General features: G+C 42.2%; 5 protein-coding genes across 15 annotated transcripts; 2 read left to right on the top strand and 3 right to left on the bottom strand.

Annotated features, from left to right (window-relative positions):
* The first annotated feature begins 3,476 nt into the window (after nucleotides 1-3,476).
* med1l (mediator complex subunit 1-like) lies at nucleotides 3,477-13,934 on the top strand. 9 transcript variants are annotated; one of them, XM_020494665.2, is made up of 17 exons: nucleotides 3,477-3,648; nucleotides 4,510-4,601; nucleotides 9,995-10,070; nucleotides 10,275-10,329; nucleotides 10,602-10,734; nucleotides 10,833-10,861; nucleotides 10,995-11,066; nucleotides 11,147-11,221; nucleotides 11,371-11,447; nucleotides 11,573-11,638; nucleotides 11,730-11,841; nucleotides 12,001-12,125; nucleotides 12,299-12,421; nucleotides 12,565-12,801; nucleotides 12,994-13,089; nucleotides 13,204-13,300; nucleotides 13,456-13,934. In XM_020494665.2, exons 1-17 carry the CDS (start codon nucleotides 3,642-3,644, stop codon nucleotides 13,841-13,843), a joined length of 1,860 nt encoding a protein of 619 aa, XP_020350254.1. In that variant the 5' UTR covers nucleotides 3,477-3,641; the 3' UTR covers nucleotides 13,844-13,934. The 9 variants fall into 9 exon arrangements, 8 of the variants coding, with proteins under 8 accessions (XP_020350254.1, XP_020350259.1, XP_020350256.1 ...); XM_020494667.2 differs by having other exon boundaries at nucleotides 3,479-3,648; nucleotides 12,299-12,417; nucleotides 12,603-12,801; XM_020494666.2 differs by lacking the exon at nucleotides 3,477-3,648 and adding an exon at nucleotides 4,053-4,169.
* A 6,416-nt stretch (nucleotides 13,935-20,350) lies between these two features.
* Nucleotides 20,351-54,452, top strand: LOC109899038 (F-box/LRR-repeat protein 7). Its single transcript, XM_020494089.2, has 4 exons — nucleotides 20,351-20,811; nucleotides 24,638-24,727; nucleotides 48,681-49,289; nucleotides 52,884-54,452. The coding sequence occupies exons 1-4, from the start codon at nucleotides 20,775-20,777 to the stop codon at nucleotides 53,618-53,620; spliced, it is 1,473 nt and encodes a 490-aa protein (XP_020349678.1). The 5' UTR covers nucleotides 20,351-20,774; the 3' UTR covers nucleotides 53,621-54,452.
* A 6,343-nt stretch (nucleotides 54,453-60,795) lies between these two features.
* Nucleotides 60,796-84,703, bottom strand: LOC109899433 (ADP-ribosyl cyclase/cyclic ADP-ribose hydrolase 1). The gene is made up of 8 exons (XM_020494673.2): nucleotides 84,292-84,703; nucleotides 83,691-83,820; nucleotides 83,439-83,574; nucleotides 78,748-78,830; nucleotides 78,039-78,112; nucleotides 72,342-72,428; nucleotides 71,992-72,075; nucleotides 60,796-65,334 (listed from the first exon to the last, which is right to left on the bottom strand). Exons 1-8 carry the CDS (start codon nucleotides 84,513-84,515, stop codon nucleotides 65,277-65,279), a joined length of 876 nt encoding a protein of 291 aa, XP_020350262.1. The 5' UTR covers nucleotides 84,516-84,703; the 3' UTR covers nucleotides 60,796-65,276.
* A 10,567-nt stretch (nucleotides 84,704-95,270) lies between these two features.
* Nucleotides 95,271-112,808, bottom strand: LOC109899432 (ADP-ribosyl cyclase/cyclic ADP-ribose hydrolase 1). The gene is made up of 9 exons (XM_020494671.2): nucleotides 110,016-112,808; nucleotides 109,783-109,906; nucleotides 98,212-98,338; nucleotides 97,845-97,983; nucleotides 97,232-97,314; nucleotides 96,980-97,053; nucleotides 96,796-96,888; nucleotides 96,399-96,485; nucleotides 95,271-95,545 (listed from the first exon to the last, which is right to left on the bottom strand). The coding sequence occupies exons 1-9, from the start codon at nucleotides 110,068-110,070 to the stop codon at nucleotides 95,449-95,451; spliced, it is 879 nt and encodes a 292-aa protein (XP_020350260.1). The 5' UTR covers nucleotides 110,071-112,808; the 3' UTR covers nucleotides 95,271-95,448.
* A 2,080-nt stretch (nucleotides 112,809-114,888) lies between these two features.
* Nucleotides 114,889-118,763, bottom strand: LOC109899434 (E3 ubiquitin-protein ligase TRIM47). 3 transcript variants are annotated; one of them, XM_020494674.2, is made up of 10 exons: nucleotides 118,129-118,763; nucleotides 117,923-118,018; nucleotides 117,230-117,463; nucleotides 116,985-117,144; nucleotides 116,686-116,732; nucleotides 116,357-116,596; nucleotides 116,090-116,230; nucleotides 115,534-115,767; nucleotides 115,273-115,377; nucleotides 114,889-115,090 (listed from the first exon to the last, which is right to left on the bottom strand). In XM_020494674.2, the coding sequence occupies exons 1-10, from the start codon at nucleotides 118,726-118,728 to the stop codon at nucleotides 115,079-115,081; spliced, it is 1,869 nt and encodes a 622-aa protein (XP_020350263.2). In that variant the 5' UTR covers nucleotides 118,729-118,763; the 3' UTR covers nucleotides 114,889-115,078. The 3 variants fall into 3 exon arrangements, with proteins under 3 accessions (XP_020350263.2, XP_031691945.1, XP_020350264.2); XM_031836085.1 differs by having other exon boundaries at nucleotides 117,383-117,463; nucleotides 118,129-118,757; XM_020494675.2 differs by having other exon boundaries at nucleotides 115,534-115,740; nucleotides 118,129-118,732.
* Nucleotides 118,764-120,222: the final 1,459 nt, after the last annotated feature.

The following is a 120,222-nucleotide window of genomic DNA, read 5'->3' as shown; positions in this document are numbered from 1 at the left end:
CTAACACAACTCAGTTTAGAGAGCCTTGGCACAACATGTCACTCCAGCCTAATCTCTCCTGAAAATGAGCGACCAGGGCCACGTTCAGTAGTCAAACGTTGTCGAACATTACAGATAGAAATTACATGAATAGAGCCAACATTGGGGTCGGCTCCAGGAATAAGTGACAAAGCAGTTACTTATGTCCCCAGGCCGCTAGGAACTCATTCCGGGTTTCAATTTACTGTTGCGAGTTAGAGTAGTAGAATACACAAGGTGCACCTTCGACATTTGGTTGTGCATCAGCAATTTTTATATTGGTATGTCGGTCACTGACAGTCACTCAATTAGCAATGTCAGCAAACAATTTCAAGATTGGTAAATTAGTCTAGCGGTACTGACCGGGCATAGAGGTCACGCCCACTCATATAGGTCATGCTCACTCATCAATCTTGAACATGGCATAAATCCTGGCAAAATGTGTAGAATTGCAGGAAATTAGATTTAAAATGGTTAAAATGATCTCTGCCCCATGGCAAAATGTCTAGAATTACAGGAAATTAACTTTAAAACCTAAATGTCTCTCCAGCATCAAGAGGGAGGCCACTAAAAGACCAATTAGCTAAAAAAATAAATCATATTTGGGCTGTCTGTGTCAACACAGCCTAAATGGTCTGTGAGGCATGTTTGTTCTAGCTTACATAACATATTTATATCTGGAAGTTACAAACCGTTGTTTCCTGCTGAACGCACCCCAAGTATCGACCAGAACAGGCTAGAGGGATACTTCGGGATTTTGGCATTGAGGCCCTTTCTCTACCTCCCCAGAGTCAGACGAACTAGTGGATGACATTTTTATGTCTCTGTGTCCAGCATGAGGGAAGCTAGAGGTAGATTTGCGAGCAAACGCTAACATACTGGACACAGAGACATAAAAATGGTATCCATGAGTTCGTCTGACTCTGGGGAAGTAGATAAAGGACATCTTTACCAAAATTCCAAAGTATTAAAGCCTAACACTGTGATAATCCAAAATGCACATAAACTGTAATTTCATCATTTAACATTAATATCTCACTAATTAATCAATACTTCTCAATAGTTATTGTATCAATGGTCAATGCAAAGGCTATTACATTTCACAATATCAGGACATAATATCACATAAACATTTAATGCTGCAATATGTAACTTTCTGGGCAACCGACTAAATTCACATAGAAATCTGTGTTGTAGATCTGTCATTCACATTGAAAGCAAGTTTAAGAAGTGGTAGAACTGTTAAATTAAATTAAATCTGCATGTTTTACTTTCAGTTTTGTACAACAGCTTCAAACAGCTGAAAATACAATATTTTTGGTTATGGAAAATATTTTTCACAGCGGTTTAGATGGTACAATGATTTTGTAAACTATACTTGCTTGTTTTGTCACATAAATTGAAATTAGGGAAACTATTACAATTTTAGCAACCAGGAAAAGGTGGAGCGATTTCTACCTAGCACATCTTTACGGGATATAGATATTAGGAAACACACCGCTCAACATAGAACAGGCCTAATGAAGATAACTTAATGTGGGTAGGCCGTGACTGACTTCACCTAAAAGTTGGATGCAATCCGCCAATCAAATTCCAAAGAAAAACATAGAACATTATGAAGTGCCTGCACCTGCTGGATAACTATGTGGGTGTGACCAGTATGTGAGCAATCTGCAGCAAATCAGTCCAATCTACAAACAATCCACAGTGAGTGAGCTACAGTTTGGCGATATGCAATGTATACTCTAATTTAGAGTATACTTAATAATGACTAATAATTTAATTTAGAGTCTCTAAATAGTGTTACAATTGGAATGTGCTTGAAATCGTTAGACAAATGAACAAACAGTCTGTTTGGCGCTAAAAGAAGGAATGGGGTGATGCAATAATGTATATAAACCCTGGATGTGAATAATATGTATTGGCCAATGAGAGTCTGAAGCCACTGGTAGGCCATATTGGCACTCCCCAGATGAGGAAGTTCTCCACAGGTTTGAATGAATTATTTAAATGTTTCAAGGACAAAATTACATATACCGGGTATTTCATTTTTGTTACTGGGGACAGTAACATTAAATATTTTTAAATGTACTTGTTTTAGATTTTTTTCCCCATTTTGGTTAAGCTCAAATTAAATATAATTGAAACATTAAGGTGTCTGTAAAATAATTACTGAACTTTTCTTCTTTTTTTACATGAATGCATTTCTATTTATCCAGTAGCATACCACCCTGCATACCACTGCTGGCTTGCTTCTGAAGCTAAGCAGGTTTGGTCCTGGTCAGTTCCTGGATGGGAGACCAGGGCAGTGACACTGCCCTGTGTAGGGTGCCGTCTTTCAGATGGGACGTTAAACGTGTGTCCTGACTCTCTGAGGTCATTAAAGATCAAATCAAATCAAATTTATTTATATAGCCCTTCGTACATCAGCTGATATCTCAAAGTGCTGTACAGAAACCCAGCCTAAAACCCCAAACAGCAAGCAATGCAGGTGTAGAGGCACGGTGGCTAGGAAAAACTCCCTAGAAAGGCCAAAACCTAGGAGGAAACCTAGAGAGGAACCAGGCTGTGGGGTGGCCAGTCCTCTTCTGGCTGTGCCGGGTGGAGATTATAACAGAACATGGCCAAGATGTTCAAAATGTTCATAAATGACCAGCATGGTCAAATAATAATAATCACAGGCAGAACAGTTGAAACTGGAGCAGCAGCACGGCCAGGTGGACTGGGGACAGCAAGGAGTCATCATGACAGGTAGTCCTGAGGCATGGTCCTAGGGCTCAGGTCCTCCGAGAGAGAGAAAGAAAGAGAGAATTAGAGAGAGCATACTTAAATTCACACAGGACACCGGATAGGACAGGAGAAGTACTCCAGATATAACAAACTGACCCTGGCCCCCCGACACATAAACTACTGCAGCATAAATACTGGAGGCTGAGACAGGAGGGGTCAGGAGACACTGTGGCCAAACAGGAAGGATATAACCCCACCCACTTTGCCAAAGCACAGCCCCCACACCACTAGAGGGATATCTTCAACCACCAACTTACCATCCTGAGACAAGGCCGAGTATAGCCCACAAAGATCTCCACCACGGCACAACCCAAGGGGGGGCGCCAACCCAGATCCCATGGCACTTATCGTAAGAGTAGGGGTGTTAACCCCAGTGTCCTGGCTAAATACCCAATCTGGCCCTCAAACCATCACGGTCACCAAATAATCCCCAGTTTACAATTGGCTCATTAATCCCCCTCCTCTCCCCTGTAACTATTCCCCAGGTCGGTTGCTGCAAATGAGAACGTGTTCTCAGTCAACTTACCTGATAAAATAACGGATAAATAAATAAAAATATAGTTTCCAAAATATATTTCACAACGTGGGGAAGTGCCAAGATGGAGGATCAGTGGCTTCAAAACAGCTCCCCCTGATCGTCACCTACTGTGGGTATTTAAATCATTAGTGTCATGTCCCACTTGGTGGAGCTCTTCCTGTGCGTATCATCACATACACTTTTTTTGTTTGTTGTTGACCTGTTTCAGAGTAGGCCTATTTTAGAGGAAACACAACAGTTTATTTCATTCTGAAACCGCATGGGCACCAACTTCTGGTTCAAGATATAATTGAAGATGGCAGGTGAGAGATGTGCTTGGATATTCTGATAAATTAATTGATACAGACTGAAACTAATGACTGCAACATCGTGTGAACGTTCATCACGAGCCAGTGTTTAATTAAATTAAATTTGAACTTTTTCTACTGGTTGTCCGTGGTGGTGGACCTTCAGATGATCGAAATATCCACGGTAAACAATTGTTTACCCAAGTTTTTAGAGCGCTGGTACTGAAGTAGAAATGTCTACGATCATCTGGCACATGCGTAAAAACCATGTAAACACCTGCAGACTTCAGTTAGTATGCGTGCATGTAGGCTACTTCCATCTTTTGCACCTGCCTTTGGTCATGAGCAAACACGTGTGTACGTGTTGCATGCATACTAACGGAAATCGGCAGTTAATTACATGGTTTTACGCATGTGCCAAGTGATAGAAATGTGAACTTCAGCACTGTGCACACAAATGTGTAATCCATACTTTCCTGCGGATATGTCTCAAATTGGGAGCGGCTGAAGGACAAATTGTACAGCCAACTGCTAGAGTAAGCTCAAATATAATTTTATTCAACATTCTGGCTTTTAAAGAACAGTTTTTCAGTCATTAGTTTTGGGTGTATACCAACTAATTGTACATTACAGCCTGATTTAGTCAGACTAGTGCTTGGCGAACTAATGTAATTCAGAGAGGGCAATACCGAGGTAAATATTCAAAATATTGTAATTGAGGGAAGCAATTGAACGCAGATATATAGCCAATAAGAGGCTCAGCCTTGTTTTTGACCCCATTCACACAATGGCAATTGTTATTTCCAGTCTGCTGTCTTGTTTGATGTCGCCATCCAATGTATTTGTATCTTAAGTACTTAATCTTCTGCCCATCAGTGGTTGGGAGTAAGTCCTTCATTTCTGACCTGCACTCAAAATATGCAGAAAAGACATGGAATGAGACCTTTAAACTGGTTCGTAGGTGTATGGTAAGTATTAGTGAAATATTTCTGAAACGTTCCTCCAATGTCAGATGTTTCCCCTAGCCCAGGTTCAAGACTGAGTTTCTCAGTCTAGCAGTATAACACTAACCCACCATGCAACTTATTTACCAATCTGTTTCTGTGCCTGTTTGGCAACACTTTTTCCCACGTCAGAGGAATTGGTAATGCATCATTTGCTGAGCAGTGCCCGTGTAGAAAATAATTGAATCCAATTGTTAGACGTCTTTGCCTGACACGGTCAAGTTAGGATGTGTCAGTTATCCTGTTAGAGCTTTTGTTCTGAAAATATTTGTTTTGTTTTAGGTGCCAAGCTTAAGTTATGTTGCAGCCATTGTGTAGGAGGGAGATCCCTAGATGTTTGCAGGAGGGCATGAAACAAAGGGATGCGTAGTATCGGTGGAGGAAGCTGTGGGGGTGCCCATGGGGCTGGAGATCTGAGGTGTCCGGTGAGAGAAAGGCAGGTTGCGGGCTCCAGGGTCAGAGTAGCACAGAAAGTGTTGTAATGCTGAAGCAGTGTAGTGCGTGTTAGAGGAAGATGGGTACAGAGTGAGGGATCCTGAGAGGGTTCCTCTTGAGTACGCAGAGAGGAATGGGAATAATGTGGGTTTCTTAGCATTCATTGCCGTTGTTGTCAACTGTACTGCAGAAATGGGACTGTAAGTCACAGAAAATGGAGGTTGTGGTGGCAGCTGCAAAGAAGTACTTGTTATTGTTAGGTTTTACTGCAAAATAGTTGCAAGGGGGGGTTGAGTGGTAAAGTTCTGTCCTCCCAGACCATTGGCCTGGAGTAGGATTAAATTGTGGAATGGGGTGTTTTTTGGGCTAGTAGTTGGCAGGGAAATTATCCTTTCCCCCAATTTTGTATTACCGGAATTGAATGTAGGTAGGCCATGGCTGACCTCACACTCCAGTACAGTAGGTGGCAGTGTGTGCACCTAAAAGTTGGATGTGAGCCACCAACCCAATCCTGAAGAAGGTGTGCTCCCAAGGCAATAACACAACATGGAATCCATGTTTGGTTTTGATTTGGCGGTGGGGTGTTAGCCTCTAACAATTGGATTGAATTATTTCCTGGGCACAGCTCGTCGACGCATTCCCTACCGTCCACTGACCACAGATATACCCTCCGGCATGGGAAAAGCGTCGCCAAACAGGCAGACGCAGGTAGATAAGTTCAACATTGGTTTAGTGTTTTGCTGCTAGACCGAGATACAAACTCGATCCAGAACATGGACTAATCTTGGTTCTCAGTTGAAGCTCTTCTAACGGCACTGCCAATGTGTGTAACAGTCCTCACGCTCTGTCTACACGTTAATCAGTGTGAACAGAAGCTTCGGCATTGCTTGCTGTTTGGGGTTTTAGTCTGGGTTTCTGTATAGCACTTTGTGATATCAGCTGATGTAAAAAAAATAAAATAAATGCTTTATAAATAAATGTGATTGTTTACCATATAGTCATTTAAATTTACACCACTCTCAAAAGTATGGTAAATAAATGAATATGCACTACCGTTCAAAAGTTCGGGGTCACTTAGAAATGTCCTTGTTTTTGAAAGAAAAGCAATGTTTGTCCATTTAAAATAACATTGATCAGAAATACAGTGTAGACCTTGTTAAAGTTGTAAATGACTATTGTAGCTGGAAATGTTCTTTTATTTAATTTTTTTATTTAATGGAATATCTACATAGGCATACAGCAACCATCACTCGTGTTCCAATGGCACATTGTGTGTGCTAATCCAAGTTCTATCATTTTAAAAGGCTAATTTATCATTATAAAAACCTTTTGCTATTATGTTAAACTGTTGTGCTGATTTTAAAGAAGCAATACAACTGGCCTTTAGACTAGTTCAGTATTTGGAGCATCAAAATTTGTGCATTTGATTACAGGCTGAACATGTCAAGGAACTTTCTTCTGAAACTCGTCATTCTTGTTCTGATAAATTAAGGCTATTCCATGCGAGAAATTTCCAAGAAACTGAAGATCTCATACAACGATATGTACTACTCCATTTCACAGAACAGCACAAACTGGCCTTAACCAGAATAGAAAGAGGAGTTGGAGGCCCTGGTGCACAACTCAGCAAGAGGACAAGTTCTTTAGTGTCTAGTTTAAGAAACGGACGCCTCACAAGTCCTCAACTGGCAGCTTCATTAAATAGTACCCGCAAAACACCAGTCTCAACATTTACAGTGAAGAGGTGACTCCGGGATGCTGACTATCTTGGCGGAGTTCCTCTCTGTGTTCTTTTGGCCATCTTAATCTTTTCTTTTTATTGGCCAGTCTGAGATATGGCTTTTTCTTTGCAACTGCTTAGAAGGCCAACATCCCAGAGTAGTCTCTTCATTGTTGACGTTGAGACTAGTGTTTTGCGGGTACTATTTAATGAAGCTGCCAGTTGAGGACTTGCTCCAGATACTCAACTAGTCTAAAGAATGACAGTTTTATTGCTTCTTTAATCAGAACAGTTTTTGTCTGTGCTAACATAATTGCAAAAGAGTTTTCTAATGATCAATTAGCATTTTTAAAATAGTAAACATGGATTAGCTAACACAACGTGCCTTTGGAACACAGGAGTGATGGTTGATGATAATGGGCCTATGTAGATATTCCATAAATCAGCCGTTTCAAGCTACAATAGTAATTTACAACATTAACAGTGTCTACACTGTATGCCTGCTCAATTGTTATTTTAATGGGGGGGAAAAAATGATTTTCTTTCAAAAACCAGGACATTTCTAAGTGACCCCAAACTTTTGAACGTTATATAAACTCAGCAAAACAAAAAATGTCCTCTCACTGTCAACTGCATTTATTTTCAGCAAACTTATCATGTGTATATATTTGTATGTACATAACAAGATTCAACAACTGAGACGAACTGAACACGTTTCACAGACATGTGATTAACATAAATGGAATAATGTGTCCCTGAACAAAAGGATACACCATGCAGCTGGTGTATCTGGCCACCAGCTGCATGAAGTACTGCTGTGCATCTCCTCCTCATGGACTGCACCAGCTTTGCCAGTTCTTGCTGTGAGATGTTACCCCACTCTTCCACCAAGGCACCTGCAAGTTCCTGGACATTTCTGGGGGGAATGGCCCTAGCCCTCACCCTCTGATCCAACAGGTCCCAGATGTGCTAAATGGGATTGATATCCGGGCTCTTCACTGGCCATGGCATAACACTGACATTCCTGTCTTGCAGGAAGTCACGCACAGAATGAGCAGTATGGCTGGAGGGTCATGTCAGGATGAGCCTGCAGAAAGGGTACCACATGAGGGAGGGTGTCTTCCCTGTAACGCACAGCATTGAGATTGCCTGCAATTACAACAAGCTCAGTCCGATGATGCTGTTACACACCGTCCCAGACCATGACGGACCCTCCTCCAAATTGATCCCCTTCCAGAGTACAGACCTCGGTGTAACGCTCATTACTTTGACGATAAACGCGAATCCGACCATTACCCCTGGTGAGACAAAACCGCAAATCGTCAGAGAAGAGCACTTTTTGCCAGTCCTGTATGGTCTAGCAACTGTGGGTTTGTGCCCATAGGCGACGTTGTTGCCGGTGGTGTCTGTTGAGGACCTGCCTTACAACAGCCCTACAAGCCCTCAGTCCAGCCTCTCTCAGCCGATTGCGGAAAGTCTGAGCACTGATGGCGGGATTTTGCGTTCCTGGTGTAACTTGGGAAGTTGTTGTTGCCATTCTGTACCTGTCCTGCAGGTGTGGCGTTCGGATGTACCGATCCTGTGCAGGTGTTACACGTGGTCTGCCACTGTGAGGACGATCCTGTAGCGCTGTCTTAGGCGTCTCACAGTATGGCCATTGCAATTTATTTGTCAGACAGGGTCCTGAAAAAGGGCAGTTTATTTTTTAGGCTGAGTTTTGTATATCTCTCTGCAGAGGCACTTATAAAGGGATAGTGCGAGACTTCAGCAATTATGCCTTTCTCTACTTACCCTGAGTCAGATTAACTCATGGATACCATTATTGTCTCTGCGCGCAGTTTGAAGGAAGTTACTACCTAGCGTTGGCGCAATGACTGGAAGTCTATGGGAACAGCTAGCATGCTAGCTCTTCCTGTAGAAATGCTTGTTAGAAATGGCTCGCAAAACTACCTTCAACTTCCTTCCAACTGCACGCATAGACAAATGGTATCTGGGCTTAATTGCCAAAAAACACATACTATCCATTTTAAGATCAATGACAAGTTACAATGTGTAGGCTATTTGTAGCAAACAGAATGAGCAGTGGTGCGAATGAGAGCCACGATCACACAGGCACCACCTGCTCCTCATCTCCCTGCAGTGGCTCTCATCAGTTATATCTTTGATATTGTCAACATAATAAAATTTTCATACATTTTGGAGTAGAATGTCTGACCTCAGACATTCTACCCAAAAAATATCCTGGGGGTTATGCCCCGGACGCATTTTGCTGCGGGGGTTAAAGCGACCATTTATTGGAGTTCTTTTTCATTTGAAAGTAGAGGGCCTTATGTTTTCAGAACCGTATTGCGATTAAGAATCGATTCACGTTTAGATGGCGTAGTTGGCTGCCAGAACCAGTTTACCTCTGAACATTACATATAAGGAAGGGTCTTGGATGTTAATGGAGTAGGCTAGCCTTCACTCCTTAACAGTACATCTTGGACTAATGTTTCACCAAACTTGTCTTGAGGACAAACATCCGTGACCGTTCAGCCACAAGACTTGAAATGCCTTCCAGATGTTGGCATTCCAAGATGATTTTTAGCCAGATTAGTATAACTCTACATCAACGACTGGTCCCTTATTTGACTGAGTAACTGGTATGATCTGTCACCAAAAGGAATAATTTCCAGTATTAAGTGCCACCCCCTTCCCAACACATTACCCAGATCTATCATTGTTTAGATTCAACGTCAGTGGGGGTACAATTTAAAAGCTCTTGTTTGTCGTTTTAGAATGGGCTGAAAGGTTTTTGGAATTGTGTCAGTTGGACACTGCTTTCTGGACTCTGACGAATCTATCTTGATCCATCCATGGCCATTGTCCAGTTGCACTCCATGACTGGGGATGGTTGTGTGGCCTCGGAAAGAAGTTCAGCTTGGCAGCAGTCAGTCTCCAGGGCCTGTTGGGGGTGGGGTTGTTGAGTGGTTGTTGGGCGGACAGGGATGTGTGGTCCGAGGGGATAAGGCAGCTGGAGTTGGGCCTGGGCCATCTAGATGTCTCCCCTCAACAATGCTGCTCAGTCTTAAGCCCTAAGTTCATTGAGTTCCTAAAGACTCTCAAGAGATGCGCTTTCTCAAACTCTGTCATAGTATGTAGTAAGTGTTTTCTATCAGGATACTTGAGCTGCTCAAAAAATGTCTTAATCTGTATTTTATAGGACAAATCGAGAGGTGACACCAAACCCTGTGAACCACTGATTAGGTGTCTGAAAATACTCCATGAAGCACTGAATGGTAAACAAAACATAAGCTATTTGTATTCACAACATCAGCTAAATTCAATCTTCTGCATAGACTAGTGTCAGATGTAATGCACTCCATTCCAGTTGAAGGTCATCATGCAGAATTATGATTATGGTGTCTGCCATTTGTTGTATTGTCACTTCACTCAAATTATAACTTTTTATGAAACATTTCCCAAACTGTTTTCTGTTCCAGTGTCGTCTTTGAGCGCCATGGTATCACGGTTGGAGATAATGGCCAAACAGAGAGGGTAATATGATAATTTTGTAATCTGTTTTCATTCGGTAATATAATGCCTAGACTTTGTGTCCCTCTACTGGATAATCCAGGGACCTCTACCCATTTTGAATGCTCCAAGTCAGTGCAGCATCTTTTGAGTTTCCTGATTTTTGGATCAAAAGATTCTTAGGCCTGTACAGTATGTAATTAATTTGATGCTATACACTAAATAACCTCCATCGCACTCTTGGTGTTTTGCAATGGCATTTCTCATTATTGAGCCTTGACCTCTGTTTTGTACAGGATGGGGTCCCACCTGAGCCCCACTGAGACAACCTGTTACCTCACAGCTGACATGTTCTACCTAGAGGTCCTACTACTGCCTGGCGGAGAGGTGGAGGATGTGAAATTGGCCCAACATGGAGAAGCCCCTGTGGTATTAGACTGATATTGTTTCATTCCTATATAGGAAAACATTTTGTAATGTTTCAAATTACTCATGTCACTCAAGCCAATGTTTTTTGTGTGTTACAGTCAAGCGAGTCACTTCTTCAACTGCTAAAGTAAGATGTAATACATATGGTCTGACTAATACAATTTGTCAACTGAGGTCACCTGACATTTATTTTACCAAGTTCTAACAAAGTATACATTGTTGGCACTTCAGATTACCCCCATCTGTTTATTACTGTACAGGTCAAAGAAGTTTGAAGAATTCTCAGTGAAACTGAAAGGCCTTTCCTCCCTGTACAACATCCCTGGAGACAAGTACTGCCTTTTTACCACTAGTTGATATTCAATGTCATTGGTTAAGCGGCATGATAACAGGACAGTCTAATATATTTTAGTGAGACCAAGATCAAGGTCTACACAGCCCTGCAGTTCTTGGGGAAAGATCTACAGAAGATATCCCATTTGCCAAGGTTAGTGAAATGTAATACGAATGGCCGAAGTTGAATAGAGGGAATTGTGACTCCTGCATTTTGCTGTGAGAATTAAATAACCTAACCTGTCTTGAATGAAATCCAATATCATTGTGTTGAAATATTCACATGTTTTTTTCTCCTTTCAGAGCATTAAGGGAGTGCAATCTTCAAGTGGACATGATTCTCAATGGCAGGATTGGCTATCTTACGGCAGGGAGCGAAGGTAGGTTACTAATAAAGGGAGCAAGACCATTAGCCAGAAAGCCCCTAGTCGTTTCTTTAGCTGCTCGATCACCCTCAATGACTAACAGAAATATGCTTTTTTTTGTGTGTGTCTGTCCTATTCAGGTATCCCAATGACTATCCAATACTACATCAGCCCTTCTGACATTCTGTTGGAGATGTCCGATTCAGGTATGTTTTGGAACATTCGCAACTGCATTTGAATGCTGTTTCTTCAAATATATATAATTAAGTACTGTTGTATTCTGCTATGGGGTTGCAGAAAGGGGCAGTATTGGCCAGTTGGCCTTGGTGACAGTGGGGCCAAGTGACTCTACACACAGGCTCCAGATGGCATCTGTCATCCCACAGCCACCTCAGCTTGATGCCCAGGGGTAACTATCTCAATGTCATTATATTACTATTTTCAAATGATGCATTGATATCTGAGGTTTTCTAAGTGCAGACATGGAATTCCCCATATTAGGATGAAATCCCACATTAAGACAGCTATGCTAATAAAGAGCTTGAGTTTGTGTTTTTTGTTGTTGCAGTCTACCATTGTTCAGTCCTCTCTGTGAGGTGCTCTCTGAAATGATGCCAGCCTGCTTCCAGCTCAAACTGCAGCCACCCCTACCAATGCTCTCTTCCTTTGTTGAGAAGCTCAGCCAAATTACAGGTTTGTATGCTTTGATACTCCTTTTTTAGCAAGATTCAATTGTGCTTATAGTCTTATCTGTGAATAAATGGGTCTTCTTACACTGTAATTCACATTGGGATGATACCAGACACATTTCAATTGAACGCATTGTTGTACAACTCCCTTGTGTTCAAACTGCTACTGTTTCCTAGATGTTGCCATAGCTGATGCTGACCTGCAGTGGGCACCTTTTCCCCAGTTGATGATGACCTTATTAGGGGAGAATGGTGGCAAGAAAACATGGGATGGCCAAGATGCCCACTTTCTAGTGGTTTGTGTGTATATATGCTTAAACCAAAACAGATTTTGAATGCTTACGGACTTATAATTTTGCTCTACAACGTATATACCGGTAGTGCCAGTATGATATCATTGACAGCTGTGCACAGTAATACCTACACCACTTTCTTCTCCTCAGCATTCCATCATTTTGACACACCGGTCTTCTCCATCCAGCCCCTCCCAGGTAAAGAGATACATAGCTATGTGCTGCCGGGGGCTGCATGGGAAGAAGCTGCTCTGAGGGGGACGCTGATGAGTACCATTCCCTTTACCCACCCCGCCCATGTCCCTGCCCTACTGGAGCTGCTCCGCCACCAGTGTGCAATTAACACTCTACTGGCCAGCTGCATTACCTCTCTCAGGCCTAGCCCAGGTAAGTGAGCAACTGAGCATACATCAGGGTTCTAATCCTGCAATCCCCAAATGTCACAGAATACTATTTAGTTATTACATGGATGGTATCGAATGTGTCATAAGGATGCAACCATTCATCAGATTACTTATGTCAAACTGTTCATACGAGTGAACATTGTTGACTTGGCTATAACCAAACCCCCTTTTCTAGGTCCAGTGTGTGACCTATACTGCGAAGTCCTCCCTGAGTCAGGTTCTAGCCTCTCTGTGACCTTTCACCTATCTGACAGTGACTCTCTATCTGTTTGTGAGTATTTGTTATCTCTACTCTGCAGGGGTCAGTTTAGCAGAATCACAATACAGTATGTTACACTCCATGTTCTCTACTCAGGGTTTAGTGTGGTGTATTGTTGTCTTGCAGTGCTGGTGAATGTGGCAGACTCCCGGAAGCTCACCTGCAGTCTGTTTGCAGTGGGGTCAGAATCCATGGATGAATATGTCTCCAGAGTCCTAAAGAGGTTTGAGTTTGTATTCTCCCACTAGGTCCATCATTTCTCAGTCATACTGCTTAATTTTGTCTCTAGGCAGAGACCACATTCTTACACTGAGTATTTACTTCATGAGTTGTTGGTTACATGTCTTCGATATTCATCGTCTTGCTCTTCTAATTCAGATGTATGTCTATTCCTGTGACCATGCGTGCCTTGAATCGGAGGCTGTCCAAGAGGACCTGTGGAGAACCTCTACCTGCATGCTCTGCCACCATATCCACTGCAGATGTCAGCCCTGCTTCTCCTCTCCCCATGTCCTGTGAGGCTGACGGCAGTCTCTCTTCTGGCTCTGGCCTGGAGTCCATTGGCATCCCTACTACCTCCTCTACCGCTGCCGTATTCTCCCAGGATGCAATGGGGACGGATACCACCGCAACGGCGGCGGAGTCTGCCTTCTGTCTGTCTGTTGCTGAAGTCAATACAAACCCTACTGCCAACCCTTACCCCTGTGCCTCGGTGTGTGTGTATTCACAATGGATGCACAACAACCATCTCCCAGAACTTATCTAGTCAGTTCAATGCGTGACCCTCAAAGGGGTTAAAATGTTTACGTGATATTTTTATTGAATGGTTCTAAAAAATAAAGTCTTTTGACCTATTAGTTGTTTTGAGGTAGCCTTCACATCAGCATAATAGGCTTTTAAACTATAATTACTTTATATTAAAGTAATTGTACTGCTTATAACTGTCCCTGGCAAAAACATATTTTAGAAAATAAGCAAGCCCTTAGCACTGTTTTACTTTGTTAGTGGGCTTCAGACGTCAGCGTGTTAAACTTCACATATTACTCTAATTTATGACATGTAAACCTTAGACCATAGCATGCACTGTGCATGCATTTGTAATTGCTTTAAACCACAATATGAATAGTGTGTATTTCTAAACTCCTCTCTCTATCATTGTGTGCGGCAGTATCAATTCTCAGACCAGAGGTCCGATTAGTTACAACTGTTTTTATGGTATTGGCTGCAGTTTCCTTTCATTTGTTTTATTTACCTCTCACGCTCGCCTGCACGTGTGTCAGTAAAACTCTTAAATGAAGGATGTAGAACACATTCTTGGTGTGCATTCCAGTGTGGCAGCAATGGTTTGCTGTAAAAGGTTTGGGGGCTTGGCTTTTGATCCCTTCAGAGACAGACAAAAATCAAATCGCCATTAGCAAATGGCAACAGCTAATCTTCCTGTGGTCCGACACAAAACATTAGACAAACAATTTAGTAACTTAGACATTACAGACTTGAATGCATACATTACTATACACACAAACATACTAGACAGTTCATTAGGTACACCACCCCGTTCATGAAAATAGATCACGCCTACAGACGTGAGTCATGTGGCGGTGGCTTTCTATATAAAATAGGCATCGAGGCATTCAGTTACTGCTCGATTGAATGTAAGAATGGGCTAAAATTAGTGACCTAAGCGACTGTGAGCTTGGCATGATCGTTGTTGCCAGGCGTGCCGGATCCAGTAAATCAGAAACGGCCGCCATCCTGGGCTTTTCATGCACAATAGTGTCTAGAGTTTACGGAGAATGGTGTGACAAATAGAAAACATCCCATCAGCGGCAGTCCTGTGGGTGAAAAGAGCAAGAATCGGGAAAGCTAACAGGCGGACCACAAACAGTGCAGTACAACACTAGTGTGCCGAAAGGAATCTTGGAACCTACAACTGGATGGACTATTGCAACAGATGAGCGCACTCCTCAGATGAGTTCCACTCCTCTCAGGCAAAAACAAGAAGCAGCTCCAGTGAGCGAGCACTATCGTGCATACATTTATTTTGTCCCAACATCTTACCGCTACACCTGGATATCAGCGGAGCCTTGTCTGGCAGCGAAACAGTTTACTGCATTTTTAAAAAACGCTGATATGGCTGACTTGCTTAATAATCAAATTTGGTTTCTACTTACGATTGAAATGTACAAACTATGGAATAATCGGATGATGAGTGGTTGAGGCAATCCGTAATTTTGATTATTTTTTAAATTTTTTTATTTAACCTTTATTTAACCAGGTAGGCTAGTTGAGAACAAGTTCTCATTTGCAACTGCGACCTGGCCAAGATAAAGCATAGCAGTGTGAGCAGACAACAAAGAGTTACACATGGAGTAAACAATTAACAAGTCAATAACACAGTAGAAAACAAAGGGGGAGTCTATATACAATGTGTGCAGAAGGCATGAGGAGGTAGGCAAATAATGACAATTTTGCAGATTAACACTGGGGTGATGAATGATCAGATGGTCATGTACAGGTAGAGATATTGGTGTGCAAAAGAGCAGAAAAGTAAATAAATAAAAACAGTATGGGGATGAGGTAGGTGAAAAGGGTGGGCTATTTACCAATAGACTATGTACAGCTGCAGCGATCGGTTAGCTGCTCAGATAGCTGATGTTTGAAGTTGGTGAGGGAGATAAAAGTCCAACTTCAGCGATTTTTGCAATTCGTTCCAGTCACAGGCAGCAGAGTACTGGAACGAAAGGCGGCCAAATGAGGTGTTGGCTTTAGGGATGATCAGTGAGATACACCTGCTGGAGCGCGTGCTACGGATGGGTGTTGCCATCGTGACCAGTGAGCTGAGATAAGGCGGAGCTTTACCTAGCATGGACTTGTAGATGACCTGGAGCCAGTGGGTCTGGCGACGAATATGTAGCGAGGGCCAGCCGACTAGAGCATACAAGTCGCAGTGGTGGGTGGTATAAGGTGCTTTAGTGACAAAACGGATGGCACTGTGATAAACTGCATCCAGTTTGCTGAGTAGAGTGTTGGAAGCCATTTTGTAGATGACATCGCCGAAGTCGAGGATCGGTAGGATAGTCAGTTTTACTAGGGTAAGCTTGGCGGCGTGAGTGAAGGAGGCTTTGTTGCGGAATAGAAAGCCGACTCTTGATTTGATTTTCGATTGGAGATGTTTGATATGAGTCTGGAAGGAGAGTTTGCAGTCTAGCCAGACACCTAGGTACTTATAGACGTCCACATATTCTAGGTCGGAACCATCCAGGGTGGTGATGCTAGTCGGGCATGCGGGTGCAGGCAGCGACCGGTTGAAAAGCATGCATTTGGTTTTACTAGCGTTTAAGAGCAGTTGGAGGCCACGGAAGGAGTGTTGTATGGCATTGAAGCTTGTTTGGAGGTTAGATAGCACAGTGTCCAAAGACGGGCCGAAAGTATATAGAATGGTGTCGTCTGCGTAGAGGTGGATCAGGGAATCGCCCGCAGCAAGAGCAACATCATTGATATACACAGAGAAAAGAGTCGGCCCGAGAATTGAACCCTGTGGCACCCCCATAGAGACTGCCAGAGGACCAGACAGCATGCCCTCCGATTTGACGCACTGAACTCTGTCTGCAAAGTAATTGGTGAACCAGGCAAGGCAGTCATCCGAAAAACCGAGGCTCCTGAGTCTGCCGATAAGAATATGGTGATTGACAGAGTCGAAAGCCTTGGCAAGGTCGATAAAGACGGCTGCACAGTACTGTCTGTCTAAGACAATGAGCGAGCTAGGACGAATGTAGTCAATATAACTATTTGTTCAGCACCTTTGAAATGTACAGCGACAGAATTCAGAACATGGGCCGTTCTTACAGTATTCTACCTGTACACCAAGTCAGATTCGTAGGATAAATAAGGGGGACATATAAGCAGACAATTAAAGCTCTTACAATATTTGATGATGACATTTCTCTAAAACAGGCTATATGCTACAGGTGCACCACCAAGTCAGAACAGTAGGCTAAGTTATAAGGGGAAAGGCACATAAAAAGCTATCGTTCTGCACCTGAACAAGGCAGTTAACCTACTGTTCCTAGGCCATCATTGAAAATAAGAATTTGTTCTTAACTAACATGCCTAGTTAAATAAAGGTAAAATATATACACTGCTCAAAAAAATAAAGGGAACACTTAAACAACACAATCTAACTCCAAGTCAATCACACTTCTGTGAAATCAAACTGTCCACTTAGGAAGCAACACTGATTGACAATACATTTCACATGCTGAAGTGCAAATGGAATAGACAACAGGTGGAAATTATAGGCATTTAGCAAGACACCCCCAATAAAGCAGTGGTTCTGCAGGTGGGACCACAGACCACTTCTCAGTTCCTATGCTTCCTGTTTTTTTTGGTCACTTTTGAATGCTGGCGGTGCTTTCACTCTAGTGGTAGCATGAGACGGAGTCTAAAACCCCCACAACTGGCTCAGGTAGTGCAGCTCATCCAGGATGGCACATCAATGCGAGATGTGGCAAGAAGGTTTGCTGTGTCTGTCAGTGTAGTGTCCAGAGCATGGAGGCTCTACCAGGAGACAGGCCAGTACATCAGGAGATGTGGAGGAGGCCGTAGGAGGGCAACAACCCAGCAGCAGGACCACTACCTCCGCCTTTGTGCAAGGAGGAGCAGGAGGAGCACTGCCAGAGCCCTGCAAAATGACCTCCAGCAGGCCACAAATGTGCATGTGTCTGCTCAAATGGTCAGAAACAGACTCCATGAGGGTGGTATGAGGTGGGGGTTGTGCTTACAGCCCAACACCGTGCAGGACGTTTAGCATTTGCGAGAGAACACCAAGATTGGCAAATTCGCCACTGGCGCCCTGTGCTCTTCACAGATGAAAGCAGGTTCACACTGAGCATATGTGACAGACGTGACAGTCTGGAGACGCCGTGGAGAACGTTCTGCTGCCTGCAACATCCTCCAGCATGACCGGTTTGGCGGTGGGTCAGTCATGGTGTGGGGTGGCATTTCTTAGGGGTTCTCATGTGCTCACCAGAGGTAGCCTGACTGCCATTATGTCCCGAGATGAGATCCTCAGACCCCTTGTGAGACCACAATGCTGGTGTGGTTGGCCCTGGGTTCCTCCTAATGCAAGACAATGCTAGACCTTATGTGGCTGGAGTGTGTCAGCAGTTCCGGCAAGAGGAAGGCATTGATGCTATGGACTGGCCCGCCCGTTCCCCAGACCTGAATCCAATTCAGCACATCTGGGACATCATGTCTTGCTCCATCCATCAACGCCACGTTGCACCACAGACTGTCCAGGAGTTGGCGGATGCTTTAGTCCAGGTCTGGGAGGACATCCCTCAGGAGATCATCTGCCACCTCATCAGGAGCATGCCCAGGCGTTGTAGGGAGGTCATACAGGCACGTGGAGGCCACACAGACTACTGAGCCTCATTTGGATTTGTTTTAAGGACATTACATCAAAGTTGGATCAGCCTGTAGTGTGGTTTTCCACTTTCATTTTGAGTGTGACTCCAAATCCAGACCTCCATGGGTTGATAAATTTGATTTCCATTGATCATTTTTGTGTGATTTTGTTGTCAGCACATTCAACCATGTAAAGAAAAAAGTTTTTAATAAGAATATTTCATTCATTCAGATCTAGGATGTGTTATTTTAGTGTTCCCTTTATTTTTTTGAGCAGTGTATATATGTTTATGTTCAATGGCCCATGAGCACCGATGCGTTTTATCCATTATTTCTCTTCACATGACAAGGAGTGAAAAAGATTTGCCAGTAGATTGTCGACTTGATTCATGATGATGACTACTAGCTTGCTAGCTAAGATTTTGAAAGTGTAGTGTTGACATGATCAGTCCAATCAAAGCTAAGGTAATGACCTTGAGCCTTCTTGGATGGGCACTTCTAATGTGACTATTGCAGATTCGCAAGGGGCTTGAATTTTCAAGCTCTACCTGTACATTTTGCGGCGATGTAGTGTCCCTATGAGTGACAGAACACTGAGCCAATCACAGCGCAACTAGAGAACTTTACCAACCCTTACGCTCCGTATTTTCCCGCTGGCTGCCTCACCACCACAGCAAGCACCGAGCTAGGCTGAAACCATGTTCAGGTTTTATTCTAATGCAGGTGTCATAACCAGCCATACAATTACGCAATATATGTCACAACAGCTGTAAAAATGTGGGTCATGACAGTGTTATGACCATATTATAACAGGTTATGTCAGCTGTTAAGACATATTATGGCATGGTTATGACCGTGTCATAACGTGTAATGACGCTGGGTATCAAGTAAAGTGTTACCAATTATTTTCCTTATTTCTTTTAAATTATGTCTTGGGAACAATAGAACAGACACACACTTCAGTATTTCCATGATAAGTGTATAAACATGGATTGTGCAATTCAGCAAACTTTTTCCCATGGTCAGTACAACACAAAGGCCACAGGGTGTGATACCTAAAGGAAGTTGAATGAACGTTTTGGATGATAGAAATATCATAGATATTTATATATCATTGATATTTCCTATTCCTGTTTAAACTTATTAACAATGGAACGTTTCCAATAATAGATTTTTATCACTTGTTATCTGCTCAGGAAAGTCAGTCCCATTAAATACTGACACTTGAATAGTGTCCATGTCCACGTATAGTAAAAGAGCCTGGTCATGGAAGTTTCATGCGGGAAATTGGTGGTAGTACTACTAGAGTAGTGAATTGTCACAAACGTAGACAGAGGTCGTGTCTGAATAGCCATACTAGCATACTACATACTTAAACTGCATACTAATTTCAGGGTTTGATCTACTAAAATTCACAAATCTTTTCCGACTCACGTGTTTGACAACAGCTGATAATAAGATAAATTGACCGGCTGTACAAAAATGAACGAATGGCAGGAATCAACGTAATTGCCCATTTAGATAACGCATTCAGAGTACTATTTTCGAAATGTCACATACTATAAATGTTTATTTTTTGCAAACTATTTAGAAGCTAGTATGAGTATTCAAACACAACCAGTTATAGATATGTACATATATAGCACGTCCTTCAAATCACATAGTGCATGTCCAAAAGCTCATATGTGCTCATCATAGCCTATCATGCTGTGCAATGCCAATGTTGTATCATTTGCTTAATGTAAAATTTTGCCTAGGTTATTGTATACTGAAGGGGTTCCCTCTGATTTATTTCATCATCTCCCTTGAAATAAGGTGCACTGTCTCTTTAAATCTAGACTAGCGGAGTGCGTTTTCCCTTCATTGCCAAAAGTTATTGGGTATGGTTCTGGACGCCTCCATGACTGCACGCAACCCGCAACAGCTGGTTGCATTTAGGGGGTTTCATTTAAAACGTATATTTGATATTATTCGGATGCTGGATTTATTCGAACAATGCAGACCCAAAGTTATAGAGTTAAACAAACTATTTTGATAGAGAAGTTACGCTTCCCGTACCGTCTTGGAAACTCTAGTCTGGATTGGTTTGCGTAAAAATCGAAATGTCTTCTATCCCCGTTATTCTGTCAACATCTGGATTAACCATTCGATGACAAATATTATTTTAGAATTTCCTTAGTTCTGTGTGATCATTTCCTTTTTCATATTTGATAGTGTGTGGACGCTTATCCTGGATTTGTGCTTTTTTTGGATACCAATGAGTTCTGCATGTAGATTATGCATTCTTTAGGATGGGTGCGAACAATGGGAAACAGTATGGAAGTGAGGGTGAGTATTTGGAATGCCCAAACTTTGAAGGAAACATTCGCCAGATTAACCAACTACTGAGAACGAATTTATCTTTTATGAATTCAACATTGATGGGTTTGTATTAGAATATAATGGAATCTTCTCTTCTGTGCTGTTCCACAACTGAATTAATTAGTCTAATTTCAGAAGGCCTTTATCCATCCTTGCTTATTTAATAGCAAATATTTTGTTGCATACAAAAATAGAGTTTTCCTGTACCAAAAAGGCATGTCATGGTGTTTACTCTTAAAGTGAAGTAGGCTATAACTAGTTATATGGCAGACATATTTTATGCACATGATCATTCCATCTAGTCTATAGCCCAATAGGCCTTCTGTACCCGGTGAGGGGACTTTACTGTATGGGAAGTAAACATCAGACCTCATTGCATAATAATGACAACCTATATCATGGGACATAAAAAAGATGAGATAGAAGGACTGTTAATTGTGATAATAGCCTATGTTGTCTTGCAAAGTTACAAGATACCAATTTCGTGGAAGGACCTATGGGCTCCTGAGTGGCACAGTGGTTTAAGGCACTGCATCTCAGTGCAAGCTAGAGGTGTCACTACAGACATCCTGGTTCAAATCCAGGCTGTATCCCATAGGGTGGCGCACAATTGGCCGAGCATCGTCTGGGTTTGGCCAATGAAGGCCGTCATTGTAAATAAGAATTTGTTTTTGGGGTATCTGTACTTCACTATTTATATTTTTGACAACTTTTACTTCATTACATTCCTCGAGAAAATAATGTACTTTTTATTCCATACATTTTCCCTAATACCCAAAAGTACTCATTACATTTGGAATGTTTAGTAGAACAAGGAAAATGGTCCAATTCACGCAGTCATCAAGAGAACATCCCTGGTCATTCATACTGCCTCTGATCTGGCGGACTCACTAAAGAAATGCTTTGTTTGTAAATTATGTCTGAGTGTTGCAGTGTGCCCCTGGCTATCTGTAAATTTAAAAAAAATAAAAGAACATTGTACCAACTGGTTTGCTAAATATAAGGAATTTGAATTTATTTAGACTTTTACTTTTGATACATAATTATATTTAAAACACAATAGTTTAGACTTTTACTCAAGTAGTATTTTACTGGGTGACCTCATTTTCTATTAAGGTATCATTACTTTCACTCAAGTATGACAATTGGGTACTTTTTCCATCACTGACCATACACATACCATAATTTCTCTACCAAGGTCAAAATATAGAAATCTACAAAGTATGACTATTTGGGAAATTCATCTACAGTACTTAATTATGTGTCCAATTGTTACTGTGTTCTAGATTGGCATATCTCATCAACTCTTGAGGAGTTCAGCACCTCAGACCTCAAGTCTTCTCCCTCAGATTTTAACAGACCAGTTTATTAGACCATTTGTGGTTCACTCCTTATGTAAATACATATTTTTGTGTTACAACAGAAATAATTTGGGAGAGAGAATCATCTTAAACACTACTTGGGTGGCTTAGGATTCATACCTGTTCATTTTGCTCCACAGGAGATGACTGAACTAGCCTATGTTTACCGAAGGGATGTAGCCTGTTACACAATAAATTGCATGCAGCTCCGCTGAAAACCTTCAAACAAGTTATGCAGTAAAGCATTAATATTAACATTAATATTAAGGCTGTCAAACAGAATTGTATTAATGTGTTTTATAGAGTGTATTTCGGTCCATTTACACATCTGTTTCCAAGTGTCCCCCACAATAAATCACACTTCAGTAACTAAAACTGAGCAATGCTCTCCCAACTCATTATATAAGCACAAGACAGGAAAGGACGTTTTTTTCCCCAGAAATGTCAACAAGCATTTCTCAGGTGCCTTTCACAGGTCCACTTCCTCTGAATGTGTCAACTACATACTGATATTTCCCTCCAAGGACAGGAATCACGAGGTCGGCACAATTTGTAAAGCTCTTATATGATTCTTGTCTTGTTAAACTAATGTTTTCTCCAGTAATATCTCAGTAAAGACGGGGGGGGGGGGGGGGGGGGGGGCTTTTATCAATTAGATTTGCTCACCTTCTGCGTCCTCTCTCCTCCGACCTCTCTTGCCTCCTTTTGAAAAAGGTCAAAGTTAATCGAGGAGAGTCGACGAAGAGAGTGAACATGGATGGAAATGTGCTTGCTTGAAATGAGACGTTCCTTCTCCACTCACGCGCCATTAGGCCAATTACGTTTACAGGGGTGGATCCCAAAACAAATGTGTAAAGTGATCAAAACTATTTAAGTTAGTTTTATAGATAAAACAATCCATAGAATATTGTTTTTAAACATCTGCATGTTTTTCTCCTTTGACAAAACAAAAGCTCATTCAAAGGGGGTGTGGCAGATTTCAAAACTCTTAAGCATTAGGATAAAATAAAAAAAACTCAAACTTGTATCTCAAACATGGTTGCTACATTACAGAACATGATGTTATGTTGGCTCATTGGTTGAGCTGACCAATCAGCTGTCTACTTAAATTAATATTTTTTTAATGATTGGTGTATGCCGTCACCAACACAGAAAATATGATTTTAACATACTTTATTCAATAAAAAATTGGAAGGAAAACTATTTCACTCGTATTGTAATTAATTCTAGGTCATAGTTCATATAAATCTGGAAACACTGGAGAGTTACTTTAACATCTATATGGTTCTCTATCATGATGATGTGACTCAATTTGGTGGAAACCATAGCAGATGTGCTGTCTCTATGATGTCACCACAATATGTTGCCTGCGTGTGCGTGTGCGTGTGCGTGTGTGCGTGTGTGCGTGCGTGCGTGTGTGTGTGCGTGCGTGGGTGCGTGCGTGTGTGTAGACTTTATGTGGGAGGGGGAAGTTGCACTTGAAAATTACTAGTCTGGTGAGGTAGGTTTTAGTATAGTCATTACAGATGAGGTGTTAAGACATCTTTGCCTTTTTCAACGGCTAAGCTGAACTGTGTCCTGGGGGCAGCTTTTTTTTTTGCACTTGCCATCTTCCAGCGCTCTTACTTTCCTCTCACAGCGTTCATGCATGTTAACCACATTTCTCTGGCGTTGTCTAGTCCATGTCCATGAGTGGCCTTGATGTGCGCATAAGTATGTGTACATAGGCCTGTGTTGTGTGGGTGTAACTGTTTGGGAAGACCTAGGAGGCTCTCACGCTGGGTGAAGGCACAAGGCTGCATTTATGATCTGACGGAGGAATGAGGTGCAGTAAAAAAAATAATGTCCACTAACAGCCTGTTGGCCCTCAGAGAGGAGTGAGAGGAGATCATGTCATCAGCAGCTTTTCATGGAGAAGAAAACAGCTAGAAACCAACCATCTAGACTAAACTCACAGCATATAGTTAAGCTGTGTACTACTGAGTACGGACCATACATCTAGTTATTCTACATACAGAATACTGCTTACAGCTGGGACCACTACGCTGCATGCCCCAAGAGGACCCATGAAGCTGCAATCGCAGATCGTATGTGATTACTCATTTCCCTCTCTGACAGGACAGCCTTTCCCTTCTGTCTTTTCCGTTTTCTTGGAAGCAGGGGTTAAAGGAGAAACGTGATTCCTATTCCAAATGGAAGAGGGGACACACTATCATAGGAAGCAACCAACAAAAATGTTGAACACATGCCAAGGTGAAATGTCCAACTGAAACTGAGGGAGGCAGAAGTCTTAAAGGACAGTAGAGATGGCTCTCCATGTTTCCATAGTATGCTATTCTTCTGTTGGTTAAACCCTTTCAGATATCTCACCCTATCAATATCAATCAATCTTTCATGAGTGTAACATCTATGTATGTTTTCTTTGTCCACAGGTAAAGGTAGCTCCAGCATCTCCTCTGACATTAGTTCGAGTACAGATCACACACCGACCAAAGCTCCAAAGAATGTGGCTACCACCGAAGGTAAGGCATCTGGTGCTCATTATTCACCCCCCCCTCCCCCATCCCCTTTCTGTAATACTGCCTATTTTTGGAGAAACTTGTGTGTTCCTGGGATAACCCTAAATTGAAAACAAACTCACGGCTCTCATCAGAGCTAAGGAGCCGGAGGCTTTTCTATTGCTTTGTTTCAAAACTCCTGCCCCCTCGAAGAGGAAGAATGCTTGTCCAAACTGGTAATATCAGGGTTGAGTTTTGTCAGTGAGCATGCTCTTTATCTCTCTCTGTGTGTGTGTGTGTGTATGTGTGTATGTGTGTGTGTGTCTGTCTGCCGGTGCGAGAGAGAAAAGGAGAGAGAGAGGAAGAGAGAAAGAAGACCAATGGGAAATGCTGAAGAGAACATATAATACTGTGATGTATTACATTGTCTAGCAATAGCAGGACTAGCTAAACGATGCCAATTTTCTGCTCTTTGTTTGGTCTGGAATGCATGGCCATCTAGCTGATCCATTAGGTTGTATCATTGGTGTAGTGGTTAGCTCTGTGCCTCTCACAAATAGACCCTCTCCTTCCAAGCAGACATTGTTCTATGGTGGCTCTCCTTCTCCTTCCTCCAACCCCAGTTCCCAGTGAGTATGCCCAGGCAATGTGCCAACCTGGCTACATCAGGGACCTGCTCTTCATTGTGCTAATGTGTTTGTAACTCCTGTCGATTTTGTGGTTGTCAAACATCAAATAAAATCTCCAAGATATTAAGACAGTTGCATATATCCAAGCAACGCTCTGGCTTTGGTAGAAAAGTACTCTCCAATATGTGTAACATATGTCTTTCTTGAGGGTATGTCAATCTGTTTGACAGTTCGTCAATCAAAGGAGCTGACTGACTGCTTGCATTTATGGAATGAAACCCTAAATGTCTCCTTTTCTATCAGCTGTTTAGAATGTGTTTCATATAACTCTACTTAGCGTCTGCTGAGCTTCAATCTCCTCAAACCCATCATAGGCAAAGTTCAGGCAATTTTCCTTTTAAGAGAAAAAATGGCATAGGCTTCTTAACCATCTTTAGACAAACACACACACGCACGCACGCACACACACACACACACACACACACACACACACACACACACACACACACACACACACACACACACACACACACACACACACACACACACACACACACACACACACACACACACACACACACACACACACACACACACACACACACACACACACACACACACACACACACACACACTCCATTGTATGGACACCAATCTTTTTATATTTGCTTTGAAAGAGAGGAATGAGGTATTCTTGTGGAGCCTCCCACAAGAAAACAAACACATAGGCTACCCAGTACTTCTAGCTGTCACTCAGTCATACATTTCAAGGTGTTGCTGAGAGAAGAGAATACAGTGCCTTGCGAAAGTATTCGGCCCTCTTGAACTTTGCGACCTTTTGCCACATTTCAGGCTTCAAACATAAAGATATAAAACTGTATTTGTTTGTGAAGAATCAACAACAAGTGGGACACAATCATGAAGTGGAACGACATTTATTGGATATTTCAAAATTATTCAGCCCCCTTAAGTTAATACATTGTAGCGCCACCTTTTGCTGCGATTACAGCTGTAAGTCGCTTGGGGTATGTCTCTATCAGTTTTGCACATCGAGAGACTGACATTTTTTCCCATTCCTCCTTGCAAAACAGCTCGAGCTCAGTGAGGTTGGATGGAGAGCATTTGTGAACAGCAGTTTTCAGTTCTTTCCACAGATTCTCGATTGGATTCAGGTCTGGACTTTGACTTGGCCATTCTAACACCTGGATATGTTTATTTTTGAACCATTCCATTGTAGATTTTGCTTTATGTTTTGGATCATTGTCTTGTTGGAAGACAAATCTCCGTCCCAGTCTCAGGTCTTTGGCAGACTCCATTCAGGTTTTCTTCCAGAATGGTTCTGTATTTGGCTCCATCCATCTTCCCATCAATTTTAACCATCTTCCCTGTCCCTGCTGAAGAAAAGCAGGCCCAAACCATGATGCTGCCACCACCATGTTTGACAGTGGGGATGGTGTGTTCAGGGTGATGAGCTGTGTTGCTTTTACGCCAAACATAACGTTTTGCATTGTTGCCAAAAAGTTCAATTTTGGTTTCATCTGACCAGAGCACCTTCTTCCACATGTTTGGTGTGTCTCCCAGGTGGCTTGTGGCAAACTTTAAACGACACTTTTTATGGATATCTTTAAGAAATGGCTTTCTTCTTGCCACTCTTCCATAAAGTCCAGATTTGTGCAATATACGACTGATTGTTGTCCTATGGACAGAGTCTCCCACCTCAGCTGTAGATTCATCCAGAGTGATCATGGGCCTCTTGGCTGCATCTCTGATCAGTCTTCTCCTTGTATGAGCTGAAAGTTTAGAGGGACGGCCAGGTCTTGGTAGATTTGCAGTGGTCTGATACTCCTTCCATTTCAATATTATCGCTTGCACAGTGCTCCTTGGGATGTTTAAAGCTTGGGAAATCTTTTTGTATCCAAATCCAGCTTTAAACTTCTTCACAACAGTATCTCGGACCTGCCTGGTGTGTTCCTTGTTCTTCATGATGCTCTCTGCGCTTTTAACGGACCTCTGAGACTATCACAGTGCAGGTGCATTTATACGGAGACTTGATTACACACAGGTGGATTGTATTTATCATCATTAGTCATTTAGGTCAACATTGGATCATTCAGAGATCCTCACTGAACTTCTGGAGAGAGTTTGCTGCACTGAAAGTAAAGGGGCTGAATAATTTTGCACGCCCAATTTTTCAGTTTTTGATTTGTTAAAAAAGTTTGAAATATCCAATAAATGTCGTTCCACTTCATGATTGTGTCCCACTTGTTGTTGATTCTTCACAAAAAAATACAGTTTTATATCTTTATGTTTGAAGCCTGAAATGTGGCAAAAGGTCGCAAAGTTCAAGGGGGCCGAATACTTTCGCAAGGCACTGTATAAATAAGACTCTTTTGCTGTGAAACTTCATATTATATCAGATGCAATTTTTGTTTCGTACAAAAATGTGCATGTATGTGCGTATTAGTGATGCATGGGTCAGCTGTTTGTCGCCCGCCTGCAATTGCTAATAACACATCCTGCATTTCCTTGACTATATGTGATAAAGTGGAAATCTGATGCCCGCACTAACCGCAAATACAGAGAAAATGCGCTGTACAGTCAGAGACTGCTAAATATTTTTTTAGATAGGCTTATGTTTCTGCTTATATTTTCCAACAATTTGGTAGGCTATTTGTCAACTTGTCTATAATTAGATACATTCAGCTTCCCTTCTGTCATTACTTGTTGCCCTAGAAGACTACAGTAAATAAACCCTTGCTCACCAGAATAATGTCATAAATCGATAGAATGAATGCTTCAATGCAGTTGACATTGGTAAAGTTTGTTTTTGCTTTCCTCTTCCATCTCCACTTCTCTCTTGCAGCAAAGACATTCAGGGACCGGGTAGAAAATAAAATAATTCTAAAAATACAGGAAAGATTTTCCATGCAAAATTTCCAAATGAGATCAGTTTGGCCGGTTTTAAGGAAATTAAAAGCTGTTAAAACGACCCAACAGGTTTTTATACGTTTTCAGACAGCTTGAATTAATATTTTATGTGGTTGAAATACTATCAGCTTTTATGATGTTGATAAAGATAGCACCTTTACAGACATTCCCTAACTGCATCAACTGTTCCAGCAAGATGAAAGGGGTTGGAATGAAGACATTGAAAAGACGGACAGTTGTCTTTACTCTACTGCAGGAACTGATTCACATATCATTTAAATATATGAAGAAATCCAGAGATTAAACTGTTAATGCATGGCCATGCATGGCCAAATTCTCTCAAGATGCTAAAATAAATAAATAATATTTCAAAAAGAGTCCAAATGTATATTTGGTATATCATTTTACTGCAATAACTGCTTAATTCTGCAGGAGTAAATATTATATTAGGCTATGTGAGAGGTTATGGGCCTACAGTCAGTGTCCATATTTCATTTAGGGTACTATTCCATTGAACCCATCTGAACAGCACAATTCTCTTGAAGTCCGAATTTGTATACCGCCTCACAATCATCACACATAACATAGCCATATAGCCGTCACTACTATCATCCTCTTTTAACACTTCACCAAATCTTTCCCAAACATTAGACTGCTGTTCTGGCCCTCCCTTCAATTTATTTTCAACTCTCCATTTCGCAGATTTTATGTTATTGAGTTATTCTTTTTGCCTCAGTGGATCGACGTTTCCAAAAGCATTTGGCATGTATTTGGCGCACTACAGTTAGACTCTAAAGCTAAGGCCTAGGTTGCGCATTAACGCCAGATACAAATAATGAAAGCAAAACCTCAATGTAGCCTATAGAAATGAATTGCACAAAAATTATACATTTCTGGACTTTTAATGGATAGTTTTCTCTTTTTTCATGACCCTAAACCTGCCAACCCCGTGGATATAATCGCGGGGACTGTGGGTCATGAGTCAACCCACGCATCACTAGTGCATATGTATTGGTCTTAAGGTCTTTCAATGACTGGTTCCATAATGGACCACTCAGTGGCTAATGTAATTAACATTAATGATCATTAATGTTAATGAATAATCCAATTAACCATTTGTGAACTGTAACAAGTCAATTCAGGAGGTTTGGTCTACTACTCCCAGCTTGGGTTGAAAACAAGGCAGAGTATTGTTCCTCTCCAGACTACATTAGGCTCAGAGGGAAACGTTGACTCACCAGTATCTCTCCATCGAGGAGCTGCTGGAACCTTCATTGGGGTATTATGGGAAATTACTAATTGTGCCCTGTGTGTCTGCTAGCTAGGAGAACAACCTGTACGGGAGAGTGGGCCGTGGTCGGTGGCTGCACAACCATAATTCCGCTCCTGTGTTATGACAGAAATTGTTGTTTTTTTCTTCCTGCTAAGTGGGAGTAATTACATGGTCTGGAACCACCACAACCACAGCCCGTTTGCTTTCGTGACTCCAAAGCCCCCCCCCCCACACACACACACGCACACACACACACACACACACACTCCACCCAGCCCCACGGCCCTCTAAACTAATCAGGATGCAGGCTGCTCCTGCACAAAATCACACATTGGCTCAGAGCTCAGATCTGGAGGCATGGTCCATCACATTTCCTGGCCTTGTGAGCTTGGGAGTCACGAAAGCAAACTGGCTTTGCCAAACTTGCTGATTGGGAGAGGATCCTCTCTCTAGGCTATTTGAACTAGCTAAGGTTTGCATTCAGTAGCAGCACGGGTAATTTCATGATGACGCATCACTTGGATTATGTGAAGTCATCTGGGTGGCCTTATTTAATTGTGTACCTTCATAAGAAGAACAATAATATTGCATCAGTCTTGGCTTGGAAAGTTGTCAACCCTCACTGCACATATGGATGTGAAATCATGATTAAAGTGTTTGATGAAACCAGACTTTACACAATACAACTGGGCCACATTGGGGCACAGAAGTTAAAGATAGGACCTTGTTTTTGCTTCATTGTAGGACATATATTGCCATCATGCAGTAGACTATTGCAGAGCTTATTTGAGGGTTTGGGAATTTGTTCATTCCATTGGCTTGCCGTGCACCTGCATCAAGTCACTCTTTGGGATTTAGCTCCCTCGTGTTTTCCCAGAACCTTCTTGTGGTTCAGCAATACTTCTTCATGCCTTTTTTCCACATGAAGAAGATGAAGAGTTATACCCCTCGTCTCCATCACAGCGGATCTAAGCAAGTGGAAAATACCTTTTGATGAAGTCATCCAATATCATTCTGTGATATGTGTTTTTTATGGCTATTTAGGAGAGCTTGTGGGCTCAAACAGCTGACCTGCTTATTAGCTTCAGACGGTACATTCCTCCCCTGGGATGGATGAGGTTGAAGACTCCCAGCATGGCCCTGCAGTCTGGGCCTGCCTGGAGGGTTTTCTTTGGCACGGTTCTACTCTGGGGTGGAATGTGGTTCAGCCATAGAAATAGGATGTGTAGAACTCCTATAGTGTTTAGTCATCTCAGCACCCAGAACCTATAGTATGTAGCAACAGTGGCTTTTTTAGATACCGCATATGTAGTTGAGAGTGAGAAATGATAATATGAAAAATCCCACTTGGCCTAGTAGTATCAGGCTTCTTCAGTCACAGATAAGAGAGTGATTCATTGGAAAGATCACCATGTCAAAGCCATGCACCTTCTGTGTTGTCATCCCCCCCCACCCCCCCCCCAAACCAACCAGCAATTTGTTCTGGCACCAGGAAGGCAACTTAGAAACAGTGAATGGTGGGGAAAATACACATGACCGCTTCCTTCCTGTCTGACCAGGAACAAAAGAAAAGTGAAACAGTGTGTAGGGAAAAGTAGCCATTAGTCTTCTACTCGTGAACATGATAAAATAATATGAGGTGGAATTTAGCCATTTTAATGTAAACGTGTGATAAGGAATCAGGCTCTGTGGCCATTGGAATCAAACTAATTATTCTTCCAGTTAATTTCATACCCAATATCAAATCCAATTTCCCCAGCCTAATACATTTCTTATTGGATTATCGCAAGATCGATAGTAGCCTCTCAATTAGCAATGGCATTGTCATTCATCAACCCACACAGGATATGGAGCCATATATTCAAATCCAATAATCCACATTTATTGTCCTCTGTACAATAATCAGCCTCTGGCCAGTCTGAAGTGTGTTTCCACTTGGCTACTCTGAAGTCAGTGAGGGTCAGCAGTGCAGTCTAAACAGTGCAAAGTAGAAAACTCTGCTGTCTCCAAAATGTTAACATTTTGATCCTCCAAAGGACGATAAATCCCTTGAATTCCAGCTGTTTGTAAACTACTCGCCCCATAGACCCATGATCCATTTATTTTGTATGCTCAAGTAAATACACTACATGGTCAAAAGTATGTGGACACCTGCTCATTGAACATCTCATTCCAAAATCATGGGCATTAACATGGAGTTTGCACTCTTCTGGGATGGCTTTCCACTAGCTGTTGGAACTTTGCTGCGGGGACTTGAACCACAAGAGCATTAGTGAGGTCGGGAGATTAGGCCTGGCTTGCAGTCGGTGTTCCAATTCATGCCAAAGGTGTTCGATGGGGTTGAGGTCAGGGCTCTGTGCAGGCCAGTCAAGTTCTTCCACATCGATCTCGACAAACCATTTCTGTATGGACCTCGCTTTGTGCACAGTTGCATCACTCCAAAGAACACGTTTTCACTGCTCCAGAGTCCAATGGCAGGGAACTTTACACCACTGCAGTCAACGCTTGGCATCATGCGGCCGCTCAGCCATGGAAACCCATTTCATGGAAGTTCTCGACAAACAGTTCTGGTGCCTACATTTACATTTTAGTAATTTAGCAGACACTCTTATCCAGAGTGACTTATAGTGGTGAGTGCTTACATTTTTATACTTTATTTCATACTGGTCCCCCATGGGACTCAAACCCACAGCACCATTCTCTACCAACTGAACTACACAGGACTGTGCAGATGTTGATTCTCGGCGGTCCCATTCTGTGAGCTTGTGTGGCCTATCACTTCGTTGCTGAGCCGTTGTTGCTTCTAGATGTTTCCACGTGACAATAACAGCACTTACAGTTGACTAGGGCAGCTCTAGCGGGGCAGAAATTTGATGAACTGAATTGTTGGAAAGATGGCATCCTGTAACGGTGCCACAGTGAAAGTCCCTGAACTCTTCAGTAAGGCTGTTCTACTGCCAATGTTTGTCTATGGAGATTACATGGCTGTGTGCTCGATTTTATACACCTGTCAGCAACGGGTGTGGCTAAAATAGCTGAATCCACTAATTTGAAGGGGTGCCCACATACTTTTGTATATACAGTATAGTGCATATATGATGTATGTTCATGTAGATTTTTCATTGTCAGATATGAAATGGTCTGAGGAGATGTTGGTCTGTTATGATGAACAGCACAACACAGGATATTCCATAGTGTTACTATAAGCTACAAAACCTTACCAGTGGGTACTAGTAAGATTCCTCAAGACAGTATTTTTTATTTTTTATAAACAGCTATCATCAAAACCTTCTGTGTTTTCAGTGCACTGATCATAAATAACACAGTTAATTTATTAGTGATTGAGCGGGTTGTTCCCTAACCAAACAATAACACAGGCCCCTGGCAAACGTCACACTTTTGCGGCAGCGCTGTGTTTTCCGAGCATTAGCAGAACGTTTTTGCTACACCGAGAGAGGCGGTCTACCCATCATTTGTCCTCCAGCCTGACAGCTGTGTTGAAAGGTGCTCAAACAGGCATGGCGGTTTGTTTAGAGGAGGAAGCTGTTTCTATATGGAAATGTCTTGCAGGTGCTAGACTGCCAGCGTTGTAGACCCTGACCCCATGTTTGACTTCTAGTGGCAGACCAAGCAGAGCTGTGTTTGAGGTCTGCTTGAAAGAAGTTACATGTAGGTCTACACTATGACAACTCCTCTACAAGGGATAATATACATAATACCCCACCTTGCAGTAAAGAAATAGCAAGGATCTGTCAATGTAGGCCACACAGTGTTCCAATGTTAAATCATTGCAATATGGAGGGTAGATGGATTATTAAACTATAGTTGCCCTATTTTAGTTTGATTTAGATACTTTACTCCCTCCAACATGCTATTTACCGCAAATCAAGCTCATGTTTCACAAAGAAAACATTTTTTAAAAATAGCTGTCTTGTGGTGGTTTGTATGTGAGTTTGAGATATATTTGTTGTAATTGCACCTCCTTTCTGTCTACTATCTCAGCTCCTCCCCCATTCTCTCCCTCACTTCCAGAGTGAGGAAATGTGAGCGTCAGGCACAGAAAATGACTGTTGAGATTGCAAGAGAAAAATAAAAACAACAAGTAAAAGTCATTTCCTCAAGGAGGAGGGGAAGGGAGCACAGTTTGCCTCAGTCTTTCATCTTATAATTCTTCTCTGATTTACTGCTTAGTCTTTTCATGATCTATCTCTGGAAGGCAGGACATAGACCCACTTGTTTGAATGCAGTTGCAGTGTTGGTTTCTTTCACTCTGAATCCCACTTTTCAGTATTATAACTGGAGCATGTTCGACAGGAGTTGGGAAAGACGCCATGTGGTCCCGCTAGTCAGGTTTTGGCTATACAACACCTGGATCTGTGTGAGTCTGTGTGCCAATATGACATCAGATGTGGATATAGGGCTTTACCTTGCTCTGGTTTATCTCTTCCTTTCGCTCTGAGGGTTGTGTCACTACTCAGTAGAGAAAGTGACAGCTGTGGTGGAAGCAACCATGCCATATGGATGAAAATTACAGCCCTATTTCCAGGGGTTTTAAAGCCAGAGCAGAAGACATGTAGCAAAGCATCTGGGATGTTCTCTACATTTCCTCCAATCATAACACAATGATTTGGGGAATTCTTTCCTCACTGGCTGCGATCTACTGTGCATCTGTTGCAAATGGCTAAGGAACAGATCAACATTTACTGGGGGGAGGGATGGCCCAAAATAGGGGAGGATGCCAAACATACATTTTTTGCTTTGGGGAGGGTGCTGTTTTTTTTATCCAGCACCGGGGAAAGTTGTGTGTTTTTTCCCTGGTTTACATTCTCTATTCTAATCATATTTTCCCTATAAACAATAGCTTGGCTTACTTTTGATATTACCTTAATACAGTTTAGAAATGTTTGTGAAGGTTTGGTGTGGCTATTATTAAGATTTAGCTACTGGAGGCCTATGATATGAAGGCAGTGTGCCCCGGCGCTCCAATTTACTCCGACAGTTTAACTTGAGTTGAGGAAGACTGTTTCAGGTACTCTTATAATCTAACAATATCATGCTTATCTTTATACAAAAAAATGTCTATATTTGTATGAAAATGTATGAATTACCCTCCTCCTGTACGTCTATATCTATCTGTACAGCAGACGCAGTAGCCATCTGACATAAAGAAATGTATATATCTATGGGGTTTGGCCTAAGCTTCTCTTCCATTATGCAGACGAATATATACAGTTGAAGTCGGAAGTTTACATACACCTTAGCCAAATACATTTAAACTCAATTTTTCACAATTCCTGACAACTAATCCTAGTAAAAATGACGTGTCTTAGGTCAGTTTGGATCACCACTTTATTTTAAGAATGTGAAATGTCAGAATAATAGTAGAGAGAATGATTTATTTCAGCTTTTATTTCTTTCATATTCCAAGTGGGTCAGAAGTTTACGTACACTCAATTAGTATTTGGTAGCATTGCCTTTAAAATTGTTTAACTTGGGCCAAACGTTTCGGGTAGCCTTCCAAAAGCTTCCCACAATAAATTGGGTGAATGTTGGCCCATTCCTTCTGACAAAGCTGGAGTAACTGAGTCAGGTTTGTAGGCCTCCTTGCTCGCATACGCTTTTTCAGTTCTGCCCACAAATTTTCTATGGGATTGAGGTCAGGGCTTTGTGATGGCCACTCCAATACCTTGACTTTGTTGTCCTCAAGCCATTTTGCCACAACTTTGGAAGTATGCTTGGGGTCATTGTCCATTTGGAAGACCCATTTGCGACCAAGCTTTAACTTCCTGACTGATGTCTTGAGATGTTGCTTCAATATATCCACATAATTTTCCTGCCTCATGATGCCATCAATTTTGTGAAGTGCATCAGTCCTTCCTGCAGCAAAGCACCCAACAACATGATGCTGCCACCCCTGTGTGTCACGCCTTGGTCATTGTATTTTGTGTTTTCGTTATATATTTGGTCAGGCCAGGGTGTGACAGGGGTTTATGTTATTGTATTTCGTATTGGGGTTTGTGTATTTGGGATCGCGGCTGATTAGGGGTGTTGTATAGGCTTGGCTGAGGCGGTTCTCAATCAGGAGTCAGGTGATTCTCGTTGCCTCTGATTGGGAACCGTATTTAGGTAGCCTGAGTTCGCTTTGTATTTCGTGGATGATTGTTCCTGTCTCTGTGTAGTGTTCACCAGATAGGCTGTATTAGGTTTCACGTTCCGTTTGTTGTTTTTGTATTTATTAGTTATTTCATGTATCGTCATTTTTTCCTTCATTAAAGACATGAGTAACCACCACGCTGCATTTCGGTCCGACTCTCTTTCGACAAACGAAGAACGCCGTTACACTGTGATTCATGGTTGGGAACTTGGGAGGGTGTTCTTCGGCTTGCAAGCCTCCCCCTTTTTCGATGGTCATTATATGGCCAGACAGTTATATTTCTGTTTCATCAGACCAGAAGACGTTTGTTCAAAAAGTATGATCTTTGTCCCCATGTGTGGTTGCAAACCGTAGTCTGGCTTTTTATGACGGTTTGGAGCAGTGGCTTCTTCCTTGCTGAGCGGCCTTTCAGGTTATGTCGATATAGGACTCGTTTTACTGTGGATATATAGATACTTTTGTACCTGTTTCCTCTAGCATCTTCACAAGGTCCTTTGCTGTTGTTCTGGGATTGATTTGCACTTTTCGCACCAAAGTACATTCATCTCTAGGAGACAGAAGGTGGCTCCTTCCTAAGTGGTATGACGGCTGCGTGGTCCCATGGTGTTTATACTTGCGTACTACTGTTTGTACAGATGAACGTGCTACCTTCAGGATGAACCAGACTTGTGGAGGTCTTTTTTCTGAGGTCTTGGCTGATTTCTTTAGATTTTCCCATGATGGCAAGCAAATAGGCCCTGAGATTGAAGGTAGGCCTTGAAATACATCCACAGGTACACCTCCAATTGACTCAAATTATGTAAATTAGCCTATCAGAGGCTTCTAAAGCCATGACATCATTTGCTGGAATTTTCGAAGTTGTTTAAAGGCACAGTCAACTTGGTGTCTGAATACTTAGATCTGAATTATATATCTGTTAAATTCAAATCTTTCCTGTCATGGCGCAAAACATTTTGTAAAGGAAAATGGCATATTGAAGATTTTTGAATATCCACATGAAATACTGTCAGCAATTGAATGGAAAATAGCTATAGACACCCTAAAGACTCTGGCAAGTGCACTAGTCCAGTGTCACTTTGATTATGCCTGCACATCATGGGTCACCAGCAACCCCAAACAATAAAGAATATGCTACCAGCAAAACAAGCTTGTAAGAAGTGTACTTAACTCCCCTCTCATACTCATCTGGAGGTTGAGCAATTCTTCTTCTCTATCTCTGTAATGTGTCTGTATCTATGTAATTGTATATGTATTTACATAAAATCTCGGGACCACAATGGAATAAGTTTATTGTGCAATCCCCGTCACTTTAAAAAAAAAATTGTGTATATGTGTATTTTTTTTTTTACTGACGAATAAAATCAATCAATCAATCCAAACTGGTGAATGGAAAAAGACATCTGTTACAATACACCAAAAAGTTTAATGTCAAGACAAGCGTTTGATACTGGGTAAGCCTACAAGGTAGGGAGAGTTGTATTTTCTGTTTTTTGGTTGATATTGACATAGTCTATTTATTGGTGTTGAAAACACAAACCATGATATTGAAGTGCCTGAAATCGGTATGCTTTGTTTATTGGTTGTGTGGTGCATATTCGTTGCATATAATTATATATATATAATTTCTCCCTAGCTGATCATTGCCTGCAGCCGGCTTTGATTGCAATGTACAGGCAGGGAGAGTGGTCAGTGCACTGTCAATCATCTGGCCAGGAGCCCTGCGTGGCATTAACTGTGCCACAAAAGCATGCTGAAGTGACAAAGACGATTTCCACGTTTATAAACACATGGTCGTTAACATTATTTTGAGTTAATTATATGAAGGGGGAGGGTGTTCCGTTTATTTTACAGTACAAGGGAAGGGTCATGTGAAAATATGTTTTACATTGGGAGGGCTGTCATTTTTTGAGTTGGACCAGCCCCTAGCTCTAGCTATGTATCATGGCCATCATTCCACACCTGCTGTCCACACTGTCACTAAACTAAACATTGCTAAATCTACATGTATAGTACACTACCTCAAGCACGCTCTATGTCCAGGAGCAGCAGTTGGTTAGAAGACATTAAGCACTTCCTGCTTTTCCCTCTTGATATCCTGCTTTAGCAACCTGTAAATGTTGCATCAGCTTCTAATGTTTCTACAGTCAGCGCTTTGCAAGAGGCTGGATCAGTTCTACCCTGACGCCAAATTGCTTTTGGAGCCTCAGAATGTCATCTCCGTTCAGGGAAATTAGTGCTGTGATACATAGACACACAATGGCCTCTCTCTGAGCTGAGAAATTTGGAGCAGATCAGGCCTGGGTTTGGCTGTCGTATATCTGAGGGTCTGCAGTCCTCCTCAGCGAAGATTTACGAAGTGAGGAGAGGCGAGGGGGAGGGATTGTGTGTCCTTGGAGCAGACACTGAGGCCTTTTTTTTTAGAGGCCCTGAGGATATTAGTGTTGTTTTGGGGGTATGTGTCAGAGGGGCCAGAGGACACGTGGTGCTGCTCATGCTCAGTGAGGAGCAGGCTGTTTGGGAGAGAAAAGTCATGCTGGTCGTTCTAAAACTCCCACAGTTTCCTGCCCTAGTATGCACATTGTAAGCGAAGCGCCAGGCTCCATTGTACTCGGGCTTGTCTGGTGATGTAGCTGCTTCCTGTAGTGAAGGCCTTGGTGACAGGCAAGCTGCTGCACTGCACTACAATCTCAGCATCCATTTATTCAACTCAAGGTGGGAGAGACTTAGTATTCTCCCACAAATCCCATTAAACTTTCTCTGCCCTTATTAGGACTCAGTCTTCAAAAATGAGATATAAAGGCCATATGGTTTTATAGAGCAATTGTAACCCAATACTGGCCTAGATGCTGACAGCAGGTTCTCTCTATTTTGGATCGTTTTGCTGTCCTTATCAATTACGTTAGAGCCCCTACAGGCAGTACACAAAAGCCTGGCCACTGGTTTCGACATCTGAAACCATGGAGCATTTCTTATTACAGTGCCTTCAGAAAGTATTCATATACCCTTGTCTTATTCCGCATTTTGTTTTGTTACAGCTTGAATTCACCCATTTATACGCAATACCCAGTAATGACAAAGTGAAAACATGTTTTTAGAAATGTTTGCAAATTTATTGAAAATGAAATACAGTAATATCAAATTGACGTTATTATTCACACCCCTGAGTCAATACATGTTAGAATCACCTTTGACAGCGATTACAGCTGTGAGTCTCTAAGTGCTTTGCACACTTGGATTGTACAATATTTGCACATTATTAATTTTTGAATTCTTCAAGCTCTGTCAAGCTGGTTCTTGATTCCATAGATTTTCAAGACGATTTAATTCAAAACTGTAACTAGTCCACTCAGGAACATTCAATGTCATCTTGGTAATAGTGCTGAGCGGTACAGCGAAAGTCTGGTTATTTTTTTTTTTTTTTAAACAACTAATTGACCGATCTCCGTTCAATTATTTTAATTCCATGTTATTACATTTATTTTCTGTGAGCTCAATGAGCAGTTTCTGTAGAGGTAAATCAGATCCAGCCTGAACTGTGCAATGTAGTAGGGACTTGTAGTTTCCAACAGGCCAATATTATACATAGTTTAGCACAGAAAACGTAGTACAGTAATTAACTTTAATTCCCATAATCCATTGCGCTGGCCTGCTTGTCCAGTATGTGTGGAGCACTGAGCTATAATAAGAATGTTGTGGAATGGAGACAGAGAAGAGAGAAAGAGGGCTCGAAAGAGGGATCGATAGCAGTTGCTACACGAGGTATCTCTACCTGAAAATACATGATCTAAGTGATTGATAGTTGGTATTCAGCAATAATAAAAGTTTGTCTTATTTACTTTGAAGAACTACTAAAATAATGACAGCATTTTAACACACCGAAAACAAACTTAAAGATTCCCAAAATAATTTAGCCAAATCAATGTTTGTAAATATCATGTGGCTTACCATGGTACTGATGTGTGTGTGTGTGTGTGTGTGTGTGTACGTGCATGCGTAAGAAAACTTCTTTTTTTTACTCACCCTACGTGTAGACTAGTTGAATGCCAATGCCATCCTCCTCTCTTTCATGTTGGCAAAACATTCTACAGTACACTTTTAGCTGTTGTCATAAGCTACCTAGCTAAAAATGCTTTCTAGCCAAACTTCCTCGCATGGGCAACAATGAACAACAGAACCAACTGTTAGCTAGCTAGTTAACGTGAGCCTACTTGGCTACATATTGGCCTCAGGCCAGTGGCACAACATATTCATTTATGGTTAGACCATAATCATTGGCCTGTACAGAGTCCAAATCCCCATCTCCATCCATTGGAAATGGCCGATTTACTGAAGGACATCAACACAGACCAGAAACAGACACATTTATCCTGAAAGTTACATTTTGCTTGATTTGATTGGTCTGAAGCCAAATCCAAACTGGCCTCCCTTGAGGGGTTTGTTTTGCTGCACCAGGACAACTCACAGTTGAGCTCAGCTCAACACTGATTGGCTAATGATTTTTTAAATTGTTTTATGAAGGGAGGCCAAATGCTTGCTGGCATCAATCAGTCAAATGCTACAGCGGAAACAGGTTATACAATAAAAAATATAATAATACTTGTAGGAAAGGTTTTCATCTTTACCTCACAACCTGTGGATACTATACGATCAGAAAGGTTTGAAATGTATGCAAAACGTCACAGCACAATTGAAAAATATATGGCACATGGAAACCAAACGAGGGTGGTCTATGGTGATAGGTGGGATGGGCTGAGAGTGGCTGAGGCGTGGGATTAAAGAGCTTATGTTTGGTAATGTATTATTGTTATGTGACTGCTATACCATATATGTCAAATGTATATACTAAATGTTTATGTAAAATGTATGTGTAAAAAGTATATGTAGCAGAAAAACTGTAAAAAACTAAAAATATATGTGTCCTCGGAAGAGGGGGGAGTGGTGGATGGGCTAATAAATTCTCTTTTGGTCCAGACAGCATCAGATACATGGGCTACACATACTGAGACAGAGGGGACACTGTTTCCCTCATTCTGATGATTTCTCTGGTGAGATTCAGTCACTTGCAAATTGATGGGATATTTTGAAAACACAAAGACAGATGAAAGATACATTCAAATATTTGGGGAAGCCTGGTTCCCTTGGCATCCATGGATACATGCCACTACTCAGCATTACTTGCTAAGCAACTCCCGTGTATATTTGGCCTTGTGTTTTAGGTTATTGTCCTTCTGGAAGGTGAATTTATCTTCCAGTGTCTGTTGGAAAGCACACAACCAGGTTTAAGATTGTGCCTGTGCTTAGCTCTATTCTTTTTCTTTTTATCCTAAAAAAAACACTCCCTTATACTTGCAGATGACAACCATACCCATAACATGATGCAGCCATGCTTGAAAATATGAAAGGTGGTACTCATTGGTGTATTGTGTTGGATTCGCCCCAAACATAACACATTATATTCAGGATATAAAGTCAATTTCTTTGCCACATTTTTTGCAGTTTTAATTTAGTGCCAAATTGCAAACAGGACGCATGTTTTGTAATATGTTTTATTCTGTACAGGTTTCCTTCTTTTCACTCTGTCATTTAGTTTAGTATTATGAAGTCACTGCAATGTTGTTGATCCATCCTCAGTTTTCGCTTATCAAAGCCTTTAAACTCTGTAACTGTTTTAAAGTCACCATTGGCCTCATGGTGAAATCCCTGAGCGGTTTCCTTACTCTCCGGCAACTGAGTTAGACAGGACACCTGCATCTTTGTAGTGACTACAGTAGGTGTATTGATATGCCATCCTAAGTGTAATTAATAACCTTACCATGCTCAAAGGGATATTCCATGTCTGCTTTTTAGTTTTTACCCATGTATCAATAGGGGAAAATTCCCTGGTCTTTGTGTTTGAATCTGTGTTTGAATTCACTGCACGACCGAGGGACTTTACAGATAGTTGTATGTACAGAGATGGGGTAGTCATTCAAAAATCATGTTAAACACTATTATTGCACACAGAGGGAGTCCAAGCAACTTATTATGTGACTTGTTAAGCACAATGTTACTCCTGAACTTATTTAGGCTTGCCATAACAAAGGGGTTGAATACTTTTTGGTTCAAGACATTTCCGTTTTTCATACAAACGTCTAAAAACGTCATTCCACTTTGTCATTATGGTGTATTGTATTTAGGCCAGTGACACAACATCTCAATTCAATAAATGTTTTACTCAGGCTGTAACACAACAAAATGTGGAAAAGGATAGGGTGTGAATTCTTTCTGAAGGCACTGTATGTGCTGGTTTCTTTGTGATGCGGTTTTTCCTAGGTTGATTTGGAAAAGGGACTTGACGATGTCCTATTCACTGTCAGTTGGGATTTAGAAATGAGTGTCACTGACTTTCTCACATACCCCACCCCCTTTTCTTGGCAAAACAACCACAGTGGAAAAGACCGATGGGAAAGAACTTGTCACAGGAGTAATGGCACTGAGGTAATGAATTGGACTGTCTTGCCAGACACTGTAGCATTAGCCCACTGGCAAGAGCTAGAGTCATGGAAGCCCTTTGTAGTGTTCTTGAAAGGAGCTCTTTGGTGTACTACTGGACTGCGTTGAGGTCTGGATTGAGCCAGCCTGAACACTTCTCTCAGGCTTCGGTTAAGTCTGTGACATCTTTTGCCGATTTATCTTTCCCCCTCTCTCTCTTTTTTCTTCCCGTATCTCTGCTCTGACGTTTATTAGGATGAATCTTGACCGAAAGACAGAGCTGAGGGATTTCCACTAGATGGGCCAGCTGCAAAGTCAAAATTGGCTATATATCATATAAATGCAAGAAAACAAATATGTGCTTTTCGGTCTTAATTTAAGATTAGAGTTAGGCATAAGAACAGCAGTGGGGTTAAGGTTAGGGTTAGGTTTAAAATCAGATTGTATTTCTTTGTGGCTGTCCCAGCTAGTGACTACCCCGCAGAGCTGCCTCCAGTACATGAGTCATTCCAATAAATTCCCACCTGCTTCTCCTTGTTGTTGTCCTCGTAGTTGTCTTCTCTCCTCTCCCTCTCATTCTTAACTATACCTTTTTTCAACATCTGTTGAGTTTATAATGCACAAAACGACTATGTGATCATCTTTATTATTATGGCTGAGGACTTGTGTATGGATTATTTTATATGGATCATCATTGGTTTGGGTATCAGTGGGGAATTATTTTAGCCCAAAATGCCTTGCTGTGGTTGCACACTTAAAATACATGAGTTTCTCTTTCATTCCCCCCCCCGTCTGAAATAGTTTGTGCATGTTAGATACCAGATGTTTGACTACTTTCTCTCTGATGTCTCAAACTAAAGGAGTCTTGCACCATCTGTACCCCTTGTAAATTCATGTCTAGCGTAATCAGCTGGGTGAGATATGTCCTTTTAATGACAGGTTTGCAAGTAATACAGAGACAACAAATGTGATTACACTGTCGTGTTGAACTACCATGATTGATGAAACATATGGTAGGAAGGAGTTCATTCAAAAGGGGACAAAGGATAGTTCTTTCGACCAATAGCACTTTCACACACATCACACAAAAGAGTAATCAATACTTTTCCAGTTTGTTTATTTCTTTTACATTTTTTTTACCCGATGAACTTGGGTGTTTTATATTTCAGGTCATTTGTTTTGGCTGGGTCTTTGTGTTATGCCTGTCTGTTGTTTGTCTGCATATTTGTGTATGTCTAAAATCTAACTTGTTTTATTAGCCCTAGCATGCTGGTTTCCATTAGAATGATACAGAACTTGGACTGGCAAAAGCAGTGTCTGCGTGTTTTTTAATGGCAGTACGTGTTTGTCTCACCATTGGGATGGAAGTGAAGGGCTTTGAAGACACTTCCAGGATCTATTCCTTCCGATGCATAGAACCGCCAATGAAAGTTCAACTTTTATGAGTCATGCTCTGGCTACCGAGGCTTGACTGATGCTGAGGTTGGACTCAACAGTTTCTCGTAAAACTCTTGTTTTCAATCGAAGTTACAAAATGATCAAGACGGCTAAGGTTTTTATTTCCTCAGCAAACAGTAAAAGTAGAGAGGGTTTCAAAATCTTTCAGTTTTGAAAAGAACAGATAGCAAAGATTTGAACTACCACTGTACTTGCAGTTGGCTCAATCAACTTTTAATTTTTTTATTTTTTTATTTCACCTTTATTTAACCAGGTAGGCTAGTTGAGAACAAGTTCTCATTTGTAACTGCGACCTGGCCAAGATAAAGCATAGCAGTGTGAACAGACAAGACAGTTGACATGAGCCTTAGTTGATACCTTTTGTCTCTTACAGAGAGCAAAGAGACTTAACTGTGTGTCCTCCAAAAGAAACCCAGGTGCTCAAACTCAAACTCAAAAAATAGAGTGAATCAAAAGAAAAGAAAAGCTGTCTTCATTTAACTTTTCCCACCAGCTGCATGAAAGTGTGGATAGGAGCTATGGGGGAAATGTAGCCTAATTAGGAGCACTGTGATTCTCTGGGTTTGGAATGCTCTTATGATCAGTGAGTGACATGTAATTACAGAATTTGGATGTTGCTCCTTGTCCAGTGGCAGCTGGCCATGTCTCCTGCGTGCAAAATCCATAGTATCAGTTAGGATTTGGATGATGAAAGTAAGGCATGTTCATTCATCAAAATGAATGGCATATGTACAGTTGAAGTCGAATGTTTACAGACACTTAGGTTGGAGAAATTAAAACTTGTTTTTCAACCACTCCACAAATGTCTTGTTCACAAACTATAGTTTTGGCAAGTCGGTTAGGACTTTCTGAATGACACAAGTCATTTTTCCAACAATTGTTTACATACAAATGATTTCACTTATAATTCACTGTATCACAATTCCAGTGGGTCAGAAGTTTATATACACTAAGTTGACTGTGCCTTTAAACAGCTTGGAAAACTCCAGAAAATTATGTCATGGCTTTAGAAGCCTCTTATAGGCTAATTGACATCATTTGAGTCATTTGCAGGTGTACCTGTGGATGTATTTGGAGGCCTACCTTCAAACTCAGTGCCTCTTTGCTTGACATCATGGGAAAATCAAAAGAAATCAGCCAAGACCTCAGAAAATTGTAGACCTCCACAAGTCTGGTTCATTCTTGGGAGCAATTTCCAAATGCCCGAAGATACCACATCCATCTGTACAAACAATAGTACGCAAATATAAACACCATGGGACCACGCAGCCATCATACCACTCAGGAAGGAGACGCCTTCTGTCTCCTAGAGATGAACATACTATGGTGCCAAAAGTGCAAGTCAATCCAAGAACAACTGCAAAGGACCTTGTGAAGATGCTGGAGGAAACAGGTACAAAAGTATCTATATCCACAGTAAAACAAGTCCTATATAGACATAACCTGAAAGGCCGCTCAGCAAGGAAGAAGCCACTGCTCCAAAACCACTATAAAAAAGCCAGACTACGGTTTGCAACTGCACATGGGGACAAAGATTGTACTTTTTGGAGAAATGTCCTCTGGTCCGATGAAACAAAAATAGAACTGTTTTGCCATAATGACCATTATGTTTGGAGGAAAAAGGGGGATGCTTGCAAGCCAAAGAACACCATTCCAACCGTGAAGCATGGTGGTGGCAGCAGCATGTTGTGGGGGTGCTTTGCTGCAGGAGGGACTGGTGAACTTCACAAAATTGATGGCAGCATGAGGCTGGAAAATTATGTGGATATATTGAAGCAACATCTCAAGAAATCAGTCAGGAAGTTAAAGCTTGGTTGCAAATGGGTCTTCCAAATGGACAATGGACCCCAAGCATACTTCCAAAGTTGTGGCAAAATGGCTTGAGGACAACAAAGTCAAGGTATTGGAGTGGCCATCACAAAGCCCTGAACTTAATCCCATAGAAAATTTGTGGGCAGAACTGAAAGAATGTGTGTGAGCAAGGAGGCCTACAAACTTGATTCAGTTAATCCAGCCCTGTCAGGAGGAATGGGCCAAAATTCACCCAACTTATTGTGGGAAGCTTGTGGAAGGCTACCCAAAACGTTTGACCCAAGTTAAACAATTTAAAGGCAATGCTATGATACTAATTGAGTGTAGGTAAACTTCTGACCCACTGTGAATGTGATGAAAGAAATAAAAGCTGAAATAAATCATTCTTTCTATTATTATTCTGACATTTCACATTCTTAAAATAAAGTGGTGATCCTAACTGACCAAAGACAGGGAAATTTTACTTGGATTGAATGTCAGGAATTGTGAAAAACTGAGTTTCAATGTATTTGGCTAAGGTGTATATAAACTTCCGACTTCAACTCTACTTATATGTACATATTCTCATTCGCCCCTTTATATTTGTGTGTATTCGGTAGTTGTTTGGGAATTGTTAGATTATTTGTTAGATATTACTGCACTGTTGGAATGAGTGGCCAATAAAGTTTGATTTGATTTGCTGTTTCAGCATGACAATGCCCCTTTGCACAAAGCGAGGTCTATACAAAAATGGTTTGTCGAGATCGGTGTGGAATAACTTGACTGGCCTGCACAGAGCCCTGACCTCAACCTCATCGAACAACTTTGGGATGAATTGGAACGCCGACTGCGAGCCAGACCTAATTGCCCAACATCAGTGCCCGACCTCACTAATGTTCTTGTTGTTGAATGGAAGCAAGTCCCTGCTGCAATGTTCCAATATCTCGTGGAAAGCCTTCCCAGAAGAGGGGAGGTTGTTATAGCAGCAAATGGGGGACCAACTCCATATTAATGCCCATGATATTAATGCCCACATACTTTTGGTCATGTAGTGTATCAAGTGGAACCCACTATGAATGGACCACCCAGTATGAGAATGGGCAAAGCATTTAAATGCAGACCAAGGCCAGCGCTAGTTCTTGAGAACCCCCAACCCGCAACCCGAAAGCTCCAACACTGAATGGGCCCGCATGCATGATGTATTCATACTAATATAAAATAAATAATGGAATAAGACTTAAGGATTTTTGTAAGTATTTCCACAACTAGTGTTCTCCCTAGTCCTCCAAGCCTTGTTATTTTCTATACACATTTTTACATTTTCTCTAAGCCATTCTATATGGCAGAGATGATGTTTTTTTAGTTGTTTTCTGAAGCCTCTGTGAGTGTTGAGTCAACATATTTTTTCACTTTGTGTTGTAGTCTTGTATCATGTTCCCCAGAGGGCCTGAGTCTGGGTATGTCATCACAACCTGGTCAGGAGGAGTCTGATCTCAGGTCAGGTCTGGAATACAAATCTACGGGACAAACTTTAGGAGGGTCGCTGTCTGTCTGTCTGTCTGTCCGCCTGTCTGTGCTCTGCTCGCACACAAATCTAACTAACAGGCATTAGCGGGGTCAATGTTCGTTTGTCACGCAGCAACAGACATACATTATGTAGAAACAGTGTGCTCTGTCTCTGAAAATCTATAAATCTACATAAATAAATCTACATAACTGACAGACGTTATCTGTCTACCTGTCTGTTCCCATTTTCTCTCTAAATCCCCTCCAATTCTGGACATACCCAATGCCTATAATCTATTTGTATACCTGCATGATATATTACACTGTAGAGACTTTTCTTGAATGCAGTAGGCTGTAAACTTGATTTTAGACATCCCATTACATTGTGTAACGAGCCGCAGCTTTTTATCAGGGTTGTTCCCCCTCATAAAGAGCCAAAGTCTAGCCATAACCCCTATATGCCCCATATAGGTGGATCATCCAAAACACATAATTTGTTGGACTTTCGGGAAACCATTTATAATCGTGGGGTATCAAATGGTGAAAATGTTTCCCACACTCTCCAGTTTTTTAAAATGATTTGTGTAGGAGATGAGATTTATACACTGTCGTATTTCCCCCTCCTCACTTGTATCACGCTATTGTGTCTGTGTCCCAGTCAGAGGATTCATATTAAGGGAATATCTCAATTGCATACTCCTCGCTTCATCTTTCCTCTCTCCTTGTCTCCCTCTCAAAACCCACTGGATGAGAAAGCCAGAGGTCCCTCCCCTCTGACCTTCTCCTCCATTGGATTTTTGAGAAGGATGTGAGGAGAGAGGATGCAAGAAGTGTGCAATTTAGATTCTTTCTGTTTTTAGCCGATAACGATTCCACTCTCCCACACCGGGACGGCGAGGTGACTTCTTTCAATGATTACAACCACTCTGTACAAAACCTTTGACAAGTGATGGGCCGCTTTGAGGGGTGATGAGGAGATGGTGATCGCATCGGAGGAGAGCACTCCGTGTCCCAGTGTGATGGGTCGCTCTCAGGAATCAGATCCAACTCCAGGGCCAAAAAAAAGAGATGGGGGAATCCTCCTTCTCACGCCACGGTGATGGGATCCAGCTTGCAGCTTCTCACGACTCCCTCCTTCCCTCGGCACGGCGGCACTCAGCGCACATCTGCAGTCTGGAGGGGCCTCAGTGTTTACATATGGCCAACCATACAACGCCGACCGCAGCACCAAACTCCCTAACCGCCGCCTTTGAACAGAGCAAGTTTATCTGATGAAGAGGCCCTGTGACCATTGTACAAGTGCATGCAAGATAAACTTGACACTTCATTTTCACACAAACATCCCAAAACAAGATAATGAGATCCATGGTAACCCTATAGTTTGTGTTAGTCATTGATGATAGAAGACTGCATGGCACCATCTGTGCCGAAAGCTTTAATAAAAGCCTGTTGATAGGTACCACATTTGATGCTGTTCTCGCATGGCTGGAACTTTGAACAATATCAAATGGACTGCACCATTTTCAAAGTGTAAATATGGTAATACAAAGTGTTCTACAACAATGAACATATGTTTCTTGACAATGAGATTATGGGGAAGAGAAGAAAAATGGCTAATGACTTGTGTGTGGGATTTTTGTTCATATTAAAAATATATATTTCTCAGGCTGCATTATGTCTCTGACATGACATATCTCTATGGTAGTATGAACTATGCTTCTGATTGTTTTCTCTCTATTTATATATATCTCTCTCTCTTTCTCTCAGACTCAGACCGCAGCACACGGACATTGAGCACCCCCAGCCCTGGCCTCATCCTGCCCACAAAGTCCCCTTCCCTCTCCTCCCCAGCCCTTTCCATCAATGGCCATGAGTCCACCTCCCCCTCTGGCTCTGCAGAGACCGTCGCCATGGTACACCCCCAGCCAGGCACCCAGACACGCTCCCGCCAATCTAAAGGTCAACACTACGCCCCCATCGACCTCCTCCCTGATCATGCCCTCCTGCAGATCTTCTCTCACCTTCCCACCAATCAGCTGTGCTGCTGTGCACGGGTGTGCCGGCGCTGGTACAACCTGGCGTGGGACCCGCGCCTGTGGAGCACCGTGCGTCTGACAGGCGAGCTGCTCCATGCCGACCGTGCCCTGAGGGTGCTGACCCACCGGCTGTGTCAGGACACCCCCAACGTGTGTCTGACCCTGGAGACAGTAGTGGCCAGCGGCTGCCGGAGGCTCACTGACCGGGGGCTGCATGCAGTGGCTCAGTGTTGCCCGGAGCTGCGCCGCCTAGAGGTGACCGGCTGCTACAACATCTCCAACGAGGCCGTGTTCGAGGTGGTTTCCTGTTGCCCCAACCTGGAGCACCTCAATGTCTCAGGTAACCATGGGAGGTTGGGGACCAGTTCAGTTCAGAAGTGGTTGGAGACTCTGAATGAGTGAAGAATCAGCTTTTATGCAAATGCTTCACAGATGTTCACATCGTATATCAGAGGAATGCCCAGTTTCCTGCGGTTATTATAGGGGTCGTTATTGATTTGCATTGGCATTGCCGTTGCAACCATGAAAAACACTTGAACATGACAAATAGTTACACATCATAAATGTTGTTGTTTTATTGAACTGTTTATGAATGATAAAACATAATGCAAGTCTTTTATACTGAAAAACTTTGTTTATGCATTGTTTAAAGTACTAAGGGTAAGCAAATTGCTCCAAAATGTCACTTGGTGTTACTCAATTTAAATGAAGGGAAATAACACTGTGAGCAAAATTATTAACCATATCACTTTTGTAATTAATTCTCAATGAATGACCTTAGTTTTGAGCACATGTGGCCTGGCCTGCGTTTCAGAAAATCCTGTTTTATCTAAAATGTCTCATTAGTGCTCCAAAATGTCACTTGGTGTTACTCAATTTAAATGAAGGGAAATAACATTGTGAGCAAAATTATTAACCATATCACTTTTGTAATTAATTCTCAATGAATGACCATAGTTTTGAGCACATGTGGCCTGCGTTTCAGAAAATCCTGTTTTATCTCAAATGTCTCACTTCTTACTTATTTTATTTAACTAGGCAAGTCAGTTAAGAACAAATTCTTATTTACAATGACGGCCTATTGGGGAATAGTGGCTTGTTCTGCCTTGTTCAGGGGTAGAACAACAGATTTCTACCTTGTCAGCTCGGGGAATCAATCCAGCAACCTTTAGGTTACTGGCCCAACGCTCTAACTACTAGGCTACCTGCTGCCCCAAATGTACTACTTCTACTGGGGTCACAATGTTATCATAATGCAATTTAAAAAAAATTTAAGTCATTGTCGGCCCGCAATGGAATTTTAGGAATGCCCATCCATAAAACAGGCAGTTGCATTTGCTTTATTAGTCCTGATTCCTGTGACTGTTCAATTTGGCTGATTAAGCTCTACATCAGCTACCAAACTTTATCAGGAGTCATCCTAAGCCTATTTGCAATGAGAATCCATGTGTTTACACAGCAGAAATGCAGAAGTATTTTGTTTTTCGCTATGACGCAGCTCGTCAAAAATGTACAAATACCGCTGATTATCAAGACAATTTAGCCCACGGTGTGAAACTCCCGGGCAGCAGTTCTGAGGAGCTTGATTTTCCATTGCATATTGTCCATTTTACTTTGACCTGTCCTGTTTTAGGACATCTTGTTTGTTAACACGTCATATACAAATCAAAGCACATTTTTCATTTGATTGGGCACCAGGTTAAGCTGTTTTAGTGGTCACCAACCGGTCGATTGCGATCACACTGGGTAGGCAGTGTTCCCATTTTGAACCTTTTAATTTGTCTGAAAATACAAACTCCCCCTACCGGACGGACCAGGAGATCTGTGGCTAAATTGAATGTGCTTACTGCTCTGGCAATTCGAATAGGTCACATCACCGTGCCTCGAGCTTCAATGACCCCGGGCCACAGCAAAGTTTGATACTAGCCTATGTAAGATTTAATAACTTTTTAAACAATGAACAGAGAGAGACTGTCAAAGAATACAGCAAAGAGCTGCTGTATTGAGTGAGGTCATGCACTTTTATTCAGCACTGTCAACACTGTTTTTATTCAACACTATTACAAAACGTAAAACGCGCTTCTCCAAACTTCCACTAGCGCTGCAGCTGCAGTGAATGAGTAGCTGTCGATAGCCCTGTGTTTTTATTGTTATTAGCATTTCGTTGTCTCTATTTTAATATCGAGGAATATTTCACCGTCTCTGGTCATAGGAACAACATTCATTTTTGCACGAGGCTGATGCGGTGCAACTCAAGTTTTGCCATCAGGCGGAAGACGGTGTGCCCTCTCTCTGGTCAGTCTCACCAGAGGGAAGGAAGGAGAGAGCAGAGACCATGAGAGGTTGGACCCTTTGCTGCTTTCTCCTTCCCTCCTCGGAGACTAATTCAGTGCATTCAAGACACCTGGGAACTCTGAAAAAAACTCGATCTGACTCTGAAAAATATTTTTAATGGTCATCCAACTCAGAATTCCAAGTTGGAAACTCTGGCATCTTTCGAGAGCTCTAACTTTTCGACCTGAAGATCACTGATGTCGTGATTTGACCTCAGATTTTTTCCCCCAGAGTTTCCAGTTGCCTTTAAAGCACCATGACCATCAGATGCAGGTAGCATTAGTCCAGTAAAATAAAATAAAAACAAATGATTTAAATTAATGCTCAGCTGTGCCTCGTAAGTGCTACACCAACTGATCTATTTTGTTATCAAAGCTTGAGTTTTGAAAGATAATATGGTCTGAGAAGAACAACATTGGCAGGCCAAGCATATAGCAAATATGCTGTGATAATGAATTAGGCCTAATGCACAAACCGTATTCCTACATAACTGTTTTCATTAGGTTAATGTTACGTTTTTTAAGTTATGTTTTTTTTTTAATGAAGAGGTAGATCTCGGCTTGCTTTTTGACTGCGAAAGGGATCTTGTCTCAGAAAAGGTTGGTGACCACTTGGCTATTTGATCTGAGAAATGTGCATGATGTAAAAAGTGTCTGTCTCATGAGATTTTCATAAATGTAATTGCCAGACTGTAGGCTACAGAAAATGCCACATACTCTTTGTACCGTAGGCTATAGGCTACATGCTTTGTTAGAACTTTTTTATTTTTTAAATATTGTTTTTTACAAAGCGGGCACTCACCTAAATAGCCCATATGCCACTGGGTGAGATAAATTATCACTGTTTTTTAGCAGAATTATAGGATGTATTATGTGTTGTTAGAGGTGCATCTTGGTCAGTTTAGCTTGTAAAATGCCTCCCCTGTCAATCTGCAGCCCTAGGCTGCTGCCTAATCTTGCCTAATGTGCGGGCCGGCCCTGCATCACACACATCTGTGAACTTTCCTTAAAGAGAAATTCATTTCAGTCCTGGTTTTCTCTCAGAGCTGGGAAAAACATTAAAGGAGCATGGAAGCTCTTCCAGCCATTGGGTCCCTAGTGGGAGAGGAAAGACCTACTTAGCTTTGAAAGCAGGACTCCTTTACCTAACAGGAGTAAGAGGGCTAGTCTGTTGCTTTCATTAAGGAAGTGGCACAAAAAAAAAACTTTTACTTTGGTGACAAAGCAAAGTCAGTGCCATGAGGAAGTAAAGTCCTTTGTTGTAAAAATAGACTTGAATGGTCGTGGTTGTAGAAATAATGAAATGAAGATGTATTTATTTTCCTGGAAAATGTTGGTCCCCTGATGTGTTATTTGTATTCTGAATGTGGTCATGTCTTTCAAGAAGTATGGTTAGGCAATATAGCAGGTTCTACTTTGGCACCCTCAAGTGGTCTTTTCTCACATAGCTGCAACATTAGTACAAATTATAAGGAAATTGCGTATGCTATACTAAGAGAGAATGGTCAGACAACAAAATATGTAAATTGCTTGAAGTTATAGACCAAGACCAGTTACGATTACATGGCTGTCTTTGTAATAAGCCCCTTCTGTTCCTCCAGGCTGTTCCAAGGTGACCTGCATCAGCCTCACCCAGGAGGCTTCAGTCCAGCTCTCTCCACTGCATGGCCAGCAGATCTCCATCCACTACCTGGACATGTCTGACTGTTTTTCCCTGGAGGACCAGGGCCTCCGCACCATTGCCTCCCACTGCCCCCGCCTCACACACCTCTACCTGCGGCGCTGTACGCGCCTCACCGACGAAGCCCTGCGCCACCTGGCTCTGCACTGCCCCTCCGTCAGGGAGCTCAGCCTCAGCGACTGCCGCCTGGTGGGGGATTTCGGGCTGCGCGAGGTGGCCCGCCTGGAGGGCTGCCTGCGCTACCTGAGTGTGGCCCACTGCGGCCGCATCACAGACGTGGGGGTGCGCTACGTGGCTCGCTACTGCCCGCGGCTCCGGTACCTGAATGCGCGGGGCTGCGAGGGCCTCACGGACCACGGCCTGGGACACTTGGCCAGGAGCTGCCCCAAACTCAAGTCCCTGGATGTAGGCAAGTGCCCGTTGGTGTCAGACAGCGGGCTGGAGCAGCTGGCACTGTATTGCCAGGGCCTGAGGAGGCTGAGCCTGAGGGCGTGCGAGAGCGTGACGGGTCGAGGGCTACGGGCCATAGCCGCGAACTGCTGCGACCTGCAGCTGCTCAACGTACAGGACTGCGAGGTGTCGCCGGAGGCACTGCGATTCGTTAGGCGCCACTGCAGACGCTGCGTCATAGAGCACACGAACCCCGGGTTCTTCTGAGAGAGGGATCACTGGATTCACCTTCGGACAAATGGATATGTTTAAATTCCTGCTCTGGGGTTGACCAAGAAGAGGGCTGAGTTGTCAGGACTAGTTGGAAAGGGTGTGCAATATCCACTTGTGTCTTTTTTTAAGGTTATTTGCATGGTTAATAATGCTGTTCTTTGCGTACACTCACATGGAATGTATTTAACATATTTATCTGTATAAAGGGAGGCAAATGTTTCAATGTATTAGACCTTGTTTGGTATTCCTCTCACATGACACATTTCGGATGTGACGTTTGCTATGCAATAACATTGAGCACTGGGTACAGATTCATTTCGAATGCCTTCTCTTTACCTTTGTCCATCTTTTGTGCTTCATTTCATCAACATTAAGGAGACAGATATTCACCATTACATTGTACACATTCCTTTTTGCGCAGGAAGTTATTCCACACCAAACCACTATGAATGTATCACTAGTAAGCTAACCCAATAACCAGCATATCTGGTGACTTCTTAACCCTGTGTTCAAATCCATTAGGAAGAAAGGTGTATCTTTGTCAGTCTTAAGTGCTTATAATGTTTCTTTTTTTGGTATTTTGTGTGCATATGTACTTTATCAAATCTAATAGACAATCACTTCAATTGAGCTCAATGGTGTCATGCGTCTTGACTATTTTATCTTGCAAAGTACAGTGTATAGAATTAATGTATGGACTCAATGTATCGACTCAGTGTACAACTACGTTTTTACCACCAAATAGAAAACACAATGATTGATGTTCTTTTGACCAGGAACACGTTGCTGCTACAATTATTCTAATAAAAAGCTTTGTAATAAACAATTCTTCGACCATCAGGACATATTTTTCACACAAAATGAAGTGAATATAGCCACGAGACGTGACGCCCATGTGGAAATGAGTATGCATGAAGTTCATTTGTAGTAGCACTCGGGTGCTTGAAAAAGCATAGTATCTAATAAATACTGGTGCTACCATAAGTGGCTTGCTACCATATACGGTATCGTACACTATATACGGTAACTTAACTGACAGAGAGCCGCAGAGAGAGTGCTAGCGATAATCCGTTGAGTTGTTAACCATCATTGTTCTGTGTGTGTCTGCGCATGTGTGACACAGCACGTCACAACACGCTTCCTGTTTATTCATTCCATTGCTGTACCATGTTACCTCATATGGTAAGGACTGTGTGTCACCGCAACTTTGGCCACCATCCTCTAGGGTTGTGTTCCTGTTATAACACACTGACAAAGAAGAGTAGAATAACATTTGAGTACCTGAGTGTTAAACAGTTGTTATTTTCACTGTCTTGTATTGTAGCTTACATGTCTTCTTCTCTGTTCTTCTGTTATGTTTACGTAGAAATTGGAATTTCAAATCACTGACTGTCAACCATTGACAGTTAACATTGATAGTCACTGGTTTGTGTGTATGTGAGTGTCTGCGTGTTTATGATTGATTTGAATGCCGATGTAATGTATGTGTTTTCATCAGTCTGAATTTCTCTTTCTCTCTGAAAGTAACAGCCATAATGAAACAGTTTCTGTTGAGTTTTTGCCTGGCTGTAGGCCTTTTCAGCACTTTGTTAGCTCAAACAGGTACATATTGCATTACAGATTTGTCCTTATTTAACCTACAACCTGATCCTACTCCCCTCCTTTTTACCTATTGGACAATATGACTTCAAGTCTTACTGACAGACACGTCTGTACTTGCACCAAACTACCCCTTACTCAGGTTATGATTTGGATCCATGGGGAGGCTTAGCTGTGGGTGGAACCTTCCAATATGATGGAATGGCCCTGGTGGCCTATCAGAATATGGTTGTGTTTGTCATTGAGTATCGCCTTAGCATCCTGGGTTTCTTAAGGTATGACCTTGACAACATTTCACCAGTGTTACTCTACATTTACTCCAATTCGCATTAAGTGCCTTAAACTCTAACTGAACTATAGTATGTTTTACAATGGTGCCTTGAATGTTAATTTGATGTGTCAGGTGTGCCAAAACAATTGCAACCTTAGACATTACAACACCAGGTGTATTGTTTATTTGCTTCAAGTACAGGAGACAAACATGCAGGTGGTAACTGGGGCTTCTTGGACCAGATTGCCAGCCTTCAGTGGGTTCGTGATAATATCATGGATTTTGGGGGAGACCCAGACTCATTCACCATCTTCGGACAATCTACCTAGGGCATTAGTGCATCCATTCTGGTAGGTATGAGAAAGACAATGTGACACAGCAGTGAGATGGTCAGGTACAAAAGAAGAGGTGTGGTTGAATTTATACCTCACAGTGTAAACCATCAAAACCAAAGAGAGTAGCACTGTTTGACCCAATGGCTCTGTCTATCACCTGACAGGTGTTGTGTCCATTAGCTGAGGGCCTGTTTCCCCAGAGCCATCCCTATGAGTGGAGTGGCACCACTAGAGGCCCATTATGACCAACAACCCACTGGCCAATGCCAAAATACTCATGAATACCTATGTAACACAGCATCCAGGTCCACACCCACCCTGCCCCCATTAATGCTGGTACAAAACAAACCATTGGTTACAATACGAATAACATGATGGCCCCGACTATGACCTAAAATAGTAACCAGTCTTCTCTGAGAGGGTTTGTTAATGGCAGGTGAATTCCTCTCCCATTCGAGATGATGTCCAATCTGTCAGAGTGTGATGACAGCACTACTGAGAAGATTGTGCAGTGCGTCAGAGGGACATACTCACACCATCAGAAAAGTATGAGGTCATTCAGTTCTGTTTGATGTGGCTTAGTTTGGCATGTTGGTCTATTATCATATGCACGGAAGCTAACAAAAATATCTGTATTTTAGGTTCAGGCATCCATGGGCGCTGCATTGATAGTGTGTTCCTGAAAGGGCCTCCTGAAGAGGTTTTGAAGAACAAGGAGTTCCTGAAGGTTCCTATGGTTGTAGAGGTGGTCAACCATGAATTTGGATGGATTATGTCTCAGGCAAGCTCACTGGCTTTTATATCTTGTTGTGAGATTTTCTTTAAGACAACATTATTGTGGTCATCAGATCAGATCAGATTACTGTACCTGTATCACATTTCAGATATCTTCACCTCTGTTGAAGTCTAACTGTTGTTTCTGATGCCATAGTTTTATTTTATGCACCTTTGGGTTCTGTTGATGGCATGGAGAAGCAGTCTGTGGAATCCGTGATGGACATTTTCTTCTTATGTAAGTTCTCCTTATTCATCCACTTATATACTTCTCTTGCTTAACCCTTTGAACTCACGAGAATTGGCCTACAGTGCATTTGGAAATTATTCAGACTCCTTGAATATTTCCACATTTTGTTATGTTACAGACGTATTCTAAAATGAATGAATTGTTTTTTCTCTCATCAATCCACACACAATACCCCATAAAAACAGGTTTTTAGAAATGTTTCTAAAGTTATATAAAAAAAAACTGAAATATTATATTTACATAAGTATTCAGACCCTTTACACAGTACTTTGTTGAAGCACCTTTGGCAGCGATTACAGTCTTGAGTCTTCTTGTGTATGACGCTACATGCTTGACACACTTGTACTTGGGGAGTTTCTCCCATTCTTCACTGGAGATCCTCTCAAGCTCTGTCAGGTTGGATGGGGAGCATCGCTGTACAGCTATTTTCAGGTCTTTCCAGAGATGTTTGATCAGGTTTATGTCCGGGCTCTGGCTGGGCTACTCAAGGACATTCAGAGACTTGTCCCGTAGCCACTCCTGCGTTGTTTTGGCTGTGTGTTTAGGGTGGTTGTCCTCTTGGAAGGTGAACCTTCGCCCCAGTCTGAGGTCCTGAGCGCTCTGGAGCAGGTTTTCATCAAGGATCTCTCTGTACTTTGTTACGTTCATCTTTCCCTCAATCCTGACTAGTCTCTCAGTCCTTGTCGCTCCAAAAACTCCCAACAGCATGATGCTGCCACCACCATGCTTCACCATAGGGATGGTGCCAGGTTTCCTCCAGATGTGACGCTTGGCATTCAGGCCAAAGAGTTTAATCTTGGTTTCATCAGACCAGAGAATCTTGTTTCTCATGGTCTGAGAGTCTTTAGGTGCCTTTTGGAAAACTCGAAGGGGGCTGTCATGTGCCTTTTACTGAGGAGTGGCATCCGTCTGGCCTGATTGGGGGAGTGCTGCAGAGATGGTTGTCCTGGAAGTTTCTCCCATCTCCACAGAGGAACTCTGGAGCTCTAACAGAGTGACCATCGGGTTCTTGGTCACCGCCCTGACCAAGGCCCTTCTCTCCCGATTCCTAAGTTTGGCCGGGCGTTCAGCACTAGGCAGAGTCTTGATGATTCCAAACTTCTACCATTTAAGAATGATGGAGGCTACTGTGGTCTTGAGGACCTTCAATGCTGCAGAAATGTTTATGTACCCTTCCCCAGATCTGTGCCTTGACAAAAGCCTGTCTCGGCGCTCTACTGACAATTCCTTCGACCTCCCGGTTTGGTTTTTGCTCTGACATGCACTGTCAACTGTGGGACCTTTTATAGACAGGTGTGTGCCTTTCTAAATCCTGTCCAATCAATTTAATTGACCACAGGTGTACTCTAATCAAGCTGTAGAAACATCTCAAGGATCAAGGATGCACCTGAGCTCAATTTTGAGTATCAGAGCAAAGGTTCTGAATAGTTATGTAAATAAGTATTCTGTTTTAGTTTTTTTATACATTTGCAAAACATTTTAAAAACCTGTTTTCGCTTTGTCATTATGGGGTATTGTGTATAGATTGATGAGGTAAAACATTTAATTTAATCCATTTTAGACTAAGACTGTAACATAACAAAATGTGGAAAAAGTCAAGAGGTCTGAATACTTTCAATGCACTGTATATTGATAGGACTAAATTTAAATGTTTCTTACAGAATAAATATTAAATGCATAAGCATGGTAGCAATTGAAAGGGACTAGTTTGGAGTATTAGACAAAGGTTGAGGATACAACAGTTCACCTTACACAAGACTGAATCCAAACATTACACTGATGATTTTACGTGCATTTTACATTTACTGTACTTTTCGCTGCATTTGTTGATAACGAAATCAGAAAATACTCTGGATGAATTCAGTAACATGATAAGAATTGTCCTGGAAAAGTGGGGTAGGTGCAACATAAGACAAGGGTTTGAGTGGTGTCGCCAAGTGACCAGACAAGTCATTTCAATGCACTTTTATGACTCAAAGAAGGGTTTTCAACTATAAAGTGCTTTTTTTTTTAGCTCTCCTAGCTGTGCAGTTGAGGAACTAGAGCAATCACACTTGACGTTGTTTTGTTTGGAACACAACCCTGCAATCACACAATTATTGTTGTTTCCGCAATCCAAAAACTGACCATTCATAAATCGCATCCTGGGTCAGGTGGGCATCATTTGAAAGCTTGTTCTATTGCCGACATGAGCTAGCTATGTTTTAAAATAAGATCCTATAGTGTTAGGCTTTCACAAGGCAATGCAGAGAAACATATCATCATTTTGGTGCACATAGAAAGTGGTTCCGCGGCAAATTGTGTTACAATAGGCAAACGTCTCATTCTGTTCAGAACAACCCACGGTATGACGCCATGTCATATTGTAACTGAACATCAAACATAGGGATCATAAACATTGACACCGTATATAACATGTGTTTTATGATATGGAAATGGGAAGTGCACATTTAGACTCAAGTGGGGTTTGGTTTGCTTGTTTGACATCAAAGTGAAATGTATTATAATCCTCATTGAATACATCGAGTCCTCTTAATTTACAGCATTTCCCTCATTTCCTTCACTCAGTCAACAAAAAAAATTGCAAAAGTACCCCAATTAGAGGGAGCGACGGGGGCAACTTCTTGTCACGTCACATGTCACTTGTCATCTGTGAGTGTAAAGGGATACACCAATAGTTCATTCCACTGGTTGCTAGATTGCAATAGGTGGACAAAAAGTCAACATTTTATAGCTAGAATCCTTCATTGCTACATACGTTTTTGGAATTATAAATTAATGATATACTGCATACCCATTGATTCTTGAAGAATGTGGCCTATAAATTCCTATTGGGTTTAGTTTAAATGTTCCACCCCATCAGAACCCAAAATATAAGCTTGTTTTACTACAATGTTTGTAAACAATGTAAATGTATAGCCTCAAAACATGGTTAAAACTATCATTTTTATATCATAGAGGGTCAGTCCTTGCATCCATAGCAGTCTATGAATTTGATAGTGGTTACCGATATCCAGGCCTATGCCTCAGCTTTTTACCAAAACAGAGGCGGTGTTACACTTTGTTATTATTTCAAAAAGGATTATAGCTTTAAAGGATGCAATCTTATCAGTTTGAAATCATGACATCTGGTCTTAATGGGCTTATTGTAGAGGAATACCTCCAGCATGTGAAAAACCCAGAGGACATACGGGATGCATTCAGTGCAGCCTCAGTCTCACCATGTAACTTACAACATCCCTGTGTCATCACTGTGTTAACTCTCCATCCAGAGATTATATACATACTATGTGTGTCTCCTGATGGACAGATCAGTGAAGAGGACGAAGAGTTAAGCAGTATAGCGATGGCATACATGGCTAACTTCGCACGCACTGGGTGTAATCTTTAATTTCCTTTCATGGCTTTTTTGCCCATTCCCTAAGAGTATCATGAGATATTTCTTAAATGTTGTCTCTTTCTCTCAGGTCTCCCAATGGGCTGGGGTTGGTGGAGTGGACTACCCTTTGACCACACCGAGAGTTAACTGAACCTGGGCTTGGAGCAGACAGTGGGCCTGGGACTGAAGCAGAACAGGTCCCACTTCCTGAATGTAGTCCTGCCCCAGAAACTCTCAATCCACCAGACAGCCAATGAGGAACTCTAAATCTCTGGGCTTTACCATATATGGACCCTTCAATTAACACATGATCAACAATTAATTTGGTAACACTTTGGCTACACTACATTCTGAAACCATTGTAATATTGAATACATTAGGTTGTATAAACATGCTTTTTAAATACTGTGTCTGGAAAAATACACATGTATGTTGTACAATGGATTAATAAAGATGTAAAAGATTACACTCCTGGTAAATTATGTTGAATAAATGTGTTATGACGGTTGCTATGATTGATACTGCAACACTCATATAGTGTTGCATTTTAAGGCCCCCTGGTGTTGACACTGAAGAGTTAACTTCCTTTAATAAAAGTATTCTCCAGCATTTGTTCATTTACAAACACACATATGTAGGTAAGACAGGATAACTCCACACAGGCAGAAAGCACCATTAAAACCAGCGGAGTGAGAAAGACATTCCAAACACCCACGTCTAGTGCATTTTAGGAAAGCAGATTACTACATAAAGCAAACAGTAGGCTACAAATCTCGTGAACACAAAAGTGCCTTTTGATAGTTCAAATTTCTGTCGCTACCAAATCAAGTGAATTCAGATTATGATAACTTCTTATGGGTTGAGAAATACATTTCAGATTGTATTATAACTAACCAATAAAACCCCAATAGAAATAAATCATCAACATTGCAGGTCCACTTTAGTATATGTTAGCTGTATTTGCTATAACATGGTAAAATATAACCCCCACATTCCATTTACAAAAGGTATAGCATTGACAAAGTTTCATATGACTGACAAATTTAATTCACAACGTTATTTATGTAAGTTAAATAGGCTGTCCATTTGTAGGGTAATACAAACCATAGTTAACTTTTCAACCTCATTTTCCTTATCTCCAGTACCATACCAGAGTCTACATATGTGAAAATGTTTCTATGACATTTAAAAATATATATTTAACAAGGCAAGTCAGTTAAGAACAAATTCTTATTTACAATGACGGCCTAGGAACAGTGGGTTTAACTGCCTTGTTCAGGGGCAGAATGACAGATTCTTACAATGTCAGCTCGGGGTCCTGAAAATGGCTTGTCTGTTACACCAGGGTAGGATTAAAAGTACACTGAAAGAAAGAAATGTTCTTAAATGGTTCTTCCTCAGCTCTTAAGGTTCCTTGGAGAACGCTTGCCCGATAAAGTACATTTGGGTTAAGTATGGGATACTTGACGTGGCCTCTACGGTTCTTCAGAATTAATCAATTCCAGTCTGTTACTTGGATTTGGTTGTTCCACTTTACAGTAAAACGTAGTCTCATATCTTAGTCTTTCCAAACCTGGCAGTCAATCTGAATGCAGGTTGAAGGTGAATGATTAAAAAAAGGTTGGATATCCCCACTGGAATACAATAGGAATTAAATATCACTTTGCAAGCCAGCATAATGTGAGGCCTAATGTGGCCTGTAAACTATGAGTTTCAGGCCACTGAATTAGGGTAAAACTAGGCCCTCAAAAGAAGGCACTATGAAATACGTATTGTCTAAAAAATAAAACATGTATTTAACATATTGACTTAGGACAGTGGTCACCTACCTTTTCTGAGTCAAGATCACTTTGAGTCAAAATGCAAGCTGAGATCCACCGCTCAGATTTTTTTTGAACATGACTTAAAAAAACATAAGCCTATGCAACATTAACCTATTAAAAATAGTACTGGAGCAACTGACCATAAACATTTTTTAAATCAGAAGAGTGAAAATAACTAATAATTCTCCCTTCAGTGTTGGGGTAGCTACACTAAAATAGTTTACCAAGTTACCAATTACTTTGCACTGGAAGAAAATAAGCTACACTTATAGCTTACTTAACTAAAGTTATTTTGAAAAATGTGTTCACTACATCCAGACTACTATGTGAAAAATTCTTATATCTAAATCTGAAATGGCCCAATACAATATCACTGCATATTGGCTTTGCTTGAAATTCCCTGCCAATTCATTGTTGTTCAAACCATATAATTTTTTTAATATTTCAACATCTTAGGTAGGATATTTGATCACACCGGTAATAGATCAGTTGTACATTTTTGAATGAGTATTTCCCCCCCCCCCCCCCCCTTTCTCCCCAATTTCGTCCTATCCAATTACGATCTTGTCTCATAGCTGCAACTACCAAAAAGGCTCGGGAGAGGCGACGGTCGAGTCATGCGTCCTCCAAAACATGACCAGCCTCATGCACAAATTCATGCTGTTACTCCTACGAACAGAGAACGTGAAATATTCCTCAATATTAAAAAAGACCCAAGCCGCTAATAATAACGATGCAAGCCTGTCGATACACTTTCCTACTCATTTATTACAGCTGCAGTGCTGGTTGTAGCACGAGTGGAAGTAAGAAGAACAAGCATTTTATAGCTTATATAGCCAAAGTGTTGAATAAAAAGTGTTGACAGTGCGGAGTAAGAACTTAAACATGAACTACAGCTGAAGTCAGAAGTTTACATACACCAAATACATTTAAACTCAGTTTTTCACAATTCCTGATTCCTAATTCCTAATCCTACTAAAAAAAAATCCCTCTCTTAGGTCAGTTAGGATCACAACTTTATTTTAAGAATGTGAAATGTCAGAATAATAGAGAGTGATTTATTTCAGCTTTTTATTTCTTTCCTCGCATTCACAGTGGGTCAGAAGTTTACATACACTCAATTATGATTTGGTAGCATTGCCTTTAAATTGTTTAACTTGGGTCAAACTTTTCAGGTAGCCTTCCACAAGCTTCCCACAATAAGTTGGGTGAATTTTGGCCCATTCCTCCCGACAGAGCTGCTGTAACTGAGTCAGGTTTGTAGGCCTCCTTGCTCGCACACACTTTTTCTGTTCTGCCCTGTTCTTCCATAGGATAGAGGTCAGGGCTTTTTGATGGCCACTCCAATACCTTGACTTTGTTGTCCTTAAGCCATTTGCCACAACTTTGGAAATGACCCCAATATGCTTGGGGTCATTGTCCATTTGGAAGACCCATTTGCGACCAAGCATTAACTTAAGCATTAACTGATGTCTTGAGATGTTGCATCAATATATCCACATCATTTTCTTTCCTCATGATGCCATCAATTTTGTGAAGTGCACCAGTCCCCCCTGCAGCAAAGCACCCCCACAACATGATGCTGCCACCCCTGTGCTACCCGGTTGGGATGGTGTTCTTTGGCTTGCAAGCCTCCCCCTTTCACCTCCAAACATAACGATGGTCATTATGGCCAACATTTCAATTTTAGTTCATCAGACCAGAGAACATTTCTCCAAAAAGTACGATCTTTGTCCCCATGTGCAGTTGCAAACCGTAGTCTGGCTTTTTATCGCGGTTTTGGAGCAGTGGCTTCTTCCTTGCTGAGCGGTCTTTCAGGTTATGTCGATATAGGACTCGTTTTACTGTTGATATAGATACTTTTGTACCTGTTTCCTCCAGCATCTTCACAAGGTCCTTTGCTGTTGTTCTGGGATGGATTTGCACTTTTCGCACCAAATTACGCTCATCAGAACCCATCTCCTACCTGAGCGGTATGATCGCTGCATGGTCCCATGGTGTTTATACTTGCGTACTATTGTTTGTACAGATGAGCATAGTCCCTTCAGGCATTTGGAAATTGCTCCCAAGGATGAAGCAGGTCTACAATAAAAAAAGGTCTTGGCTGATTTCTTTAGATTTTCCCATGATGTCAAGCAAAGAGGCACTGAGTATGAAGGTTGGCCTTGAAATACATCCACAGGTACACCTCCAATTCACTCAAATGATGTCAATTAGCCTATCAGAAGCTTCTAAAGCCATAACATAATGTTCTGGAATTTTCCAAGCTGTTTAAAGGCACATTCAACTTAGTGTATGTACACTTTTGACACACTGGAATTGTGATACAGTGAATTATAAGTTAAATAATATGTCTGTAAAGAATTGTTGGAAAAATCACGAGTGTCATGCACAAAGTAGATGTCCTAACCGACTGCCAAAACTATAGATTGTTAACAAGACATTTGTGGAGTGGTTGAAAAACGAGTTTTAATGACTCCAACCTAAGTGGATGTAAACTGCTGACTTCAACTGGATTTGCTGTATTCGATGACAGTCTCTCTCTAGTCATGGTTTTAAAAGTTTTGAAATCTCAGTATCAACTTCGCTGTAGCATTTTTTTAATGTTTTTTTTTTACACCTGCTATGAGATTAAATGGTGATAAATTGGAACACTCCGCCTACCCGGCACACCAGGGATTTTTTTTTTTTATGTGAAAGGCACCCTGGGAAATATGCAAATAAGGCTTAAAAACCTACAGCATGGCTTTTAAATTCTGGTCCTGGAGTGCCGAAACATTTTTGGATTTGAATTTTTGTATGGTTCTTCAAAGAACCATCCCATGAAAATGGTTCCCCTATGGTATCGCTCTCAAGAACCATATTTGGTTCCAACTTGCACCTTTCTTTTTTAATTAGTAAGAAAAACAGTGATTTTCAAAACCTGCAATGAGGGTGTTTTCTTTCTCTCCACGTCACCACAAATCTCATCAAAAATACACTTTTGATGTTCTATTGTGCTGGAGATAATGAAAATTAGGTTGCTAAAGGGTGCAATTGTCATTTAAGATAAAAGGAGGTACTATGGAAATGATTCAATTGTAAGAACTTCTGTAAAGAATCAGGGTAGGCCCGGGGCTGCTTGATGACAGCTCAAATATTAGTTCATGGTTCCATGATGGAATAATATCCATTTATACTCTTGACGACCACGCCTTGTTCACTGCTGATTGGACAATATTACCAGCAGGCGCCACAAGCTGTGTCTGGGTGGGAAATGCAGTCCTGGATCTTAGACCTGAGGAGAGTGAGAGGTGTCTTTAATGTTGCTTCAAATCAGCATACATAAACACACACGTATGCACATACACAGAAAATGCTCCAGTGTTAACAAAAACTAAATGAACACTGAGTCTGTGGACCCCTATAGACAACGGAACAGTGTTAAATGAACACACTGCTTAGTGTAAAGTCGTATTTTCAAGTAAATTGTAGAGTTACCACCCATGGCTGCTTCATTCATCCATTTTCTGTCCTACGGAGTTCACCAAGTGAGACCTAAAGAAATATGTTTTCATCTTTAAAAAAAAAATGTAATGATCACAATACCTACCATACGGCTTGATTTTGAGAGCCTAGTGTTCCTCTAATACAGGGGCCTGAAACTCATACACATCACTTTGTGGTAAAAAGGATGACCTTAAAGGGTACAACTATAGTGACAAGTGTTTGTACCCCTTTAGGAACAAATCAAAACCTTTTTTTCTTGAGTAATATAATGGTTTTCTGGCCTGGAAGTTTTGTTGTACTGTCTTGCAAGGTGATGTGTAACTCCTGTTGGAATCCAACTTTGGAAATATTTTATCACCCGCAACCTGTATTCAGAATGACTGCCAGGATTGGGAAAACGAAGCTATGAGTACCTAAAGCACCTAAACTACACAGAACAAAAATATAAACGCAACATGTAAAGTGTTTGTGCCATGTTTCATGAGCAGAAAACTAATTTTCCTAATGCACAAAAAGTGTATTTCTCTCAATTGTTTTGCACAAATTTGTTTACATCATGTTTACACCAAGGTAACCCATTGACCTGACAGGTGTGGAATATCAAGAAGCTGATCAAACAACATATTACACTGGGGACAATAAAAGGCCACTCTAAATGTGCAGTTTTGTCACAACACATGACTACAGATGTCAGAAGTTTTGAGGGAGCGTGCAATTGGCATGCTGACTGCAGGAATGTCCACCAGAGCTGTTGCTAAAGAAATACATGTTAATTTATCTACCATAAGCCGCCTTCAACGTCGTTTTAGAGAATTTGGCAGTACATCCAACCAGGCTCACAACCGCAGACCACATGTATGGATTCGTGTGGGCGAGCAGTTTGCTGATGTTTAGAAAACGTTAGTAATTTGGTTCAAGGTGATGTGTATGAGTTTCAGGCCCTTGAATTAGGGTAAAACTAGGACTTCAAAATAAGGCCTTATGAAATATGTACACTCATGTACGTACACCCATAAAAAAATAAACTACCGGGCCCCTAACATAGAAATCCGAATCTTTCAGATTAAAATAACGTACTAACAATATGTGTTATTAAATGTACTAACTATAAGCTTCTGCTGCTCTGTACTACAATTGTGCAGATTCTAGTTTCCACCTTCATCCTTTGCCTATATTAACAGTATTGTAAACAATTTTGGTTCCTAATGTTAACAAAACCTGTCTGTGTCATGTTTTGTTTAATGCTTTATTATACATAACTCCACATTTGGTGACTTATTTTTTAATATATGGTAATGTAGTCAGTTTTCATTTAGAAATTACCAATGATCCATGTTTCAGATTAAAGAATTTATTACCAATTATTATAAACAAGGCTAACCTTCTTTTGCCCTATGCATCATTTCTAAATATATGCCTAAATAACATACACACATTTAAAAAATGTTCCTGAACTATGTGGACTGCAGGCATAAATGTGGTACCTACAGAGAACAAGCATCTGTGAAACTACAACTGTAGCGACAAGACATTATGTGGGTATTCCTGAGTAAATTCAACAGGAGATTAACCATAGCAAAAAATACTCTGAAACAGTATTTTGACCAACTCAGAGGTTACACTGCACCAAGAGCCCCAGCGTCAAGCCTTCTTGTGGGCAAACTCATTTATAATGTCTTTAAAGTTTCATTTTCTAGCTAACCGGTTTTCAATTGAAAGGATGGCAAGGCTGTTCAACCTGTCTTGGCACATTGTAGCGCTTTATACGTTTCTGCTTACTGAAGGCACGTTCACCTCAAGCAACTGTTACAGGTCATTGTACAGAAGATTCACAGTACAATGCACACCTCTCCAAAAATGCTCTGTAGCTGCATCTTGTGGATGGCATTTAGGAGCTTTACAGGAGAAAGACCATCTGAAAAACTAGCACCATATCCTCTTTAGATGTCGCACTTGTTTCTCAATTTGTGGCAAGATACACAAATGTGGTTTTCAGTCATTTTCCTAAATGTAAGTATTATTGAAAACTCTTCGCATTTAGCTGCAATCGTGTCCAAATGACTGATTATACTATCCAGAGCCACATAAAACACTGTGTTGCGAAATCCAGTGTCTGACTTCTTTTCATTTGCTTTTTTTCTGGTGGCTCCTCTGTTCACTGTGAAACTGAGTAGTTCCACCCATTTCATTTGCCACCATGGAGGCTTCTGCCAGAAGAGTGTCCCATTGTTTACTTAGAGCCTGTATTTCTTCCTGTAGTGCCTTAATGTGAGCTGATTCAGTGTCCAGAGAAATATTTCCTGACTGAAGAATTAGGCTTCTATTCTCAATAAACCCAGAAAGTGAGCAAGAAGATTGCCTTGAAAGACATGAAGTAGCTTTTCAGACCTTTTGCCTCAGATTTGGCTTCGTTTGTCAGGCTGCAGGTAGCAAGAAGCATGTCTAGGGCCTTGATGATAGAAGGTACATGAGTTGCCATTGGTTGGACAGCAGCAATACGCGCACACCAATACGCGCACACTGCTGTTAAGACAGCAGCCAGTCTTTTCCTTGAGAATCGCCCATCGCTCTGGGCTGGAACTGAACAGATTGTAAAGACGATTCACACAGCCAAAAAAGGTTGATACTTCTGGGCACGACTGAGCTGCATGTACACCCACAAGATTAAGAGTATGGGAGGCACAAGGTGAGTAGGTGGCCAGTGGATTATTTTGCAGTATGTGTGCTTGACCTCCCTTCACTTCCCCTGACATATTTGCACCATTATAATAGCCTTGACCATGGCAATCTGCGGTGTCAATACCATGCTCTTCCAATGCACTCAAAATAATTTCAGAAATCTTACTGCCTGTCTTTCTAGAAGTCTTTAAATTCAATAAAAGGTTAAATTATTTCCCATTCAAATGATCCTTGGACTTCATCTTTGTGTACATATCTCACCAATAATACATTTTGCTCAGTATGGGAAATGTTTGGAGTTTCTTCACATATAACCGAGGAATAGATTGCATCTTCTCTTTCATAAAGTATTGTTTTCAAAACCCTTTGACCATATATTCCTATGAACTCGTTTTGGCTCTCAGCGCTGAGGTAAAGAGTCAGTCGTGCTCCTTTCTTTTTGTCCCTGACTTTCTGTAAGTGCTCATGTAATAGCGGGTCATAATTTGATAACAGTTCAAGTAAGCCGAGGTAATGTCCAGTATGCACATCATCAAGATTGCTTGTTCAATCTCTTCTGTCACAACAATAGCCCCGGAATGGCTGATTCCTAGATGCTAAGTACAGTGTCACATCCAAATTCCTTTCTAGAAGTGCTCTGTTTTTATACATTTCTGACTGAATTTGTTTCTGCAGCTGACTGTCTATACATGTAGGTGTTGTAATGGTATGCTGCAGATTTTTCCATTTCCAGGAACAGTTCTTGTGATACACACCATCCTTATGCTCTGGTAGTTTGTCATACATTCTCTGCCATTTCACTGATGATATCTTATAGCCATCCTTACTATTCAGAGAACTGGGTGATGGTTTACTTTGCTCATGAGAAAAAAATAACACATGAAATGCAATATGCCTTTACACTCTTACTGTAAATAAGCCAGTCTCTCCGCACCTTTTCTCTTCCGTTTGCTGACTTACTGTGCTGTAAATAACTGGGGAATGGCTTGCCTTCCGAGTCTGGGGGCATGATTTTATATAGTTCTGTCTCCTCACCACACCTGTTGGCTAGTCTGCGAACAATAGCTTCTCTTTCATGGTATTGTACCTTCTCTGGCCACAGTGCTGGATCATCTAAAACCTCATCTTCCTCACTTTGAATCTGTCCATACATACATTTCCCTTATTACTTTCTTGTTCAATCTCTTCTGTCACTCCTTCACTGGCACTGCTGCTACTCTGCAACTCCTCTTCCTCCTCCCTGCTCTCCTCTGCATCAGAGTCTGTCTGACAGCTTTCTGCTGAGATCCTGCCTACCTGGGGTTCTGTAGGCACTAGGAAGTGAGTAAACAAAGGGAATTTTAGGTTTAATGTTCACTCCTACAAAATGTTAGCATCCTAAAAATCCACTACGGAAAGAAAAAACATTTTAATAGTATGCATATCAAGTATTTAATTGTGTCCAAGTCATCATGTGCCTAACTTTACAATTTAAAAATGGTCTACTTATGCTGCTGCTACAAAACTGCCTCACCTCCAAGGTCCGCTGTTCAACGTCATGTAGTAGACACACGTTGGGAGCTTTGTCTACAGCGGTAGTAGTATCTACCGTATGGCTAGGTAGGCTACATGTTAATTTGAGCAAATATTGTGGAATACAATACTAATAATAGCTAAATAATAGCTCATTTGCTAGCCATAGCTGGTAGTGGTAGCTCATCATCCTCATGTTAATAATTACTGCTCTGACCGAGCCTAGTGAGTACATGGTAGGCAGCTACCTGTAGCTAGCAAGCTATCAAGCTAGCTACTGTACACTACTGTTCAAAAGTTTGGGGTCACTTAGAAATGTCCTTGTTTTTGAAAGAAATGCAAATAGTTTGTCCATTAAAATAACATCAAGGCCTCCCGGGTGGTGCAGTGGTTAAGGGCGATGTACTGCAGCGCCAGCTGTGCCATCAGAGTCCCTGGATTCGCGCCCAGGCTCTGTCGTAACCGGCCGCGACCGGGAGGTCCGTGGGGCAACGCAAAATTGGCCTAGCGTCGTCCGGGTTAGGGAGGGTTTGGTCGGTAGGGATGTCCTTGTCTCATCGCACACCAGCGACTCCTGTGGCGGGCCGGGCGCAGTGCACGCTAACCAAGGTTGCCAGGTGCACAGTGTTTCCGCCGACACATTGGTGCGGCTGGCTTCCGGGTTGGATGTGTTGTGTTAAGAAGCAGTGCGGCTTGGTTGGGTTGTGTATCGGAGGAAGCATGACTTTCAACCTTCGTCTCTCCCGAGCCCGTACGGGAGTTGTAGCGATAAGACAAGATAGTAGCTACTACAACAATTGGATCCCACGAAATTGGGCGAGAAAAAGGGGTAACATTTAAAAAAAATAAAAATAAAAATAATAATAACATCAAGATGCTATTTGGTAAAAGACCAAGTCCATATTAGGGCAAGAACAACTCCAATAAGCAAAGACAAATGACAATCCATCTTTACTTTAAGACATGAAGGTCAGTCAATATGGAAAATGTAAAGAACTTTGAAAGTTTCTTCAAGTGCAGTCACAAAAACCATCAAGCGCTATGATGAACTGGCTCTCATGAGGACCGGGAATGGAAGACCCAGAGTTACCTCTGCTGCAGAGGACACGTTCATTAGAGTTACCAGCCTCAGGAAAAGCACCCCAAATAAATGCTTTACAGAGTTAAAGTAACAGACACATCTCAACATCAACTGTTCAGAGGAGACTGTGTGAATCAGGCCTTCATGGTCGAATTGCTGCAAAGAAACCACTACTAAAGGACAACAATAATAATAAGATACTTGCATAGGCAAAGAACCATGAGCAATGGGCATTAGACCGGTGGAAAATTGTCCTTGGTCTGGAGTCCAAATGGGAGATTATTGGTTCCAACCGCTGTGTCTTTGTGAGATGCAGTGTGGGTGAACAGATGATCTTCGCATGTGTATTTCCCACCGTAAAGCATGGAGGAGAAGGGGTTATGGTGTGGGGGTGCTTTGCTGGTGACACTGTCAGTGATTTATTTAGAATTCAAGGCACACTTAACCAGCATGGCTACCACAGCATTCTGCAGTGATACGCCATCCCATCTGGCTTGGGCTTAGTGGGACTATGATTTGTTTTTCAACAGGACAATGACCTAACACACCTTAAGGCTGTGTAAGGGATATTTGACCAAGAAGGAGAGGGATGGAGTGCTGCATTAGATGACCTGGCCTTCACAATTCCAAGCCAAAGGGTGCCAAAGGGTGGCTATTTGAAGAATCTAAAATCTAAAATATATTTTGATTTGTTTAACACTTTTTTGGTTACTACATGATTCCATGTGTTATTTCATAGTTTTGATGTCTATACTATTATTCTATATTGTAAAATAAAGAAAAACCCTTGAATGAGTAGGTGTTTTAAAACTTACGACCGGTAGTGTATGGTATTTTGTTAAATAAAAAATTACAATAACATAGGATCGAAAATGGATGAACGCAACAACCATGTCTCTGTCACTAACAAATACAGCCATGGGTGTTAACTACAATTTATTCGAAAGGCACTCTATGGAATATCTGAATAAGGCGTTACACTAATCAGTGTGTTCATTTAACACTGTTACAGTGTATATATGGGTCCACAGACAACACTTTTAGTGTTGATTTAACACTCTCAGTGTTCATTTCACATTTTTTAACACTGGAGAAATTTCTGTGTACACACTCACACAATATCAGACGGATTTGTTGTAATCAATAGAGTTATATTGTAACCTCCTCACTTACTCAGGAACCGCCTTGCAATTATACTTGAGTTTTGGCTCTATCTCTTTCTGTAGGTCTTGTAAGGAGGGATCATCACAGGTTGTCCTTTAGCAGAGAAAAACATGAAACAATTATAATATGTCATAATATCCCATGAAACATAAAGCCTACATATATCCTATATATAAACAGACATTTGTTAAACTTTTTTACATAATCCCATACTAGGTACAAAAAAAGACATACAAATCAACTATGACAGACACGCACGCACGCATACACACACACACACACACACACACACGCGCGCGCACACGCACACACACACGCACACACGCACACACGTCAGTTTGTCTGGACAAAAAGCTTACCCCTTATTCTCCTTGGTCACCAGGACAACACTCAGGCTCTTCACTTTGGCAGCTTTGAACCGTTTCACCTCGATGGTGGCAAAAATACTTCACATAAAAGACAAACATAGAAATGTGTAAAGATCAGAATTGACATGAAATCAATCAACTACGCAGGTGCACTATTGCTTAAGCAAACAAAAATATAACAGTTTACTAATAACATGCCTAGTGTTGTGGCAATAGAGGGGTTCTACATTTTGGTGGAAATGGCAGCTGTGGTAAAATTATGTTTTGGCTTGGTTGTCTGTGAGTACGGCTGTTAGGGTGACGGTATTCCTGCTCCACCGGTGTTCACAAGCCATGAATGCAGTCAAATTCCACGTGACCGTTTAGTCGTGGTATTTAAGCTTCTCCAAGCTCTGATGCTGCTGATGGTCATTAGTAGCCTACCAAACGTGCTTTACAGTGGGTTACAGCTTAACTGGCATACATATGCAGCGCGTGAGTTTCAAGTTTGGGCAAGATCGTTTTCACCATAAAAATGCACCTTTATAATAAAAGTGTTTACATGCATAATTTGCAGTCACTTTTGAGAATGGTGTTTTCCTGCTAATGGAACATTCGCGCTTATAGCCTACTGCCGTGTGTGTGCATTGCTGTGCTTATAATGTGCTATAAATAGCATAATAGTTCATCAACATTTTTAGCTAAACATTATGATCTGTTGCGACAGCCTCATTACTTAAAACATGTTTTTTGATGCCAGTGGTTGTATTAATTTGGGATCTATCGAATCCCACAACTGTCCCAGACTATGTTTGGAATATTTATTTCTCACACAGAATAGAATAGGTTAACTTTTGTACTATGGGGGATAGTAGATTGACATAGGCTAGTGCTTTTGCTGTTCGTTAGGCCTACTCATTTTGTTGGCTGGCGAAAAGTAAATGTGAACAGTTCTTCCAAAATCTTCAATACGTGCCTCGGAATAGGATAAGGACTAGCGCGTCAATTGCGTCCCCGATGTGTCTGTCTTCACTTGTCGGCTGTGAGAATGACCTGATCAAGTGACGGAGAGCCATGTGAGTGCGAGATACTTTGGTGCGCCCAGCCGGGAGAAGGGAATTATAATTATTATATTCAGCCCAAGGGCACAACGGCCACCGTCCGCAAAAGGCATGATTTAACGGCCAAATTGTGAATGAGAGACTGATGAAGTACATTAAAAAACTAAGCAAAGCTCATGCCTTTCATGCAACTTTTTTCAAATCATCATTAGTCTCATCTGTAGATGTAGTTTCTGTAGATGGCGCCAGAGGGGATGGCTGCTGTTTCATGGGCTCTTAACCAACCACACTATTTATTTATTTATTTTTGTGTTTTTTTGTAACTTATCTTGTACATAATGTTCCTGCTACTGTCTCTTATGACCGAAAAGAGCTTCTGGAAATCATAACAACGATTACTCACCTTGAACTGGATGAAGAATTTCTCTTTAATGAGTTGGACGAGAGGGATTTACTCCAGACACTCGAACAGGCCCTCATCCCCGTCATTCACAGGAGTAAAAGACGGAAGAGGTATCACGGAAAGAGATCGAGGTGCCTTGTGAGGATCCGCAGACGATCTGCCTTTGCCATCCGTACTATTGGCCAACGTACATTCATTGGATAATAAATTGGACAAACTAAAAGCACGTATATCCTACCAACGGGACATTAAAAACTGTAATATTGTCACGACTTCCGCCAAAGTCAGTCCCTCTCCTTGTTTCGGGCGGCGTTCGGCGTCACCGGTCTTCTAGCCATTGCCGATCCACCTTTCATTTTCCATTTGTTTTGTCTTGTTTTCCTGCACACATGTTTTGCTTTCCCTCATTACTCGTCTTGCATATAAACCTGTTTCCCCACATGTCTGTGTGTGGAATTGTTATGTGTAAATGTATGTGTACTCCAGGCTGGTTTGCGCCGGGTTATTGTAACCTGTGTGTGTTTAGTTTTCTGAGTGCCGTGTATTGTTTGCCTCAATCAAGGGCTCCGTTTGCTACGCATTTCTGCTCTCCTAGCCTGACTTCCCTGCAGCCAGATACACACTCCTTTACAAATATCTTATGTTTCACCGAGTCGTGGCTAAACGAAGACATGAATAACATACAGCTGGCGGGTTATACACTGTATCGACAGGATAGAACAGCAACATCTGGTAAGACAAGGGGTGGCGGGCCTATGTATATTTGTAAACAACATTTGGTGCATGATATCTAAGGAAGTCTTGAGGTTTTGCTCGCCTGAGGTAGAGTATCTCATGATAAGCTGGAGACCACAGTATCTACCTAGAGAGGTTTCATCTGTATTTTTTGTAGCTGTCTACATACCACCACAGACCAAGGCTGGCACTAAAACCGCACTCAATGAGCTGTATACCGCCATGAGCAAACAGGAAAATGCGCATCCAGAGGCGGCGCTCCTAGTGGCCGGGGACTTTAATGCAGGGAAACTTAAATCTGTTTTACCTACTTTCTACCAGCATGTTAAATGTGCAAACTCTAGACCACTTTTACTCCACACAGGGAGACGCGTACAAAGCGCTCCCTCGCCCTCCATTTGGCAAATCTGACCACAATTCTATCCTCCTGATTCCTGCTTACAAGCAAAAATTAAAGCAGAAAGCACAGTGACTCAGTAAATAAAGAAGTGGTCAGATGAAGCAGATCCTAAGCTATAGAACTATTTTGCTAGCACAGACTGGAACATGTTCCGGGATTCCTCTGATGGCATTGAAGAGTACACCACATCAGTCACTGGCTTCATCAATAAGTGCATCGATGACGTCGTCGCCACAGTGATTGTACGTACATACCCCAACCAGAAGCCATGGATTACAGGCAACATCTGCACTGAGCTAAAGACTAGAGCTGCCGCTTTCAAGGTGCGGGACTCTAACCCGGAAGCTTATAAGAAATCCAGCTATGCCCTCCGACGAACCATCAAACAGGCAAAGCATCAATACAGGACTAAGATCGAATCGTACTACACCGGCTCCGACGTTCGTTGGATGTGGCAGTGCTTGCAAACTATTACAGACTACAAAGGGAAGCACAGCCGAGAGCTGCCCAGTGACACAAGCCTACCAGACGAGCTAAATTACTTCCATGCTCGCTTCGAGGCAAGCAACACTGAAGCATGCATGAGAGCATCAGCTGTTCTGGATGACTGTGTGATCACGCTCTCCGTAGCCGATGTGAGTAGGTCAACATTCACAAGGCCGCAGGGCCAGATGGATTACCAGGACGTGTACTGCGAGCACGTGCTGATCAACTGGCAAGTGTCTTCACTGACATTTTCAACCTCTCCCTGTCTGAGTCTGTAATACCAACATGTGCCAAGCAGACCACCATAGTTCCTGTGCCCAAGAACACTAAGGTAACCTGCCTAAATGACTACCGACCATGAAGTGGTTTGAAAGGCTGGTCATGCCTCACATCAACACCATTATCCCAGAAACTCTAAACCCACTCCAATTTGCATACCGCCCCAACAGATCCACAGATGATGCAATCTCTGCACTCCACACTGCCATTTCAAACCTGGACAAAAGGAACACCTAGGTGAGAATGCTATTCATGGACTAGAGCTCAGCATTCAACACCATAGTGCCATCAGAGCTCATCACTAAGCTAAGGACCCAGGAACTAAACACCTCCCTCTGCAACTGAATCCTGGACTTCCTTACAGGCTGCCCCCAGGTGGTAAGGATAGGTAACAACACATCCGCCACGCTGATCCTACACACGGGGGCCCCCTCAGGGGTGCGTGCTCAGTCCCCTCCTGTACACCCTGTTCACTCATGACTGCACGGCCAGGCACGACTACAACACCATCATTAAGTTTTCCGATGACACAACAGTGGTAGGTCTGATCACTGACAACAATGAGACAGCATATAGGGAGGAGGTAAGAGACCTGGCAGTGTGGTGCCAGGACAACAACATGATCAAGTCTAAGGAGATGATTGTGGACTACAGGAAAAGGAGGACCGAGCATGCCCCCATTCTCATCAATGGGGCTGTAGTGGAGCAGGTTGAGAGCTTCAAGTTTTTTGGTGTCCATATCACCAACAAAAGTACATGGTTCAAGCACACCAAGACAGTCATGAAGTGGGCATGACGAAACCTATTCCCCCTCAGGAGACTGAAAAGATTTGGCATGGGTCCTCAGACCCTCAAAATGTTCTTCAGCTGCACCATCGAGAGCACTGGTTGCAATCACTGCCTGGTATGGCAACTGCTCGGCCTCCGACCGCAAGGGTAGTGTGTTCAGCCCAGTACGTCACTGGGGCCAAGCTTCCTGCCATCCAGGACCTCTATACCAGGCGGTGTCAGAGGAAGGCCCTAAAAATTGTTAAAGACTCCAGCCACCCTAGTCATAGACTGTTCTCTCTGCTACCTGCACGGCAAGCAGTACCGGAGCGCCAAGTTTAGGTCCAAGAGGCTTCTAAAGAGCTTCTACCCCCAAGCCATAAGACAACTAACATCTATTCAAATGGCTACCCAGACTATTTTCATTACCCCCCCCCCCTCTTACGCTGCTGCTACTCTCTGTTATTATCAATGCATAAGTCACTTTAATAACTCTATATATTACCTCAATTACCCTGACTAACCGGTGCCCCCGCACATTGACTCTGTACCGGTTCCCCTTGTATATAGCCTCGCTATTGTTATTTTACTGCTGCAGTGAAATTATTTGTTGCTTTTATATTTTTTTAATTGTATTTTTCTTAAAACTGCATTGTTGGTTAAGGGCTGTAAGTAAGCATTTCACTGTAAGGTACACCTGTTGTATTCGGTGCATGTGACAAATACAATTTGAATTGATTTGATCATGCAGCCTTAAAATGTATTAAAAATGTAAACATATAGCCCAAAGTTTGTATCACAGCTAAAGTTACATAAATACCTCTAAATTAAGCATATATGAGTACCTGTTTTTTTGTTAACCGCTCAAAAAACATTAACCGGATGTGCGCACTCCCTCAAATACTTTGGAGAAAATATCCTTTCTATTTTATTCAGCTATGTTCAATTGTATTCTGCATTCTATAAAATAATGCCACGAAATTCTAAGCAAATCTTGCCTGCTAAATGAACTAGTGTAGCTCACAGCCATACGGCATAACCAGATCAGGGCCTAACTCAGAGTGTGCTATTCTGTTCTTCTGAAACAGACTACATTTCTTCTTCTTCTTCTAAAATAAATCATGGATTCATTGTGATGGTTTTTTATTAGACTTTTTAAAATGTAGATGTTCCAAAGATCTGCATCAGTGGCTTTGAAGGCTATGCATGGAAGCCAGGAGATGCTAAATGTGTTCATGTTCATTAAAGGTAAATGACCGTGACACCGGCAGTTATTTGCTTGACTATCACCGGCTGCCAAAATGTCATGAAAGCCATATCTGTGAGTATTTGTATTTTTCCAGAGCAGAGAATATCACTACACGAATCAGTTGAAATAACACATACCATTGCACAGTGAAACTTGTGTTATTATTGGAGACGGGCCAAGCCAAACACATAAATGTGTCTCAAATGACACCCTATTCCCTATATAGTACACTACTTTTGAACAGAGCCCATACAGTAGGTCTTCAGTCAAAAGTTGTTCACTTTATAGAGAATAGGTTGCCATTTAGGACCCAGTCATTGCACCTTACCTGGTGGGGCTGAAAGGAGTGGCAATAGATCCATTCAGCATGGCTGTGACATCACCACATGCGGCATCTGCAAACTAACAGGGAAAGACTAATACAATGTCCATACAACGAAGTAACACCCACAGTGAAGGAAAATAACACTTGAATTGCAAAATCAGTTTGAAACAACACGCTTAGATTTCCAGCAAATTTACAGCGAAATTCCAGTGAATCCTACTCATTTTTAACAGGTCACTCACTCCCTCTGCTGACCCATATTCTGCAACCCTCATAACTCACAGATTTAGAAAAACAACGAATTCTCCCCCACACCTACACTAATCTATTCAGACATTATATTGTCAACTTCACTGTCTAGTGAAAATTCAACACAAACATGTGTTGTGCTGTCCTGAATTCCAAAGTGTAACTGCATGAAAGTGTGTAGCCTATATCCCATCGCCATGTAGGACATTGTCCAATCAGGGGAGAGCTAAGAAATGTGTTTCCATGGAGACAGACACAAAGGCCAATTGATGAACAGTTAGACAGTGAAACCCTTTCCTCTGCTCCCCATCACAATCACAGACTGAATTTGGATTGGTTTGTGGCTATCTAATTCATATCAGTATATTTTGATCCATGCATTTTGTATTCATGGCTGGTTGGTGTAAGATTTCAAAGCAACCTTGGCCATAGCTGGCTCACTAACAATCTGAAAAGAACTTACTGCTGCTGAGGCCCGATTCCAGAATGAACGAACTGTGTTGTTGACACAGTCTGTCCAGCCTGGGCACCCTGTGGTGAACGTTTCTGAGGAAAGAAAGAAAGAAAGAAAGAAAGAAAGAAAGAAAGAAAGAAAGAAAGAAAGAAGAAAGAAAGAAAGAAAGAAAGAAAGAAAGAAAGAAAGAAAGAAAGAAAGAAGACAGACAGACAGACAGACAGACAGACAGACAGACAGACAGACAGACAGACAGACAGACAGACAGACAGACAGACAGACAGACAGACAGACAGACAGACAGACAGACAGACAGACAGACAGACAGACAGACAGACAGACAGACAGACAGACAGACAGACAGACAGACAGACAGACAGACAGACAGACAGACAGACAGACAGACAGACAGACAGACAGACAGACAGACAGACAGACAGACAGACAGACAGACAGACAGACAGACAGACAGACAGACAGACAGACAGACAGACAGACAGAGACACACACACACACTTTAATATCCTAAGGGAATTTGCCAAAATACTTATGACTTCTTCAAATGAGGGGCCCAGTTACAACAGAAATGTATGAAAATGCCCTCAAATAAAAGGTAACATTCTGTACTTTCACCTCATATGAAACATTTAATCTCAAATCCAAAAAGCTGTAGTATAGAGCCAAATTTAAAACTTTTGCTTCACTGTCCAAATACATACAGAGGGGAGTGGAGCTCTGCACTATATATGGAAGAGATTGCCATTTGGGATGCATTCTAAAAACAACCAGTACATTAGTGGTTTATACTGTACATGTATGGTCTATTAGCTGTCATTTTTTAGATTAGACATAGATCTGACATAGCACACTGTACTTGACATGTTCATGGCTATCACTGTGTTATGTGGGTGTGACACCTACTCCAGTTGCCTGCTGCACTGCTGCTTGGATTCCACCTGGCGATCTGATCACCATCTGCCCTGGCCTGTCTCCCCCTGTCTGGTACAGGTACCCCCACCACACTCCCCCCTCTCTCCCGAGCTTTCGCTCGCCTCCAGCACACAGGCACTGTTGGGGCGAGTGACTCTGAACTGTGCTTTTTGCTATTTGCGTCATGACTCCTGCATGCTTTGTTGACTATGAACTTTTTTGTTTACCCAACCTTGGGACAGACTATGTTTGTTCCCACAATCGGGACTCTGACTCTCTATTGGTTACACAGACTTTTGGTCTCCCATCCTATTCTAACCACCTCTCGCAGGCTTTTATTCATGTTACCTGATTAAATTGCTGATCATGTTGCCATCTAATGCACATTCAAATGTCATAAATCAACACTGTAGAGATCTCCCTGTCCTCTGCCGTGCCTTGATTGTATTCTTGATGTTTATATCTGGAAATGTGCATGTACACCCTGGGCCATCTACTGTTGCTAGCCCCAATTCTGACTTGTGCTCTGATATCTGCTTCACTGATTTCTGCTCTCGTAAGAGCCTGGGTTTTCTTCACGTTAACACTAGAAGCTTATTACCTAAAATGGATCAATTGAAACTGTGGGTTCACAGCTCCAATCCAGATGTGTTGGTCATTACTGAGAGTGTTTTGAATACTTATGTTAACCTTTCTGGTTATAACTTTTTTTGGCAAGACAGATCTTCTACATTTGGATGAATGGCAATCTTTACCAACGATCACCTTCAGTGCTTGGTTGTCTCCACCAAGTCTGTCCCCAAACAATTTGATTTGCTGGTTTTAAGCATGAAACTTTCAAATTGCTCTTTGTTGACTGTTGCTGGGTGATATCGTCCTCCATCAGCACCGGCCTGGCCCCTTACACTAAGTCTGAATTTGTCCTGCTAGGTGACCTAAACTGGGACATGCTTAAACCACCTGACCAAATCCTAAAGCAATGGGACTCCCTAAATCTCTCTCAGATTATTACCAATCCCACAAGGTATGACTCCAAACACCCAGAAAAGGCTACTTCTCCTTGATGTTATCCTCACAAATAATCCTGATAGGTATCAGACTGATGGTTTCTGTAATGACCTAAGTGATCACTATATCACAGCCTGTGTTCATAATGGCTTGCCCAGTGAAACGACCTGTCCTGATTTGTCGTAGACACTTGCTAAATAAATGTAATGAGAAAGCCTTCCTTCAAGAACTGGCCTCTGTAAAATGGTATAGAATCAGCTTGGTCCCCTCTGTCGTAGACGCTTGTACCTCCTTTTAAAAAATATTTTCAATGGTATTGTTAACAAACATGCCCCATAAAGAAAATTAGAATTAAAAACAGGTTCAGCCCCTGGTTTGACCATGATCTTGCAGAGTTACTCCACCTCAAGAATTGCATTTGGCTGGCGAAAAGCTCGGCACACGCATACTCAGGCTGACTGACTCTCATTCAGGCAAATGAGAAATAAGTGCACTCAGGCTATCCGGAAAGCCAAAGTTAATTACTTTAAGGAGCAGTTCTCTCTCTGTGGGTCTACCCCAATAAGTTCTGGAAAACAGTTAAAGACCTGGAGAATAAACCCTCCTCCTCAAAGCTGCCCATGTCCCTTAATGTTGATGATCTGGTTGTTACTGACAAGAAGCACATGGCTGAGCTCTTTAATCACCACTTCATTAAGTCAGGATTCCTATCTGACTCAGCCATGCCTCCTTGCCCGTACAACATTTCCTCATCTCTCACCCCTTCTAATGTGACTAGCCCCGACACTCCTCCCTCTTTTTCGCCTGCCCTGCTACAAAGTTTCTCCCTGCAGGTGGTCACTGAGTCCGAGGTACTAAAGGAGCTCCTTAAACTTGACCACAAAAAAACATCTGGGTCAGATGATTTAGACCCTTTCCTCTTTAAAGTTGCTACCCCTATCATTGTCAAGCCTGTCTCTCCTCTCTGGGGAGGTTCCCATTGCATGGAAGGCAGCCACGGTTCGTCCTTTATTTAAAGGGGGAGATCAAGCTAATCCTAGGCCTATTTCTATTTTGCCCTGTTGATTAAAAGTGTTGGAAAAACTTGTCAAAAATCAACTGACTGGCTTTCTTGATGTCTATAGTATTCTCTCTGGTATGCAATCTGGTTTCCACTCAGGTTATGGATGTGTCACTGCAACCTTAAAGGTCCTCAATAATGTCACCCTTGCCCTTGATTCTAAGCAATGTTGTGCTGCTATTTTTATTGATTTGGCCAAAGCTTTTGATACGGTAGATCATTCCATTCTTGTGGCCCGGCTAAGGAGTATTGGTGTCTCTGAGGGGTCTTTAGCCTAGTTTGCTAACTACCTCTCTCAAAGAGTGCAGTGTATAAAGTCAGAACATCTGCTGTCTCAGCCACTGCCTGTCACCAAGGGAGTACCCCAAGCCTCAATCCTAGGCCCCACGCTCTTCTCAATTTACATCAACAATATAGATCAGGCAGTAGGAAGCTCTATCATCCATTTATATGGAGATGATACAGTCTTATATTCAGCTGGCCCCTCCCTGGATGTTGTGTTAAACGCTTTACAACAAAGCTTTCTTAGTGTCCAACAAGCTTTCTCTGCCCTTAACCTTGTTCTGAATACCTCCAAAACAAAGGTCATGTGGTTTGGTAAGAAGAACGCCCCTCTCCCCACAGGTGTTATTACTACCTCTGAGGGTTTAGAGTTACAAGTACTCATACAAGTACTTGGGAGTATGGCTAGATGGTACACTGTCCTTCTCTCAGCACATATCAAAGCTGCAGGCTAAAGTTAAATCTAGACTTGGTTTCCTCTATCGTAATCACTCCTCTTTCACCACAGCTGCCAAACTAACCCTGATTGAGATGACCATCCTACCCATGCTAGATTATGGAGACGTAATTTATGGATAAGCAGGTAAGGGGGCTCCCGAGCAGCTAGATGTTCTTTACCATTCGGCCATCAGATTTGCCCCCAATGCGCCTTATAGGATACATCACTGCGCTCTATACTCCTCTGTAAACTGGTCATCTCTGTATACCCGTCGCAAGACTCATTTGTTGATGCTTATTTATAAAACCCTTTTAGGCCTCACTCCCCTCTATCCGACATATCTACTGCAGCCCTCATCCTCTGCTTACAACACCCATTCTGACAGACACATTCTGTTAAAGGTCCCCAAAGCACACACATCCATGGGTCGCTCATCTTTTCAGTTCAATGCAGCTAGAGACTGGAACGAGCTGCAACAAACACGCAAACTGGACAGTTTCATCTCAATCTCTTCATCTAAAGACTCAATCATGGAAACTCTCACTGACAATTATGGCTGCTTTGCATGATATACTGTTGTCTCTACCTTCTTGCCGTTTGTGCTGTTGTCTGTGCCCAATAATGTTCGTACCATGTTTTGTGCTGCTACCATGTGCTGCTGCCATGTTGTGTTGCTACCATGTTGTTGTCATGTTGTGTTACTACCATGCTGTATGTGTTACAGCCTTGCTCTGTGGTTGTCTTTGGTCTATCTTTATGTAGTGTTCTCTCTGTTGTCGTAGGTGTGCTTTGTCCTATTTATTATTATTATTATTTTTTATCCCAGCCCCAGTCCCCGTAGGCCTTTTGCCTTTTGGTAGGCCGTCATTGTAAATAAGAATTTGTTCTTAACTGACTTGCCTAGTTAAATAAAGGTTAAATAAAAAATACAATTAATGGAAATGTACAGACTGATGGTGTGTAGCTCCATTTGAGTCTTACCATTGCTATCCTCCTTGCCACACCAGGTCAGTCCATTCATGATGAAGCCAACTAGTGTGTCCTCGAGGGTCAAGAAGCAATCTCGCTTCTCTGTGAAGTCATGCACTATTTTCTTTGTTTTGCTCCAAAACAACATCTGGTGGTGCAATGAAATGTAAAACAATATATATATATTTACTTGCAGCTGTCAATAAAACAAAACATATGAATATATTTGAGTGGTGTGTGAGAGAGCGTGTGTGGGTATCTCACCCTGTTACAGACAGGATCCTGGATCACAGTATGGATAAGGGGGTCATAGGCCTCCATCGGTACATTACATGGGTCCCTCCCCACGAATGCTTGCTGAAATGCACTCCATATCTTTTGACAGTTGTTTGCACTGGAACAATCACAGGAATGATCAAGAATAGTATTACTGCATTATCATACAAATACAAATATGGCCAATCATTAACTGAGGAAGGAATAGCTCCCTGAGAAATGGTTACTGAATAGGAGAAAACTAAACTGTTTTAACTGTTCACTCATTGTGTTAAGCTGTCTTGACTGTATTATAGCCAAATGGGGAACAGTGAGAGAGTATCAGAGCCGAGTTTGAACAAGCTAGCCACCCTGTTGTTACAAGGCAAATCCACAACCACCTGTGCCATAAAACAATGCAGGTTCACATACAGACAGGGAGGCTACATCATAAATACAATTGAGTCTACATGTAATTCTATTCAACAATGGCAATGGAAATGGAATAAACTGCTGCAAAAATGAGTTAACCTGAAGTATGAGTTACTTTTAACAATAAGCTAAAAATGTAAATGATATGTGCAAAATAAATCTAATAAAAGCGTCTCACCTTGAAGATTTGTTGTTCTGTATAAATGCTTCACATTTGTCAATAATCGTTTTTTTTAGGCTTTCACTCGATGGGCTGGAACTAGACAGTACGTGACTGTGCACTACTCCCAGAGAAATAGCGAGGATAACGACAAGTGAAAGTACTGCACAGAGACCCATGATTAGCCAGAGGCGAGTCCTTCGCTTTTTCCTTGCAAAACGGTGCGATCCTTCATGCTCCATGGCTACTCCTTGTTAAGACTGTGAAATCGGCGCTCAAATGTGGTTTGTTTTTGTTTGTGTTGTGCCAGTGGTATAGCCTATTGCCTTCAACACCGTCGGTGCTCTGAGTTCTATTTTCGGAGTTGGCCTTGGGGACAGTATGCACCGTACTGCATCTCAGTGATTGAGGCGTCACTACAGACGCCCTGGATCAAATCCAAGCTGTATCACAACCCGCCGCACAATCGACCCAGCGTCGTCCAGGTTTGGCCGGTGTATGCCGTCATTGTAAATAATAATTTGTTCTTAACTGACTTGCCTAGCTAAATAAATAAAATACAAATGTGAAATAGCCTAGCCTACAATTTGACTGTGGTATAGTTAGCTTTATATTAAAGATTCATACTTTTCTCGTACCTCTTAAACTACAGTGGTGTACTTAAGAAAAATACTTTGAAGTACTACTTCGGTCGTTTTGGTGGGGGGTATCTGTAATTAACAACTTTTACTTTTACTCCTCTACATTACTAAAGAAAATATGTACTTTTTACTCCCATACATTTTCCCTGACACCCAAAAGTACTCATTTCTAGCTAGTCATTTTCTATTAAGGTATCTTTACTTTTACTCAAGTCTGACAATTGAGTACTTTTTCCCACCGTTGTTAAACGGAACGTGCATGATAGAAATGACATTCTGAATCAGCCGATGATGGAGAACAAGTTACAACCCTTGCTTTGCCATTCGGTGACTGCCATACATTTGTTTTCAGTATGGATATTAGTTTGATATTCGGTGTTTGCTCGTAAATACCTCTTTGATGGAAGGAAGGTCCGAGCATGATTAGAGTGATATATCTAGAATCAGATGACAATAGAGAGCGAGGTAAAGCCTTCGTTTTCTTTGTTTCTTTTTGTTTTCAAAAAGTGACTTTACCTTGGTTTCAATTGTGGAATAATATGCACTTGAAGCCAAGGGACTGTCTTAAAAGTGCATTCAGCAGAACACGGTGTTAACAGAAAATGTGTTTTTGTCTTAATTAAATTATATAGAGATCTTCAACCAATTTTGTTTTTTTACCCGCAACAATTACATTAAAACGTTATGTTGTTAATTTCTTATGGTTTTATGTAAAACTACAAGGTCAAAAAACATAAATAGCCAATGATCTTTCTCACACCTTTCTTACACAATCTACAATAACTTACTAACATGGGCTAGAGAGCTAAAATCACTTGTAGCAAAGTCACTGATTCATGATACACCCATTAGAATTCCCATTTTAAAGTTCCCTGATCATAAATTTATATTTCCATCATAATCATCATTTTAATAGCTTACGATCCACACGTGCTAGAGATCTACAGATACGTGCTGTGTGTTTCCTGACCTCTATTATCAAAGCTCAATTTACTTTTAAAAAATCCTTCCCTTTGATTTTCTACAAACATTTATCATATTATATATATATACATACATACATACATATGGGGGGCAAATATATTCATGTACAGTTCAAGCTTCCAGTCTAATTGACATATACATCTAAAATCACTAGATTTGAGGTCACTTACCTCCCTCCTCCATAGTACACCCCCCACCCCCTTTATTATTATTAATAATAATAATAATACTATGCATATAAATAACAACAATAACACAATCTTTTAGTTGTCAGTGTTTATGATTTTAGTGGCAAAGCAGAATAAAAACATCTATATATGAGGCAAACTCCCAGCAGAGCCCCAAGTCCAATGGGTATATCCTCTGCCGTGTTGATGTTAATGTGTTGATGTTCTCTTTATCCATAGCCAGAATGATTTTACAGTGTATGGTGATCGAACAGGTTTCCTGTTATATTCATCAGAGGTGTAGGGAGGGTGAAGTCTGTGAATCCAAAAAATAGCAATTATACAATGTTTAATAAAACAGTATTCATACCTTGGTTTTTGTGGTGAATGTGAATGAAAAAAACTGTTTCAATAATGGTTGTCATACATGTACCTTGTCCATAATGTAGAGGCCCATGGGATTTTCATTGAAGAGGTAGAGGAGGAGGATGGTACATTTGATTTGCATAACATACCAATACCAATTGACATACCTTTGTATGCCTCCTCGTCTATATACCTGCAGACACAGACACAAAAGTGAGCAGTTCAGTCATCTGCACCCAGTACAGCTAGCCTGACCTCTTTGTTGATTGATAACCATTGAATTGTGTCCATTTTCACAAATATGAAAAGGTAGATGGTATCATCATCATGAAACAATATCAATTTAGATCAAACAAGGGACAAACCTTACCTTAAATGTAGGAGATTTAAAAAATAAAAAATGAAGTTAGCTGCCTGCACCTGCTGTCCATTCATATTCAAATCCAAATGTTTCAGTTTGGCAAGAACGGTAGGCTCCTGCAAGAAACCTCACCAACTAAGGAGGTTCCAAGATGAACTCTGAAAGGATAGGGTTAATGCCACTCACCATTATATTTGTTTTTATTTTATTTAAACAACTACTAAAAGCAGGGGTTGGAACCAAAATTATTTTTCTAACTTTCCAAACAAATCCAAAATTTTAGTTCTGAACAGAAGCAATAATTTTTTCGTTCAGTTGCCACTGTTCCAACCAACAAGATACATTTCTGAAGCAATTCGAAACAAAACAAAGTACTAGCTTATATCGTTAATTTCTTTTCCTTTTTAACCTTTTAAATCAACAGTTTCTGAATTTTAGCTAATTAAATTAGGATACTTAACCAATCAGTGCAGATAGAGTAGGCAAGATATTGGTTTACATGCACAATGGACAGACAAGTGTAGCCTATGGCGCCAGATGCAACTGAAATTTTGCGGGTGGGATGTGATAAAGTGTGTCTCGGTAGGAGTCAGGCGCAGGAGAGCAGGGATTTTTCTTTGAGAAGCCTGTTTAATGTAGAGATCTGTACACATAGTCCACCAATACAAAATTGGCCCAGATGAATGTCCAAACAACGCGCTCGAAGGAAAACAACTCGTGTCAGTACACGGAGAACAACCACAGTGCCGACACTACATACACATACGTCAATGCGAAAACAATAAACTGCATAGAATACTGAATGCGAATACTCACAAACTTAATCCTGCACGATTTATGGCATGTAACAGGTGCCCTATATACCCACAGAAATCAAAGCAATTGAAACCAGGTGTGAAAAGGAACACAGACAAAACAACCAGAAAAAGAAAAAGGGATCGGTAGCGGCTAGTAAACCGGCGACGCAGAGTGCCTCCGAACAGGGAGAGTAGTTACCTTCGGTAGAAGTCGTGACAGTACCCCCCCGATGCGCGGCTCCCGCAGCGATGATGCCTGCCTCAAGGACGACCCCCGGAGGACGAGGCGCAGGGCGATCCGGATGGAGGCGGTGAAACTCCCTTAGCATAGGTGGATCCAGTACGTCCTCCACCGGCACCCAGCATTTCTCCTCCGGACCGTACCCCTCCCAGTCCACGAGGTACTGAAGACGCCCCACCCGACGCCTCGAGTCCAGTATGGACCGAACTGCATACGCCGGCGGGAGGGACTTCCCGCACCTCATCTTCTTGAAGCGGACCAGCCACCACCGGCCTGAGGAGAGACACATGAAACGAGGGGTTAATACGGTAATATGGGGGAGCTGTAACCTATAACACACCTAGTTTATTCTCCTCAGGACTTTGAATGGCCCCACAAACCGCGGACCCAGCTTCCGGCAGGGCAGGTGGAGGGGCAGGTTTCGGGTCGAGAGCCAGACCCGGTCCCCCGGTGTGTACACCGGGGCCTCGCTGCGGTGGCGGTCGGCACTGGCCTTCTGCCGCCCTTCGGCCCGTTTAAGGTACCCGTGGGCGGCCTCCCAGGTTTCCCTTGAGTGTCTCACCCAATCGTCCACCGCAGGAGCCTCGGTCTGGCTCTGATGCCATGGTACCAGGACCGGCTGATAGCCCAACACACATTGGAAGGGCGACAGGTTCGTAGAGGAGTGAGTTCTGGGCCATCTCTGCCCAGGGGATGTACTTCACCCACTCCCCTGGCCGGTCCTGGCAATACGACCGCAGAAACCTACCCACATCCTGGTTCACTCTTTCCACCTGCCCATTACTCTCGGGGTGAAACCCAGAGGTCAGGCGGACCGAGACCCCCAAACGTTCCATGAACGCCTTCCACACCCTGGACGTGAACTGGGGATCCCGATCAGAAACAATATCCTCAGGCACCCCGTAGTGCCGGAAGACGTGAGTAAACAGGGCCTCCGCCGTCTGTAGGGCCGTAGGGAGACCGGGCAAAGGGAGGAGACGACAGGACTTAGAAAACCAATCCACAACGACCAGGATCGTGGTGTTGCCCTGTGACGGTGGCAGATCGGTCAGGAAGTCAACCGACAGGTGTGACCAAGGCCTCTGTGGAACGGGAAGGGGTTGTAACTTCCCTCTGGGCAGGTGCCTAGGAGCCTTGCACTGAGCGCACACTGAGCAGGAGGACACATAAACCCTCATGTCCTTGGCTAAAGTGGGCCACCAGTACTTCCCACTAAGACATCGCACCGTCCTCCCGATCCCCGGGTGACCAGAGGAGGGGGACGTGTGAGCCCACCAAATTAACCTGTCTCTAACCTCCAGCGGAACATACACCCGTCCCGCTGGACACTGTGGTGGAGTAGGCTCAACACGCGATGCTCGCTCAATGTCTGCGTCCACCTCCCACCTTACAGGTGCCACTAGACAAGATGCCTGGAGGATGGGCGCAGGATCAATGGCCCGCTCCTCCGTATCATATAGTCGGGACAGTGCGTCTGCCTTAGTGTTCTGGGAGCCTGGTCTATAGGAGATGGTAAACCTAAATCGGTTGAAAACATGGCCCACCTTGCCTGACGAGGGTTCAGTCTCCTCGCTGCCCGAATGTACTCTAGATTACGGTGGTCAGTCCAGATGAGAAAAGGGTGTTGGGCCCCCTCAAGCCAATGTCTCCACACCTTCAGGGCTCTGACAACAGCTAGCAGCTCCCGATCCCCCACGTCATAGTTTCGCTCCGCCGGGCTGAGCTTCCGAGAAAAGAGCGCACAGGGGCGGAGCTTCGGTGGCGCACCCGAGTGCTGGGAGAGCACGGCTCCAACCCCAGCCTCGGATGCGTCCACCTCCACTATGAATGCCAAAGAGGGGTCCGGATGCGCCAGCACGGGAGCCGAGGTAAAAAAGAGCCTTCAGGCGACCAAAAGCCCTGTCCGCCTCAGCCGACCATCCCAGACGCGTCGGCCCCCCCTTCAGCAGTGAAGTAATGGGCGCAGCCACCTGCCCAAAACCCCGGATAAACCTCCGGTAGTAGTTGGCAAACCCTAAGAACCACTGCACCTCCTTTACCGTGGTTTGTTGTCGGCCAATTACGCACGGCTGCAATGCGGTCATCCTCCATCACCAACCCCGATGTGGAAATGCGATATCCAAGGAAGGAGACGGCCTGTTGGAAGAACGAGCATTTCTCAGCCTTGACGTACAGGTCATGCTCCAACAGTCGCCCAAGTACCCTGCGCACCAGAGACACATGCGCGGCCCGTGTAGCGGAATAGACCAGAATATCATCGATGTAAACCACCACACCCTGACCGTGCAGGTCCCTGAGAATCTCATCCACAAAAGATTGGAAGACTGCTGGAGCATTCTTCAACCCGTACGGCATGACGAGGTACTCATAATGGCCGGATGTGGCACTAAACGCTGTCTTCCACTCATCTCCCTTCCGGATACGCACCAAGTTATATGCACTCCTGAGATCCAGTTTTGTGAAAAACCGTGCTCCGTGAAATGACTCAATCGCCGTGGCAATGAGAGGTAGCGGGTAACTATACCCCACCGTGATGGAATTTAGACCTCTATAGTCAATGCACGGACACAGACCACCCTCCTTCTTCTTCACAAAAAAGAAACTCGAGGAGGCAGGTGAGATGGAGGGCCGAATGAACCCCTGCCCCAGAGATTCCGATATGTTTGTCTCCATAGCCACCGTCTCCTCCTGTGACAGGGGATACACGTGACTCCTGGGAAGTGCAGCGCCTACCAGGAGATTTATCGCACAATCCCCTCGTCAATGAGGTGGTAATTGGGTCGCCTTCTTTTTACAGAAGGCGATAGCCAAATCGGCATATTCTGAGGGAATGTGCACGGTGGAGACTTGGTCTGGACTCTCCACCGTTGTAGCACCGATGGAAACTCCTACACACCTGCCTGAGCACTCCTCCGACCACCCCTGTAGAGCCCTCTGTTGCCATGCAATCCTGGTGTTGTGACGGGCCAACCAGGGGATCCCCAACACCACCGGAAACGCAGGAGAATCAATGAGGAAGAGACTAATGCTCTCCTCATGACCCTCCTGCGTAACCATACCCAGTGGAGCCGTGGCCTCCCTGACCAGTCCTGACCCTAATGGTCGGCTATCTAAGGCGTGCACTGGGAAGGGTTTGTCAAGCTGAACAAGGGGAATCCCTAACCTGTTCGCTAAACCGCGGTCAATAAAATTCCCCGCCGCGCCTGAGTCTACTAGCGCCTTATGCCGGGAAAGAGGGGAAAATTCAGGAAAAACAATCCATACATACATGTGACCAACAGGGGGCTCTGGGTGAGCCTGGTGCCGACTCACCTGAGGTGTCTGGGCAGTGCTCGGCCTGGCGTCTCGAATCCCGGGGGGGCCCCCCCAGCACCGGTCTGAAGTGTGCCCTCTGCGACCACAGCTGGCACAGGAAAGGCCCCCTCCTCCGGTCGCCCTCGCTGCAGCACCTCCTAGCTCCATGGGTGTTGGAGTGGTTGAGCTGGGGGATGGAACTGACAGAACCCGATCTGGACGTCCGCGGGTCGCCAGCAAGTTGTCCAACCGAATGGACATGTCGATCAATTGGTCCAAGGACAAGGTAGTGTCTCTACAGGCCAGCTCCCTACGGACGTCCTCACGCAAACTACACCTATAGTGATCGATCAAGGCCCTGTCGTTCCATCCCGCGCCAGCAGCCAAGGTCCGGAACTCTAGAGCAAAGTCCTGAGCACTCCTCTTCTCCTACCTCAGATGGAACAGCCGTTCACCCGTTCACCCGAACTCTGGGTAGTGGTTCCTCGCAGAGTCAAGATCGTTCCATACCGCGTTGGCCCACTCCAGGGCTTTACCTGCGAGGCAGGAGACGAGGGCGTTCACACTCTCACCCCCCGAAGGAGCCGGACGAATAGTCGCCAGGTATAAGTCCATCTGGAGTAAGAAGCCCTGGCACCCGGCCGCTGTCCCATCGTACTCCCTCGGGAGGGTGAGTCGAATCCCACTGTGCTCAGGCAATGAAGGAGAGGGTAGTGGTACTGGTTGGGGTGTGGCTGATAACGTGTGGGAAGGCCACCTCTCTCCCATCTCTCCATCGTCACCATCACCTGATCCATGGCGGTCCCCAGCCGGTGTAACACTGCCGTGTGGTGTTGAACTCGCTCCTCCACAGACCCTGGGAGCGCGTCTGCTCCTGCTGACTCCATAGTTATTGGTGCAGGATTCTGTGATAAAGTGCGTCTCGGTAGGAGTCAGGCGCAGGAGAGCAGGGATTTTTCTTTGAGAAGCCTGTTTAATGTAGAGATCTGTACACATAGTCCACCAATACAAAATTGGCCCAGATGAATGTCCAAACAACTCGCTCGAAGGAAAACAACTCGTGTCAGTACACGGAGGAACAACCACAGTGCCGACACTACATACACATACGTCAATGCGAAAACAATAAACCGCATAGAATACTGAACGCGAATACTCACAAACTTAATCCTGCACGAATTACGGCAGGTAACAGGTGCCCTATATACCCACAGAAATCAAAGCAATTGAAACCAGGTGTGAAAAGGAACACAGACAAAACAACCAGAAAAATAAAAAGGGATCGGTAGCGGCTAGTAAACCGGCGACGCCGAGCGCCACCCGAACAGGGAGAGGAGTTACCTTCGGTAGAAGTCGTGACATGGGGAGAGAGTGAGAGAGGGTTGAGGAGAAGTCTTGAAGCACTAGACATCTTGTTATGACATGCATTATCTGAATTAGGTCCACAGAATTACAGTGCATTTGGATAGTAATTCAGACTGCTTCACTTTTTCCACATTTTGTTATGTTACAGCCTTATTCTAAAATTGATTAAACCATTTTTCCCTCGTCAATCGACACACAATTACACAATCCCTGCTGCTGAAAAACATCCCCACAGCATGATTCTGCCACCACCATGCTTCACCGTAGGGATGGTTCCAGGTTTCCTCCAGACATGACGCTTGGCATTCAGGACAAAGAGTTGAATCTTGGTTTTATCAGACCAGATAATCTTGTTTTTCCGATTGCTCAGTTTGGCCGGGCGGCAAGCATTAAGAAGAGTCTTTGTGGTTCCAAACTTCTTCCATTTAAGAATGATGGAGGCCACCGTGTTCTTGGGAACCTTCAATGCTGCAGAAAGTTTTTGGTACCCTTCCCCAGATCTGTGCCTCGACACAGTCCTGTCTCAGAGCTCTACGGATAATTCCTTCGACCTCATGACTTGTTTTTTCATCTGACATGCACTGTCAACTGTAGGACCTTGTATAGACAAGTGTGTGCCTTCCAAAATAATGTCCAATCAATTTAATTTACCACAGGTGGACTCCAATCAAGTTATAGAAACATCTCAAGGATGATCAATGGAAACAGGATGCACCTGATCTCAATTTCGAGTCTCATAGCAAATGGTCTGAATACTTATTGCTGAGAATAAAATTTAAAAAATTATTAGAATAAGGCTGTAACACAAAATGTGGAAAAAGTCAAGGGGTCTGGATACTTTCTGAAGGCACTGTATAATAATGAATATGATCAAATCCATATCAATGATAACACAACAAGGGAGGCCTTGAAATGCAAAATTATTGTGGTTCTTGAAGTATTCTTAGGATATTATGATTCTATGGTTATTAGGTTGAATATAGGCTACACGATTGATGATTTTTTCCACAATGTCTTTTTCCACAATGTTGGCCTTCAAATGTGTTTTCTATAGACCCACACAGTAATTGTCGGATTGTCGGAAACAGATTTGAACTTAAATCGCCAAAGATGTCTAATTCTGTAGCATATACTAGAAGAACATTTCAAAGTATGTAATACAGCCAAATTTGTCTTTCTAATCTCAAACTTGAGCAGAATAGAACTATTACATTTTGAGAAATAGTACTCATGCAAGAGGCGCATCTCCACACTTCGCACTAGAAACTTTTTCCATGACTAAAACCATATTTAATCTATCAAATTGACTCCACTGTTCGACTACTTAGCCTAAAAGTTAGCTCACATGTTTCAGGGTATGTTAATGGGAGAGAAGAAGGGAAGAAGGCAGGAGCAGCAGCATGCCGCGTGAGGTGAGCGTTGACAGGGTCACCAGCTACAACTCAGGACAACATAATTGGAGCCGCCAATTAATTACCTCGTACACCTGCACATTGACTCGGTACTGGTAGCACTTGTATATAGCCAAGTTATCGTTACTCATTATCGTTACTCATTATTGTATTTATTATAACTTTTATTTTGACATGTTTTACTTTTCTATAATTTCTCTATTTTCTTTCTCTCTGCATTAATGGTAAGGGAAGAAGTCCCTGAACCAATAGTTGGTTGTATTAACAAAAGTAATATGGGGTGGAAGCTATTGGAGTTCTAAGGAAGAATTTTTTATTTAAAGCCCATTTGCATTCATAGAAAATAACCAAAATCATAAAATATTAACTAATTGCCGTAGATTGTATCAATAACAGTTGGCAGTATTCAGGCCAAAAAGATCATCAAGGACATCAACCACCCGAGCCATGGCCTGTTCACCCCGTTATCATCCAGAAGGCGAGGTCAGTACAGGTACAACAAAGCTGGCTTCTATATCAAGGCCATCACACTGTTAAATAGCCATCACTAGCCGGCTTCCACCAAGTACCCTGACCTTGTTTTTTTACGAAACTGAACAGCAAAAACAAGGGGTGTAACTTGTTCGCTATCGTCAGCTGATTTAGAATATGATATTTCTATCATCTTGGCATGTTCCTCGAAGAGGTATTGACAAGAAAAGTCTGAATCTTTAATATTAAGCCAGTGGTGTGTATTCATGGATGCCAAGGGAAGCCAGGCTTCCCCCAAAAATGTTTCAATAATTAAAAAATAAATCATATAAAATGTTTCATTCGTGTCTGTTTCATAAAATCAACACCCCTCTCTGTATGTGTAGCCCATCTATCTGATGCTGTCTGGTCAAAAATAGTATGACATTGTTGACACCTGTAGCATTGAATGCAAGGGAAGCCAGCAGCATTTGGCATTCCTTGATTTAAAAAAAAAGTGTAATAGCCAATCAGCGTTGACCTAAACCAGAGAGTAAGAGGAAGCGAGAGGCCCAACTCGGAGGAAAATCTTTCTGTCTGTCCCACGTTTAGCAACCAACCGTACAATCTAATCCGACTGTAAAATATCCTTGTCGTCATTTTCACGCAAAGATGTGTATTTATCAATGTGAATGTGATCGTTTGGTGTGGACAAATCCCAAGTCTGCCCTGAGCTGGGTGTACACAGTTTTACAGGTGAACAAGTGGTGCTGGTTTTGGAATACATGATAAAATAGAACTTGATTGTCAAAGTACATAGACTAATAACTGGGTTTGATAAGTAAACAAGATTAGGGACCAATCAGAGAGCAGGGCTATGATGATGTCATTATGAAAGGACCAATCACAGAGCAGTTTTGACAATGTCATTATCACATAAATATAATGAATCTGTCTTTATTTCAGTTAAAATCAACAGACATAGTAAACAAACAGCAAAATGTGTGTATATCTAAAGACAACTTGGATAGAGTATAATGCACTGAAAAGTGACAGCCTACTATGGGGGTAATATTTTTAGGGTGGATGTAACCCATCTATAGATGTGGCCTCTGTCTGTGCAGTAGGCTGTTAGCACAGGGCAGGCAGGAGAACTGTTGAGGGTTCTGGATGCACTGGAGGATCATCAGAGTTCTGTGAGGAGACATGAAGATTCAAAATAACAATGTGCACTCTACCGTGTTTAGGGTTCTGTTCACTTTCCCAAAATTCCCAAGTTTTCCAGAAACTCTGTTACTCTGTCGATCCCGCAGAGGCACGGGAGCATGGCGACCTAAAGCACTGGAGAGAGCATACATGACATTACCCCCACCCCGGCGTGAGGCTCTAGCAGGCTGAGGCCTCCTAGGTAACGCCGGTTCTGACTCCCGGACCAGACATCACCTCAACACAAAAACTAAAAAAACTCTCTGATGCTTCCCTTTGGTGAGGCGTCATTCTGTAACGTGTGCGCTGGGAGTCGGAAAGCAAGTTCAGGGAGTGAACAATTTAATAAATTAACGAAACATAATACAAACCAAGAAACACAAACAACGCACAGACATGAAACTGAAACAGAAACAACGACACCTGGGGAAGGAGCCAAAGGGAGTGACATATATAGAGCAGGTAATCAGGGAAGTGATGGAGTCCAGGTGAGTGTCATTATGTGCTGATGCGCGTAACGATGGTGACAGGTGTGGCCATAATGAGCAGCTTGGTGACCTAGAGGCCGGACAGGGAGCACACATGACAATCAGTGGTAGTCTGGACGTTTTAAAATTGCTTTGGTGTTGGTAGCTTTTACGGTTTTGGCGCTAGAGGTTCCAGCAGATGGCAAATAATAATAATAAGTATGAACAGTTTCTAAAGTTTGCTTTGCTTTCAGCAAGCATACCTAATAAGCAGGAATACTCAGGATTTCTGGAAAACTAGAAAGTTACCGAAATGTTCAAAACAAATTGTGTTTTAGTGAAGGAGGAAGTTATGTATAGGTGATGTGACTTACAGGTCACTGTCTGTGCAGGTCCAGCGGAACCCTCTGGTCTGTAGGACATTGATCAAATCCACAATGGAACCCTGAGTGCAGGATTCTCTAAAGGAGGAGAGAATGAGGATACATAAAGTACATAGCATACAGTTTTTCTAAAGGTTGGTGTATTGTAAACAAACCGTTTGTATCTGATGCAACTTGACAATAACGTAATTTGCATGACATTTGCATAGATAAACTTATTTTGTGTTGATATTGAAAGATATGCCCAGTTCGTAACTTGGGTGTTTACCTAGGGTTTGTTCCAAATGGCACCCTATTCCCAATGTGGTGCATTACTCTTGACCAGGGCCCAACAGGCTCTATGTAGGGAATAGAGTGCTATTTGGGACGCATTCCCAGTCATTCTCACATGAAGGGTCCCTCCAGGTTGGCCACCACCTTGATGTTGACATGATCCACCATTCTGGGATTCAGGCTGTCCAGCTCTACACCCCCAAACATGCTAGAACAAGATGAAAAGGACCAGAGTGAAACAATCACTACCCCTGTTAGACCACTATGTACTGTCAGTGGCTGTCACGTCTTCGCCTTACCTTTTCCTGTTGAAAGCATTCTCTATGGATCCATTGAGCAGCACTGTGATGTTGCCACATGCCGCTGCAGCAAACTGGCAAACATACAGAGGTGAGGCCATCATAGCCAGACATAGTCCACAATATACAGTAGACATGTCATGCAGTCACCCAGTATCACAAAATCACAAGGCATATCCCTACCACAAAAATATTGCCGTGAGATTAGTGGCATTCATGTCATTTAGGCTACCATTTTGTGAGTGAGCTTACGTTTTGTGAGGCTTGTCTCCACAAGGAATAGACAGGATGGTGAACACACGTTGACCAGTCTGGGCAAGAGTTGAAATCAAAGCCTAACAAAGAGAAACACATGAAGGAGCTTCATAAGCGAGAGACAGCCATTTTTTTTACATAGAACAACCACCACAGAGACAAAGTCAATGACATCTGCTGTGAAGATTACATTATCCTTCAAAAAAAAAAGCTAAGTCATTCTCCTTGTTTGATTCGTGTGCAGAGCAGGGGGGAGGGTCTCTCCGGTGCAAAATTGGAAGAGTTTACCACAGAGATGGGGGTGTAACACATGGTGTTGTGGTACAGCTGCGCTACATGACACCCTATGTGTGCGATATCCCCACTCTGTCTAAACTTCCTGTATGCACTGACCCAAACATTACATCTGTGGTCAACCACAGAGCCCCAGCCTGTCATAATTGTGACCTCTCTCCAAATCAGGGGCTTTGGAGTGATGGCTTGGCGCCCACTGGAACAACTGTTCCTTCAGTTCTTTTGGGAACAATGTGAAGAGGGGAATCATAACTCTCTCTCTCTCTCTCTCTCTCTCTCTCTCGCCCTTTCTCTCTCAGATCATGATGAATCCTACCTCTGTCTTTCTCTTCCTGTCCGCACCAGATGAGGTCATTGAACATGTATCCCACCAGCGTGTCCTCCAGGGTCCAGAAACGACGTGTTACAGCTGCATAGCTGTGTATCAGCTCCCTGGTCTTACTCCAGAACAGCAACTACAAAAACCACGAGGGCAACAAGCACAAACCAGATACTAGATCTCAGAGGAATCATACAGTAGATACTCAAGAAATCAAAGATACTCAAAAACACAACACAGTCAGTTACATCCTCAGAGGATTCAGGGCCCGTACTCATAAATTGTCACAGGGTAGGAATGCTGATCTAGGATCAGGTCCCACCTGTCTCGGATAAGAATCCAGAGCTGCCATGGTGATACTCACCTTACCACATGTCAGAGTCTGTGGTGTGGCATGGAACATCCTTTTGTAGTCCTTAACCTTCACATTACAGCGAGACTTCCTCATTACAGCCTCCTCAAACTCCCTCCAGATCTCCTCACAGTCATAGCTACAGTAACACACACAGCACTTTTACCTACAGCACCAGTCAAAAGTTTGGACACACCTACTCATTCCAGGGTTTTCCTTTATTTTTTACTATTTTCTACATTGTAGAATAATAGCGAAGACATCAAAACTATGAAATAACACATATGGAATCATGTACCATGAAATAACACATGAAATCATGTAGTAACCAAAAAAGTGTAAAACAAATCAAAATATATTTAATATTTGAGAGTCTTCAAAGTAGCCACCCTTTGCCTTGATGACAACTTTGCACACTCTTGGAATTCTCTCAACCAGCTTCATGAGGTAATCACCTGGAATGCATTTCAATTAACAGATCTGCCTTGTTAAAAGTTAATTTGTGGAATTTATTTCCTTTTTAATGCTTTTGAGCTGAGTTGTGTTGTGACAAGGTAGAAGTGGTATACAGAATATAGCCCTATTTGGTAAAAGACCAAGTTCTGGCAAGAACAGCTCAAATAATCAATGAGAAATGACAGCCAAACATAAGACATGATGGTCAGTCAAGCCATAAAATTCCAGGATCTTTAAAGTTTCTTCAAGTGCAGTCACAAAAAACATCAAGCTCAATGATGAAACTGATTCGCATGAGGACAGGAAAGGAAGACCCAGAGTTACCTCTGCTGCAGAGGATAAGTTCATTTGAGTTAACTGCACCTTAGATTGCAGCCCAAATAAATGCTTCACAGAGTTCAAGTAACAGACACCTCTCAACATCAACTGTTCAGAGGAGACTGCATCAATCAGGCCCTCGTGGTCGAATTGATGCAAAGAAACCACTGCTAAAGGATACCAATAATAAGAAGAGACTTGCTTGGGCCAAGAAACACGAGCAATGGACATTAGACCGGTGGAAATCTGTCCTTCGGTCTGATGAGTCCAAATTTGAGATTTTTGGTTCCAACTGCCTTGTCTTTCTGAGACACAGAGTAGGTGAACGGATGATCTCTGCATGTGAGGTTCCCACCGTGAAGCATGGAATAGGAAGTGTGATGGTGTGGAGGTTCTTTGCTGGTGACACTGTCAGTGATATATTTACAATTAAAGCACACAGTGTTCTGCAGTGATATGCCATCCCATCTGGTTGGCGCTTAGTGGGACTATCATTTGTTTTTCAACAGGACAATGACTCAACATACCTCCAGGCTGTGTAAGGGCTAATTGACCAAGAAGGATTGTGATGGAGTGCTGCATCAGATGACCTGGCCTCCACAATCACCTGACCTCAACCCAATTGAGAAGGTTTGGGATGAGTTGGACCGCAGAGTGAAGGAAAAGCAGCTCAGCATATGTGGGAACTCCTTCAAGACTATTGGAAAAGCATTCCAGGTGAAGCTGGTTGAGAAGAATCTAGGTGAAGCTGGTACTTTGAAGAATCTAAAATTTATTTGTTTGGATACTACATGATTCCTTATGTGTTTTTATAGTTTTGATGTCTTCACTATTATTCTACAATGTAGAAAATAGTACAAATAAAGAAAACCCTTGAATGAGTAGGTGTGTCCAAACTTTTGACTGGTACTGTATATCTAATCATAGATAACATTTTTTTAAATATGTCATGTTGAGAGCATGTTGCATATAATGAAATAAGATCCCTTACAAAAAAATCACACAAAATTCACGTAATCACATGATCTCATGTGATTTTATGTGACTTTAATGTGATAACATGTCACAACATGATCCCATGTGAAATAAATGGACAACATGGGGATGCAAAAAACATGTGATGACATGAAACTACACATGTCATTTGAACACATGTGATAACCCAGGTGTTAAATGCCATTGAGAATATTTTGCTTTAAAATGCTTAATTTACATTAATTCAATTTAAACAGTCATAGTCCCCTGCAGGTTTTAGTTAGATTCTGGTTTGTTCCAGGGCCATCCCCAAGAACATTTTTAAAACATAGTGTCATGGTCCTCTTGATTACTTGGGACTTAACTGCACAAACTTTTGGTTGCAACCTGAAGTACCTGCTGCGTCACCAGGTCTGTGGACATAAAGGAGATTGGCTGTACATATTGCCTAGAATACATTTTTGCACTTTTCTTAAGTATATACAATAATTTGAATGTCTAATTTCTATAAAATTACATTATGCTGCTCTATTCTGATTTCAATTAGTGTAAAAAACATAGTTTTATTTTGAACTGTGACCACACTTGGGACCCAGCCTTAACTAGGATTTGAACTTAATTAAAACCTGCTGCATGTCCTTCCATTCCACCAATATTTGCAAATGTGTATATATATATATATATATATATATTTTTTTTTTTTTAAATATCACATTTACATAGGTTTTCAGACCATTTACTCCACACTTTTTAATGCACATGTGGCAGAGATTACAGCCAGACAGGATTGGGTTGAGGCACATATCTGGGAAGGGTACCAAAACATTTCTGCAGCATTGAAGGTCCCCAAGAACACAGTGGCCTCCATCATTCTTAAATGGAAGAAGTTTGTAATCACCAAGACTCCTCCTGGAGCTGGCCACCTGGCCAAAGTGAGCAACCGAGGGAGAAGGGCCTTGGTCAGGGAGGTGAGCAAGAACCCGGTGGTCACTCTGACAGAGCTCCAGAGTTCCTATGTGGATATGGGAGAACCTTCCAGAAAGACAATCATCTCTGCAGCACTCCACCAATCAGGCTTTTATGGTAGAGTGCCAGACGGATGCCACTCCTCAGTAAAAGGCACATGACAGCCGGCTTAGAGTTTGCCAAAAGGCACCTAAAGGACTCTCAGACCATGAGAAACAAGATTCTCTGGTCTGATGAAACCAAGATTGAACTCTTTGGCCTGAATGCCAAGCATCACATCTGGAGGAAACCTGGCACCATCCCTACGAGTGAAGCATTGTCGTGGCAGCATCATGCTGTGGGGATGATTTTCAGCAGCAGGGACTGGGAGACTCGTCAGGATCGAGGCAAAGATGAATGGAGCAAAGTACAGAGAGATCCTTGATGAAAACCTGCTCCAGAGCGCTTAGGACCTCAGACTGGGGTGAAGGTTCACCTTCCAACAGGACAACAACTCTAAGCACACAGCGAAAACAACGGAGGAGTGGCTTCGGGACAAGTTTTTGAATGTCCTTGAGAGGCCCAGCCAGATCCCGGACTTGAACCCGATCGAACATCTCTGTAGAGACCTGAAAATAGCTGTGCAGCAACACTCCCCATTCAGCATGACAGAGCTTGACAGGATCTGCAGAAAAGAATGGGAGAAACTCCCCAAATATTGGTGTGCCAAGCTCGTAGTATCATACCCAAGAAGACACAAGGCTGTAATCGCTGCCAAAGGTGCTTCAACAAAGTATTGAGTAAAGGGTATGAATACTTATGTAAATGTGATATTTTGTGTTTTTTATTATTTAATTTTTGCAAAAATTAAAAAATAAACCGTTTTTGCTTTTTCCTTGTTGGGTATTGTGCATAGATTGATTAGGGGGAAAATTAAAATGTAATTCATTTTTAAATAAGGCTGTAACGTAACAAAATGTGGAAAAAGTTAAGGGGTCTGAAAACTTTCCGAATGCACTGTATATACAAAAGGTATATGGACACCCCTTCAAATGAGTGGATTTGTCTATTTCAGCCACACTCGTTGCTGACAGGTGTATAAAATCGAGTACAAAGCCATGCAAACATTGGCAGTAGAATGGTCTTACTGAAGAACTCAATGGCTTTCAATGTGGCACTGTCATAGGATGCTACCTTTCCAACCAGTCAGTCCGTCAAATGTTTGCCTTGCTAGAGCTGCCACGGTCAAATATTGGCAAGTAGAATGGCCTTACTGAAGAGCTCAGGGACATTCAACATGGCACTGTCACAGGATGCCACCTTTCCAACAAGTCTGTTCAGCTGGAATGGTGTAAAGCTCGCCGCCATTGGACTATGGAGCAGTGGAAACACCTTCTCTGGAGTGATGAATCTGGCAGTCGGTCGGGTTTGGCGGATGCATAGTGCCAACTGTAAAGTTTGGTGGAGGAGGAATAAGGGTCTGGGGCAGTTTTTCATGGTTCGGGCTAGGCCCCTTAGTTCCAGTGAAGGGAAATCTTAACGCTATTGCACAGAATGACATACTAGACGATTCTGTGCTTCCAAATTTGTGGCAACAGTTTGGGGAAGGCCCTTTCCTGATTCAGCATGACAATGGCCCTGTGCGAGGTCAATTCAAGAAATGGTTTGTCAAGATTGGTGTGGAAGAACTTGACTGGGCTGCACAGAGTCTTGACCTCAACCCCATCGAACACCTTTGGGATGAATTGGAACGCCGACTGCGAGCCAGGCCTAATCGCCCAACATCAGTGCCCAACCTCACTAATGCTCTTGTAGCTGAATGGAAGCAAGTCCCCGCAGCAATTTTCCAAAATGTAGTGGAGTGCCTTCCCAGAAGAGGGGAGGCTGTTATAGCAGCAAATGGGGGACAAACTCCATATTAATGCAGATGATTTTGGAATGAGATGATTGACTAGCAGGTGTCCACATACTTTTGGTTGTGTAGTGTAGTTGTCCTCGGGCTACACCATAATGCTACCCCAGGGAGTGCTGCTGAGACAACTGTAGACCTTCATTGCAAAACAGTGTGTTTTAATCAATTATTTGGTGACAATATATTTTGTATAGTTTTACCTAAAAAGGATAACTTTAATGTTTCACAATTTTTATTTGTATGAAATTCACTGTTGAGGGTGGTTCTTCCCTTCCTCTGAGAAGCTTCCACTGATTTCACAGCTACACATATGAACTCACATGGTACAGTTCACTACCTTGTAAGTACAATGGGAGGGCAAACTGTAAACGGGGGGAACGAGGGTCCTTTAAAAAAAAAAGACATTTCCTGCAATTCTACCCTTATTATGCCTTTGTTGATTGGTATTTTGAGGGGTATATGGAGGGGTATTTTGAAAATAAGTGGAAGGATAAGTGGAAGACCCCCAATCACAGAGAGAGACATTTTCCGTTTTAAAATGTTATGAGTGAAAGAGAAATTTGCAGTGTTCCATGCAATTCTACATTTTGACAATGGGCAGAGATTGAAATTTTCTGTTTTAATGCTGATCTCATATTATTCTTCACATTTTGCCATGAGGATGAGAAAATATTGCAGTTTTAAAGTGACTGGCCAGTGAAAATCTCACTTTTAAAAGTTCATATTCTGTTAACTCACACCCAAATAATGACTTACCCTTTTTTCGCATTTGTGGCCAAAGCATACATTTGAGAAAAAACACTTGATAAAAAACCCCATCTCAAATAGACCATTTAAAAACTACTTGCTATTTCCTCATAGAGGATGATGTCATCCTCCTGAGGAGGATGAGCTGGCCTATCAGTGGTCTACTTGCATTAATATCTTTAATGACCGGTATACACCCTCACCATTCTGTTGTTGTGGTATGCCCACAGCATTCCAACACAGAAAAGTTACTTTTTAACATACATAATTTAAAAAAATGTGGAGGTAAAACAATTTAACTTATATTAAGGATTAATTAATTGTAGGTCATATTTCATAGAAATCGGGAAACACTGGACAGTTACTTTAAAGGTCTATTTTTGCCCCCCAAAAAAGAATAATGGCTTTAAACTGTATAACTGATCAATGCACCATCATACCAGGTCATTTAATGCTTAAAAAAGGTATGAATAAGATATTTGGCTACAGAAGTGCAATTTCTTACCGATCTCTCTAGCTTTCGTCTTCATCCAAAACCAAATCCTGTGAAATGACCTCAACACACACTGGAGGAGAAACTGGCTAGCTACGAGTAGCTATCTTAGCTAACGAACTACCTACGTCGGTCGTGGCGTGCATGAGGATTGTTTTTTGTGCCCAAAAAGCGACCATTAAAGCTAAGCTCTACACATTTTGCCATTGCTTATGACTTGTTCATATGCTATCTGGGGTGACCCTGACCTCCAGCGCCCCCCTATCCAATTATACAGGTAATGGAGGTGCTGCAGCAATCCCTGGTTGTGATGGACAAAGTGGAAGAATTTGTGTTGTTGCAATAAAAAACTATTAAACCATTTTTTCAATATCGATTTAAATGATAATGTGATTGAGGTAGGGGAGAGAAAAAAACATGAGATATTTATAAACGGCTCCCATTCTGCATTGAGACTCAACTATTCAGTTGGGGGGGGGGGTCTGGAGTCGGACACGAGCTCTGCTGCACTATAAGGCAGCCCCCCACACCTCTCTGATTCAGACACATTTTATCTGAATACATTCAGTTGTACAACTGACTAACCTGTCAATATACAGTCATAACACTGTCGTGACACATATTTAGGCCTGTTGTGACATGTATTATTTTAAGGCTGGTTATGACACCTACATAAGAGTGTTAAAACCCACAAAGCCTCCCACGATAGTTATTTTATGTCTGGTTATGACACCTACATAAGAGTGTCAAATCCCACAAGACCTACCACACAAGGCGAAGCATTGCAGATTACACCATAGCCTACTTGAAAACTTAATGTGTATGTTATATAACATTTTCTGAAATGTACCATATTAAATTATTGTAATTGTGCACACATTGATGTCAGACATGTACCTACTGTACCCCAATGCTCTGTTGCTGATGACTGGGATGAATGCAGGAGTAAATTTTAGGAGCAGGACAAGACACTATCTTTGAGTGATGACTGACATATGGCCATGCTCGTGATAGGCCTATCTGGTTTATATGATTATGGTGGTCATAATTCTTGACAGAATCAAGTAAAATGACACAGGATGGTCATAATACTTCATGACAGTGTCATAAAGTGTATTTTCTACAAGTTATTTAAGCAATAAGGCCCAAGGGCGCGCACGCACACACACAGTCCAACTCCCAGAGAAAGGGAGTATAATGTGGGATTATCTGTCACAGGAAGTCGTGCAGAGCCCAAAGCTTTATGATGCACTACCAATTACACTGCCTCCTTTAAACTTTTATGATCGAAGACATCGGTTACCTCTGTTTTCACGCCCTGATTAGATTTATGATTAGAGGAAATGGATGGATCGCAGTGTCCAAAAGGGTGCTAGATGTAGCAGTGTTGTAATTCCTCATTAAGTCTCACGCATTATGTTGCTAACCCATCACTCTCTAACAGGAGGGAGTGCATTCATCTTAGCTGTGACATATTCGTTCTCAACAAGTACAGAGACATCACTCATGCTTCTCCAATACAGCCCTCTCTCTCTGCCTGTGAGGCTATGACAGACATGGTAGGACATTAAAACTAGTTTTTCAACCACTCCACAAATGTATTTTTAACAAACTATCATTTTGGCAAGTCGGTTAGGACATCTACTTACAGAAGTAATTATTCCAAAAACTTATAATTCACTGTATCACAATTCCAGTGGGTCATAAGTTTACATATACTAAGTTGACTGTGCCTTTAAACAGCTTGGGAAATTCCAGAAAATGATGTCATGGCTTTAGAAGCTTCTGATAGGCTAATTGACATCATTTGAGTCATTTGAGTCAATTGGAGGTGTACCTGTATTTCAAGGCCTACCTTCAAACTCAGTTTCTCTTTGCTTGATATCATGGTAAAAAGAAAAGAAAGAAATCAGCCAAACCTCAGAAAAAAAATAGTAGACTTACAAGTCTGGTTCATCCTTGGGAGCAATTTTCAAACGTCTGAAGGTACCATGTTCATCTGTACAAACAATAGTACGCAAGTATAAACACCATGGGACCACGCAGCCGTTATACCGCTCAGGAAGGAGACACGTTCGGTCTCCTAGAGATGAACGTACTTTGGTGCAAAAGGTGCAAATCAATCCCAGAACAACAGCAAAGGACCTTGTGAGGATGCTGGAAGAAACAGGTACAAAAGTTGTTGGAATGAGACCAAGGTGCAGCGTGGTGCAGCGTGGTTGGCAAACATCTTACTTTTATTTAAAATGAACACCAAAAATCCAACAAAATACAAAAACGAGGGTAAAGTTCGGCAGGCTATAGAGCAACTAACAAAATCAAGATCCCACATCTGAAAGGGGGAAAGGGCTGCCTAAGTATGATCCCCAATCAGAGACAACAATAAACAGCTGCCTCTGATTGGGATCCATACTAGGCCAACAAAGACCTAACCAAATAGAGAATAAAAAAGGCTCTCTAAGGTCAGGGCGTGACAATATCAACAGTGAAACGAGTCCAATATTGACATAACCTGAAAGGCCGCTCAGCAAGGAAGAAGCCACTGCTCCAAAACCGCCATGAAAAGCCAGACTATGGTTTGCAACTGCACATGGGGACAAAGATTGTACTTCTTGGGAAAATGTCCTCTGGTCTGATGAAGCAAAAATAGAACTGTTTGGCCCTAATGACCACCGTTATGTTTGGAGGAAAAGGGGGGAGGCTTGCGAACCGAAGAACATCATCCCAACAGGGAAGCACGGGGTTGGCAGCATCATGTTGTGGGGGTGCTTTGCTGCAGGAGGGACTGGTGCACTTCACAAAATAGATGGCATCATGAGGCAGGAAAATTATGTGGATATATTGAAGCAACATCTCAAGACTTCAGTCAGGAAGTTAAAGCTTGGTCGCAAGTGGGTGTTCCAAATGGACAATGACCCCAAACATACTTCCAAAGTTGTGGCAAAATGACTTAAGGACAACAAAGTCAAGGTATTGGAGTGGCCATCACAAAGCCCTGACCTCAATCCTATAGAACATTTGTGGGCAGAACTGAAAAAATGCGTGCGAGCAAGAAGACCTACAAATCTGACTCAGTTACACCAGCTCTGTCAGAAGGAATGGGCCAAAATTCACCCAACTTATTGTGGGAAGCTTGTGGAAGGCTACCCGAAATTTGATCCAAGTTAAACAATTTAAAGGCAATGCTACCAAATACTAATTGGGTGTATGTGAACTTCTGACCCACTGGGAATGTGATGAAAGAAATAAAAGCTGAAATAAATCAATCTCTCTGCTATTATTCTGACATTTCACATTCTTAAAATAAAGTGATGATCTTAACTGACCTAAGACAGGGAATTTTTGCTCTGATTAAATGTCAAGAATTGTGAAACCCTGAGTTTATATGCATTTGGCTAAGCTGTATGTAAACTTCCGACTTCAACTGTATATATGCATTCGTGAAATGGTAGGTGCTTTGTGTTTGTTTTGCATGGCCAGTGATGTGATCGATTCGCGGTACAATTACATCGGAGTGGAAGGTGGCGAGATGACATGTCCTTTTAACAAATTGACTTCTGGTTTCACATGAGGTTATTGTCATTCATTGTACGTTTGTACGTATTGCGCAATTCTTTTAGCTACTGTAACCTTGTTTTCAGACTTGCTTCAAAGTTTGCCTGCTTTGATAGAGTCATAAGAGTAAAAATTAACCACCATAACTCCGTACCGAAACAGGAAGTACTTTAAAGGCTCATTGCTAGAGGTTGACGAAAACCCACACGCGAAGGATGTATTGACTGTGACTGTGAACCCCGTTTCTTACTCAGTAATGGAGGTACAGTGAAACTTTTATGTTTTATGTTTTATGAGCACTTGCATTGCACCATTGTGATCATTCCAATGAAAATGAAGGGTCAATTAAATGAATAAATCAAGTGTGAACATACTGAAGCAGTTTGCACTCAGCGTTCATGACACTGTCAGCCAATCAGCATTCAGGGCTCGAACCACCCAGTTTATAATTAGACATACCACAGCATTATTGAATACGCGTTTCTGATTGGTTAAAATGGAATTCTAGAATGGAAATTAAAACCAGATAACTGGACAGTTCGAAAATATATCGGGGAACCTTGCAATCATGACGCAATAAGCGCCTACACATGCAGACCGTCCTTGCTACAAAGTTACAGAATGCTAAACCAACAACCACACAAAACGGAATAAGATACATTGTAAATGCAGGTCCTACGAGGAACAAACTTTACTAGGAAACTTTCATTGGGGGGGGGGAGCGTCTGATGACTTAACGTGGTGAGTGATGAACAAGAATGTATCTGGTCCCTACTGTTGCAGTCATTACGCAAGTGGCGCTATGCTGTAAAGTACTTCCATGTTTCTAGTTTGACCAGCTGTTATCAGCAACTGATATTTTAAAATTTGGTTGTCATATAGGCAGGTTTGCTAGCAACAAACAATTGTTCAAATTCCTAGCCTAGTGTTGGAAAAACAATGTGATCTCCTCATTATGAAGTGTTGAGTGTTCTGACGAGAAGGAAAACTTTTCTACCTATGCCAGGCATAATCAGCCATTATCAGCTCATTGTTATGGATGTACCCAAATGAATGTCAACAGAAAACAGCTACTTTGCTGTTACTCTACCTGCAAAGGTTGTGACTGTGTTAGCCGTAGCTAGCTGGCTAGCTAACAAGCAAGGGATAAGATCGTTGCCATGGAACATAAAAAAGCGAATGGCTGGGTCGCGTCCATAAATATCGAACTAAACGAACTAATGACTGGGTCCAAAAGATGAGAAAGTATGAATTCACTTATAAAGATGAAAATATCAACAACAACAAAAAAGTATTTCTACCGGTAAAGTAAATGTGTGCTTTCAAATGGTTTTCTTTCTTTCTTTCTCTCTCTCTCTCTCTCTCGGAGGACCTGAGCCCTAGGACCATGCCTCAGGACAACCTGGCATGATGACTCCTTGCTGTCCCCAGTCCACCTGGCCGTGCTGCTGCTCCAGTTTCAACTGTTCTGCCTGTGGCTATGGAACACTGACCTGTTCACCGGACGTGCTACCTGTCCCAGACCTGCTGTTTTCAACTCTCTAGAGACAGCAGAAGCGGTAGAGATACTCTTAATGATTGGCTATGAAAAGCCAACTGACATTTACTCCTGAGGTGCTGACTTGTTGCACCCTCGACAACTACTGTGATTATTATTATTTGACCATGCTGGTCATTTATGAACATTTGAACATCTTGGCCATGTTCTGTTATAATCTCCACCCGGCACAGCCAGAAGAGGACTGGCCACCCCTCACAGCCTGGTTCCTCTCTAGGTTTCTCCCTAGGTTTTGGCCTTTCTATGGAGTTTTCCCTAGCCACTGTGCTTCTACACCTGCATTGCTTGCTGTTTGGGATTTTAGGCTGGGTTTCTGTACAGCACTTTGCGATATCAGCTGATGTAAGAAGGGCTAAATAAATACATTTGATTTGATTTTTCTTTGGCAACTGTAAGCAATTGTATTTTATTGTTAGCCTGCAATACTTTATTATAAAAGATGGCTATTTTGCCTATGTTCCACAAACACATTTTCACATGTGAATCAGGTTATTTTCCACATGTGAAATCAGGTTATTTTCCACATGTGAAATCATGTGGTTTCCCATAAGGGATTCTATGTTAGAAATACATTTGATTTGTCGGTCAAACTGCCTACTTTTTCATGTCTTACCCACACTTTACCTGGAATTAGGCCAAACTAGTGTTATGTAGCTGTAACATCGACCAATCACAATGTGTTTCAGGTTAGGTGTCGTCCCCATTCCAGCTGTCAAACCATCAGTGCAAAACAGGACAATGACAAACCCTGATGAAAGAAAATAACACAAGTACAATACCTCTTTGAATATATTCATCAATGTCTATAAAGGTGTTCTTTCACTCAGGTTATGGAGGTACTATTGAATATAACTCACATAATATGAGCATGTGGAATATGCTAGAGGTCGACGAAGACTTCTGAAAGGTCATGGTGTTCAGAGCTCATGGATGGAGCTCTCCAAGGTACGCCCCAGACCCCTCTTACTTTCAGAGTTAGGCCCTGTCACTGTCAATAGAGAAAGAAATAGTGAGTGAGAGTAACGAAGTGTGTGTATGTGTGTGCACGTGCTTGGTGACATCAATTGACATCAAGAGTGTGAAGTCAATGAAGAGACCAAATCAAATCAAACTTTATTTGAGACATGCCCTGAATACAACAAGTGTAGACTTTACCATGAAATGCTTACTTACAAGCCCTTAACCAAGAGTGCAGTTCAAGAAGAAGAAAATATTTACCAAGTAGGCTAAAATAAAAAGTAATAATAAAAAGTAACACAATAAGAATAACGAGGCTATATACAGGGGGCACCGGTACCGAGTCAGTGTGCAGGGGTACAGGCTAGTTGAGGTAATCTGCACATGTAGGTGGGGGCGAAGACTATGACTATGCATAGGTAACTAACAAACAGCGAATAGCAGCAGTGTACAAGAGAGGGGAGACTCTTATTATAATTTCATGCTCTCTCTTTCTCTCTCTCTGTGTGTTGGTGTTTGCATGCTTGGTGACCTCAAGTGTGAGGTAAAAGAAGAGACAACCCATGTGTTATCCCAAATGTGACTCTAATTATAATTTCACGCTATACTACTAGGAAGCACATTTGTGCAATGGGGGAGAGGTCAACCACTAGAAGTTTGCAGAAAGACATACAAACAGGCCATACATAGTGTCAGGTTAAAAAAAATTGGTAGGTAGTGTAAGATTCTGGTCAGTGTGTGTAATCGTGAGGAGTTGGTGTTGGTAGGGTATGTCGGAGGGTATGACTTTAGTTAGAGATAGGGTTTATGAGTTGGGTTAGTAGAGTAACAGTGTTTACAAGTGGCTGGCAGAGCTCCTTGCGTCTCTCACTACTCTCAAGAGAACACACACTGGGTTTGTTGCCTGTTAAATCTAATCAGCTAAGGGAATGTGGCTGTCTCTTCCCACTGTCTTTGTGTCCTGCCATAAAGGTGGTTGTCTTTCAGATGTTTACAGTAGATGTAAGGGTAAACAGTCCATCAAGCACACACACTGTCTTTGTGTCCTGTCATAAAGGTGGTTGTCTTTCAGATGTTTACAGTAGATGTAAGGGTAAACAGTCCATCAAGCACACACACTGTCTTTGTGTCCTGTCATAAAGGTGGTTGTCTTTCAGATGTTTACAGTAGATGTAAGGGTAAACAGTCCATCAAGCACACACACTGTCTTTGTGTCCTGTCATAAAGGTGGTTGTCTTTCAGATGTTTACAGTAGATGTAAGGGTAAACAGTCCATCAAGCACACACACTGTCTTTGTGTCCTGTCATAAAGGTGGTTGTCTTTCAGATGTTTACAGTAGATGTAAGGGTAAACAGTCCATCAAGCACACACACTGTCTTTGTGTCCTGTCATAAAGGTGGTTGTCTTTCAGATGTTTACAGTAGATGTAAGGGTAAACAGTCCATCAAGCACACACACTGTCTTTGTGTCCTGTCATAAAGGTGGTTGTCTTTCAGATGTTTACAGTAGATGTAAGGGTAAACAGTCCATCAAGCACACACACTGTCTTTGTGTCCTGTCATAAAGGTGGTTGTCTTTCAGATGTTTACAGTAGATGTAAGGGTAAACAGTCCATCAAGCACACACACTGTCTTTGTGTCCTGCCATAAAGGTGGTTGTCTTTCAGATGTTTACAGTAGATGTAAGGGTAAACAGTCCATCAAGCACACACACTGTCTTTGTGTCCTGTCATAAAGGTGGTTGTCTTTCAGATGTTTACAGTAGATGTAAGGGTAAACAGTCCATCAAGCACACACACTCAAAATAAAGGCAGGCATTACTGATTAATGATTTTTTTTTGTTTTGGTCATTTTTTTGTTAAAAGCCAATCATCCATTTTCTTATCACTCATGAAGTAAAGTACAGTTCAAACTCACCAAATCAACACAAATACCTTACCTACGATTAGAATAAATCAACAGGAAACAATAACATGGTAATAAATCAGTAATCATGTCAAACATATTCAATAGAAACACTCAGTCCAAAAACGAATACATAAAAACCAGCCAAAGACCAAGAAGTGCTTACCACTGCATAAGAAGGGACACAAACATTGATGAGTTGATGAACATTTAGCTCCACAACATCTGGATGTCCGTAGGAGTGGTGTTCATTTCCCTCCCTGCACAGTAGCAGTGTCCTGGGGTTGTGCAGTGGACATTACCCTCCTCCCTTGGCAACTAAGAAACCTGAGGGGCTGGGCTCCCAAGACAGACACAGCCCTATCTCAACCCATAGAGCTGGTCTGAGGGAATAAACTAGGCCTTTTCTTGCCACAGACAGATGGCCCGCATGACTCTCATTACAACCGTCTCCACACAGAGGGCAGGAAAAGGACTCTGGGGAAGGACACTTACCATATGCAGGGACAGGGGCGAGCACACACATATCATATGAATACATAAAGATACGATTTTTGAATTTACTTATATTTATTTTAAGGCTGGAAAAGGGGTGGATTGCCAATCAACATACGGTGTGTGCAGTATCACTTAGTGGCCAGGAGATGGTGTTAATTGTCTTGTTTGTATGCGAGTTATGGTTTCAATCCCCATCCCAGCCTTGTACTCTGTTTCAATCATACAGTCGTGGCCAAAAGTTTTGAGAATGACACAGAAATGAGTTTTCACAAAGTCTGCTACCTCAGTTTGTATGATGGAAATTTGCATACTCTCCAGAATGTTATGAAGAATGATCAGATGAATTGCAATTAATTGCCGTGCAAATGAACTGAATCCCCCAAAAACATTTCCACTGCATTTCAGCCCTACCACAAAAGGACCAGCTGACATCATGTCAGTGATTCTCTCGTTAACACAGGTGTGAGTGTTGACGAGGACAAGGCTGGAGATCACTCTGTCATGTTGATTGAGTTCGAATAACAGACTTGAAGCTTCAAAAGGAGGGTGGTGCTTGGAATCATTGTTCTTCCTCTGTCAAACATGGTTACCTGCAAGGAAACGCGTGCCGTCATCATTGCTTTGCACAAAAAGGGCTTCACGGGCAAGGATATTGCTGCCAGTAAGATTGCACCTAAATCAACCATTTTTTCGGATCATCAAGAATTTCAAGGAGAGTGGTTCAATTGTTATGAAGAAGGCTTCAGGATGCCCAAGAAAGTCCAGCAAGCGCCAGGACCACCTCCTGGGGCGGCAGGGTAGCTTAGTGGTTAGAGCATTGGACTAGTAACCGGAAGGTTGCAAGTTCAAACCCCCGAGCTGACAAGGTACAAATCTATCGTTCTGCTCCTGAACAGGCAGTTAACCCAGGCTGTCATTGAAAATAAGAATTCGTTCTTAACTGACTTGCCTAGTTAAATAAAGGTAAAATTTATTTTTAAAAGTTGATTCATTGCGGGATCGGGGAACAACCAGTACAGAGCTTGCTCAGGAATGGCAGCAGGCAGGTGTGAGTGCACGCACAGTGAGGTGAAGACTTTTGGAGGATGGCCTGGTGTCAAGAAGGGCAGCAAAGAAGCCACTTCTCTCCAGGAAAAACATCAGGGACAGACTGCAAAAGGTACAGGGATTGGACTGCTGAGGACTGGGGTAAAGTCATTTTCTCTGATGAATCCCCTTTCCGATTGTTTGGGGCATCCGGAAAAAAGCTTGTCTGGAGAAGACAAGGTGAGTGCTACCATCAGTCCTATGTCATGCCAACAGTAAAGCATCCTGAGACCATTCATGTGTGGGGTTGCTTCTTAGCCAAGGGAGTGGGTTCACTCACAATTTTGCCTAAGAACACAGCCATGAATAAAGAATGGTACTAACACATCCTCCGAGAGCAACTTCTCCCAACCATCCAGGAACAGTTTGTTGACAAACAATGCCTTTTCCAGCATGATGGAGCACCTTGCCATAAGGCAAAAGCAAAACATCGATATTTTGGGTCCATGGCCAGGAAACTCCCCAGACCTTAATCCCATTGAGAACTTGTGGACAATCCTCAATAGGCGGGTGGACAAACAAAAACCCACAAATTCTGACAAACTCCAAGCACTGATTATGCAAGAATGGGCTGCCATCAGTCCATGTGGCCCAGAAGTTAATTGACAGCATGCCAGGGCGGATTGCAGAGGTCTTGAAAAAGAAGGGTCAACACTGCAAATATTGACTATTTGCATCAACTTCATGTAATCGTAAATAAAAGCCTTTGACACTTATTTTTTTAATTTTTTTATTTTACCTTTATTTAACCAGGCAAGTCAGTTAAGAACACATTCTTATTTTCAATGACGGCCTGGGAACAGTGGGTTAACTGCCTGTTCAGGGGCAGAACGACAGATTTGTACCTTGTACAACCTTCCGGTTACTAGTCCAACGCACTAACCACTAGGCTACCCTGCCGCCCCGGCAGTATTCCATAGTAACATCTGACAAAAATATCTAAAGACACTGACGCAGCAAACTTTGTGAAAATTAATATTTGTGTCATTCTCAAAACTTTTGGCCACGACTGTACATTATCAGGAAGTTGATCCTTCCATCACATACAGTATAATAAAAATTGCATTTTTATAATTATAATTTGTAGATTATAACCCCTCTCCTCTCCCCTAGAACTCTTCCCCCGTGTTATTGCTGTAAAATAGACTGGTTTCTCTTAGCCAATTTACCTGGTCAAATGAAGACATATATTAATGTCTGTTTCATGCAAATCATTATTTCTGCTGATATCTTGGTAAACCAGGTTACACAGAACTCTGATATAGAACTACAGACACTTTCGGGTAATATACATATTGTAGGGAATACATGTTTATTTCAGTTTAATTGTATATATCAACAGCAAATAGTCTTACATTATCATATTTAATTTCACAAATAATTATATCCAATACATGTATTCACTCTTATAACATATTAATGTGTGTGTGTGTGTGTGTGTTTCCATCTTGTCCTGTGCACATGTTCTCCCCTACTACATATGAAGCTAGAGACCAGAAAACATACATACAGAGAGAAACATTACATCACTCTTGTCATCACGCAATACAATAATCAGTATTGAAGGACTGCAATTCCTACAATTGATGCATACAAACTGTACTATGGCTTGCAAACAATTTTTTAAAATGTAGACGTTAAACGAGGTTGAGGGATTACTGGTCATACCTTTCGGAGGTCCAGCACATCCTGCAGCATATAGCGGATTCTGGGGGAGGTTGTCCTATTCTTCACAATCTTCACAATCGCGTTGTAGTACTGATCCATTCTGGGCTGTGGAAGTATAGACAGGCCAAGTGAATGTAGTTGACGGATTTGTAGATCTGAATCTATTGGATTGATCTATCCAATCATTTGGAATTAAAATGCACTGTACTGTACTCATAGAAATATAACAGATCACATCAATAAATCAATACAGTGCTGTACCCTGGCCTTCTCTGAGCCCTTGCCGATGGTGGGGAGCATTATGCACAGACACTCCAGAGAGTTATCGTCGCCGTCCTTTGCAAGCTTTACAATGCAATCGTGCATAATGGCTTCTGTAAGTATCTTCAACTGGAACAACTCGCAAATGAATCTGATGTTGCCTAGAGACCGTCTGCACCACATGGCCTTGGCCTCCTCCTCCTCCCCCTGGAAGGTTTGGACAAGCTTCACAAGCTGCATCAGAGTTTTTTTAAGCACTTTATGGGAATTTAATTGGGAATAACACAATTTATTTCCACTGCAATGTAAGGAGCAAGTTCCAATGTCATATACTGTATGTCAAATATGTGTTCAGTGTGTGCTGTCTATGGAGTAACCAAGGAACATTTGCTTTAATGACACACATATTGTCGTGAATTCAGGGGGAAATCACAACCAGGGCTAGGAACTAGCAACTGTCAATCGAACCCCTTAGTTGTTAAACCAAGAGATCCAGACCTCTTTCCAAGGTCACAAGATGTCAGTTTAAGCTACTCCCTAAAATATGTTATTGTACCTTGGTGGTGGTGTCCAGCTCCTTCTGCTTTCCTCCAAAGAGCTCAGATATATTATTATAAAACTCTGACTGGCATCGATTCAGCAGTAATTTACGGAAATTCAAAATCACTCCCGGATTACATGACGTTGGCACTTTGAGCTGAAGAGTAAAAAGGATGTTACAAAAGTCAAAATGCCTGTGAATCAATGTTTTAAGTGGTCCTCACATTTGGCAAACAAGAGCTAAGACAATGGGAGACGGGCACAAACACAGTTGCAGACTTACCCTCATTAGACAGTGGCACAAGTTGGCGTAGACCGCAGAGCAGGCAGGGTGTGCAATTGCCCTCTCATATATGAGGTCAATGATGCCCTTCAGCTTGTCTTCTGTGTCAATGGTGAGCTCAGTCACTACCACCATCAACTCCCTGACGTTCTTAGGAGTCAGCCTGTCCAGGATGTGACCCATAGGGACAAACAGCTTCTGCATCTGTGGATCTTCAGCTTGCATGGTTTCCTTCAAGCCCTTTAGGAGAGATATGGGTGACATGGCAAAATAGCATTGGCAATATTCCTTTTAGAAGGTACTACAACACAACTACAGTAGGCACTTACCAGGTTCTGTTCTACTGAATCCTCACTGCCAAGATTGCCAGTTATATCTAGACCAGATCCAAAGATTAGAGAGAGATAGATATATAAGTAGAGAGAGACAGAGAGCAGAAAACTAAATACATCAATGTTGAGCCGCAGGTAGTGTCCTAGTGGAGACTGTAGACAATGTACATTTTCACTGTCTGAGCTTTGCTACCTATAGAATATACTGTACACATCCTCAGCTGTCTAGAGAATGGAATTATCTTCTACACAGAACTATCCATTAAGAGACACATTGAGTCATATTAAATAAGTACCTGTTTTAGAGACCTTCCCCAGTTCCTCTGAGCAGACATCCTCTAGTTTTTCTTTCAGTGTAGAGGTGGACATCTTAACTTTCTGAAAATATACTTCATGACCAACAGGAATCCTAGGTATGTCTTCAAATCCAAGGGGGGCGAATAGAGACTTGTAGCTCTAGATTCAAACAGAAATAAAAGAGAGATGCAGGATGGTACATATATTTCTAACATGGTTCTGAGAGTTACTAATGCTGCAGTACCTGGAGGAAATGGATGTGATCCTCTGTCTGTGTCAGCAGTATAATGTTGGCATCAATCTTCCTCAGTTCAACATTGTCCTTCTCCAGTGTATCTAGAAGTCCTTCAGTCTCGCTCACTATATCCCTCTCCTTAGCTTTGATCATCTCTCTCACCTCAGAGCTTCTTCTCTCAATGAAGCGGATCAGCTCAGTGAAGGTCCTCTCACTGTCCACCACAGCTTCCTGTGCAGAGCACTGATAGGGAATTCAGAAAGTAGAAATGTAATTGAAGCCGCCAACGTAATGTACTTGTTTACAACCTACATTGTTGCGGTTCACAACTTACCTGGTTGTAAGTTTGAATAATTCCTGAAAACATTCTGTGGTTTATTTTAGCATTGAAAATATGGCTCTACTTGAGCTCCATGAACCTGTTGCCCACAGTGAGAAACAGGTTGAGTGACTAATTTCTCTGCTAATCTAACTACAGGAGAGCCACCCGGAAATGAGCCAAGAAATGCCCCTGACATGTTTACCGACAACAGCCTGTGCTGACGAACAGTTCATTAAAAGCTTTGACTAGTACATTAGAATTCATTACATGATTTTCTGTTGATATCCTGACACACTGCAGCCACCCTCTGATTTTAGATGTTTCTCTTTGCAATGTGTTTTGTCCTTTAATGTTTCCATATTTTCCAGGTCAAAACTTACCTTGACAGAACCCATCATGTTTTGCAGGTCCAGCATCACAGTTTCCCTCTTCTTAATTTTCTGCTGACATTCCCTTTGTACCTTCCTCACCTGTTCCTGTGAATATACATATTAAACCCTATTTGGTAGTGTTAATGCTGTGACGAAAACAACAACAACAACAAGATTACACTGAAAGACAAAAGCTTTCTGGCAGTTGGGCATACCTGTTTCTTTGCCATTTCAACTGGAGCTACAACAGTTTCATGACCTCTGTGTTGATCTATAGCACACTGATAACAAATGCATTGTTGATCAGTGCAGCAGTAGACCTCCAACAGTTTGCCATGGTGAGGGCAGATCCTCTCCTTTAGTTGCGTGGAGGCTTTACACAGACTATGTTTCTTCAACGCTGTTGACTCATAGTGGAGCTGAATGTGAGTCTCGCAGTACGAGGCCAGACACACCAAACAGGACTTCACTGCTCTGTGTTGTTTACCAGTACAGATGTCACATGGCACATCTCCAGGTCCAGCATACGGCAGAGAAGGGGAAACTTCTTGTCCTGTTTTCTTCAGTTTCCCCACTAGTTCAGTTAGCATGTTGTTTCTGCTCAGGACAGGCCTTGGGGTAAAGGTCTGTCTGCATTGAGGGCAGCTGTAGATAAGCTTTTGATCATCCTGATCCCAGTGACCCTTAATACAAACTTTACAGTAGCTGTGTCCACATGGAATAGTCACCGGATCGTTCAGTAAATCCAGACAGATTGAGCAACGAAACTCACCCAGGGACACTGAAATACAGGCCTCTGCCATGGTCACTGTCATTAAAAACACTGAGAATAGTCACATTCAGTTTCACTTCTCTGAAACAGTTCTTCTTCACAACGAACTGGCAGGTGCATACACCGCCACCTACTGTACTAGAGTGTGAGTTCAGTCACAACCTATCTTTTATTTATTTAACCTTTATTTAACTAGGCAAGTCAGTTTCTTATTTACATTGACGGCCTTCCCCGGCGAAACCCTAACCCAGACGACACTGGGCCAATGTGCACTGCCCTATGGGACTCCCAATCATGGCCAGTTGTGATACAGCCTGGAATCGAACCAGGGTCTGTAGTGACGCCACTAGCACTGAGATGCAGTGTCTTAGACCGCTGCGTCACTCGGGATCTCTTTGTAACTATAACGTTATATTCTCTTAACTAACCCTACATTTCTAATAAAATAAAATACCCAACAAACCTCATCACTCCCATCACCCCCACACAAAATACCAGCCTCTCCCCATGTCCGTCCAACCTCTCTTTATATATATTTTTATTTAACCTTTATTTAACCTCTCTGACCCTTTCAAACAACATCTCAAACAACTTTCTACGTCATACATTTCGAAAAAGAATAATACATGTTCAACCGTTTCCTCTACCATATTGCCATTACACATTCAGGTACCATGATTCCACATTCAGGTACCATGATAAACCCTAATCTCACCTACACAACATCAATTCCTCCCTTTCATCTCCATTATATGACACTATATCCTGTACAGATTTCCTTGTACTATAAAAATGTTTGCCCATTCTACTTTCATCTCATTGTCTATGCCAGCAATCTAACCCATTTTTCAGAATCAATGTTTTAATTTCCCCTCTACCCAACTGCACCTGTATATCCACAATATTATTTTTCACTGGTCGTTTTGCTATTATATCCACTATATCATTTCCATACACTCCTGTATGAGCCATAATCCAACAGAACTGGATTTCAATACCAATTCCAATAACCCCAACAACAGCAGCATTATTTATAATCCTAAATTCTCATGTTCTGACTTTATAGATCTTAAACTACATCAAATTGATGCAGTCCCAACATATTACTACTCTTCTTGGTTGCACCTCCTCTATCCATGGCAATCCAACAATTATCACAACCACTTCTGTTGCATAGACAGATAAATCATGTTAGTCTCTTCTATTAATTAAAGTCAGGAATTAATACACCTGCTCCTGTGGGATCCTTTGAACCATCTGTATACACTGCAAGACAATAATAACACAACTGATTACTAATATATTGATCCAGTACTGTTCCTACATTATCTTCTTCACACCACTGTTTCCTTTCTTCAATCAGGCTAAGATCAACATGGGGTATTGAGTAAAACCACGGTGGCACATTTATGAAAGTTTTTCAATGAGTCAGTGGGAGAGCGGCCTTTACCTGCAAATGTAGAACATAGTTGGATAGAGGGTACATCTTTGCCATTATGGCTTCTGTGACAGCATGGGCAGCACCATTGAGGCTTAT

Source organism: Oncorhynchus kisutch, linkage group LG11 (assembly GCF_002021735.2).
Source record: "Oncorhynchus kisutch isolate 150728-3 linkage group LG11, Okis_V2, whole genome shotgun sequence".
Lineage (NCBI taxonomy): Eukaryota > Metazoa > Chordata > Actinopteri > Salmoniformes > Salmonidae > Oncorhynchus > Oncorhynchus kisutch.
This window is presented reverse-complemented; position numbering and strand designations above follow the sequence as displayed.

Excerpts from the sequence above, each read along its gene's own strand:
- med1l (XM_020494665.2), top strand. Across the intron at positions 10,071-10,274 it reads ACTCCATGAAGCACTGAATG|TGTCGTCTTTGAGCGCCATG; the intron begins GTAAACAAAACA and ends TTTCTGTTCCAG. Across the intron at positions 12,422-12,564 it reads TGCCCACTTTCTAGTGGTTT|CATTCCATCATTTTGACACA; the intron begins GTGTGTATATAT and ends TCTTCTCCTCAG.
- LOC109899038 (XM_020494089.2), top strand. The coding sequence starts at position 20,775 with ATGGGTGCGAACAATGGGAAACAGTATGGAAGTGAGG. Across the intron at positions 24,728-48,680 it reads GAATGTGGCTACCACCGAAG|ACTCAGACCGCAGCACACGG; the intron begins GTAAGGCATCTG and ends TCTTTCTCTCAG. Across the intron at positions 49,290-52,883 it reads GGAGCACCTCAATGTCTCAG|GCTGTTCCAAGGTGACCTGC; the intron begins GTAACCATGGGA and ends CTGTTCCTCCAG.
- LOC109899433 (XM_020494673.2), bottom strand. The coding sequence starts at position 84,515 with ATGGAGCATGAAGGATCGCACCGTTTTGCAAGGAAAAAGCGAAGGACT. Across the intron at positions 83,821-84,291 it reads CAGAACAACAAATCTTCAAG|TGCAAACAACTGTCAAAAGA; the intron begins GTGAGACGCTTT and ends TGATTGTTCCAG. Across the intron at positions 83,575-83,690 it reads AGGATCCTGTCTGTAACAGG|ATGTTGTTTTGGAGCAAAAC; the intron begins GTGAGATACCCA and ends TTGCACCACCAG.
- LOC109899432 (XM_020494671.2), bottom strand. The coding sequence starts at position 110,070 with ATGACCTTTCAGAAGTCTTCGTCGACCTCTAGCATATTCCACATGCTC. Across the intron at positions 97,984-98,211 it reads AGACTCTGACATGTGGTAAG|TTGCTGTTCTGGAGTAAGAC; the intron begins GTGAGTATCACC and ends TGGTTTTTGTAG. Across the intron at positions 97,315-97,844 it reads ACAGGAAGAGAAAGACAGAG|GCTTTGATTTCAACTCTTGC; the intron begins GTAGGATTCATC and ends TCTCTTTGTTAG.
- LOC109899434 (XM_020494674.2), bottom strand. The coding sequence starts at position 118,728 with ATGACAGTGACCATGGCAGAGGCCTGTATTTCAGTGTCCCTGGGTGAG. Across the intron at positions 117,464-117,922 it reads ACATGATGGGTTCTGTCAAG|TGCTCTGCACAGGAAGCTGT; the intron begins GTAAGTTTTGAC and ends ATTCCCTATCAG. Across the intron at positions 116,733-116,984 it reads GGGGAAGGTCTCTAAAACAG|ATATAACTGGCAATCTTGGC; the intron begins GTACTTATTTAA and ends GATCTGGTCTAG.